The 134,190-nt window shown below is 43.0% G+C and overlaps 1 protein-coding gene across 1 annotated transcript; it reads left to right on the plus strand.

Annotated features, from left to right (window-relative positions):
• Positions 1 to 24,438: 24,438 nt before the first annotated feature.
• On the plus strand, positions 24,439 to 109,506 carry LOC126213189 (ankyrin repeat domain-containing protein 65-like). The gene is made up of 3 exons (XM_049940815.1): positions 24,439 to 24,514; positions 97,856 to 98,345; positions 108,201 to 109,506. Exons 2-3 carry the CDS (start codon positions 97,858 to 97,860, stop codon positions 109,372 to 109,374), a joined length of 1,662 nt encoding a protein of 553 aa, XP_049796772.1. The 5' UTR covers positions 24,439 to 24,514; positions 97,856 to 97,857; the 3' UTR covers positions 109,375 to 109,506.
• Positions 109,507 to 134,190: the final 24,684 nt, after the last annotated feature.

The raw sequence follows: 134,190 nt of genomic DNA on the forward strand, positions 1-134,190 counted from the left end.
GTCGTCCCGAGAACACGTGACCAGGCCGGCAATGCATGTTGACAACACAAAATCTGTTCTGCGCATCTGAATGCTCACTCCAGAGATATTTACTCTATGCAGTCCACTAATGCTATTTCTGCTACTTCTGCGATTTCTGTGGTTTATCACCACAGATGTTACACTGTCAGCCTCAAGTAAGAAACTAACTGTGTCAATACAATCAAGATATATGTTCTCGCCTGTATAGTCGATTACTTGTCAGGTCCTAAGGTTAACGTTTCAGTAAACCAGCTGATAAAAAGTTACGTGAAATGGTATTAATAATATTTCCAACGATTCTTTCTCAGTTGTTACATGGTATATGAAAATATACTGAGGTGCAGATAAAATACAAGAAAAGAGTCAGTAGTAGGTATGTTTTACTTTTGTTCTTCCTTTGTCTCTAGTTTTGTATTAACAGAACAAAGTGAAAATATTGATAACGTGATGTTGAGATTCATAACACAAATTACCACACAGCACCACAAGAATTTATGTTTGAAAATGTGGTTCAGATACCTCCGAATATAACGACGTGGTTACAACATCTACATCTACATCCATACTCCGCAAGCCACCTGACGGTGCGTGGCGGAGGGTACCTTGAGTACCTCTATCGGTTCTCTCTTCTATTCCAGTCTCGTATTGTTCGTGGAAAGAAGGATTGTGGGTATGCTTCTGTGTGGGCTCTAATCTCTCTGATTTTATCCTCATGGTCTCTTCGCGAGATATACGTAGGAGGCAGCAATATACTGCTCGACTCTTCGGTGAAGGTATGTTCTCGAAACTTTAACAAAAGCCTGTACCGAGCTACTGAGCGTCTCTCCTGCAGAGTCTTCCACTGGAGTTTATCTATCATCTCCATAACGCTTTCGCGATTACTAAATGATCCTGTAACGAAGCGCGCTGCTCTCCGTTGGATCTTCTCTATCTCTTCTATCAACCCTATCTGGTACGGATCCCACACTGCTGAGCAGTATTCAAGCCTTGGGCGAACAAGCGTACTGTAACCTACTTCCTTTGTTTTCAGATTGCATTTCCTTAGGATTCTTCCAATGAATCTCAGTCTGGCATATGCTTTACCGACGATCAACTTTATATGATCATTCCATTTTAAATCACTCCTAATGCGTACTCCCAGATAATTTATGGAATTAACTGCTTCCAGTTGCTAACCTGCTATTTTGTAGTTAAATGATAAGGGATCTTTCTTTCTATGTATTCGCAACACATTACACTTGTATACATTGAGATTCAATTGTCATTCCCTGCACCATGCGTCAATTCGCTGCAGATCCTCCAGCATTTCAGTACAATTTTCCATTGTTACAGCCTCTCGATACACCACAGCATCATCTGCAAAAAGCCTCAGTAAAACATCCGATGTCATCCACAAGGTCATTTATGTATATTGTGAATAGCAACTGTCTTACGATACTCCCCTGCGGCACACCTGAAATCACTCTTACTTCGGAAGACTTCTCTCCATTGAGAATGACATGCTGCGTTCTGTTGTCTAGGAACTCCTCAATCCAATCACACAATTGGTCTGATAGTCCATTTGCTCTTACTTTGTTCATTAAACGACTGTGAGGAACTGTATCGAACTCCTTGCGGAAGTCAAGAAACACAGCATCTACCTGTGAACCCGTGTCTATGGCCCTCTGAGTCTCGTGGACATAGCACGAGCTGGGTTTCACACGACGGTCTTTTTCGAAACCCATGCTGATTCCTACAGAGTAGATTTCTAGTCTCCAGAAAAGTCATTATACTCGAACATAATACGTGTTCCAGAAGCTGTATTCTAGTCATTCGGTACAGCGATAATTCAGAATATCATTCACAGAAGAAGTGGAGAAGTCGCCACAGCGTCTTCACACCGCCTTCGTCAGGAGTAAGGTCAGTTTCTAAGTTTGTGAGTGAGCGTAGCGACATCGTTTATGCAAAGTCTGAAACCTCCCGCTACTCAACTGCTTTCATTACGAGAAACATTAGCATCTGCATAAAGTGAATTATATTGGTAGCAGTTAGTAGCAGTATACGAGTTTAATAATGGTCGTGATTTTCCAGACACACCCCCCATCTCGATAGCCCCTGCTCAATGTACCTGTCCATATCTGGAAGATATAATTGGGAAGATTAAAGATGACTCTTGAAGAACTCGCAGCTTAAAAGAGGCATAATTGATAACACCCCCACCCCCACCCCGTCCCCCTCCTTCTCCCCCTGCCACTCAGTGGCAGGCGCCCCCCTCCCCCCCCCCCTCATCTCATTAGTGTGTTCAGTGTTTTCCATGCCGAAGGTCGTCACCAGTGTATAGTGCAACACTGTCTTCTCCGTTTCTGTGCGTTAGTGTTCTCTTCGGTGCGCTCCTTCGTTCGCACGTACAACTGTTTGTCTTTAGTCGTGTACACTGTTGACCTCGCCTATGAAACCAGCGCCTTCCGGCGAACGCCTCCTTTTACATTTCTTCTGTGTATCTTCTGGTTCCAACATTCATGTAGGGGAAGGCGGCGTAAGATGGGGAAGCTAACTTTAAACCCTTACAAAAGGGACAAAAATAAACAAATTCAAGTAGGTTTGGTTATCATTTGTTTACTTAACCATTGAATTACAATAGCATGCAAAGAAACCTGTTACATTTACTTAGAAATATCTCGATTTGAATCATAAACTACCAATTCCCCGTCTCTCCCCATATGCGGGGTAAGATGGGGAACTAGCATGAATTCATCTCTAAAGCTTAAATAAGGACTGGAATAACGAAATCACGTGACGATAAGGTTTCGAAACATGGTTCTGCGAATTGTAGAATCAGGTATTACGTTTTATTTAGGCCTCTTACTGTCAATAGTACACAAGTGTAGACAGCCTCGTCATCATCGCTTTCTGTCCCTGCACAAGTGTCGTGGCCACCCCGACGCTGAAACACAGATTCCTGTGGCACGCTGAACTGTCGAGCAGCCCTGAAAGAACCCACATGACCTTCTATAACAGCATTTACAGCGCCTTCCATTGACTCCAATGACCAATCTTGCCTAGACGTTTGTCGCCGATACTTGCGAACCATCTGAAGTAAAACACGTGGAACGTACTATTGAGTCAGATCATTTCTGGTAATCTATATTATATAGTAAATTCTATATTTCCAATAATCAGTCGTTAAAGCATAGCAAGAATACTGACTCCTATTCACCATATAGCCTCAGGCATACTTTGTAATTAATTAGGAAACGTTGGAATAACGAATACCATTCTATTTACAATTGTATTCAACGTATAATGTACGTGTTCAAATCCCGCAGCGAGACGATAAGAACGTAACGGTTGGACAAATATTAGGGGCAACACAGGCAAGCTCCCCATCTTGCCCCACCCCGTCTTGCCCCCTACCATGCTGTCAGGTTATGTTACGCCTACGTGAACACTATGTAGTGAACATTGACTACTGACACAGCAGTTAACTGTTAATAAGACGTACTATTCAGTGCTGTATATACAGTCTGGACTAATGTTCACGAAACACATGTTTTAGGACCTCGAAAGGTGTAAAACATTGCAAATCAGTATAACAATTGTACGTACCTTGCAATGGTCACAGAAACCGCCGCGAAACTAAGGTTCAGCAATGTCAACACACTGGGGCCCGTGTACTGATGATGTTGACGTAGCTATCCACAGATGGCAGCAGTCTAACTGTAGCTTATAGCCCTTCCCCGTCTTACCCCACCTCCCCGTTTTGCCCCGCCTTCCCCTATATCTGTTTCTATGTCTTCATGTCTGTTTTTCTATTGCCCGAAGAGCGGCATATATTAGCCGCTGCTGGCCCACCTTGTATAAAGGGATGAAATACAATAAAGGAAAAAAAAAAAGATAACACAAGTGTGCAAAATGAGTATCGGTACACTGTGTCATTGAAGTCATTATGTGATTTGAAAGGGACGTTAAGTAAATGTGTAGTACACTATAAGTCAAAAATGAAAATTGAATTCTCACCTTGTGTAAGCCATCCCATCCTTCAAACTTTTCTGCTGTGTATTTAGTAAAAAAGACTTGCTAGAGTGTAATATTAATCTTCCATCCCTTCCCCTTTGAAATGTTGGTTGTGATGATATAGCGTAGCCCAAGGTCTAGGTTAGGGTGGATGGCTCTACTGTTTTCCCCTGCACATCATCAACCTTAAAACACGCAAAGTACTGATCTTACCGTTAAAAGTTGACATTCGGAATAGTATTAGTGCAATATTTAAAAATACAGAGAAAAGTTTAACTGCGATTTGTACTGTCAGAAAAAATATCTGTCTTGTCAATACAGTTGTTAAACATTTGCAGAAAGTAAATAGTAGATACCAGATTTTATTTTTAATTGATGCATATTACACACACAAACATACACACAACTTATTGTACATGAACTAAGTACTCATTAGAGCCTTATCCATTATCTGTTTTCTGAAATTACCCCGCAGTTTTAGCTTTTATGATTAAAGGTGTGTTTAAATATGTCACGAAAATTCCAGACTAACTATGTCTATCTATTAGCACAACCTTTACTGGACCTTCACATTCCTTGGCTGCACCAATTCTCAACCAAGTATAAAATTTTTCTCAAGGCAAATTAGCTTCTTCATTTATTTCCTCGACCATAAGCGTGTAATAGATCCATATCGTGAGACACAAGGTCCTTAGAATCAAGTACAGATATACACCAATGGATTGTATACAGCGCCTAATATTAATTGCACTTTTTAGTTCCTACTTCTGAATTCTACTTGCCACCTGGCGCTGAAATCGCAGCTAGACAAGAGTTTCACAGGAAGAAGTACGAAATTCGGCAATAAATGGCACACCAGTATTGGAACAACCTGCCTGCCAGTCCAAAGTACCGTTAACCAAGATGACGGCCATGACGTCATCCAAGATGGCGGCTGCGAGGTCAATCAAGATGGCGGATTTTCGTGGGAAGTTTGAATTTTGGCAGGAAAGTGCCACACTCTCCACCCCAGAAAAATGGTATGAAGTTCAAATTCCAACAGGATAATGCACGACACCACTGTTATCTCTACTAAGCAAAAAAAATGGCGGTTCATTATTTAACCAATATCAAGCAGAAGTGTTCTCCACTAGCTCTGGACTCCAACTGAGGGCGCCACCATGATGTCAGATCATGACGCAAGTGCTGTTGTTCAAGATGGCAGCACCGAGTGTACCCACCACGAGCTCCAGAGCCCAACTGGCTCAGTTCATATCGTCGCCACCAGAGGACGCTACCGTGACATAGGGTGATGACACAAGATCGTCCGCTGCCTCTTTCCCGGGCATTATAACCAGACACATGCCACATCAGTGGCCCTCTAGCGAGCAGCCGCTGACGTCACGGACTCCAGCCTAGACCTTTATACTCGAGCCGTCATAGTCTTCTGTAAATACGCTAACGAATTTAACTGAACACATCTGACACCAACATCGGTCATCTAACACATTAATTACTTCAATACTTAATTCCATTTCAATGTTAATCATATTCAATAACTCAATTTACAATTTCAATATTCAATGACCAAATGAGAAGTGCCACATTTTCCCACTACGAGTTGAGTGTTCATTCATGACCTAGCATCCCCCACCCCTAGAATGCTGCACAGATCATAACATAGATACTAGACTCACAAGAATATTGGAAGCCAGGGACACATTTACCAGTATAACTACAATTAAATATTACTATTCATGCTATAGTCTGACACCTATCAACGTACAGTTAATGTCTCCTCTTGACGACTCTGCTTCAGTATGTACAGCACATACAATTTTCCAGGTAAAAAATCTCTCTCCTTTATCCATGTGCGCAATATATACGCCCCTCAAGATAGGATACACAGTCATCCTCTCTAGTCATGCCATAGCATAAACCATAGTAACTTTACAATGCAATATATACACATTTTACACAAACAGTGTAATTACCTTTTATATCTGTACAGCACCCGAAAAAATTATTGTATGCCTACACTCACACAGGCTGTATGTCACGATGCTCCCCAGTCCTAGGAAAGCATCATCCACCTTTTCTTTCTTTCTAGGGACATGACATTCAGCTACAATAAACTATTTTAGACTGTTCGCCATATTGCATCCACAACCTCACAAAGTGCCATACATATCGTCAAATACGTAAAGACATCTAATCATTTACAATGTCCTACCACTCGTGCCAGGAGCTTGAAACCGATCTCCAACTCAGCAATATATCAACGCATACCATGTCGATGTAGTAAACATACAATTCCTATCCTATGCCATACAAAATCACCCGTTTTACATCAGAAAGCCCTTACTCAATCGAGGGCACTCTCAGAACCAATGTGCAGAGACTGGCTCGTTTCCCCTTGGTACAAACGCGCTACTGTTTCTGGTCGACACCTGCCTACTTGCTTGCTTCTCTACACACATCTCCAGACTCTGGGATTACAAGAACACACCTATTTTCGCCATAATATTATATCATTTTCGCCGTACTTCTCGATATAAAGCCAATGGTAGTAGACGCCTGATCGCTCACGCAAAATAATTCCGAAGATACAGACGAGAAATTATTTCTCTACAAACCCCAAACTTTAGCTAGGTCGAGTTTGCTCTAGACCACTAAGTAACTAGAAACAAACAGATGAAAAATGATATTTCCACCCGCAAATACTGATCTCACTGATCTAACAAATTCCAAATCATCCCTATAATTTACAAGCCAAGTCTTACAAGCCAAGTCTTTCCCATTTCTAGAGAAGAGATAAACGTGTCTTCCGCATGTCAGATGCACACACCACAATCTATGTTCTCTCAACTAAATAAGGTCGCAAAATGTGCAGAAGCAGTCAACCGAATAATTTACATGGAAGGCAATAAAGGTCTAGCATAAATGCACCACCATACACAATCTTCTCAAATTTCCACTTGATGACGAAAGCTGCCCATCTTACGTTCACGGTCTCAATTGAACATCATTTGACAATGAACGAAGTATCAGAAATACCCCCTACCTAAGGCGGTGGCTCTGGGAATGGAAATATCTGTACCTGCCTTATGACTGGACATACTCTTCCCTTTGCTATCACAGTACTCCAAGTCAAATCCGTAACTTCCCTACAACAGGGCATAATCTCCTTTCCACAAACACATACTTTATAAACCTGGTGCACAAATACCTACATATAATGCACCCACCGCTACTACTAATTATAATATTTCGTCAATAAATCATTGCCTACGATACGAAATAATATTGACCGAAAATCAACGATGACTGATCATGTCCCTTATGTTCTTGTTGAGAGTCCTACCACCATGTCATAGAAAGAGAGACATAATCGACAAGATGTTAAACAAAAAACCCGATACCAGCAACTACTGCATGTTACACCCACAAGCGCTCCTGGTTCTACAGGTGTACACGAGTACCCATGTTAAAAGCTATACCCGCATTACAAATTGTGGTACGACATTACCACTGAATTAGGTAGTTTTCTTTTTTCCGGACAAATACCGTGACCATGGTCGTAGGAATGTGTAGGCCCACGATGCAACCTAGTGATAAAATTACCACATTTGAAAGTCAATCGGCTAAGGAAAGTGGTATGTAAGCGGTATTTGCGACTCCCTCAGCCCAAGGTAAATAACTCTGTAGTATTTCTAGTGCATTCTGTCTCGAGACCATATCAGACGTTCAGCGATATATCCACTGAGCTATAGGCGATGACTGATGGAGAAGGAACACAAACAGTAGCAGTAGTAGTAGAAGATGACGTGCTGATTCAGATCGTAAGAAAATGTACACTAGTTTCCCTGATCTCTAGTGTCACGCTATATGCTAGAAATGATGTCAGTCGTTTGTAATCGGGTCTTTCCATTCAAGCACATACCCGCTTTCAATCCTACTGACAATTCCTTTCATTATTACAACCGCCACTGAATGATATTTATGGCACTGTCATATCTCGAAACGAGTCACCTTTCCTGAACTTAGCTGCTACAGTAGAATTCCAACATCGTTTTAGTCACCGCCTACTGCCCCCATTTACTTAACATCTGTGGTCATGAGTCCCCTAGAACTTAGAACTACTTAAACCTAACTAACCTAAGGACATCACACACATCCATGCCGGAAGCAGGATTCGAACCTGCGACCGTAGCGGTCGCGCGGTTCCAGACTGAAGCGCCTAGAGCCTCTCGGCCACCAAAGGCCGGCGGAGAAAGACATATCCACCACCTTCTGCAACTTATGTAGAAACAGAACTACCTTAGTTAGTGCAACAGGACTGTGTTTTGACCATTCGGCGGAAATTCGCACAATGTTGTACGTCCCCAAATTACATTCAATCTGCGAATTTTCACCTCAAACTGCTGCTGCTACTGCCTCCTGTGTCTTACTGCAGAAACCATAACACGCCACACATCTGCTGATTTGAAATAAAAGAGACTTACAACATAAGCAGACTGGAAGACCTTTACGGTGTCGGCGTAGGTCTCCAAACTATAGTCCGAAGGTGATTCACGAGCTCTGCATTCAGACTCGTCTCTCACACTGTCGCAATAGATGGCGACTATGCATTCCCTTTCGACTCATTTCTCACATTGCACTCATGTACGCGGTCACTGTTTCGCTGCTAGCAACCCCCAGAAGTTGCTGTCCATCCACCAAAACTTTTTCCCCAACACAAACAAGCCACATCAGTCAATCATTATCTGCTAACCAATGCAGGGAAGGGATGGAAGAGACACCATCCATGTACTATAATAATAAACATCACACTTGATAGCGCGAAGAATTTTACGCTAACAAGGGAACCTCCCCATCGCACCCCCCTCAGATTTACTTATAAGTTGGCACAGTGGATAGGCCTTGAAATACTGAACACAGACCAATCGAGAAAACAGGAAAAAGTTGTGTGAAACTATGAAAAAAATAAGGAAAGTATAAAAACTGAGTAGTCCATGTGCAAGATATGCAACATAAGGAGTGTTTGAGCACAGGAGTGCTGTGGTCCCGTGGTTAGCGTGAGCAGCTCCGGGACGGAAGGTCCTATGTTCAACTCTTCCCTCGAGTGAAAAGTTTACGTTTTTATTTTCGCAAAGTTATGATCTGTCCGTTCGTTCATTGACGTCTCTGTTCACTGTAATAAGTTTAGTGTCTGTGTTTTGCGACCACACCGCAAAACCGTGCGATTAGTAGACGAAAGGACGTGCCTCTCCAATGGGAACCGAAAACATTTGATCGCAAGGTCATAGGTCAACCGATTCCTCCACAGGAAAACACGTCTGATATATTCTATACGACTGGTGAAGGCATGTGCGTCACACGACAGGAATATGTTGTCGACCCACCTAACTTGTACACTTGGCGAATGGGTAAAAAGATTCTTCTGCCTTGCCCGGTTTAGGTTTTCTTGTGGATGTGATAATCACTCCCAAAAAGTAATGAAAACATAAGAGTTTGTCACATAAACTGCAACAAATTAATGAAACAGTTTCACAGTCGCACAGTTTTCTCTGTGCTCTGTCAAAACATATGTTTTTAACCTTTTTCAAATTTTTCCGTGTGTAGACCGTCAAATCCTGCATATGTCCAAGCAAATCTGAAGATGTCCTGGAATTTTGGAGAGCGAAGTTGATTATATGTGAGTGCCTGAAGTTTGATAATTGTCTGAAAAGAAAAAATTAAAATATTTACTCGAGGGAAGACTTGAACCAAGGACCTCCCGTACCGTAGCTGCTCACACTAACCACAGGACCACGGGGGTCCTGAGCACACGTTGTCCTTGATGTTGCCTATCTTCCGCATGCACTACTCAGTTTGTATATTTTGCTTATTTTTTTCATACTTCTACACAACTTCTTCCTGTTTTCTCTATTGGTCTGTGTTCAGTTTTTCAAGGCCTATCCACTGTGCCAACTTATAAGTACATCTGAGGGGGGTGCGATGTGGAGGTTCCCTTGTAAGTTCAACACCGGCCAGTGATGTGACAGCATGTATCCCCAGTTTCAGTATCATAGCTAAACCAGGCCCTCTCCACGTTGCTAGTATCATTGCGGCCATGGATAGATGACTGAACAGTACGTCCATTCAGTCTTAATTCTCGAACACATAAATCATCAAAGTAGACCAGACAGTGTTCCACATATTTCTATCACCTCAAGATTGGTGTTTAATTTACGATCTATCCCTCTGCGTATGGGAGTCACAGAGCATTCTCGCTGTCTTAGGGTAAAATTAGATAGTGGAAGACCAGTCCTGCAGCACAGTTAGCGAGTTAATCAGTAACCAACCAGAAGAAGACCGCTACACTTCACGTCTCGTGAATCAGTTGAGCTTTCCGGGTCCTAATCCGTCCAAGTGCACGAGATTTCTGGAGATGCGACCATGTCGAGGAGCTTAGCACTCCTTATCGATGTACAGTAACAGATTTCAAAGTGCCGTCATGTAATAGCTGACAGTTAAGAAGAACAACAAACGATTGATTTTTATACGCGATGAAGCCCCGGACGGATGGTGTTCTACGCATTTTTACGTAAATCAATCAAGCTATCAACTCTAAAGTACTGTTCTAGAGTCTAGGATCGGCACCTGGAAGGTATTGGTAAGAGAGAGAACATAAACACACGCACTCCTAAGGATACAACGTTCTACACTTAAAACAGGCCTATACTGTTAGATCGCATGCGTTTGCGAACTATCAGAGGTATAGAATTGGAGCGTTGTTAATATTCCAATGTGAGAAATAGATTGCAAGCTCATGACATACATCCTTCTTTCCGATTTTTCTACCATAAATTATCTCATCGAACCGTAAAACGAAAAACAAACTAATTCCGTAAAACACTTGCTCTGTCTGATACGAGCACAATAAAGTTCCCTGATACGTATAGTGTCCACTATCTCATCATGTTTCAGAAATTATACTGTGCCTGCATCAGGCCTATATAAAATGATGCTTATTAGCGATGTTTACATCCTACAAGGAAACAGATAAACGCATAGCAGCAGCGTCCAACATGTGAAAATTACAAGTCACTCCGTCACTAACTACGTGTACATGGGGATTGTAGCGCCTCACAAGTTCCTATCGCTAACTTAGTTATGACGCTGAAGTCTCAATTTTTTCATCCAAGATGTTTTAATATTTTTTTGTGGGATCTAAAATTTAAAAAAGTCTGATTTAGCTTCACTGATCAGGATAGCAAAAACATGCCTATATTAAGGGAATTTTCATTCACAAAGCAGGCTTATCACATTCACACAGTTCAATACTATTCTATCCTGATTAAATTGAGCTTAAATTCCATAAGGCAGTGAAGCAATTTCGAAATCTCGGTGCGACGAAAATTGTCAGCCGATCTCCTGAAAATATTCGTAATAATTATTAACTTTCGGTGATCACATGGGGAAGACCGGAGATCTGCTGGTAAGACCGTGTTAGCCTATTTATTTGAAGTAACTGGATATCTTGAGCATACAAAACGGCAGGTTCGTCCAGTGTAAATCAGACGTTCCCCACTGATGCCGTAAGCAGACACTGTCAATAATAATCAGTTAAATAACACGCGAACACACTTACTTTAGTTTAGTTCATGTATTAAATTCCTTCTCATACAGAATCTCATCAAGATGGCGACTCGCTCAACAATACATACATATACATCCTCCTTCTTTCACGGCTAATCCGCAAGATCTCCTTCATTCTTTTCCATAAGAGAAAACATAGGTAGCAGAGAAGCTATTCCATGGAGTAAATGGACGCTCCAAGGAATAATAGGGCTTGAAACTACTTTGCATTGATAATCATCGTATGTTAAAGTTTAGAAATGGGTAAGATAAGAAGAGATATTTCGAGATATGTACTGAGTTATATAGTTTATAAAATTTCTGAAAATATCGCGGAGAGACCGCTGCAAGAGACATTACATCGCGACAGAGAGGATCGCAGAAATCAAAGTTCTTTTAGAGGAATGTGACAAGTTTAATCACACATGAGATGGAAGTCCTCTTTTGACCGACAGGTTTACCGTTAACGAACGCAAGTACACAGTGCTTTAAACCACATACAGAACACGTGGCTGTATATGAGTAGAACGAAGGCTATGTAACACGACTGATGCATCTGGACAGAACACTGGAAAAAATTGACCTGCAGCAACTTGTCCTTCTCTAGAATGAATCAGTCAACCATTAAATCGTACCTCGTTACAGCTCTATCTCAGTCGATTGTCCTCTAACGCAGATGCAAGTGATTTTAGACGTGAATCGTTTTCTGTCCTCCTGAAAAGCATGAGATACAGTAGTCAACTCTAGTGTATCACTGGTGCCTCAATAGACATACAGTATAAGACTGCCTCGACGTAAAAAGATTGACTACCTCCCCGATTCCATTCTTTTCGATGTCGACGTTTTCCCGGATTCCTCTTGTTGCCGATTACTTGCTCCCACGTACAAATTGTACTGCGCGAACAGGAGGTTACCCAAGCACTTATTCAATTTCACAGCGCTTCGAAGTATATTCTGTCAATTTATACCTATTCCGTCGTCATTTTTCGCAGTTATACATATTTTATGTCAGATCTATCCAAGCGATCACGACATAACAACCTCGTTCTGTGCTCTATAAATTTGCCTGTAAATGTAGCACAGCCGCCAACACCTAGCCCAAATGCACTGATCGGGAGTAATAACATAGCACTGTACTCCACTGTATCTGTAGACAACTTACTGGCTTTAACTGTCAATGCAATTTAGCGATGTCTTCAAAATAATTTTACTTCTGAAAAGTCCATAAAGAATAGGTGGATGGTCTTTCGATACCGGCGGCATCAGTAATTCGTCAGGTAGACGCTATAAGAGCCAATCAAAATGCCACATCCTATGTGCTGAGATATAGGAGCCTCTACATAGCGTAGGGAGCATTTGCGTATGTTGAGAGCAATAAGGGTAACACGTTAGGATCGCTGGGGACGGTGCATTCGATGTTATTTTCGTAAACAGGTTCTGTTAGGGTAAGAATTTCCGTGCACACAAGCTGAGGCATCTAGAAAGCGAGCGTTACCTGTTTCTGGAACAGTACACAATTCCCGAGAGGTTGACTTGGTTGTTATTTTCTACAAAAACATGTGGTTTAAGAATAACATTGGGAACATTGTTAGATGCGTCTGTAACTATGTGTGTGCACTTGGCGGTGTTGCATCAGTCACGCTGGATAGTTAGGTATGGTTAAATGGGTGTGTCATGTCGCGCTAGGAGCAATGCGGCCTGTGCTATTCTGACACCAATGGTAAAGACAAGTGGTGGCTGGAGGTGTCTCGCATATGAGACTGGCGTGAGTGCGCCTTGGAATTCTGCGACGTCGGTATAACGGTGACTGTATACAGGGTGTTACAAAAAGGTACGGCCAAACTTTCAGGAAACATTCCTCACCCACAAATAAAGAAAAGATGTTATGTGGACATGTGTCCGGAAACGCTTAATTTCCATGTTAGAGCTCATTTTAGTTTGGTCAGTATGTACTGTACTTCCTCGATTCACCGCCAGTTGGCCCAATTGAAGGAAGGTAATGTTGACTTCGGTGCTTGTGTTGACATGCGACTCATTGCTCTACAGTACTAGCATCGAGCACATCAGTACGTAGCATCAACAGGTTAGTGTTCATCACGAACGTGGTTTTGCAGTCAGTGCAATGTTCACAAGTGCGGAGATGGCAGATGCCCATGTGATGTATGGATTAGCACGGGGCAATAGCCGTGGCGCGGTACGTTTGTATCGAGACAGATTTCCAGAACGAAGGTGTGCCGACAGGAAGACGTTCGAAGCAATTGACCGGCGTCTTAGGGAACACGGAACATTCCAGCCTATGACTCGCGACTGGGGAAGACCTAAAACGACGAGGACACCTGCAATGACGAGGCAATTCTTCGTGCAGTTGACGATAACCCTAATGTCAGCGTCAGAGAAGTTGCTGCTGTACAAGGTAACGTTGACCACGTCACTGTATGGAGAGTGCTACGGGAGAACCAGTTGTTTCCGTACCGTGTACAGCGTGTGCAGGCACTATCAGCAGCTGATTGGCCTCCACGGGTACACTTCTGCGAATGGTCCATCCGACAATGTGTCAATCCTCATTTCAGTGCAAATGTTCTCTTTACGGATGAGGCTTCATTCCAACGTGATGTAAATTTTCACAATCGACATGTGTGTGCTGACGAGAATCCGCACGCAATTGTGCAATCACGTCATCAACACAGATTTTCTGTGAACGTTTGGGCAGGCATTGTTGGTGATGTCTTGATTGGGCCCCATGTTCTTCCACCTACGCTCAGGAGCACGTTATCATGATTTCATACGGGATACTCTACCTGTGCTGCTAGAACATGTGCCTTTACAAGTACGACACAACATGTGGTTCATGCACGATGGAGCTCCTGCACATTTCAGTCGAAGTGTTCGTACGCTTCTCAACAACAGATTCGGTGACCGACGGATTGGTAGAGGCGGAGCAATTCCGTGGCCTCAACGCTCTCCTGACCTCAACCCTCTCGACTTTCATTTATGGGGGCATTTGAAAGCTCTTGTCTATGCAACCCCGGTACCAAATGTAGAGACTCTTCGTGCTCGTATTGTGGACGGCTGTGATACAATACTCCATTGTCCAGGGCTGCTTCAGCGCATCAGGGATTCCGTGCGACGGAGGGTGGATGCACGTATCCTCGCTAACGGAGGACGTTTTGAACATTTCCTGTAACAAAGTGTTTGAAGTCACGCTGGTACGTTCTGTTGCTGTGTGTTTCCATTCCATGATTAATGTGATTTGAAGAGAAGTAATAAAATGAGCTCTAACATGGAAAGTAACCGTTTCCGGACACATGTCCACATAACATATTTTCTTTCTTTGTGTGTGAGGAGTTTTCCTGAAAGTTTGGCCGTACCTTTTTGCAACACCCTGTAGATCCAACTTTCACCTGCGTTCGGCGGCTGTGGCTCGGGGCTGTGACGGAGCGGGGTTCTGAACAGACATCTGTGTGTGCTTTGACAGCTGACGGCTGCATCAACCGCACGCGCGCGTTGACCAGCTTCTAGCATTCGCGCTCTGTAAATATGTCCTCGCTCCCGTCCGATCGCGTCGTCATCAGCGCCTAGGTGAACACGTATTGTGATAGGAATTTCTCTAGTGTCAAGTTTGAGAGGGGACGTATCCGCCCCATGCCTGTGGGCAGCTGTGTGTGGTTTGACAGCTGACAGGTGTGTCACTTGGCTGGGCTGCCTGTGTGCATTGGTTGCATTATTTCACAAGCAAGTCTGTAGGCTGTGCTATGCGCTATTTGGAGAGTTTACGAGTACCGAGTATGTCTACACATCACTGTGAAGCATTATTTAATAGCAGTTTGCAGGTCTGTACTGAAATTAGGACTTGTTTGCATGTCTGAGTACTGTGTATTGTGACCCCAAGTGTGTTTTGCCTCAGTGGGATAAATATACTCCATCCCTAAATAAAATGTTCGAAAATAAATAGAGTGCACCCCTTCCTTACTCTCCCCAGCAGCCAAGCGCAGCCTGAGTCATTTTCGCCCCATTTCCACCCCTACAGACCTCCATCTGGGATTAGTTCGTAGGAGGGATGGCAGTATCTTCTGGCAGCAGTAGTGTGTTGTAGGTCAGTTGGACTCTAGATTTTGTGGTGGAGACATTGATTCCAAAATAATAACTTGTGTTCAGATCTGTTTTCCCGCCATTTCTCCCCACAATCTTGGATTGCGTCGTGCACTACGCACGTTAGCACACGTTAGTGGACGTTAGGGGGGTGTGGCGGTCGGTTGAGGATAGTGGTGGAGATTTTAACTATTTGATTCCAAGTCCAGGTGGGTGTGGCATTCGCGAAAATTGATTCCATGTCCTAGGTTCTATGAAGTCTAATCAGGTGATAATGCAGTAGCCGATAGGAGTGCAGCATTCTAGGGGTGGAGGATGCTAGCTCATGAATGAATACTGCGCTTATAGTGGGAAAATGTGGAAATTTTCATTTGCTCATTGAATATTCAAATTGTAAATTGAGTTATTGAATATGATTAAAATTGAAATGGAATTAAGTACTTAGGTAATTAATACACTCCTGGAAATGGAAAAAAGAACACATTGACACCGGTGTGTCAGACCCACCATACTTGCTCCGGACACTGCGAGAGGGCTGTACAAGCAATGATCACACGCACGGCACAGCGGACACACCAGGAACCGCGGTGTTGGCCGTCGAATGGCGCTAGCTGCGCAGCATTTGTGCACCGCCGCCGTCAGTGTCAGCCAGTTTGCCGTGGCATACGGAGCTCCGTCGCAGTCTTTAACACTGGTAGCATGCCGCGACAGCGTGGACGTGAACCGTATGTGCAGTTGACGGACTTTGAGCGAGGGCGTATAGTGGGCATGCGGGAGGCCGGGTGGACGTACCGCCGAATTGCTCAACACGTGGGGCGTGAGGTCTCCACAGTACATCGATGTTGTCGCCAGTGGTCGGCGGAAGGTGCACGTGCCCGTCGACCTGGGACCGGACCGCAGCGACGCACGGATGCACGCCAAGACCGTAGGATCCTACGCAGTGCCGTAGGGGACCGCACCGCCACTTCCCAGCAAATTAGGGACACTGTTGCTCCTGGGGTATCGGCGAGGACCATTCGCAACCGTCTCCATGAAGCTGGGCTACGGTCCCGCACACCGTTAGGCCGTCTTCCGCTCACGCCCCAACATCGTGCAGCCCGCCTCCAGTGGTGTCGCGACAGGCGTGAATGGAGGGACGAATGGAGACGTGTCGTCTTCAGCGATGAGAGTCGCTTCTGCCTCGGTGCCAATGATGGTCGTATGCGTGTTTGGCGCCGTGCAGGTGAGCGCCACAATCAGGACTGCATACGACCGAGGCACACAGGGCCAACACCCGGCATCATGGTGTGGGGAGCGATCTCCTACACTGGCCGTACACCACTGGTGATCGTCGAGGGGACACTGAATAGTGCACGGTACATCCAAACCGTCATCCAACCCATCGTTCTACCATTCCTAGACCGGCAAGGGAACTTGCTGTTCGAACAGGACAATGCACGTCCGCATGTATCCCGTGCCACCCAACGTGCTCTAGAAGGTGTAAGTCAACTACCCTGGCCAGCAAGATCTCCGGATCTGTCCCCCATTGAGTATGTTTGGGACTGGATGAAGCGTCGTCTCACGCGGTCTGCACGTCCAGCACGAACGCTGGTCCAACTGAGGCGCCAGGTGGAAATGGCATGGCAAGCCGTTCCACAGGACTACATCCAGCATCTCTACGATCGTCTCCATGGGAGAATAACAGCCTGCATTGCTGCGAAAGGTGGATATACACTGTACTAGTACCGACATTGTGCATGCTCTGTTGCCTGTGTCTATGTGCCTGTGGTTCTGTCAGTGTGATCATGTGATGTATCTGACCCCAGGAATGTGTCAATAAAGTTTCCCCTTCCTGGGACAATGAATTCACGGTGTTCTTATTTCAATTTCCAGGAGTGTAGTTAGATGAGCGATGTTGGTGTCAGATGTGTTTAGTTAAATTCGTTAGCATATTTACAGAGGACTAAGTCTGGCGCAAGTATAAATGCCTAGGCTGGAGCTGTGACGTCAGGGGCCACTCGCCCACTGACGTGGTGTGTGTCCGGTTATAGTGCCCACGAGAGAGAGAGCAGACAATTTTGTGTCATCACCCTACATCACGGTAGCGTCCTCTGGTGGCGACGATATGAAATAAGCCAGTTGGGCTCTGGAGCTCGTCGTGGATACACTGGGTGCAACTGTTTTGAACAGTGGCACTTGCGTCATGATCTGACGTCTTGGTGGCACTCTCTGGCGGCGATATGAACTAAGCCAGTTACAGTCCAGACCTAGTGGCGAACACATCTGCTGGAAATTGGTTAAATAATAAAGACAAGTGCTTTTTAACCGCTATTTTGTTTGCTTAGTAGAGATAAGAGTGGCGTGGTGCATTATCCTGTTGGAATTCGAACTTCGCGCCATTTTTATGGGGGTGGTGTCACTTTCCCAGCAAAATTCAAACTTCCCACCAAAATTCGCCATCTTGATTGACGTCACAGCCGCCATCTTGCGAGACGTCATCGCCGCCATCTGGGATAACGGAACTTCGGCTGGTACGCAGGTTGTTCCAATACTCACACCATGTTGAATGTTAAATGGTACTTGCGATTCCTAGTTGTGACTGAAATCCCAGTCAGATTCTGTGAAGTTGTTAATGTGATATCTGTGACCTCTCACTGACTGTGATTTGTAACAGATAGGCGATTTCTTGCTCACACTTAAAGCATTCTGTGCCGAGAGCTGCTCACGAGAGACTGCAAGGAAAGGCAGTCTTTACCAATGGAGCGAGTCGGCCGGATGTGAACAGCTGCGACGGCCTCGGTTCCGAGCCAACCGCCATCTTGGAAACCGTGATCAAGTTTAGTACACCATTTTTCGCCGTTGTCGTTCTACTCGCTAGATGATGGTAAGTTCTGTCAGTACCTACATTTAGCGGCGTTCTCAGTTATCGTTTGGCACACCACAGACTGGACGCTATTCAAGATGCCGATAACAAAAATTCTCCGTGGTTTCTCTCCTCGCACTCTCGCAGGGTTCAAGAGCTGGACCAAGCTAATTCAAGCCTTTACTGTCGACGGTGTTTCTCCGTATAGTATTCTTGACCTGCAGCAAGAACAGACAGGAACTGCTTTTTTACACTGCTGGCCATTAAAATTGCTACACCACGAAGATGACGTGCTACAGACGCCAGATTTAACCGACAGGAAGAAGATGCTGTGATATGCAAATGATTAGCTTTTCATAGCATTCACAGATGGTTGGCGCCGGTGGCGACACCTACAACTTGGTGACGTGAGGAAAGTTCCCAAACGATTTCTCATACACAAACAGCAGTTGACCGGCGTTGCCTGGTGAAACGTTGTTGCGATGCCTCGTGTAAGGAGGAGAAATGCGTACCATCACGTTTCCTACTTTGATAATGGTCGGATTGTAGCCTATCGCGATTGCGGTTTATCGTATCGAGACATTGCTGCTCGCGTTGTTCGAGATCCAATGACTGTTAGCAGAATATGGAATCGGTGGGTTCAGGAGGGTAATACGGAACGCCGTGCTGGATCCCAACGGCCTCGTATCACTAGCTCGGAGACCACGGCTACGGTTACCCTTGACACTGCATCACAGACAGGAGCGCCTGGGATGGTGTACTCGACGACGAACCTGGGTGCACGAATGGCAAAACGTCAATTTTTCGGATGAATCCAGGTTCTGTTTACAGCATCGTGATGATCGCATCCGTGTTTGGCGACATCGCGGTGAACGCACATTGGAGGAGTGTGTTCGTCATCGCCATTGTGGCGTATCACCCGGCGTGATGGTATGGGGTGCCATTGGTTACACGTCTCGCCATTGGTTACACGTCTCGGTCATTTCAGATGTGTTACGACCCGTGGCTCTACCCATCGTTCGATCCCTGTGAAACCCTACATTTCAGCAGGATAATGCACGACCGCATGTTGCAGATCCTGTGCGGGTCTTTCTGGATACAGGAAATGTTCGACTGCTGCCCTGGCCAGCACATTCTGCAGCTCTCTCACCAATTGAAAACGTCTGGTCAGTGGTGGCCGAGCAACTGGCTCGTCACAATACGCCAGTCACTACTCTTGATGAACTGTGGTATCGTGTTGAAGCTGCATGGGCAGCTGTACCTGTACACGCCATCCGAGCTCTGTTTGACTCAATGCCCAGGCGTATTAAGGCCGTTATTACAGCCAGAGGTGGTTGTTCTCGGTACTGGTCTCTCAGGATCTGTGCACCCAAATTGCGTGACATGTCAGTTGTAGGATAATATCTTTGTCCAATGAATACCGCTTTATCATTTGCATTTCGTCTTGGTGTAGCAATTTAAACGGCCAGTAGTGTTATTCAAATTTCATTTCTCTTCATTAATTGTTTTTTGGTGCTGCAGTTTTTGCCAGCGTAGTTATACAAAGTAACAAGAGGAAACCTGTTCCTGGGAACCAAATGAGTCTGTGGGCGTTGGCTGACGGATCACTACTTACGCGGCGTAGTGGCCGACTGATACGGTCGTATCTGAAGGGAAACACTTGTGATAAGCGCTGAGCTGGTAGCTGTCGCAGCCGTGTGGTCACGTGTGTCGCAGAATGTATCACTGAGCGAGGTCGTCACGTGACACCAGTATTGCAAAACGCTCTGCAAAATACTGAAGGCAGTGATACAGGCACCAAAGAGAACGCATTATCTGATATCGGATAACAAAATAAACACAGTACAACATACTGCGAAGGAAGAGATGAAGAGGAACAATTAGCATTAAGAATAAATGGTACACGGGGAAGAAATGTGTGCAGTACTGCTGAACTTTTCAATCAGCGCTTCATAACTGTTTACTGAAAAGATGAGTTTCTCAGGTTCAGTAGATGCTACCACGGAAAGTCTCAGACCACTTACTACAAGTAACCACAGTAATGCGAGAATAACCCTCACAACATCATTAGAAGTAATGTGCACCATGAATTCCTTAAAATCGAAAAATTCTAGTGGCTACGATAGTATATCAACAATGTTCATTAAACGGTGTACCTCAGAGTTTAGCGACATTTTAAATTATTTGTGTAATCAGTCTTCTACCAATGGAAAATTCCGCAATGGTTGAAATATGCTAAAGTTAAGCCTTTGTATAAAAAAGGAGACAAACAAATACCATAAAACTTGTGCCCAATTTCGCCTCTGTCTGCATTCTTAAAAGCTTTGAAAAATTTAGTACACAGCGGTCTTCTTAATCATCTGACCACAGATAAAATATTATCCAAGTTACGATTCGGATTTCTGAGGGGTTCCGATACTCAAAAAGTTATACATACTGTGAGAATATACTTAATACATTAGATAATGAATTACTGACTACTGGTAATTCTGTGATTGACTGCGTGAATCGTAATATCCTTTTAAGTAAACTAGGATATTACGATGTAACAGGATATGCTACAAAATGATTCTAACCCTACATCTCTGACAGAAAGCGAAGGATGTCAGTAGGAAAGAGACGTTTATTAATCCATCAAGCATCATCTATCAGAGAAACCACGTCCCACATGGTTCAATCTTACGTCCCTTATTTTTTCTTGTGCAGATCAATGATTTCTCATGAATAACGTTACCACAGGCAAAGTTTATGTCGTTTGTAGATGACACAAATATTGCAGTAAATAGTAAATCAAATAGAGCTTTAGATATCGACTAGTGAAATTTCCATTGATATTAATAATTGATTTCTAGGCAATTCTCTGCCACTAAACCTTGAAAAATCGTACTGTATTCAGCTCAGAACCTGTAAAGGTTTTCCTAAAATATATGCCCAAAATAAGACGAGAAGCAGATAAAAGAAGTTGACAGTGCTAAATTCCTCGGATTACACCTTTATGCCAAATTTAACTGGGTACTGCATACCATAGAACTGCTCAAGGGTCTAAACAAATCTTCATTGCTATGTGAATGTCGACAGACATCGGTAATATAAAAATAAAAAACCTTGCGTGCTATGCTTACTTTTATTTTGTAATGCCATATGGGATTATTTTTTGGGGTAGCTCATAAAGCCAGACTAAGGTTTTCTGACCACAAAAACACGCAACAGGAATTATTTGTGGTGTGAACTCAAGAATAGTCTGCAGAAATATTTTTAAGCCACTGGGGACACTAACAACCGCTTCGCAATACTTAACCAAATTTGTCATTATATATATATATATATATATATATATATATATATATATATATATATATATATATATATTTCAAACCAACAGCTCAGTTCACGGAATCAGCACTAGAAATAAGAATAGCCTTCACGATGACTGAATATCGCTTACTTTGGTTCAAAAAGTGTCCACGATTCAGCAATACACATTTTCAATAACATGCCAGCAGCAATAAAACGGTTAACTAGTAATAATGTTCGATTTGAGAAGAGTCTAAAGGACTCCTTTTACTCCATTGATCAGTTTCTCAGCAGAATCGATTGATGTGTGTATGCTATTAGTAACATCACATAATGTGAGGATTGCATACACACTGACTTCCCGTACAAATTTTGTGCAGTAATACGGAAGGTACGAGACGAGATACTGGCAGAAGTAAACCTGTGAGGACCGGGCGCGAGTCGTGCTTCGGTAGCTCAGATGGTAGAGCACTTGCCCGCGAAAGGCAAAGGTCCCGAGTTCGAGTCTCGGTCGGGTACACAGTTTTGATCTGCCAGGAAGTTTCAATACGATCATTGTTGATCAGTAATGTAAAACTTTTTTTAAATTTTATTTTTATTTTTTATTTGATGATGCTTAGCTAAAATAGCCTAAGAATTACGTTATGCACCAAAGCTTACGGAACAATTAATGTTTGTGGATAAGTTTTATAACCATTTAATTTTTTCTTTTTTAGCGACACGACATCCACATACAGGGTCCATACAAGGGCGATGTGCCTGAGGGCCATTTTTTGGAAATTTCAGGAGCCCGTAGATGAAGATGAAATGGAAGATATGATAGTGCGTGAAGAATGTGACAGAGCACAGGAAGACCGAAGTCAAAACATGGCCCCAGCAGTAGACAACATTCCATTAGAACTACTGATAGCCTTGGGAGAGCCAGCCATGACAGAAGTCTTCCATGTGGTGAGCAAGATGTATGACACAGGAAACAATCCTTCAGACTTAAAGGAGACTGTAATAATCCCAATCCCAAATAAAGCAGGTGCTGACAGGTGTGACAATTACCGAACTATAAGTTTAATAGGTCATGGTTGCAAAATACTAACACGAACTCTTTACAGACGAATGGAAAAACTGGTACAAGCTGACCTCGGGGAAGATGAGTTTGGATTCCATAGAAATGTTGGAACACATGAGGCAATACTGGCCCTACGACTTATCCTCGAAAATGTGTTAAGGAACGGCAAACCCACGTTTCTAGAATTTGTAGACTTAGAGAAAGCTTTTGACAAGGCCCACTGGAATACTCTATTTCAAATTCTGAAGATGGCGGGGGTCAAATACAGGGAATTAAAGGCTATTTACAATTTGTACAGGAACCATATGGCAGTTATAAGAACAGAGGGGCACAAATGGAAGCAGTGGTTGAGAAGGGCGTGAGACAGGATTGCAGCCTATCCCCGATGTTATTCAATCTGTATACTGAGCAAGCAGTAAAGGAAACAAAAGAGAAGTTTGCAGTTGGGATTAAAAGCCACGGAGAAGAAATGAATACTTCGAGGTTAGCTGATGAGATCGTGATTCTGTCAGAGACAGCAAAGGACCTGGAAAAGCAACTGAATGGAATGGACAGTGTCTTGAAAGGAGGATTTAAGATGAACATCAACAAAAGCAAAACGAGGGTAATGGACTGTAGTCGAATTAAGTCGGGTGATGCTGAGGGAATTAGATTAGGAAATGAGACACTTAAAGTAGTTTTGATATTTGGGGAGAAAAATAATTGATGATGGTAAAACTAGAGAGGATATTAAATGTAGACTGACAGTCGCTAGGAAAGCGTTTCTGAACTTGAGAAATTTGTTAATATCGAGTATAGATTTAAGCGTCAGGAAATCCTCCCTCAAAGTATTTGTAAGGAGGATGTATGGAAGTGAAACATGGCCGATAAATTGTTTAGACAAGAAGAAAATAGAAGCTTCTGAAATGTGGTGCTACAGAAGATGAGTAGATCACGTAACTAATTAGGAGGCTCTGAACAGAATTGGGGAGAAGAGTTTTTGTGCCACAACCCGACTAGAAGAAGGGACCGGTTGGTGGGACACGTTCTGAGGCATCAAGGGATCACCAATGTAGCATTGGAGGGCAGCGTGGAGAGGGAGAGCAAGAGATGAATACACTAAGCAGATTGAAAAGGATGTAGGGTGCAGTAGTTATTACGAGATGAAGAGGCTTGCACAGGATAGAGTAGCATGGAGAGCTGCATCGAACCAGTCTTAGGGCTGAAGGCCACAACAACAACTTCCACAAGGGCTATTTCAGTTGGGATTTGTGGATGGTTCATTAGCATATCTGTCCTTATTTTGTAAATGTTTATTGTGTACTCTTGTTTTCTGACATGTTACCCATCCCAGAGGATCTCTTCGCTGTGGATCAGTTGGAATGAAAAGTACCTCTAATCTGATTTAATGTAATTTAATCTCTGGCAGGTGTATTAGGGAGGGCGGGGAAGTACTGTGGCCAGATTATCTAATCTGTTCCCTGGCTGGTGTATGGCGGGGGGGGGGGGGGGGGTACATTTCATTTGTCAGGCTGCCTGTACCGCCAAAGCACTGCGGACTAGTCTGGCGGGCTGGACGTGACCTGCTGAGCTGTCCTGTTCTGACCACACCGGGCTGCAATCTGCCTGAGGTGAGTGGCTCCTACTCGGAATGTGACCTGCTTCTCGTGTCTCCTCCTGCGCTTTGATCACAAACCGAGCAGCTGCCGTTTTCTATGCGCCACACAATTAGGACTTTAGCAGTACAGCCCCCCGATTCTTGGCGAGATCTAACTCCTGTGTATAAAGCAGCCTCAAACTTCCGATTACTCTACAGATGATACAGTCATTTTTAAAAGGGCCTCTCTATAAATTTTGAGAAAATGAGTTGAGAACGGTACGAGATTCTACGCACATAGATTCATCCACATCTACATGGATACTCTGCAAATCACATTCAAGTACCTGGCAGAGGGTTCATGGAACCACTTTTTTTTAATTTACTTTGTTTTCGATATTAAAACTGTTGAAAGGTCTCTGTTGGATTCCTTTCATCTTAATTTTTTAAAACTGTTGTCATTTACGGCATACATTCCACTTCTAAATTTACTGTGGTGTTTCTGACTATCTGGGAGGAGACTGAGCAGTGGACCGTGTTACTTTTACACATAATCAAGAACGATCTGTCACACTACTACACTTTAAAACACAGTTTATATGTAATTCATGTCACACAGTCTCATAAGGAACCTACAACCGCTTTCTTTTATATACTGTATATGATAAGATACTGTCATCCCCCTTCCCTTCTGTGTGAGAGGGTGAATGAACAAATGTATTTCTAGTTGCATGCTGGATGGTAGCAGACAAGCCTGTCTGCTAGAGAACAGTAGGACCAACGTCGGAACAGGTAGCTACGCTTTCTAAAAGCAGAGAGGTTTCTACTCTTAGTATGGTCCTGTCCGTCCCTTGTCATGTTGGTATAGGAAGCTGCCTCTCTGGTCACTTCCGTTTTGTATCTGGAAGTACCCTCGGTAGAGGCCCAGGCCAGTCGGTCCATGGCGAGCGTCTGAAGTGGTGGTAAGATCTCCGGCTAAGTGCGTGTCTCCTAAGTCTGTAGGACAATGGATTTCTTAAGTTCAGCCTAACTGAAAATTTAATCACCTTTATTTCAAGTTTAGATCTAAAATATCTTATGTTATCTTAAATTGCAACGCAGTGTAATTCGAGTGTGAAGTTCAGAATATCTTCCAGTAGTTGCTTTGTCACTACTTTGTGAGTAAAGTGGAACCAAGTGTTAATCAGTAACTCTAACTAAGATCATCAATCTTAAATGCGAATGTGCGTGAGATTATAACGTCTCGTCTTGAAAAATATTTTTTAATATAGCAACTTTTCTTATGTTCAACCCACGTGGGGTGTACTTTGTGAGACCAGTACCACGTGCTTATACAATTGTTTGACCCATCAGGTTAATAGTAAGACGATAGTAACCAGTTCGAGGTTTTTCGTTCGTAAATTGCGTTTCGATGTAATTTATTTTAATTATCAAAATTATTGTGGAGTTACACTCTTTGTGTAAACCAAGTTGACCACGTGAAGCATGTGGTGTAATCAACAAAGTAGCCCTCAGCTATTCTTTTCGGGAAGATTTCACAGAGAGTTAGTATGAATTTAGTATACCAGTGTGTGGTAATTTCATGACGGACAAGATTGCGTTACGAACGTAAATTCTTTGGGTGAAAATTGAATCGGTTGGTTGTGGTTAATTTCCTCTTGCATATGTTTCAATGTTCTTCGTGTGTTATTTTATGAATGCATTGTTGTATGCAGTCTCCCAATCTTGGCTCCATATTTGATGTGTTCCGTAACATTACAAACACACATTTTTACAATCCTAAATAAGGCACTAATTTAGTTATGGATCAAGTTTAATATTCTGAGATTTTAACAGAACAGTGATCAATGTTGAAATAAATGTCCAAATACCACATACCAAACCTCAACAATTTTTTAGTCCAATAAATAACTTTTTGCGTTAGTGCTATACTTTAAATAACAGAGGAAATAAATATTTTTTTGATACTTCTACCAACAAGCCTGTAACAAAATGTGTAAATTTTGAACACCCAACAACTCTGTCTTGATAGTAATGACAATATATGATGTAACTAGCAGACTTTTCATCAATGTACTACGAGACAAAATATTAAAAATGATCACAAAATCGGAAATACTGTAACGCGTTGATTGTTACTTGTGAAATGCCAGGGCATTTACACCACTAACAATCAATATAACTTACATCAATACAGAGTGTACACTAGTCAATTTAAAGTAAATTTTATTTGCAGTTAAACACTAAAACCATTTACAGCCATGAAATGACTACTATTGTAGATATAAGAAATACCAGTTTGAAGAAGAAACTGTGATTATGCATCAGTGCACATAGATGAGTATTTTATTTGAAAGGCACATGAATAGACAGATGCACATTCTTTGCTATTGTGATGTGAAACGATTACGTGAAAAATATTTTGTGGTGAAATGTTACCTAAGAATATAAATACTAGTATTATATTCACAAGAATTCTTAAAGTTTTACTTGAGAGAAGCAAGGACACAATATGATCAAACTATAAAGTCAGCTGAAGATACGTATAAAAATAATTTACAGTTAGTGACCTGAAACATGATTAATATAAATGTTTCAGCATCAGATTTGAAGGTACTGGTATTAAAAAATACAGTCATAATATTGCAGCTGATTTCTGAGACATTTGCTGGATTACAGAAACCAATTGTTTCATGGAACTACCACTTAAAAAACTGTACAAATTCCATTTATAATCAAATATTATTTCCTTCAGTCCACATACTATAGCATTAATACAATTTTAATGCTACAGTATTCAGCCTATGTCTTTGACCACTCACATCTGACAATTCGCAACTGTGCATTAGAGGTTTCTGTTTCATTCCCCCCAACAAACTAAAAATTCAAACCAACATGTTACAAAAACTGTAGATCAAGACCTGAAATGACAGTGAAAATTTTTACATCAGAATTTCATGCAAACTGCTATCTAGACAGACTACTGAAAGCCCACGTACAAAATGCTGAATAGTATCAACGATGTATTTCATTCGAGAATTTTTACAAGTGACTGATTTCCCTATTGTTGCAGAAGGTTAATATCAATCGTTTTATAAGCCAGGAAGCACTAACAATCTCTTTGCCAATTCTTTCGTGTACTGTCAATTATATCAAGTAACACCAGCTTCATCAAAACAGAGATCACAGATTGCAACTTAATTCGTGAAATGATGTACATTAATTCTATAAATATGGTAACATTAATAAAAAAAATTAACCTCAACAAAACATTTGGCCGGAAATGACGCCTGTCTGCTCTACATTTTAAATGTTGTAAATTTGTTTTTGCGGCATTGTTGGAGCGACGTCATTTTTGAAAGGGCTTTACTCCTGGAATACCGCCCTTTCAATGGCGATCATATTCGCATGTCACCTGTCGAGTAGCTAATGCCCTATGCGTTACGTTTTGCATCTAAACTGTTATTGTTTCTGAAAGTCAGGTTCCAGCCACGTTCCTATTTGCATTTTGAACGCAACTAGATAGTCAGGTGTTGTGGCTTCTGAGCACATAGGAGAATTACAGAAGCATATAATGTGTCTCTTATTTTAGGAAGTGTTTGTTGTTTTTAATTTTGAAAAGGTTTACACTGGACCAATGGCTATTAACAAGAACGAAATGCAACACATTCAACGTTTGATTGATCATATTCCGCATGCATATAGATATTTCTAGGATGACTTGATGACACGTTCTGCATGTTTCACTACTGCTCCTGCTGATGAAATCGTCCTCTACGTACTTTGATTAGAGATGCAGTACTGTGGGAACGTATGAGTAAACAAAGAAGCAACTTGAAACACTACTAAAGACGTAACTCGACTATATACATGAATTACTTTTTTAAGGAAAGGACCGCATTCCAAGATTTTGCACTTGCTCTTTTCAAGAAGACTGTAAATCTTAGAAGCAGCAGTAAAGGTAAAACACGCATTTCTTTTCTGTTCTTTAAACATTAGGAAGCTCGTCCTCTTACATTCCATGTACCTGTAGAATGTCTTCCTTCGTTCCTGAGAACTAAAGATTTTGGAGTAAGTTCCTTTCAAAATAGACGCTGTCACAAGAGTTAATGTGTTAAATATTTGACATTGAGCGGGGTAAGGCATAAAAAAAAATTAGAAAAAGTTTGAAATTATGTTTAAAGTTTGCTGGGAATCGCCTAGTGCTTTCATGATCAAACACTGGACGAGTACAAAAGCTAGTTTTCGACACATCTGAGTTATTATTATGTCAAATCTGCTGAACTATGTGTCAGTGGACAGCCTCTGTCAGATGTATTGCTAGTAGAGTTAGTAAAGGCAGCAGTAAGTTAAAACGCCATGCCCGATGCTAAAATTATAGTGCTTGAAAACTGGAAATGTAGTAACTGACCAACTTTTTTTCTGTTGTGTGTCGGGTGTTCAGAGCGGGAAAGTATTGTACAGGTTCAGAATTACGTACTAACAAGGGAAACTCCCCATCCCACGCCTCTCAGATTTAGTGGTAAGACGAAGAGCGCCCCAGTACACATACCGTCAAAAACTGAACACGGATCAAGCGTGAAAACAGGGAGGCGGTGCGCAGAACTGTCAAAAAGGAAAAGCAAAATAATAACAAGAATCGCAACGTCGTGGAAAGTAGAGAAACTACTCATGGTGACGGAGTGCAAAGCAGGCACAGCTGGATTAAAAACCCGCTATTACCATTTTTAATTTTTTTCACGATATCATAAACTGTCTGTCTGGTCACTGAAAAGTTTGTTCTCTTTCTGTATGTAGTCTTGGCAGTTGTCATGCTATACATTGGTTACGGAATATGAGTCATGTGGTAAGAATACATTTCCGTCGCAAGTAAATGTGACGACTAGTGAGAGAAGGCGAGATACGACGTAGATGTCTGACAGAAATGAAAACAACAAATAAACGGGCGTGGGCTATGCTACAACAAAGGAATTAAAGAGTCAAGACTTCCAAAGCGAAACGTAACTTCAAAACCTTAAAAACATTTGTTTTGACAGGGCACAGAGAAACTCCCAGAAGTGCTAGTTCCGGAAGGTTCACAGAAGAGCTTTTGCGAAGTTTGGAATGTAGGAAACGAGGTACACTACTGGCGATTAAAATTGCTACACCAAGAAGAAATGCAGATGATAAACGGCTATTCATTGGACAAATATATTACACTAGAACTGACATCTGATTACATTTTCATGCAGTTTGGGTGCATACATCCTCAGAAATCAGTACCCAGAACAACGACCTCTGGCCGTAATAAAGGCCTTGATACGCCTGGGCATTGAGTCAAACAGAGCTTGGATGGCGTGTACAGGTACAGCTGCCCATCCAGCTTCGACACGATACCACAGTTCATCAAGAGTAGTGACTGGCGTATTGTGACGAGCCACTTGCTAGGCCACCATTGACCACACCTTTGCAATTGGTGAGAGATTTGGAGAATGTGCTGACCAGGGCAGCAGTCGACCATTTTCTGTATCTAGAAAGGCCCGTACAGGACCTGCAACATGCGGTCGTGCATTATCCTGCTGAAATGTAGGGTTTCTCAGGGATCGAATGAACGGTAGAGCCACGGGTCGTAACACATCTGAAATGTCACGTCCACTGTTCAAAGTGCCGTCAGTGCGAACAAGAGGTGACCGAGACGTGTAACCAATGGCACCCCATACCATCACGCCGCGTGATACGCCGGTATGGCGATGACGAATACACGCTTCCAATGTGCGTTCACCGTGATGTCGCCAAACACGGATGCGACCATCACGATGCTGTAAACAGAACCCGGATTCCAGAGTGAGATTTTCACTCTGTAGCGCAGTGTTCGCTGATATGAAACTTCCTGGCAGATTAAAACTGTGTGCCCGACCGAGACTCGAACTCGGGACCTTTGCCTTTCGCGGGCAAGTGCTCTACCATCTGAGCTACCGAAGTACGACTCACGCCCGGTACTCACAGCTTTACTTCTGCCAGTACCTCGTCTCCTACCTTCCAAACTTTACAGAAGCTCTCCTGCGAGCACTTGCCCGCGAAAGGCAAAGGTCCCGAGTTCGAGTCTCGGTCGGGCACACAGTTTTAATCTGCCAGGAAGTTTCAGAACCCGGATTCATCCGAAAAAGTGACGTTTTGCCATTCGTGCACCCAGGTTCGTCGTCGTGTACACCATCGCAGGCTCTCCTGTCTGTGATGCAGCGTCAAGGGTAACCGCAGCCACGGTCTCCGAGCTGATAGTCCGTGCTGCTGCAAACGTCGTCGAACTGTTCGTGCAGATAGTTGTCTTTAGAACGTCCCTATCTGTTGACTCAGGGATCGAGACGTGGCTGCACCATCCGTTACAGCCATGCGGATAAGATGCGTGTCATCTCGACTGCTAGTGATACGAAGCCGTTGGGATCCAGCAAGGCGTTCCGTATTACCCTCCTGAACCCACCGATTCCTTATTTTGCTAACAGTCATTGGATCTCGACCAATGCGAGCAGCAATGTCGCGATACGATAAACCACAATAGCGATAGGCTAGAATCCGACCTTTCTCAAAGTCGGGAACGTGACGGTACGCATTTCTCCTCCTTACACGAGGCATCACAACAACGTTTCACCACGCAACGCCACTCAAGTGCTGTTTGTGTATGGGAAATCGGTTGGAAACTTTCCTCATGTCAGCACGTTGTAGGTGTTGGCACCGGCGCCGACCTTGTGTGAATGCTCTGGAATGCTAATCATTTGCATATCACATCATCTTCTTCCTGTCGGTTAAGTCTGTAGCACGTCATGTTCGTGGTGAAGCAATTTTAATGGTCAGCAGTGTACTAGCAGAATTGAATTTATGTGGTCGGGTCGTTAGTCGTGCTTGGGTAGTTCAGTTGGTTACAATTTTGTTTCAGAAAGAAGGCGTCGGATAATACCTAAATAATATGAAATCGACCGAACAAGATAGACTGCCAAAGTAGGGGATTGGTGATGAGGGTGACGTACGGTGGGAACTTGGTGAGCCCCGGGGCCGATACGGTAGCCGTGAAGGCCTCAACAGAACCCCGAAAAAGCATGTTTTCGCAAAAAGTAACAGGAGTCATGCCACAGCACAAGAATAATAGGGACAAACTATTCTAATGTATAAGACGTGCATCATTGAAGAAGTTTACTTTCCTCTCTTAATTATTACTTTTGCTTCTCTCTCATTTTTGTTTAAATTCTGATGGAAGAATATTTTGCGTTCCGTTAATGCAGTCAACAGTATTATAGAGAGAGTTATTTTTCCCGGTAATCTATTCGGATTACAATTTTCTGTCTTCGAGATGCAATTCAGTTTCATAATCCATTAAAAAAAAAGTGGGGCATTGAAGCTCGCCGAAGAAGGCGCATGAAGGAGAGCGAATGGAAGGGCTAGAAGGGGAGATGGGAGGCCCTAAACATAAAAAAATAGTGGTCAGCGCGACAGAATATCAACCCTAAGGGTCCGGGTTCGATTCCCTGCTGGGTCGGAGTTTTTTTCCTCTCAGGAACTAATTAAAAAGAAAAAAAAAGGTTGGTAGAGCACTTGCCCGCGAAAGGCAGAGGTCCCGAGTTCGAGTCTCGGTCCGGCAAACAGTTTTCAAAATGGCTCTGAGCACTATGGGACTCAACTGCTGTGGTCATCAGTCCCCTAGAACTTAGAACTACTTAAACCTAACTAACCTAAGGACATCACACACATCCATGCCCGAGGCAGGATTCGAACCTGCGACCGTAGCGGTCGCGCGGTTCCTGACTGAGCGCCTAGAACCGCGAGACCACCGCGGTCGGCCAAACAGTTTTAATCTGCCACGAAGTTTCATATCAGCGAACACTCCGCTGAAGAGTGAAATTCTCGTTCTGGCACAGAGAAACTGTGTGACAGTGCAGATTATGTGACAAACTATTATGTGCCCATCATTTCATTGGCAGTGATCACATTCATATAGATGTGAACACCTATTCAGGCATATGTCACTCACTTAACAGCGGTACACTTTAGGCGTGTCGATAAGAGATCCCTATCGCATGACTCACGTGCTGTCGCTAATGCCGTGTATGACGCGGCAGACGTGTTTGCCGGTGGAGGATTCGGTCGACTTGTCGCCTTGTCATCAAGCGTTTGCGGTTCCAATTCGAAAGCCACATCTTTTCGGTTGCTGACAGAGTAGTTGTGCAGAATCAACTGTCATTACAATCTCCGACCTTACACCTCGCTGTTGGAAATGGACGTCACACCACGACACAGGCGCAAATTTGAGTACAGCGAGCAGCGTGGGAAATAGAAGGAAAAAATTTGGCACTTGTGAGCATTGAACACGGCGCATCCGCTTTGTTGTTCAACGCCGTCACCACTTCACCACGAAACTGTAGCTCTTCCCCACAGCTCCATATTGCACTTCTTGCTCTTGGACCATTTACTGTTTCTATTTTGCTGTTTTCTTTCACAGTTGAGTACACCCTCTTCCTGTTTTGTGCTTGGTCTATGTTCAGTTTTTGACGGGCTGTTTACTGGGCATTATTACCGCTAAATAAGAACGGCGTGCGCTGGGGAGTTTCCCGTGTACACTATGTGATCAAAAGTATCTGGACACCTGGTTGGAAACGCCTTACAAGTTCGTGGCGCCCCTCCATCGGTAATGCTGGAATTCAGTATGGTGTTGGCTCACCCTTAGCCTTGATGACAGATTCCTCTCTCGCAGCCATACGTTCAATCAGGTGCTCGAATGTTTCTTGGGGAATGGCAGCCCATTCTTCACGGAGTGCTGCACTGAGGAGAGGTATCGATGTCGGTCGGTGAGGCCTGGCACGAAGTCGGAGTTCCAAAACATTCTAAACTTGTTCTATAGGATTCAGATCAGGATTCTGCGCAGGCTAGTCTATTACAGGGATGTCATTGCCGTGAAACCACTCCGTCACAGCCCGTGCTTTATGAACAGGTGCTGAATCGTGTTGAAAGATGCAATCGCCATCCCCGGCTTGCTCTTCAACAGTGTGAAGCAAGAAGGTGCTTAAAACAGCAATGTAGGCCTGTGCTGTGATAGTGCCACGCAAAACAGCAATGGGTGTATGCCCCGTCAATGAGAAACACGACCACACCACAACACGACCGCCTCCGAATGTTACTGTTGGCACTACACACGCTGGCAGATGACGTTCACCGGGCATTCGCCATGCCCACACCGTGCCATCGGATCGCCACATTGTGTACCGTGATTCGTCACTCCACACAATGTTCTTCCACTGTTCAACCGTCCAATGTTTACGCTCCTTACACCGAGCGAGACGCCGTTTGGCTCTTTCCGGCGTGATGTCTGGCTTATGAGCAGCCGCTCGACCATTAAATCCAAGTTTTCCCACGTCCCACCTGAGCGTCGTAGCACTTGCAGTGGTTCGTGATGCAGTTTGGAATTCCTGTATGATGATCCGGATAGATGTCTGCCCATTACACATTACGACCCTCTTCAACTGTCAGCGGTCTCTGTCAGTCAACAGACAAGGTCGACCTGTACGCTTTTGTGCTGTAAGTCTCCCTTCACGTTTCAACTTCACTATCATACAGCAAATAGTGGACCTGAGGGTGTATAGGAGTGTGGAAATATCCTGTACAGACGTATGACACCCAGTCACCTGACCACATTCGTGAATTCCGCAGAGCGGCCCATTCTGCTCTCTCACGGTGTCTAATGACTACCGAGGTCGCTGATACGGAGTACCTGGCAGGAGGTGGCTGGGCCGGCCGGGGTGGCCGAGCGGTTCTAGGCGCTACAGTCTGGAACCGCGCGACCGCTACGGTCGCAGGTTCGAATCCTGCCTCGGGCATGGATATGTGTGATGTCCTTAGGTTAGTTAGGTTTAAGTAGTTCTAAGTTCTATGGGACTGATGACCTAAGATGTTAAGTCGCATAGTGCTCAGAGTCATGTGAACCATTTAGTAGGTGGCTGCACAATGCACCCAGTATGAAAAAAGTATGTTTTTGGGGCTGTCTGGAAACTTTTGATCATGTAGCGTAAGTTCATTGAGAGTCGTTATGTGCTCTTAAAAGTGCGCGTCATTTACGACGGCGGCCGAGTTTAGGTTCGTTCTACGCATCTGACGTCACAAAACGCAGTCAGCCAGTGAACAGAGAACGACGTTGCCAGAGCTCGACTGCAGTGCAGAGCACGGACGAGTGTCTTCAGTTTTAGAAACGTTCAGTCATAAATAAAGTAATAGAACAAAAGCAATGTCTCGATAGCAGACTTTCTGTTTTAGAAAGTTTGGAAAAAGCATTATTTATACCATTTTCTTCATATTCTATTAATTAATTAAACCAAACAAGCAATAAGCCTCCTAATTCAGGCGATAGCAAGGAAAGGTGTTTGTATCATTCTCACGAACTTTTTCGCAATAATGAACAGCGGTAATTGTTTATATCCTATTGTACTTCGACGAAACGTGAGTAATTCGTAAGTCATACCAACAGTGTTTGTCGGTATTTTGCGTCCTTTTTAGAACCCTCCACGAGTTCTGTTCAACGACGAGGTGTGTTAGCGTAATGGTTGAGGTGTTTCGATGCCAAGTGAGAGGGTTTGGGTTCAAACCTTCTTAGGTGCTTTGTATTTTCTTTATTTAAAAACAATATCGATGTGTCTTTCTTCATGAATTTTATTCGTTTGAATGTAATTTTTTGAAATTTCTAGTGCTTTGTCTCTTCATTATAACCATAACAAGTTTTCGGTTTTTCTAATTTTGTCCTCCACTATTTCTTTTCACAGCAATTAAAAACAATGACACACATACAATATTCATGTTATCTGTTTTGTTTGTATATCTTCTCTTCCGCAGTCGCTGTTTTACTATTCATATTGAGATATATTCTTTTGCGACAGTATTGAAAGTGCCGGCCGCGGTGGTCTAGCGGTTCTGGCGCTGCAGTCCGGAACCGCGGGACTGCTACGGTCGCAGGTTCGAATCCTGCCTCGGGCATGGGTGTGTGTGATGTCCTTAGGTTAGTTAGGTTTAAGTAGTTCTAAGTTCTAGGGGACTGATGACCTAAGATGTTGAGTCCCATTGTGCTCAGAGCCATTTGAACCATTTTGATATTAAAAGTATTATTTAGAGCAGAATTTCGGCTCGTACGTTGCCGAGCTACTTGACTGTCGGACGCACTTCCTTGCTTCGCTGCTTTGGCAACATCATCATATTCAATGTTTCCGTCGACTGATCTATGTTTTGGCAAGTATTTGCTGTCCGTTGTGACACACACAAATTGTTTGCGCACTGCGCCTCACTGACAATATATTTTAGTTTTTTCTATGTTTTATTACGTCCACAATTTAGTTTTGTGTACTTCGCCAACTTTGTTTTAATCAGAACTTTTTAGAAAAAAATCGAAATGCCTCTGGTATAAATAAAACTTTTATTACAGTCGCGAAAGACGGAATATTTCTCAATATTACATACGACACCTATCTGATACTTAAATTAAATGAGATATTGTTATACAGCAAATTTTATATGAAATTTGGGTATCTTGTCCACATTTCATTCTCAACATTGCGGCAACTAAAATCGACCATACGGAAAGTATACGCTTGGACTTTTACCTCTGCAAACTCTTCAAAATTTCGTGCAATGGTTTACTACATTTAATGCTGCAGAATAACTGCGTTGAACATCGAAACTAAATTGTCATTTATGGGGGGAAGGTATCACTCAAGAAGATGTGTAAAAATCAAATTTTTGGGCCAAATAGTTTTTGTGAAATCGAATGATAAAGTGTGTCAAAGCAGTCGGAACACCGTGTGTCTGCACAGGCGAGCAGTGCAGTGATGACAAAATGCGGGGAGCACGTCTCTGTAGCAGCGAAAGGGTTAATGCGGCCGTGGTGGCTTTACTTCATAAACTGCGCACTCCCCCCTGAACGTAAGTTTCCAAACTATACTATACTATACTATGACGCTGCTTCTCTTGGCTCGTGCGTCGTTTGCAACTTGGCAACGCAGCAATCTCCCGCGCCTGGGCGGGCATGCGCGAGCCGCCAAGATAAAAGAATTCAACTATAGTCTGTATGGACAAAGTCCACGAATTTGCGCGCTCTTAGTCACTTCGCCTCAAGATGCATAGACAGTTTCTAACTGCAATACTTGTCGTGTTCAACCTCTTAAGATTATACCTCTTAACGAGTAGGTTATAACACCATTTTAAATTTTTTGATTCGGTCAAGGATTACATGAAATAATGAATGTCCGAGTTTTCGTTGCCTCTGAAACTTATTTAGGCCACCTGCAACTGACCTCGGATTCACATGCCCCTGAGTCGCGTGGCATCCGTGTACTTCGCAAAGGCGCCCGGAGAAAGTGCGTAATAGAAGCGTGTCGGGTGGATGGGTGAGTTTTGTGGGTCTAGGCAGGCAGGATTTGAACCACTTGCTAGCAAATAGCGACACTCAGTTTAAACTGAACGACGCTACTTGACCTTGGATGGTTCATGTTGAATGTGCACATAAATCTAGTTTCGTAATTTATTACGCATCTCTTCCGTGGAAGAGTGGATCAGCGGTTTTCCAGTTTACGCTACTGTAGCAGCCTCCTGATAAGACTTTTTCACACAAGGGGAATTACAAATCTCGATATCTGATAATTACAATCTTCGTCGGTGTCGTTCAAGAGTTCCATGCAGTTGTTGTGTTGCTAACTTATCCAGAGATAATCGTCAACTGGTGCGTTGCAATGAAAGGCATATATTACTCGACTGACAAAGACGTAGCTTTTACTGAAGCGTGACGTTAAGTGAGGTAATATGGCGGTGTCAGGAAGTTTGTTCGTGGTACTACCACGATTTTCTCAAACGAAATGCCGTTGTAACATTTACGAGGTGGTTTAAAGAATTTCTAAAAATGATTCAAATGGCTCTGAGCACTATGGGACTTAACATCTATGGTCATCAGTCCCCTAGAACTTAGAACTACTTTAACCTAACTAACCTAAGGACGTCACACACATCCATGCCCGAGGCAGGACTCGAACCTGCGACCGTAGAAGTCCCTCGGTTCCGGACTGAGCGCCTAGAACCGCTAGACCACCGCGGCCAGCCTAAAGAATTTCTACACTTAAGTAAATATTTGCGTTCTAGCTTACTTTAACACATACAGTATAGAATAGGGTGACCAAACGTCCCGGAAAACCGGGATTGTCCCGGTTTTCATCCATGTGTTCCGGTGTCCCAAAAATTTGTTTCGGGACCCTCAAAAGTCCCGGAATTCAGTTTTTAAATACATTTCGTGAAACTTTCTCAAATTTTTGGGATTTCGCTACATTAAAGGAAATACAACAGAGGAAATTAATATATTTTAACTTATTTGTCTAAAACCTCCATTGTCCCATACTAGTAATCATGGTATCAGTATTGATACACTCAGGCAATAATTTACTTTGAGCGGTACTTTGGCCAACAAGTAGTAAGTTGTATTATTGCAACAGAGCTATGAAACCGTCCGATTGTCGCGCCACTTACTCACACACTCATTGTCAGAACAGTGTAGTAGTTGATGTTTGGCTCAAATGGCTCTGAGCACTATGGGGCTTAACATCTGAGGTCATCAGTCGCCTAGAACTTAGAACTAATTAAACCTAACTAACCTAAGGACATCACACACATTCATGCCCGAGGCAGGATTCGAACCTGCGACCGTAGCGGTCGCTCGGCTCCAGACTGTAGCGCCTAGAACCGCGCGGCCACTCCGGCCGGCAGTTGATGTTTTTTCAGACAAACTGCAACAGTTTTTTCTCATATTAGTCGTATTATTGCTGCAGTACTGTGAAACGCAATGCCGAAACGTGCCTGCAAGTTCAGTGACTGTTATTCCAAGGGATGGAATTTCATTAAGAAAGGTCGTTTTGATTACGAAACAGAGTGTTCCGTATGTAACTGTTTCATTAGTATGTCATGGTGGACGTTCCGACATAGTTGATCACATCAGGTCAAAGAAACACATTAACAGATACAGTGCACCGAGCTGCAGTAAAATTCTACAAAATTATTTTGTGAAACATCAGTCAAGTGAAGAGACGAAAGTTCGAGCAGCCGAGTTTACACTAGCCTACCACACGGTAAAACATCACCAAACTTATAGATCTAGTTATTGCACTAATAAGCTTAACAGCATTATGTTTGATGATTCTTCCATTGCAAAAAAGTTTAATTCAGCAAGAACTAAAGTGTCAGCCTTAGTGAAAGGAGTTATGGCTCCCCAGAGTGTAAAGGAAAGCCTTGAATACATCAAAAAGTCTTCTTTCTACGGAATATCCACTGATGCCAGCAATCATAAGGCCACTTTAATATTTCCGTTCGTTGTTCAGTTTTTCGATATTAATCAGGGAATTCAGACAAACTTTTGAAGGTGAGTTCCCTACCTAATGAAACTTCTGACGAAATTTCAAGATTTTGTATGAATACTATCGAAATGTTTGATCTTGAGAAAAATAAATGTGTGGCATTTTGTGGAGACAACACCACCACAGACTTTGGTGGCTTAGAAAGACAAGGCAAATGCAACATATTTACCAAATTAAAGGCAACATTGCATTAAAACATTGAAGGAAAAGGGTGCCCTACATATGTTTTACACAATAGCGTGCAGACATCTGCTGAAGTTTAAGCTGTGATGTTGAAACTATCGTCATGAAGGTATACTCACACTTTTACATATATACTGTTAGAACAGAGAGGAGTTCTGTGATTGTGTGGGAACTGAATATACACTCCTGGAAATGGAAAAAAGAACACATTGACACCGGTGTGTCAGACCCACCATACTTGCTCCGGACACTGCGAGAGGGCTGTACAAGCAATGATCACACGCACGGCACAGCGGACACACCAGGAACCGCGGTGTTGGCCATCGAATGGCGCTAGCTGCGCAGCATTTGTGCACCGCCGCCGTCAGTGTCAGCCAGTTTGCCGTGGCATACGGAGCTCCATCGCAGTCTTTAACACTGGTAGCATGCCGCGACAGCGTGGACGTGAACCGTATGTGCAGTTGACGGACTTTGAGCGAGGGCGTATAGTGGGCATGCGGGAGGCCGGGTGGACGTACCGCCGAATTGCTCATCACGTGGGGCGTGAGGTCTCCACAGTATATCGATGTTGTCGCCAGTGGTCGGCGGAAGGTGCACGTGCCCGTCGACCTGGGACCGGACCGCAGCGACGCACGGATGCACGCCAAGACCGTAGGATCCTACGCAGTGCCGTAGGGGACCGCACCGCCACTTCCCAGCAAATTAGGGACACTGTTGCTCCTGGGGTATCGGCGAGGACCATTCGCAACCGTCTCCATGAAGCTGGGCTACGGTCCCGCACACCGTTAGGCCGTCTTCCGCTCACGCCCCAACATCGTGCAGCCCGCCTCCAGTGGTGTCGCGACAGGCGTGAATGGAGGGACGAATGGAGACGTGTCGTCTTCAGCGATGAGAGTCGCTTCTGCCTCGGTGCCAGTGATGGTCGTATGCGTGTTTGGCGCCGTGCAGGTGAGCGCCACAATCAGGACTGCATACGACCGAGGCACACAGGGCCAACACCCGGCATCATGGTGTGGGGAGCGATCTCCTACACTGGCCGTACACCACTGGTGATCGTCGAGGGGACACTGAATAGTGCACGGTACATCCAAACCGTCATCGAACCCATCGTTCTACCATTCCTAGACCGGCAAGGGAACTTGCTGTTCCAACAGGACAATGCACGTCCGCATGTATCCCGTGCCACCCAACGTGCTCTAGAAGGTGTAAGTCAACTACCCTGGCCAGCAAGATCTCCGGATCTGTCCCCCATTCAGCATGTTTGGGACTGGATGAAGCGTCGTCTCACGCGGTCTGCACGTCCGGCACGAACGCTGGTCCAACTGAGACGCCAGGTGGAAATGGCATGGCAAGCCGTTCCACAGGACTACATCCAGCATCTCTACGATCGTCTCCATGGGAGAATAGCAGCCTGCATTGCTGCGAAAGGTGGATATACACTGTACTAGTGCCGACATTGTGCATGCTCTGTTGCCTGTGTCTATGTGCCTGTGGTTCTGTCAGTGTGATCATGTGATGTATCTGACCCCAGGAATGTGTCAATAAAGTTTCCCCTTCCTGGGACAATGAATTCACGGTGTTCTTATTTCAATTTCCAGGAGTGTATGAATGTAATGTGTCACTCGAAAACTCACTGGTTATCACTGTTTCCAGCAGTTGAAAGAGTAATCCGCCTGTTTGAACCGTTAAAAGATTTTTTCCTAAATGAAGACAAAGCCCCCAAAATTTTGGTTCAGTTTTTCAGTAACCCTTTAAGTGAAGCCTACTTATGGTTCATTCACAGTCAGCTTAGCACTTTGCAGCATGGGATAAAGGAAATTGAGGGAAGCACGAAAAGTGTAATAGAGGTAAATGATGTTTTGAAAAATCTCTGGAAACTGTTACTAAGAGGAGAGGACAGCAGTTCATTTCTTTTAATGTTAAATCTGTCCTTAAAAGAGCAGAAGTATCAGAAGCAGCGGAAACCAGTTTTAGAGAAGAAGTTAAAAAGCTTTATGACACTTGTGTAGAATATCTCAGCAAGTGGAGTGCCTCATATTTACCCTCATCGCCGGTGTCTGATTGGGTATTACTGAAGAGAGTGCCAAAATGGGAAAGTGTTGAAGAGACAGTTTCTTATTTGAAGAGTAAAGAGTTTGAAATCGATGATTCCATTCTCTTTGATCAGTTCGGCATACTGACAAATTTTGTTGAAGAAAGTCTTCACAAGTGGAATGATGAAAAAAAAAACCACCATTGGAATGTCATGAGAAGTGGGTGAGTTTTTTTTAAAAGCTGTGACTGTCTTCAGCATTACTCTGAGTTGGTAATAATTGCAAGGTATTTATTTGCAATCCCAGCCCATAATGCCAATGTGGAAAGAATATTTTCGTTCATGAATATCCAGTGGACTGATGAAAGAAACCGAATGGAGGTGGACTCTGTTGAAGCAATCCTGCAGATCCTGTACAACTACAAAATGGATTGTGCCGAGTTTTATCACTGTGTCTCAAAGAACAAAGACATGATCAAGAAGGTCGGAGGCAGTGAAAAATACCCTTTTCTCCAAGGACAGTCAATTCCATCTACAAGTGCTCAGTAATATTAAAGCTAATGTTAATATTAATTGATTAAAAGTTGAATGGCTGTAAAATTTTGTAAAATCGTAAAACATTTCTTTATTACTGTATACGTTTATTAAATGTCATTAATTATACAGATAATCTAGATTATATCAATCTTTTGTATCCTCTTATTAGTTATAATAATCGGGTTAACAAAGTGTATCAACAAAACACTAATATTTAAAATTAAGAAACCTGGGTACATGTGGAATGAGGTGTCCATTGGCACCTGGGTGAACGTGTCCCGATTTTCACTGAAAGTAATTTGGTCACCCTAGTACAGAATCATGTTACGAGAAGAGCACCAAGCTACATACATATTCCAGAATGAGATTTTCACTCTAAAGCGGAGTGTGCGCTGATATGAACCTTCCTGGCAGATTCAAACTGTGTGCCGGACCGAGACTCGAACTCGTTACCTTTGCCTTTCGTGGGCAAGTGCTCTACCAACTGAGCTACCCAAGCGCGACTCACGGCCCGTCCTCACAGCTTTACTTCTGCCAGTACCTCGTCTCCTACTTTCCAAACTTTACAGAAGCTCTCCTGAGACCCCTGCAGAACTAAGTACTCCTGAAAGAAAGGATATTGCGGAGACATAGCTTAGCCACAACATGGGGGATGTTTCCACAATGCCCGCGAAAGGCAGAGGTCACGAGTTCGAGTCTCGGTCCGGCAAACAGTTTTAACCTGCCAGGAAGTTTCATATCAGCGCACACTCCGCTGCAGAGTAAAAATCTCATTCTGGAAACATCCCCCAGGCTGTGGCTGAGCCATGTCTCCGCAATATCCTTTCTTTCAGGAGTGCTAGTTCTGCAGGGTTCGCAGGAGAGCTTCTGTAAAGTTTGGAAGGTAGGAGACGAGATACTGGCAGAAGTAAAGCTGTGAGTACCGGGCGTGAGTCGTGCTTGGGTAGCTCAGATGTCAGAGCACTTGCCCGCGAAAGGCAAAGGTCCCGAGTTCGAGTCTCGGTCTGGCACACAATTTTAATCTACGAGGAAGTTTTACATATATATTGTTGCATATTGTTGAATGATGCCTACTCGTCAAAGATGCGGTGTCAAGGAAACATGCTTTCTCGGATCGCTAGACAATTCAAGTAAATCTTGTAAATGAGTTTTATTAAGAAAAGTACATTACAATACCTAACTTTGGGAACTACATAGATGTGTCGCAAGCGGAGGGCGACAGACAAAATAAGCTTCTTCAGTACAACAATGCTTATATAAGCGAATTAATGAGCTTTGCTTATCACAGCCCTTTCTGCTCTTTTGTTCCCGACCGGCGTGCCGATGGTTGTCTTTACGCTGTGACACATACACGCTTAAGTAGACTGTAGTTTTCGTAAGAGCACTCAGTTGAATAAAGATGTTTGTTATCAACGACAAATAACACGTTCTACTTATAGGAGCACTTTCATATCGGCCATACCATTCGAAGAAAAGCGCAAAGCTGATCAAAACTGGTTAAAAACTCATAATTAAACCATGTCTGTTAACACTAGATTACTAAAATGTGCAGAAACTATTTATTTCTGATGAGACAAACTTTAAAGTAATAATTTAGGTCTATAAACAATACAAAAGCAAAAATGCGTAAGATGTTTCTAGTTATGCTTGAACTGATGTATGTTCCTATTCCGTCTGTTGTACGAAAAGTTACAGCCAAACACAACGAATGTACTGACCATTATGTCAAAACTCTGAAAGATAACGTAGTTATATCAGTTTATTCCCATTTCTTACGAGTGTTTAATCAGTAAATAAACAGCTGTTTACACGTCCTTTGTGCTCCACGCCATATTGCTGTTCTAAACGGCTCGCTTCAGTGACACCAGTGGTACTGTACACACACAGCACTGCCAGTCTAGTAATGCGTGTCTGTGGTCGCAGTATACAATAATCTCTGAGACTCGAAATTGTTATTTACGAGCGTCACTCCAAAAGAAATGCACATTATTTTTGTAAAAATACAGTTTTCATTCTACATGTGTGAAAGTTTTACAGTGTGTAGACACATCCTTCCCGCTTGTTTTCAAACTTAGTTCAACCTGTTCCCGTGAGTGGCGCCGTCACAGCATGTCTTCAAGATGGCTGCTACACTTGACGTTCGTCAGAAGCAAGGTGCTGTCATAGAATTCCTGTGCTGTGAAAGCGAGACAGTGGGAAACACCCACAAGAGGTTGAAAAAGGTGTACGGAGATGCTGCTTTCGATCGCAGTACAGTTAGTCGGTGGGCAAGCTGGTTACGTGACGAAAGCGGGCACGGCAGTATTGAGGATTGTCCTCGCAGCGGCAGGCCTCGTACTGCACACACTCCAGACAACGTGCAGAGAGTTAACGAATTGTTGACTGCTGACAGACGCATCACAGTGAACGAATTGTCACGCTACGTTGGGATAGGGGAAGGAAGTGTTTGCGGAATACTGAAGGCGTTGGCGTTAAAATTTTTTTGTGCCAGGTGGGTTCCCAGTATGTTGACAGCGGGTCATAAAGAAACAAGAAAAACGGTGGAGATGAATTTCTTGGAAGAATTGTGACGGGTGATGAAATATGGCTCCATAATTTTTCACCAGAGATGAAGAGGTAATCAATGGAGTGGCATTGTGCAAATTCACCCAAGAAAAAAAAATCAAAACCACACCTTCTGCTGGAAAAGTTATGGCTACGGTGGTTTTCGATTCCGAAGGATTCCTGCTAGTGGACATCGAGCCAAGTGGAACCACCATAAACTCTGATGCATATGTGACGACACTGAAGAAACTTCAAGCTCGACTGAGTCGTGTTCGACCACATCGGCAAAAGCAGGATGTTTTGCTGTTGCAGGACAATGCACGGCCACAAGTTAGTCATAAAACCATGGAAGCGATCACAAAACTCGGATGGACAACACTGAAACACCCAATTTACAGTCCTGACCTGGCTCCATGTGACTATCATCCTTCGTGGAACAAGGTTTGAAGATGATGACTGCCTTGTGCACGCTGCCAAACAGTGGCTCCAACAGGTTGGTCCAGAATTTTACCGTGCGGGTATACAGGCGCTGATTCCAAGACGGCGTAAGGCAGTTGAGAGGGATGGAAATTATGTGGAGAAATGAAAATATTGTTCCTAAAGGATGTATCTGCACACTGTAAAACTTTCAGACATGTAAAATAAAAGATGGATTAAAAACAATAGTGTGCATTTATTTTGGAGTGACCCTCGTATGAATTTACTCAATGTCTCCACTTTCAGTTGCGCATCTCCTTAGGTTAATTGCTAACAGCTGAACATCGTATCTCTTGTAACGCAAACCTCACAGTTCCTTGCAGAACGTTTAATTATTCGCTCATAAAATTTATTGTCGTAAGTTTATAATACCAAAGCTTAAATTAAAGTAACATTTCGCCTTCTTATTCGGACTTCAATTTTAATTTTAGTCTATTAAATCTTGAGTATATTTTTCAGCAGGTAACTATCAATCGGTTCATACAAAAAAAAAAGGTTTTCAATACCACTTCAGTAGAAAACCACTGAATAGTATTTCATATTTCATGAAATGTACTCACAGTTGCCTGTACTCGTACACACGTCTTAAATTCCGTATAGCGGAGGACATTTTAATTGAAAGATGCTGCCCGGTATTGGCTGATAAATACGGTGTTGAAGAGGTCGACAAAATCAGCCAACCAGTACCAACCAAAGGTTATTTAGCCTTTGACCTAGGTTTCGATATTTATAAAAATATCTTTTTCAGAAAGAGAGGACCCTTTTACATCACATGGTGGTAAATAGCATTAGCGTAGGTAGATCGACGGCTAAATAAACCTTTCGTTGCAACTGGTTGGCTGATTTTTTTCAAGCTCTTCAAATTTATACACTTGCTGAATCGCTGCCGCGTTTAAGATTTTGAAATACGACATCGCTAGTGGCTGTGTTGTGAAAGAGAACGATGCAATGTTCCTCCGGACTTGCATGCAGGCAGTCCTGTGACTTTAGCCATTACGAAATACTGGGTGATCAAAAAGTCAGTATAAATTTGAAAACTTAATAAACCACAGAATAATGTAGATAGAGAGGTAAAAATTGACACACTTGCTTGAAAATGTCAGACAGATGGCGCTCGACAGCAAAACGTCAGTGACTGCGCATGACAATAGTGTATAAAAGGAGCTGTAATGACAGAGAGAATCAGATGCGCCAGCAGTCGCAGCATGTTGACGTTACCTGAAAGGCGCTTTTAGTGAAGCGTGACATGGGGACTGTGCTAGTTCAGCGTTACGATCCTTTCGCCATAGGAAGGGGATTCGAACGGGTAAAGGTCCGTTGACAAATGCAGCTGTGGCGAGAATGATTTCGAAGCTCGAAGCCCCACGGGTTGTTTAGACGATAGACCCGTAGTGGCCGACCGAGCAAAAGGCGTAATGCTGCTGAGACAGTTCAGGAAGAAATGGAGACTGTAGCGGGTTCTTCTACGAATGGGGTAGTCAGCGATCGTGCAGTCGCACGTCGCACCGGCATTCCATACACTGCTGTTTGGTTGGAACTTAGACGTACCATTCAATGCTATCCGTACAAAATCCATCGGCATCATGAACTGTTACCTGGCTATTTAGTGAAGCGGAGGACATTTGTGGTGTGGGCGTTTCAAAAGATGGCAGAAGATGACGATTGGTTGAGTAACGTGTTGTGGACCGACGAAGCTCATTTCACGCTCCGAGGGTCTGTCAACGCCCACAACTGCAGAATTTGGGCTACCGAAAATCCTAGAACTGTCGTGGAAACTCCATTGCACGACGAGAAAGTCACGGTATGGGTTGGATTTACCACATCTACCGTTATCGGGCCTTTTTTATTCGAGGAAATGCGTGATTCTGGTTTTGTAGCTGCTACCGTGACGGGTGAGAGGTATGCCGATATGTTACAGAATCGCATCATCCCCAGCATGGCTGATAAACACCTGCTGGAACGTACCATGTTTATGCAGGATGGCGCTCCACCCCATATTGCTAGACGTGTGAAAGATCTCTTGCGCGCGTCGTTTGGTGCTGATCGTGTGCTGAGCCGCCACTTTCGTCACGCTCGGCCTCCCAGGTCCCCAGACCTCAGTCCGTGCGATTACTGGCTTTGGGGTTACCTGAAGTCGCAAGTGTATCGTGATCGACCGACATCTCTAGGGATGCTGAAAGACAACATCCGACGCCAATGCCTCACCATAACTCCGGACATGCTTTACAGTGCCGTTCACAACATTATTCCTCGACTACAGCTATTGTTGAGGAATGATGGTGGACATATCGAGCATTTCCTGTAAAGAACATCATCTTTGCTTTGTCTTACTTTGTTATGCTAATTATTGCTATTGTGAGCAGATGAAGCGGCATCTGTCGGACATTTTTTGAACTTTTGTATTTTTTTGGTTCTAATAAAACTCCATGTCATTCCAAGCATGTGTGTCAATTTGTACCTCTCTATTTACATTATTCCGTGATTTATTCAGTTTTCAAAGTTATACTGACTTCTTCATCACCCAGTACATAAAATGTATTTGCAGTTGCGAATATGAACAACCATCATGTGTTCAAGGGAATGACGGCAATGAGGTCTTGTGCAGACACCGTGCAGCGACTTTCAATTGAAATGCACGGATAGTCACAGGGCGGTTGAGGCGACCGCTCCAGGTGAGCGGGAGATCCGGGTTCGAGTCCCGGTGCGGCCCAAATTTTCATTGTGGTCACTCCATTGTACAGCCGATGCTCGTTCGTCCTCGCAACTGCGAACGCATTTCATGTACTTCGTAACAGCTAAAATCACGGGACTGCCTGCATGCAAGTCTGGCTGAACATTGCATCGTTCTGTTTAACAACCACGGTCACTGCAATATCTTATTTAACGCTTTCTTGCGTGACTGCAGTATGCAATCTACTGCTACGTAACAGGACTTTACGTTCGTGTGTAATGAACCGAGGTTAAACACGAACGCGAAGTCATCCGATTCAAAACTTCAGTAACATAATGCACTGAAGCGTGTAACGTACCCTCTCTGTTATGTCATTGTTGTTTAGTGTTATTGTAATTGTAGAGATATGAAATTATTGTAGCGGTTTGCTTAGTCAGCCGTACTTCGGAATTTTTTGACAATAAATGGAGCCTGAAACTTGCGTAATAAATACTTCGCGTGAAGTGCGATTTGCAGCATAAACAAAAATTAATTGCGGAGACGCAATCCACTGAACATTAACAGAAGAAGCTTTAGAACAAAGCGCACGACTGACTAGACACATTCAGAGGGTACGTACATTCGCGTGCGAGTGGTTGCGATCTGATGAGAAAGATCTATTTTTTTTTTTTTTTTTGTAAAATAATTACGTCGACACAACTCGGAGATTGCGAACGTGCTATCAGGGTAGAGGCACGTACGTTCTATCGTTCCCCGTGGCCTAGGTAAAAGACTTGCAATTATTTAAATTTAAGAATATTTCTTTTTCTATCGGACTCCTATTTTTATACGGAAAGGAAGATTGCAGACTCTGAATGTCTGGGCAAAAACACATCGGAATTAATCTCAGCGGCCACCAGAGGAAAGTAGTGAGCACAGTCACGTACCTCTATTGTTGAGCAGCGCCGTCGCAAAGACCGTCGCCTCAATCTAAAATTCACCTTCTCGAATTAACAGAATAATTTGTACTCCATTGGTATGGGATGTAGTTTTGATCTTGACAGAAATTATAAAACACATTTTTCATCATTTAACACCTTCATTTAACACACACATAGAAATGAAATTATGCAGTACGTCTTTATGCCAGCACATCAGAACAAAAAGTAGTTAATACTAGAAGTAATAAAAGAATCTCGATGTCTATCAAGGATAAAACAGTTTATCAGAGTATTCCTCTGGTATGACAGTCGAACAAATTTTCTTCTTGTATCTGTGAGATTAAACTACAACATTTTTAGTTCCTTTTCAAACGCGAAAGAAACTGGTATAGGCATGCAAATTCAAATACAGAGATGTCTAAACAGGTGGAATACGACGCTGCGGTCGGCAACGCCTATATAAGACAACAAATGTCTGGCGCAGTTGTTGGATCGGTTACTGCTGTTACAGCAGGTTACCAAGGGTAAAGTGAGTTTGAACGTGCTGTTATAGTCGGCGCACGAATGATCGGACAGAGCATCTCCGAGGCAGCGATTAAGTGAGGATTTTCCTGTACGACAATTTCAAGAGTGTACCTTGAATATCATGGATCCGGTAAAACATCAAATCTCCGACCTCGTTTCGCCTGGAAAAAGATCCTGCAAGAACGGGACCAACGACGACTGAAGAGAATCGTTCAACGTGACATAAGTGCAACCCTCCGTCAAATTGCTGCAGATTTCAATGCTGGGCCATCAACAAGTGTCAGTATGCGAACCGTACAAAGAAACATCGTCGATATGGGCTTTCGGAGCCGAAGGCCCACTCGTGTAGCCTCGATGACTGCACGACACAAAGCATTAAGCTTGCCAGGGCCAGTCAACACTGACATTGGACTGTTGATGACCGGAAACATGTTGGACAAGTCTCGTTTAAAAATCAGGCGAGCGGATGAACGTGTACGGGTATTCCATGAATCCATTGCATGTCGGCAGGGCCCTGTTCAAGCTGGTGGAGGCTCTCTAAGGGTGTGCAGATGAAGTTATATTGCACTCCTGATATGTCTACACGCGAGTCTGACAGGTGGCACATACGTAAACATCCTGTCTGATCACCTGCATCCATCAAAGTCCATTGTGCTTTCCGGCTGAGCTGGGAGATTCCAGCAGATCAATGCGACACCCAGCGAGTCCAGAATTGCTACAGAGTGGCTCCAGGAACACTCTCCTGAGTTTAAACACTTCCGCTGGCCACCAAACTCCCCAGACATGAACAGTATTGAGCGTATCTGGGATGCCTTGCAACGTGCTGTTCAGAAGAGATCTGCACCCCCTCGAACTCTTACGGATTTGTGACAGCCATGCAGGATTCATGGTGTCAATTCCTTCCAGCACTACTTCAGATATTAGTTGAGTCCATGCCAGTCCTGTCAATTATTTTTTATTGGCTCATTCGTTGCTGGATCCATACAATGAATTATGGTGATGAATATTAAATAGAGATCAGTTAAGTTTACGGTTTGGTAAAATATGTTTATTCAAACTCTGGGCGCATGAACATGGCCTTTTCCTGTTGTAGGTCCGTTCATGAGTTTTTAAACGTATTTATTTTCTCTGTGGTGAATCGGACTTGGTGAAAAAATCAGCTCCCGAAGACGACGGTGGACGACTTTATGCTTAAAAGTGCGGAACCTTTTGCCATGCCAAGTCACCCAACAATCTTACAATGAGTAAAAACACAAAATAAAATACAAATAGGTTAGTAATAACAGTATATTCTGAAGTAAAAACACAATTTAAAGAACTCTTACACTATGCAATTACGAGTGCCGTTTGGTTGCAACTCGTGAATAAAATAATGAAATAATACAGTATTAATGGCGGTGCATCTCAATACGTCCGATCTGGACAAGACCTAAAAAACAAAAGGTGACTCTGGCCATTAAAACTGCTACACCACGAAGATGACGTGCTACACGCTCGAAATTTAACCGAGAGGAACAACATGCTACGATATGCAAATGATTAGCTTTCCAGAGCATTCACACAAGGTTGGCGCCGGTGGCGATACCTACAACGTGCTGACATGAGGAACGTTTCCAACCGATTTCTCATACGTAAACAGCAGCTGACCAGTGCTGCCTGGTGAAACGTTGGTCTGATCCCTCGTGTAAGGAGTAGAAATGCGTACCATCACGTTTACGACTTTGATAAAGGTCGGATTGTAACCTATTGTCATTGCAGTTTATCGTATCGCGACATTGCTGCTCGCGTTGGTCGAGATCCAATGACTGTTAGCAGAATATGGAATCGGTGCGTTCAGGAGGGTAATACGGAACGCCGTGCTGGATCCCAACGGCCTCGTATCACTAGCAGTCGAGATGACAGGCATGTTATCCGCATGGCTGAAACGGATCGTGCAGCCACGTCTCGGTCCCTGCGTCAACAAATGGGGTCGTTTGCAAGACAACAACCATCTGCACCAACAGTTCGATGGCGTTTCCAGCAGCATGGACTATCAGCTCGAGGACCGTGGCTGCAGTTACCCTTTACGCTGCATCACCGACAGGAGCGCCTGCGATGGCGTACTCGACGACGAACCTGGGTGCACGAATGGCAAAATGTCACTTTTTCGGATGAATCGAGGTCCTGTTTACAGCATCATGATGGTCGCATCCGTGTTTGGCGACATCGCGGTGAACGCACATTGGAAGCGTGTATTCGTCATCGCCATACTGGCGTATCACCCAGCGTGATGGTATGGGGTGCCATTGGTTACACGTCTCGGTCACCTCTTGTTCGCATTGACGGCACTTTGAACAGTGGACGTTACATTTCAGATGTGTTACGACCCGTGGCCCTACTCTTCATTCGATCCCTGCGAAACCCTCCATTTCAGCGGGATAATGCACGACCGCATGTTGCGGGTCCTGTACGGGCCTTTCTGGATACAGAAAATGTTCGACTGCTCCGCTGGCCAGTACATTCACCAGATCTCTCACCAGCTGAAAACGTCTGGTCAATGGTGGCCGGGGAATTGGCTCGTCACCACACGCCAGTCACTACTCTCGATGAACTGTGGTATCGTGTCGAAACTGCATGGCCAGCTGTACCTGTACACGCGATCCAAGCTCTGTTCGACTCAATGCCCAGGCGTATCGAGGCCGTTATTACGCCCAGAGGTGGTTGTTCTGGGTGCAAAATGTAATCACATGTCAGTTCTAGTGTAATATATTTGTCCAATCAATACCCGTTTATCATCTGCATCTCTTCTTCGTGTAGCAATTTCAATGGCCAGTAGTGTATTTCCAGCGGCTGCATACAATATTTACACAGTTGTGGACTATATGTATGGGTCAAATTATTTCTATTTTTTTTATTACTTGTAAATACGTTTTCTTCTAAGAAAAGCTCAGCAAGCAAATGTACGTTTATATCGTACACGATATCAGGAAGGTGTAAGGAAGGTGTACCAGTTTCTTTGGCTCCTGTACAGTATAATTTATTGCAGCACAATAAGGATAAGCGAAAGAATCTACATTATGGAATAATTAAATAATTGAACACCGTGGCGTCCATTCCTTTCTCACAGGCTCGGTGCACCATACTAAGTAACAAGAATGGCTAATCTGCCACACAAAGCCACTGACACAGGGTACAGTGCGACAGTAATGAGGCGGACCCACTAGTTGGAGGACGTTGGCCACTCAGTTAATTCACGCCGCGCTCGTTACCGAAACAGTGGTAATGAACAGCGGGTTGTCGGAGCTGGTCTGGGTGGTTCTGGCCTGTACGTTCATGGCACGTGTATTAAACAGTGGGACACGTGTGGCCAATGTACGGCTCCCTGCACTGGCCTAGGGTCTTCCATATTCCTCACGGGGTACACGTAGTCCCCACTGTACATCATCACACGTGGCAGTCGCCCTGGCGTTGTTGTTGTCGTCGTCTTCAGTCCTGAGACTGGTTTGATGCAGCTCCCTCTGCTACTCTATCCTGTGCAAGCTTCTTCATCTCCCAGTACCTCCTGCAGCCTACATCCTTCTGAATCTCCTCAGTGTATTCATCTCTTGGTCTCCCTCTACGATTTTTACCCTCCACGCTGCCCTCCAATGCTAAATTTGTGATCCCTTGATGCCTCAGAACATGTCCTACCAACCGGTCCCTTCTTCTTATCAAGTTGTGTCACAAACTCCTCTTATCCCCAATTCCATTCAGTACCTCCTCATTAGTTATGTGATCTACCCAGCTAATCTTCAGCATTCTTCTGTAGCACCACATTTCGAAAGCTTCTATTCTCTTCCTGTCCAAACTATTTATCGTCCATGTTCGCTTCCATACACGGCTACACTCCATACAAACCGTCTCCTACGGAACTCAGAATCCAGAATGAGATTTTCACTCTGCAGCGGAGTGTGCGCTGATATGAAACTTCCTGGCAGATTAAAACTGTGTGGCGGACCGAGACTCGAACTCGGGACCTTTGCCTTGCGGAGACACGGCTAAGCCATGTGTCCGCAATATCCTTCCTTTCAGGAGTGCTAGTTCTGCAAGGTTCGCAGGAGAGCTTCTGTAAAGTTTGGAAGCTAGGAGACGAGGTTCAAAAAATGGTTCAAATGGCTCTGAGCACTATGAGACTTAACTTCTAAGATCATCAGTCCCCTAGAACTTAGAACTACTTAAACCTAACTAACCTAAGGACATCACACACATCCATGCCCGAGGCAGGATTCGAACCTGCGACTGTAACGGTCGCGCGGTTCCAGACTGTAGCGCCTAGAACCACTCAGCCACCCCGGCCGGCGGAGACGAGGTACTGGCAGAAGTAATGCTGTGAGGAGTGGGCGTGAGTCGTGCTTGGGTAGCTCAGACGGTAGAGCACTTGCCCGCGAAAGGCAAAGGTCCAGAGTTCGAGTCTCGGTCTGGCACACAGTTTTAATCTGCCAGGAAGTTTCGAACTCAGAATCGTTCGCGTGTCGCGCCAGAGGGCGGAAGGCACCTTTTATTCGGTGTTTCTTGAAGAACTGCCGATCTCAAAGGACACAACGCCAACATTCGTCATGGAAACCCTCCTAGGTGAGTTATTTGTGTCTTACAGCTGCTCACGAGGTTTAATGTGTGGCAGTCGAAACGCTTGGCGAATCTGCTTCTCCGAAAGTGTGCCCGGGGAAACGCAGACAAGCTCCCAAAATCTAATATGGTTCGCGCTCTGTGTAAGTGTGTCTGTAATAGATCGCTGTGTTGGGATGGAAGATGCTCACTACAGATGCACTGAAGATCTAAAGAAACTGGTACCTTGTCTAATATCGTGTAGGGCCCCCATGAACACGCAGAAGTGCCAGAACACGATACGGCATTTACTGGACTAATGTCTGAAGTAGTGCTAGAGGGAACTGACACCTTGGATTCTGCAGGGCTGTCCATAAATCCGTAGAAGTATGACTGGGTGGAGATGTCTCCTGAACAGCACGTTGCAACGGATCCCAGATATAATGTTCATGTCTGGAGAGATTGGTGGCCAGCGGAAGCGTCTAAACTCACAACAGTGTTCCTGGAGCCATTCTGTAGCAATTCAGGATGTATAGGTTGTCGCACTGTCCTGTTGGAATTGCCCAAGTCCGTCAGAATGCACAATGGACACCGATGGATGCAGGTGATCAGACAGGATCCTTACGTACGTGTCAGCTGTCAGAGTCGTATCTAGACGTATCAGGGGTCCCATATCACTGCAACTGCACACGCCCCACATCGTTACAGAGCCTCCATCAGCTTGAACATTTCCCTGCTGACATGCAGGGTCCATGGATTCATGAGGTTGTCTCCATACGTCCATCCACTCGATATAATTTTAAACGAGTCTCATGCGGGAAAGCAACAGGTTTCCAGTCATTAACAGTCCAATGTTGGTGTTGACGGGCCAAGGAGAGGCATGAAGCATTGTGTTATGCAGTCATCAAGCGCTCACGAGTGGGCCTTAGTCGCATGCTGTGACGCTGACACTTGTTGATGGCCCAGCGTTGAAATCTGCAGTATTTTGCGAACGGGCTGCACTTCTGTCACGTTCAACGATTCTCTTCAGTCGTCGTTGGTACCGTTCTTGCGTGATCCTTTTCCGGCCGCAACGATGTCCGACATTTGATATTTTACCGGATTCCTGATATTCGCGGTACAATCGTGAAATGGTCGTACGGAATAATTGCCACTTCATCGCTACCTCGGAGATGTTGTGTCCCACCGCTCGTGCGCCGACTATAACACCACGTTTAAACTCACTTAAATCTCGATGACCTGCCATTACAGCAGCAGTAACAGATCTACCAACTGCGCCAGACCCTTGTTGTCTTATACAGGGTGTTACAAAAAGGTACGGCCAAACTTTCAGGAAACATTGCTCACACACAAAGAAAGTAAATATGTTATATGGACATGTGTCCGGAAACGCTTAGTTTCCATGTTAGAGCTCATTTTATTACTTCTCTTCACAACAATCGTGGAATGGAAACTCACAGCAACAGAACGTACCAGCGTGACTTCACTTTATTACAGGAAATATTGAAAATGTCCTCCGTTAGCGAGGATACATGCATGTACCCTCCGTCGCATGCAATCCCTGATGCGCTGATGCAGCCCTGGAAAATGGCGTAATGTATCACAGCCGTCCACAATACGAGCACGAAGAGTCTCTACATTTGGTACCGGGGTTGCGTAGACGAGAGCTTTCAAATGCCCCCATAAATGAAAGTCGAGAGGGTTGAGGTCAGGAGAGCGTGGAGGCCACGGAATTGGTCCGGCTCTACCAATCCATCGGTCACCGAATCTGTTGTTGAGAAGCGTACGAACACTTCGACTGAAATGTGCAGGAGCTCCATCGTGCACGAACCACATGTTCTGTCGTACTTGCAAAGGCACGTGTTCTATCAGCACGGGTAGAGTATCCCGTATGAAATCACGATAACGTGCTCCATTGAGCGTAGGTGGAAGAACATGGGGCCCAATCAAGACATCACCAACAATGCCTGCCCAAACGTTCACAGAAAATCTGTGTTGATGACGTGATTGCACAATTGCGTGCGGATTCTCGATAGCCGACACATGTTTATTGAGAAAATTTACAATTTGATCAAGAAACTAAAATGAGCTCTAACATGGAAACCAAGCGTTTCCGGACACATGTCCACATAACATCTTTTCTTTATTTGTGTGTGAGGAATGTTTCCTGAAAGTTTGGCCGTACCTTTTTGTAACACCCTGTAGAGGGGCGTTGCCGATCGCAGCGCCATCTTCTGCCTGTTTACATACCTGTGTGATTGAATACGCATCCCTATACCACTTTCTTTGGCTCGCCAGTGTACAGATTAGTAGATGCAGGTTGATGCGTGTTGATTTGCGAAACATACTGTGACCCAAGTTACTCTCGTCGTTTTTGGAAACCATTACACCCACAAAAGGGACGTCTCCATTTTTTTCACCTCTAGTTTTGTGAAACCAACACTAGGACACAGAGAATTTAGTTGTTGCACAAACGAAGGAAACATCACGGCCGCACGTAACATAGTACAAAGGTGTAGTCTGCGTATCTCCAAAAACATTTAGGTCTGAGAGCTGTTCATTCAAAACTGTATTACATAAAAAGGTTAGCTGCTATGGGGACACAAGGCTCCTCTTAGCATCATATTTGGTTTGTTCAAAACGTTGGTCATTGTATGCACAATGGTCAAGATGAGCTCATGTTTGAGGAGACGTATTTCCAGCTTAGTTACTGCAATGAATCCACAAAAGGCATTCCTGTGAACAAACAGATTACATCCAAACTTTTTCGTACGTCAGTAGGTTCGAGGTGGTAATAAATGAGTCGACGTATAAAGTCTCTAAGATTTCGAATGTGGCGTTCACATTATCTCATCAAATGATTCAACACTGGAGCCAGATGTTTTCCAGGCAATGCCTTAGATGTCCAATATTGTGTCAGTAGGGACGAAGTGGAACTCCTTCTTTATGCACTGGTATGTTTCATAGCTACTAAAGTCTCGTAGATCTGGCGCTTGTACTTTTCCAGACAGTCAGGGGGAACTTCTTCTGCTGTACTGCAGCCGTACGATTCTTCTGGTGTCGACGGTACGGTGAACTCTGCAATAAATCCCTCTTCTTGGCGAAATAGGAAGTCGCAGACAGAATAAGAGTTGCGCTGCACTTGTCAGCAGGTAAAATTACTGTATTTGTGTCCGCTGTTAAGGAATGAAATTGAACGCGTCACTGAATGTTGTGCAGGTGTACTTGAATTTAGTAAATCTATTTAATATCAGTTATCGACAGCTCTCCCAACTCTGGCTTGAACGGAAATGTACTGAAACCAGAGACAATGCTTGGTACGCTTTATAGAAAGTACCCAAAGTTAGCTGCTCCTGATAACTTAAAAGTGAATGTAAATGGTGGAACATCTAATTCGTAGCATCTGATATGGAGCATATTCTTTCCTACCAGAGCGCAAGGGAACAGTACCAGAACTATAGACAACATTTTTGTTCATTCTTCATTGCTAGACGGGAATTACAATAGAGAAACAGTAAACAGCCTCTGGGACCAATTTTAACACTAAAAGGAATTTGTGCATATAGACATGTTGAATATAATTACAGACCGTTTAGAACATAAATTCGGTGGAAATAGTGGCATATTTAGAGCACATTCAAAAACAAAAGTGGCATGGTGAGTATAGTGCTGAACAGATTGCTCATGATGAAACTTACTGGCAGATTAAAACTGTATGCCGGACCGAGACTCGGGACCTTTGCCTTTCGCGGGCAAGTGCTCTGCCATCTAAGCTACCCAAGCACGACTCACGCCGCGTCCTCACAGCTTTACTTTTGCCAGTACCTCGTCTCCACATTTCTCATGCTCATTGCCCACGATATTTGAAAGTTGGTTTTTATTACAACATTTAAAACACGGAACTAGCACTAACAGGTGGCGTAGGAAACTGTGTAATGGTATAAGAACATATGCAGAACAAAATGAGAATTGTATCAAAACGTGATGAATGGCACACTCGAACTGCAGTAGCCTATTACAAACAGTACTGTAAGGTGCTCCAAATTTCTTAAGGAAACAAAAAGGATGTGGCATGCAACAGAGTAGCTAATTGCCAGAATAACACTGAAACGATATGGTGGGTCGTGAAGGAAGTGCCTGGCCAACGGCATAAAGCTGACGATATAATCTCGATGAATACTAAAAATCTTTCAAATGGCTCAAATGGCTCTGAGCACTACGGGACTCAACTGCTGAGGTCATTAGTCCCCTAGAACTTGGAACTAGTTAAACCTAACTAACCTAAGGACATCACAAACATCCATGCCCGAGGCAGGATTCGAACCTGCGACCGTAGCGGTCTTGCGGTTCCAGACTGCAGCGCCTTTAAACGCACGGCCACTTCGGCCGGCAAAAATCTTTCTGTTACTGATGGGTCATGTAGATGCTCGGCATGTAACATCACTTTCTTTACGTAGCAGCCGGCCGTGGTGGCCAAGCGGTTAAAGGCGCTACAGTCTGGAACCGCGCGACCGCTATGGTCGCAGGTTCGAATCCTGCCTTGGGCATGGATGTGTGTGATGTCCTTAGGTTAGTTAGGTTTAAGTAGTTCTAAGTTCTAGGGGACTGATGACCTTAGAAGTTAAGTCCCATAGTGCTCAGAGCCATTTGAACCATTTACGTAGCAGATGAAGTAAATAAAAGCTTGGTACCTACAGAGAATAGTATAACGTTCTTAGAGAGTGGTATCTGAAGTACATAACCATAATACTGACAGCGAGGAAGCTGTCTCAGTAATTGAATAACTGAAGACCAACGACTCTCACTGAATATAATGGGGCGTCTAACCGGATACTAAATCATTATGCCGCAAATGTTAGCGGTGTACCTGTCCACTACACTTGGCCACTGTTTCTATGTTTCGACACAGTGTATCGATACGTGGAACTGTTTCAGGGTTTCGGAACGACTGTGGTTCACTGTTTCGAGACAGTGGTGTTTCATTCCGCTCTGTGTCAGATAACGGGACCAGATTCGATCTCGAGCCAGACACAGAAACTGTATCGTTTTTTCAAAATAACACTGTTTCAGTCCACCTGTGCTTAGAAAGTGATGTTTCATTTCGCTTTGTCTCGGACGAGATTCGGGCACGCCCCAGATACTGAAATACGTTTAAGACACTACTTCATAAAACACTTTCAAGAATGTCGAAATCTTCTTGACACACAATAACATGGAACTTAAGATTTCCGAAAATAAAGTAATTGACTGCTCTATTCCGAAATGGCGTAATATATGCTTTATAAACACTAAGACACAATAAAATAAAGCACACTATTCGCATTGAAAATAATAAAAGTGTGAAAAACATTCAGTTAAATTACACATCTCCTATAACACACGCTTCTCTATTCATGTATAGTAATCATTTTAAAAAACCCAAGCTAAGCTACAACATTTTGAATTAAAAAAGGCGTAGAGTGGCAGTTTTTAGACATATACGTAAATTGGAGGTACTTTCAAGCAATGTGACTGACGGATCATTGATGGTGTAATGGTGAACGGGATGGGCTGGGAAGCATTGTGGATTTATAGTAACGGTTCGAAACACCTTGGGAGACAAAAATGTTTTTCTCTTGTATTTTGTTGTTTATCCTTACTATATGAATTTATTTGTAAGCCTATAGTCCATGTGCCTATTTTCCACATTGATTTATTTTGTGTGCATGGAATTAGCAGGACGGATATATATTATCCATGTGGGAATCGCAGTTTGCAGTTTGCTCCCGCCTCCAGTTCCGCTCGTGTCGGTTCTTCTGTCTTCAGCTAGGCCGTTACCAAGCCCGGTGTGGGATTATTTTATGAAGATAAATCCTGAGAAAATTATGTGTAACTTGTGCTCGACAGTAGTAGTTCAACCTCTTGCTTAAACAGACACTTGCAACATAAGCATCCAACACTCAATTTAAATGAAACTCGTTCGAAATCAGTTTGTATGATTCTGGGCAGTGAAGAAGCCAGTTCAGTATCCACAGTAACTGTTCAGGAACCTGCCATTTCAGTGCCTGTGCGTCAAGATGAGCAATCTGTGTAAGAAATATCCAGCACTTCCATCGGTTCAGTTCTGGGTAGGTGTGGTAGACAAATAAAGATTACTGGATTTGCACCAAGACCAGTGCCTTCATCCAAACGAGCCAAAATAGACGAACATATTTTAAGACTTGTTGTTAAAGAATACTTTCCATTTAATGTAGTTGAGAGTGTAGGGTACAGAAAAATGACTTACTTATTAAATGAAAACTATGTACCTCTTAGTAGAAAAACACTCTCCCGCAGTTCACTCTCTCAAGTGTTCGACAGCACACCAGTGTGAGTAAGATCTGCAGTGCAGGCTGCATCCGAAATCTGCATTACGACTGATGGATGGACATCTGTGAATAATGAGAATTATATTACAGTGACTGCCCACTTCATTGATGAAAACTTCAATCTGAAGTGATATTTGTTATCTAGTTTTAAATTCCATTACAAGCATACAGCGGAAAACATTTCCAGTGAATTACAATATGTGACTTCAACTTGGGGTATTACCAATAAAATTGTAGCTCGCACCTCAGATACTGCACCTAATACGGTCAAGGCAGTGATGATGTGCAAATGGTGGCATGTACCTTGTTTTGCACATACACTGATTTTAATTGTGCAAGCAAGCCTTGAACCAATTACAGACACAAGGGCAAAATTGAAGTCAATAGTGGAATTTTTCAAAACAACTCCTCAAGTACTTGAGAAATTACACAATATTCAGAAGCATATGGGCTTCCCTATTGTAACACTGAAACAAGATTGCTCTACGAGATGGAATTCCACGTATGAAATGTTTGACAGGCTGTTCAAAATCAAAGAGCCTTTGCAAAGCACCCTCGCCATCCTCAGAGTGGATTCACAAGCAAAACTGTCCGTAACCCTGTCAAAAGTTGTCTTAATAAGAAAGGTTTACAAAGTCACTGTCTGAGACTGAAAAACTCACATCACAGCAATGAAACCACTAATACAGTAATTGCTAAACTTGAGGACGGAATCTGTACCCGCCTCGTTCAAAAGTTTGCAGATAAAGCATTTGCTTGTGAAGCAACTTTATGGGATCCTCGCTTCAGGGAGCATGGATTTCCAAAAACTGGGCATCGATTAAAAGAAACAAAAGATGCCGTAATTAACAAATGTTGTCCAATACGACAGAAACCCACTCGGTGTTCTACAGAAAATCTACCACCAGCCAAACCAGTTGTGGTGAGCACATTCACCCCTAGCAGTGGCAACATTTGGCAAGATTTTGACCAAGCTGTAGGTGGCTTGATCCAAAGTGTAGACGATCGACGTGCTGCAAGTATAGTCCAGCTTGATAAATATACGAAGATGCCACTCATACACAGATCGTAAGATTCATTGCTGTGGCGGAAAGAAAATCATGTGTTGTTTCCCACACTGTTTGAAATAATGAAACGACGTCTTCGTATTGTGGCACCTCTGTTCCATGTGAGCGCATAGTTTCAAAGCAGACAGACGATCCATTCTTTCAAGCGAACAAGTAGCGAAAAATATTTCTAAACTACAACTTAGAATAGGTAGAGCAGATCTAGTCAGAAATGAAACAGTAAAATTTCAATTGATTTTGTTCTTCTATGGGCAGTGTGCACTGAATTTATATTTGATTATATTTCGTTTAGACCACTAAATCGTGCATCTAGCTGCCTTACAAGAACATGTTTCTCAATTTTGTTGCACGCAGAAGACACGTTTTTGCTCACCATTCAGTGAGTTTAATTTTTTTTGAGTATGTTATTTATTCATTATTATCTGATTTGTGTATATATGTGTTTTTGTGTTTATTTTTGTAAATGTGCTATGTTCGGTTACTTCACTATAGGCATCTTGATACTTGTGTATCATGAATAATTCTGAGGCAAATCGACAATACTTTTTGTTTTTGGGGTTCAGATACTGTGATAAAAATTGCATTTCAGCAGCAACGTAACTTCATCTCTGATATTCTGGGGAAGTTTATAATAAAATAGTAATACATCTTACGGTATATTAATAATTTTCACTTATGGACCGTCTGACAGCAACTGAATAAAAGACAATTTTAGTGCCATACGCGGTTCGCCTTTATTTTCTGCAAGGCATCATCAGTGGCAGGTTGCGTGGACAATTTCCTCCTGTTGCATTTTTGGTGTTGTTCTTCTTCTTATGAACGCCAATTTGCGAATTTTTTCCCCATTCCACAACACTATGCACTGAACGCTGCAACTGAGGAAGACAGGACTATAAAAGTTGAAGATAGTAATACATCTGCTTGCTGTGACTATTTGAGGAAACTCCATGTTCCTGTACCTCAAACAAACTTCTTTAGCAAGAACTGTAAATGGTGTAGAGGCAGATCTGTCATGATATTGGTATCACAAAGACATTACACTGTATGAATTGTTTTAAATTTTAGTCTGGATTTTATACTTCAAAGAAATATACCTATCTCTGCATTTCAGTTACCTTGAAATGGTTTCCCGTTCTATCAAGTGTACTTATTATGAGATGTATCCAGCTAACTTGCGAATGTTTGATGAGAAACTGCCATACTTGACCATTGTGCTATATACTCCCATCTGTTATGGTAGTTTTTTGATCTGTGTGCATCAGTCACTTGGCATCCTGCTCTGTGTGACAAACAACGGAAAATTTAACTGTGCATAGTAAAAGTGTGAGAGGCACACTCATAAATGTTAATTCAGTACCTCGCTTCCCAGAATGTTATCTCAATAAATTATATCTCATTGTAAGCCTTTTCAAGAGGGCATACAGATTATCACTTATAAAACCTATCAAAATTATGATTTAGAATACAGGGAAACGAGTTTGGCAAAATCTGTTGTGTCAAACATATTTAGTCTGACCTCGGCCAATTGGAAAGTACGAAAGTCACATGACACGAAAGCAACACATTTGCTACAGGAAATGCGTAACTGCAAATACGCCTAAGTGAAAGTTTCATACTTATTGCGATATGATTGGCGCTCTCGCACCTCATTTGTGTTTATATGGACATATTTATACAGTAGACACTCAAGATGATATAATGTAAAGGCCTGTACTATTAAAAAACACAAACTGTTTCACTGCTTCGAAACAGCGTTTCGAAACATTACATTGTACTGTTTCATTTGTTTCGAAAGAGTTACGTGTTTCAGTTTGCCCATCTCTACTGTCCACACCTGTAATTTTTCTTTTAGGAATGGTCTGTTTCCAGAACGATTAAAGCGCTCAATAGTGAAAACGATTTATAAAAAAATCAGAAAAGGATAATGTTAACAATTGTAGACCTATTTCTATGCTATCATTGTTGGCATACATGTTGAGAAGGTTGCATATATATATATATATAATTTGGTTTTAGAAGTATTGTAACAAAGGAAAATGATACTTTATCTTTTGTCTGTGAGACACTGGACGGAATAAGTAACAACTTGCGAACATGCATCTACGTTGATTTACCTAAAACATTTCCTTGTGTTAGTCAGAAAAGAGTTCTCATTATGCAAAAATAGGTGTACCTCACAACGATTTCCTGTCATTGTCGAGCTGGTGCCTGTTTATGGCACAGCCAAGTGGGATGGGTTCTGTCAGGTGCCGGTCGTGGGACCACAACCATTTCTACATTGAAGGGCCAAAGATACTGGTAGAGGATTGCGTATTCAAATACAGAGATATGTAAACAGGCAGAATATGGCGCAGCGTCGGCGTTGGCAACGCCTATATAAGACAACAAGTGTCTTACGCACTTGTTAGATCGGTTATTGCTGCTACAATGACAGATTATCAAGATTTATGTGAGTTTCAACATGGTCTTACAGTCAGTGCACAAGGAGTGGGACACAGCATCTCTGAGGTAGCGATGAAGTGGGGATTTTCCTGTACGACCACTTCATGAATGTACTGTGAATATCAGGCATCTGGTAAAACATAAAATCTCCGATATTGCTGTGGCCGGGTAAAGATCCTGCAAGAACGGGACCAACGACGACTGCAGAGAAACGTTCAACACGACAGAAGTGCAACCCTTCCACAGATTGCTGCACGTTTCAGTGCTGGGCCATCAACAAGTGTCAGCATGCATACCATTCAATGAAACATCACCGACATGGGCTTTTGGAGCCGCAAGTCCACTCTTGTACCCTCGATGACTGCACGACACAAAGCTTTACGTGGGCCCATCAACACCATCACTGGTCTGTTGATGACTGGAAGTATATTGCCTGGTCGGACGGGTCTCTTTTGGAATTGTATCGAGAGGATGCAAGTGTGCGGCTATGGAGACAGGCACATAAATCCGTGGACCTTGCATTTCAGCAGGGGACTGTTCAAGCTGGTGGAGGCTCTGTAATGGTGTGTGGGTTATTTGGGTTGTTTTGGGGGAGGCGACCAGACACCGAGGTCATCGGTGTCATCCGAGTAGGGAAGGAAGTCGGCCGTGCACTTTCGAAGGAACCATCCCAGCATTTGCCTGGTGCGATTTAGGAAAATCACGGAAAAGCTTAATCAAGATGGCTGGACACAGGATTGAACCACCGTACTCCCGAATGCGAGTCCAGTGTGCTAGCCACTGCACCACCTCGCTCGGTGAATGGTGTGGGGCGTTTGCAGTTGAAGTGATATGGGACTCCTAACATGTCTACACACGACTCTGACAGGTGACACGTACGTAAACATCCTGTCTGATCTCCTGCATTCATCAATGTCCATTGTGCATACCGGTTGAGTTGGGTAATTCCAGCAGGTCAATGCGACACCCAACACGTTCAGAATTGCTACAAAGTGGCTCCAGGATCACTGTTCTGAATTTAAACACTTCCGCTGGCCACCATGCTCCCGAGACGTGAACATTATTGCGCATATCTGGGATGCCTTGCAACATGCTGCTCAGAAGAGATCTCCACCCCCTCGTACTCTTTAGCATTTATGCACAGCTCTACAGGATTCATGGTGTCAGTTCCCTCCAGCACTACTTCAGATAGTAGTCGAGTCCATGGCACATCCTGTCGTGGCACTTATGCGTTCTCGCGGGGGCCCTGCACGATAAATTAGGCAGGTGTACCAATTTCTTTGGCTCTTCAGTTTATATTCTATTATGACAGATGATTGCAAAGTATTTCTGTTCTCTGATGACTCTAGCTTGGTAGTGGAGGCTGTTGAATATATTGTAGACTGTGTATCAAAATGAAAGTTGGATTTTTGGAAATTGTGTTATGTTAATTTTTATTAAGGCTCAGTTGTTGCAGTTTCTAACAAACAGTCGAAATAAAACTGACATTTAGATTACACAGAAGCGGAACAATACAAATTCCTAGGACCTAGGTTCTCAGATAGATGGTAAGGTGTCATAAAAAGCTCATGCACAGGATCTTGTTCAAAAACTGAATGCTCCTATATTTATTATTAGGACAGTTTCTGCCATGAATGAGTGTATAACAGGAAAATTGTGATGTATGGGACTATATTCTGCGGTAGCTCTTCCCATTTAGTAGGGGTGTTTTTGTTTTAGATACACTATTTCAGGCAACAATGTGGCGTGAGTTTTCGAACCTATGTCGATGCCTGTTCAGGAGCCTGGGAATTTTGACATTGGTGTCGCATTATATATTTTCTTTAATGTTGGTTGTCCACGACACTATGAGAGGCTTAGTGTGAAGTTTTCTGCTTCGTACACTTTAAGTCTGTCGATGTCCTGCATGCTCGCTGCTTTGAGATACTCGCTTGAAATCGAACGAAATTTTGCATCCACACTGAAGGTGGTGGATTAATGGCCCATTGAGGTGAATCAGTTACATGTAAGTGTTGTGTTTGTTCTTTCAGTGTTCAAATGTTCAAATGTGTGTGAAATCTTATGGGACTTCACAGCTAAGGTCATCAGTCCCTAAGCTTACACACTACTTATCCTAAATTATCCTAAGGACAAACACACACACACACCCATGCCCGAGGGAGGATTCTAACCTCCGCCAGGATCAGCCGCACAGTCCATGACTGCAGCACCTTAGACCGCTCGGCCATTCACGCGCAGCTTGTTCTTTCAGACATGTTCGAAAGAACAGACACCAAGCAGAATCGCAGCCGTGATACATATTGTATAGACTGAGAATGGAGGGAGGTGAAAAGAAAGGATTTTTTTTTTCTTTATTGTATTTCAATTCCCCATTGGGGAAGGGTTGGCAGCAGCATATGCGCTGCTCTTCAGCCGAAAGACATAGAACAAACAAGACAGTGAAAAATATACAAAGGAGAGAATATGGCGAACATTGATATAGAAAAGGGGGAACATCATGGAAGGCAATAGACAAAAAAAAAGGGGGCGACTGTAAAATGGGGATAAAAAACTGTAAAAATGCAGCGTACACAAAAAGCCACACACTTTGACAATTAAAAGAACACAAGGCACAGTATGACCGGAGCATAAAAGTATCAACGGATGGTGTAGCACATAACAAACACTGACAGTGAACCTCAAGGCAGCACACAATGAAAATCACACCTCTTGACGCACAGGAGCAGCAGCACTAAACACAACACTGATGTGGCACACTGACAATGATCAAAATGGAGGATCTGCCAGGCGCAAGGAGATGAGGGAGACCGGAAGAAGGGAGGGAGGGTGGGAGGGATGGAGGGGAAGAGAGGGGCGAGATGGGCGGGGGGTGCACTGATGAGGGCCAGGTAGGGAGAGATGTGGGAAGGAAAGAGGCAAGGATGGGGTGCAGGGTCTCGGGGGGGGGGGGGAAGGAGGAAAATCCGCTCTGGGAGAAGGAGGGGATAGGAAAAGGGGGCCCTGAGGAGGGGGGGGATAAGGCCAGGTTATAGTTGGAAGGAAGGGTAGATGTCATGGGAAAGTTCATCATCCGGGAGGGGGAGGCGCTGGAAATTGCCCTGATAAAGGAGATGGAGGGTGTGGAGGTGGAGAGAGGGAGGGATACAGCGATAGAGGCACGGCAACGGGTGGGGGGTGGAGAGGAAGGAGGAAACCAGAGCCTGGGGGGGGGGATCGAGCCTGCGGACAATGTAAAGGATGCGGAGATGTTGGAGGAACAGGAGGAGGTGGGGGAAGGGGATCAGTTCATACAGGAGCCGTGTGGGGGAAGGAAAGCGGATACGGAAGGCAAGGCGGAGTACATGGCGCTCGAAAAGAAAGGAGAAGGAAACAAATTATTAATGTTTGCTGCATCAGTACTTGATGCAGAACCAGTGGCGACAGGTGAAAATGTGTGCAGAACCAGGACCTGAACCCGAGGTCACCTGCTTAGCAGGCATCTACATCTACATCTACATCTACATCCATACTCCGCAAGCCACCAGACGGTGTGTGGCGGAGGGTACCTTCAGTACCTCTATCGGTTCTCCCTTCTATTCCAGTCTCGTATTGTTCGTGGAAAGAAGGATTGTCGGTATGCCTCTGTGTGGGCTCTAATCTCTCTGATTTTATCCTCATGGTCTCTTCGCGAGATATACGTAGGAGGGAGCAATATACTGCTTGACTCTTTGGTGAAGGTATGTTCTAGAAACTTTGACAAAAGCCCATACCGAGCTACTGAGCGTCTCTCCTGCAGAGTCTTCCACTGGAGTTTATCTATCATCTCCGTCACGCTTTCGCGATTATTAAATGATCCTGTAACGAAGCGCGCTGCTCTCCGTTGGATCTTCTCTATGTCTTGTATCAACCCTATCTGGTACGGATCCCACACTGCTGAGCAGTATTCAAGCAGTGGGCGAACAAGCGTACTGTAACCTACTTCCTTTGTTTTCGGATTGCATTTCCTTAGGATTCTTCCAATGAATCTCAGTCTGGCATCTGCTTTACCGACGATCAACATTATATGATCATTCCATTTTAAATCACTCCTAATGCGTACTCCCAGATAATTTATGGTGTTAACTGCTTCCAGTTGCTGACCTGCTATTTTGTAGCTAAATGATAAAGGATCTATCTTTCTGTGTATTCGCAGCACATTACACTTGTCTACATTGAGATTCAATTGCCATTCCCTGCACCATGCGTCAATTCGCTGCAGATCCTCCTGCATTTCAGTACAATTTTCCATTGTTACAACCTCTCGATACACCACAGCATCATCAGCAAAACGCCTCAGCGTGACCTTGGTTCGGACTTAGCATATTTCACAGTGCCAGCTGCGCGTTATCCCGTACGCGAGCACTAGTAGTACTAGGTGCTCGCGCACGATGTTCGTCAAGTCTGCGGCTGGCGCGCTGCCAAGATGACGTAGCTCCGCCTTATCGGCCGGGTCAAAGGTCAAGCGCTCAGAGAGCTGATCTAACATGCTGTTCTCGCTCTATGCCGACAGATTCTAGATGTACTCTTGTCCGTTTTTAAGCTATGCTACAGATCAATTTATTTATGAAAATACAACGTACAATCACCACCAAATTTTACATATTCACATACACCTTTCCCTTTAGTCCATATATACACAGATTCATTTACAGATATCTTACGTTTACTACGAGTATATAGGGATAGAGGGGAAGGGGACATATAGACAGATTTTCCAAAGTCTTTGTTAGCAAGTTCTCCAATATGATAGGTGCGATAGGCAATAATGTCTCTATCGACAAAACTCTCGAGACCACCGACTGCAGGAACACCGCTACCTCCACGTACGATAGCTACGGTTAGCCATCCGTTTCCATGGGTAAAGGAATCGTTGATGTCGATGCTGAAGTTAAGTCTGCATCCATGAAAGACACAGGGTCCCTCGATGAGTTCAGTTGCAGATATGTTCTTCAAAGTATTCTTCTTCTTGTCTGCAGCAGATGTGGTGAATTCGTTGTTTTCAATTGTTTTGTAGACAGTTTCACGAGAACGTCGACGGTACCTTCTGTAAGGCATCTTGGCAGCGTTCAATGCAGTTGCTTGTGCGGCAGCAGCAGCGCGAATGAGCCACTGCGCGGCGCTCGCTCGCTTTTATACACGCGGCGGAGCGCGTGACCTTGGTTCGGACTTAGCATATTTCACAGTGCCAGCCGCGCGTTATCCCGTACGCGAGCACTAGTAGAACTAGGTGCTCGCGTACGCTTAGAGCGTGAAGTCTGCGGCTGGCGTGCTGCCAAGCTGACGTAGCTCAGCCTTATCGGCGGGGTCAAAGGCTCAGAGAGCTGACGTAACATGCTGTTCTCGCTCTATGCTCTCGAGACAAGAAGTGACCGTGGAGAGCGAGAACAGCATGTTACGTCAGCACTCTGAGCGCTTGACCTTTGACCCCGCCGATAAGGCTGAGCTACGTCAGCTTGGCAGCACGCCAGCCGCAGACTTCACGCTCTAAGCGTACGCAAGCACCTAGTTCTACTAGTGCTCGCGTACGGGATAACGCGCGCCTGGCACTGTGAAATACGTTAAGTCCGAACCAAGGTCACGCGCTCCGCCGCGTGTATAAAAGCGAGCGAGCGCCGCGCAGCGGCTCATTCGCGCTGCTGCTGCCGCACAAGCAACTGCATTGAACGCTGCCAAGATGCCTTACAGAAGGTACCGTCGACGTTCTCGTCAAACTGTCTACAAAACAATTGAAAACATCGAATTCACCACATCCGCTGCAGACAAGAAGAAGAATACTTTGAAGAACGATTCTGCTACCGAACTCATCGAGGGACCCTGTGTGTTCCATGGGTGCAGACTGAACTTCAGCATCGACATCAACGATTCTTTTACCCATGGAAACGGATGGCTAACCGTAGCTATCGTACGTCGAGGTAGCGGTGTTCCTGCAGTCGCATTAAGCACTGCACCATCTGCACGCCTGACTTATCGCAACTGTGCGGACTATCTTGGCACACCTCCCGTCCAAACCACACTCCCACTGAGTGGGAACCTCAAAGCAGTGAGCGTGGAGGACACGAGCTGCCTCTAGGTGGCCCTGGATGGGAGCGCGGGACAGCCGGGAGGAGTCCGGAGGCAGTCCGCGCATCTGCGATAAGCACTGTGCCTGGGAGGTGCAGAGGTCAACGCGGCTGCCTGGTAGGCAGCAGACCTTGGGATCAAGCCCTGGCGCAGCACGCATTTTCACTCGTCGCCGCTGATAAAGTCTCGCTGCAGCTGGTATCAGCAATTCGCTCTGCTTCCTTTCCTTCCTCCTCCCTCTGCACTCAACTTACTTAATGTGTATCACAGCTTTGGATTCGTCCCCCTTCCTTTCCTTGCTCCTCCTTCAATTTTAATAATATGTGTCACAGCTTTGGACTCCGTGTGGTTTCTTTTGTATCGTCTCTCTGTCACTGTAGGATCGTGCCGTGGGAAACAAGGACAGGATGTTGTTTGGTGGCCGGTATCCGCTTTCTATAACACAACTGTGTGCAGATATTAACAGGGTTCCTTATTAACAGAAACAGAGAGCTACTTAAGACAGTCCAGGTGGTGTTGTGCTGTCGAGAGGACGTTGGCGGCGCTTTTCTGGAGAGTTTGTCTTTGGCCTCTCTCCTGACAGGCTCACTTGCTCTGCTCCTACTATCTATCTTCTCGCAGGCTCTTTGCCGATCGGAGTCCTACCGACATCTTATGCCAGCACAATTTCTCTACTTCTGGGCGCGCCCAAAAGAACAGACACCATGCTGAATAATCTTAGATATGTTGATGGAGTAATTTACAAATACTGAAAAAACAGCAAACTGATTACCTTCACCATTTCCAAACCTAAATTTGTCGATAAGTTACAGAAATTTATAATAAATATCAATCACACACATCTTCATTAACGCAAGACCATTATGTATAGCCAATGTTTTCAAGAGACACACAACGCAACTAAACAGCGTAATAGCTTGTGAAGATACTACACTACGTGATCAAAAGTATCCGAACACCTGGCTGAAAATGACTTACAAGTTCGTGGCGACCTCCATCGGTAATTCTGGAATTCAATACGGTGTTGGCCCACCCTTAGCCTTGTTGACAGCTTCCACTCTCGCAGGCATACGTTCAATCAAGTGCTGGACTCTTTCTTGGGGAATGGGAGCCCATTCATCATGGAGTGCTGCACTGAGGAGCGGTATCGATGACGGTCGGTGAGGCCTGGCATGAAGTCCAAAACATCCCAAACGTGTTCTATAAGATTTTGGTCAGGACTCTGTGCAGGCCAGTCCATCACACGGATGTTATTTTCACGTATCCACTCCGCTACAGGCCGTGTGTTACGAACAGGTGCTCGATCGTGTTGAAAGATGCAAATGCCATCCCCGAATTCCTCTTCCACAGTGGGAAGAAAGAAGGTGCTTAAAACATCCATGTAGGCCTGTACTGTGATAGTGCCACGCAAAACGACAAGAGGTGCTAGCCCCCTCCATGGAGAACACGACCACACTATTACACCACTACCTCTGAATTTTACTGTTGGCACTACACACGCTGGCAGTTTATATTCACCATACACACACCCTCCCATCGAATCGCCATGTTGTGCACCGTGATTCGTCACTCCCCAAAACGTTTTTCCACTGTTCAATCGTCCAATGTTTACACTCCTTACACCAAGCGAGGCGTCGTTTGGCATTTACCAGCGAGATGTGTGGCTTATGAGCAGTCGCTCGACCATGAAGTCCAAGTTTTCTCACCTCCCGCCTAACTTTCATAGTACTTGCAGTGGATCCTGATGCAGTTTGGAATTCCTGAGTGATGGTCTGGATAGATGTCTCCCTCTTATTCATTACGACACTTTTCAACTGTCGGCGCTCTCTGTCAGTCAACAGACGAGGTCGGCCTGTACGCTTTTGAGCTGTACATGTCCCTTAACGTTTCCACTTCACTATCACATTGGAAACAGTGAACCTAGGGATGTTTAGGAGTGTGAAAATCTCGCGTACAGACGTATGACACAAGTGACACCCAATCATCAGACCAAGTTCGAAGTCCGTGAGTTCCGCGGAGCGCACCATTCAGCTCTGTCACGATGTCTAATGACTACTGAGGTCGCTGATATGGAGTACCTGGTAGTAGGTGTCAGCACAATGTACCTAATATGAAAAAGTGCGTTTATGGAGGTGTCCGGATACTTTTGATTACATAGTGTATCGTGGAACATATAGAGATATTTGCTACTGTTCACAACATTTGATAGTCAAGTTATCGAACTGCTTAAAGGCAGTGTATGTGTTGCAGGTACGTCTGGCCTCGCCGAGGCAGAATTTTGAGGTAATCGCTGCCTGTTGGCAGTACTTTGAAATAAAGTCTGATGCTAACCTGTTTGGCGTGTGATTATTCGAGGCAAGTTATTTGATTTGAGAGTTTCATTGTGAAAGGATTAGTGGTGTATAGTAGCACATGGAATATTAACTAACTGTATGTGTTTCAAAGTGTTTACTATGAGTCATGATTTCGATAATAAATCGCACTGTTCGTTTTCTGCTAAACAGTACTCTTCTTTAGTGGCGTGGCGTGAGGTATTTGTAAACGTAACCACTTTTTAAAAATTTTTTAAAGTAACATTGTCGTTGTTGTAACTAATCTTAACCTTGTCATTGTTAGTATTATCTAATTGTTTACGATTATCCAAGTAGCAGTATTTACGTTGTAATTATTATTGTCATTGCCATTATTATTATCATTGTTGTTGTTGTTACTGTTATTATTATATTACTATGTGCGATTAGACCCTGTTGCACCATGCAAAGCTCCTTAATTCTTTTTCCTTTTTTCCCACAATACTCGCATTTTTTTCTGTATGGGCCCTCTTCCTTTCCTCTGACCATTTTGTCCTGCTTTCTTCGGAGCTTCGTTTTCTGACTTAACTTCTCATCTGCCAACTTAATTATCTTTCTGTCCGAAATATGTGAATAATTCATCTGAGCCTTTTTGACCTCTTGTATTCAGGGTATAGTTTTAAGTCCTATGTATTTAACACTTTTGTGGATAAGTCTTGTTTTGGGAAGCCTAGAGACGTGACCATAAAATTTTAATCGGCTTTTTCTATTGTCTGCTGCAAGATTGGACAATTTCTGTTCTCTGACGAGATTGTAGTCTTCTGTTTTCTTTGGTCCTAGTATATTTCTGATGATTTTACGTTTTTCCTTTATTAAGTTTTCTAGGTCAACTTTTATGTGGACAGTCAGGATTTCACTGGCATACAGTACTTCAGACTAATACTGTATTATAGTGGATAATTTTAGTGCTTTTGAACAATCATTTTTTATTGTATACCTTGTAGGTTCTTCCATATGCTCTCTTTAGTTTCTGGAGGGTAATGTTTTATATTTTCTCACGCCCTGTATGCTCAAGGACTTCACCTAAGTATTTAAAATATGGGACTCTATTGATATTACGGTATTTTGTAGTTAGTTTTGGGAGCCAGCTTTTGTGGCGATGAACTCAGACTTCAGGAAAGGTATTTGCAGACAAACTTTCTTTGCACATTCTTTAAGGGTTTCAGCCTGTTCAATTGCTGTTGTCTCATCATCCACTAGTAAGATTAAGTCGTCCGCAAAAGTTAAACATGAAATTCTTTTGTCATTCTTGACTTGTCCCATCTATATAGGTTTCCAGCAGTTCTTATTCTTCAATTCCTTTTCCCATTTGCGGATGACTGTGTCCAGCACAAGGGTGAATTGGAGAGCACAGACCATCACCTTGTCAGACACCAGTTTTGATCAGGAAGGGCTCGGATATTTCACCTATGAATTTCACCTTGGAGGTAGTATTGGTCAATGTTTCCTTGATGAAGTCATTATTATTTCTTTCCTTTCTCAGACGTTATGTCTGGTTAAAAATGGAAAGTGACATGGACCTTGATCAAGCGTGACTTCCTTTTAACTGTACGATATATGTTACATTGCATTTACGAACTTTTGGGTAATTGAACATGTATCAATAATTACAGATTTCTGCAGTTGTATATATACGTTTGGATGTAGCTGTATTCGTTGATGTACTGGTGGATATTGTGTGGTATGACTCCTGTAGTTGATGTATAATTGGTATAATGTCAACTTTATCCTGATGCCACATGTCCTTGACTTCCTCAGCCAGTTGGATGTATTTTTTAATTTTTTCCCCTGTTTTCTTCTGTATATTTGTTGTATTTGGTATGGATATTTCGATTAGTTGTTTTAATTTCTTCTTTTTATTGGTGAGTATGATGTCAGGTTTGTTATATGGTGTTGTTTTATCTGTTATAATGGTTCTGTTCCAGTATAATTTGTATTCATCATTCTCCAGTACATTTTGTGGTGCATACTTGTATGTGGGAACGTGTTGTTTTATTAGTTTATGTTGTATGGCAAGTTGTTGATGTATTATTTTTGCTACATTGTCATGTCTTCTGGTGTATTCTGTATTTGCTAGAATTGTACATCCGCTTGTGATGTGATCTGCTGTTTCTATTTGTTGTTTGCAAAGTCTGCATTTATCTGTTGTGGTATTGGGATCTTTAATAATATGCTTGCTGTAATATCTGGTGTTTATTGTTTGATCCTGTATTGCAATCATGAATCCTTCTGTCTCACTGTATATATTGCCTTTTCTTAGCCATATGTAGGATGCGTCTTGATCGATGTGTGGCTGTGTTAGATGATACGGGTGCTTGCCATGTAGTGTTTTCTTTTTCCAATTTACTTTCTTCGTATCTGTTGATGTTATGTGATCTAAAGGGTTGTAGAAGTGGTTATGAAATTGCAATGGTGTAGCCGATGTATTTATATGAGTGATTGCTTTGTGTATTTTGCTGGTTTCTGCTCGTTCTATAAAGAGTTTCCTTAAATTGTCTACCTGTCCATAATGTAGGTTTTTTATGTCGATAAATCCCCTTCCTCCTTCCTTTCTGCTTAATGTGAATCTTTCTGTTGCTGAATGCATGTGATGTATTTTGTATTTGTGGCATTGTGATCATGTAAGTGTATTGAGTGCTTCTAGTTCTGTGTTACTCCATTTCACTACTCCAAATGAGTAGGTCAATATTGGTATAGCATAAGTATTTATAGCTTTTGTCTTGTTTCTTGCTGTCAATTCTGTTTTCAGTATTTTTGTTAGTCTTTGTCTATATTTTTCTTTTAGTTCTTCTTTAATATTTGTATAATATATTCCTATTTTTTGTCTGTATCCTAGATATTTATATGTATCTGTTTTTCCCATCACTTCTATGCAGTCACTGTGGTTATCCAATATGAAATCTTCTTGTTTAGTGTGTTTTCCCTTGACTATGCTACTTTTCTTACATTTGTCTGTTCCAAAAGCCATATTTATATCATTGCTGAATACTTCTGTTATCTTTAGTAATTGGTTGAGTTGTTGATTTGTTGCTGCCAGTAGTTTTAGATCATCCATGTATAGCAAATGTGTGATTTTGTGTGGGTATGTTCCAGTAATATTGTATCCATAATTTGTATTATTTTGCATGTTGGATAGTGGGTTCAGAGCAAGACAGAACCAGAAAGGACTTAATGAGTCTCTTTGGTATATTCCACACTTAATCTGTACCGGCTGTGATGTGATATTATTTGAATTTGTTTGGATATTAAGTGTGGTTCTCCAATTTTTCATTACTATATTTAGGAACTGTATCAATTTAGTATCTACTTTGTATATTTGGAATATCTGCAGAAACCATGAGTGGGGTACACTATCAAAAGCTTTTTGGTAATCAATGTATGCATAGTGTAGCGACCTTTGTTTAGTTTTAGCTTGATATGTCACCTCTGCATCTATTATCAGTTGCTCTTTACATACTCGTGCTCCTCTGCAGCAGCCTTTTTCTTCTTCATTTATAATTTTGTTCTGTGTTGTATGTGTCATTAATTTCTGTGTAATGACTGAAGTTAATATTTTGTATATTGTTGGTAGGCATGTTATGGGGCGATACTTTGCTGAGTTTGCTGTGTCTGCTTGATCTTTGGGTTTCAGATAAGTTATTCCTTGTGTAAGTGTGTCAGGGAGTGTGTATGGGTCTGCTATGTAACTGTTAAATAATTTAGTTAGATGTGAATGTGTTGAGATGAACTTCTTTAGCCAGGAATTTGATATTTCGTCTTTTCTGGGGGCTTTCCAATTGTGTGTAGAATTAACTGCTCGGGTGACTGTTGCAAAATTATCACTTCAGGCATTTGTGGTATCATCTTGTATGCGTCTGTTTCTGCTTGTATCCACCGTGCATGTCTTCTGTTGTACCGGGTTTGACCATATGTTGCTCCAGAAGTGTTCCATGTCTGTTATGTTTTAATGTGTGTGTTATCTATTGTCTGGTAAAATTTCTTATGGTTTGTGTTGAATGTTTGGTTTTGTTTCCTTCTATTTTCACTTTTTTGTATCTTCTAAGTCGTTTGGCCAATGCTTGTAATTTGTGCTTCTTTTCATGTAATTGCTCAATTGCTTCTTGTTGTGAGATTTTACCTAACCTTTTTCGTTTTTTTTCTGACATTTCATTTCTTATAAATTGTGTTAGCTGTCCGATGTCTTTTCTCAGTTTTTCTATTCTGATCTGTAGCCTGTGTTGTCATGCTGGTTTTTTGGGTTTCTCCTGTGTGTTGGTTGGTTATGATCTCTGCCTAGTGTCTATATTTAGTGCAGTGAGTGCTCCTATATAAACCAGTAGTTGTAACTCTTCCATAGTTGTATTTTCATTTATTTTGTTGTGTATGGTTGTGTTGATAGTTATTATTGTTGTTTCGACTTTTAGGTTATTTGGTGGTCTATGCAAGAATGGTCTACTGTCTGTGTCTTTGAATTCTATATATGTCAGCTGAAATTTTTCTTCTATATCTGACATGTGTGTGACTTCGTGTTCTATTTCTGCTTGTTCTGGTGGCTGTATTAAGATTTCGTTTTCCTCCAATTGTTTAATTGATGCGTGTTGTTCTTTGTTTGTTTGCCCTGGGATGTTTGAGTCCATTACTGTATTTTCTTCTTCTTCTGAAAGCACATTATTTTGTTCCAGTATTTGTTGTACTTTTTGTTTGATGTTTTCTAATTCTGACTGGGGTATCCTGTTATTTTTGATTATTTCACGGATCTGATCAGCTAGTCGTTGTTCTGTTAAAAATTTTAATTCTGGGTATCTGGTAATAAATGTTGTGTATACTTGTGATCTGTATCCAGTTGTGTTGGTTCCTAAGTTTGTTGCTCGGTAATAACAGGACATTAGGTGTCGGTTAACTTCATCTGACCATCTCATCCTCTGTCTTTGTTTTCCTTCTAGGGTGGTTGCAGGAAGCATATCCTGCAAAACACCTCTGTTTGGATTTAAATCGTTTTCCGGGTGGCTAGCAGTGTCGTTACCATTGTGGACGGGCATAGGGTTCAAGCATCGTCCCCGACCATGACAACGCTTGTCCGAGGCTTCATTATCTCTGTCCTGAACCACGTAATCACACTAAAAGGGGGGTTAGCCCTATTAGTGGTTTGTTCTTTTCGTCGCCTTTTACGACTGGCAGAACATACCGGAGGCCTATTCTTTTCCTGGGCCTCCATGGGGTTCATTATTATTATTATTATTATTATATTATTGTTTATGATTATCCGTTACGTGTTGCATCACTAATATTATGCTGAATAAAGTTGTATGCTATCTATTAAAGTGCAAAGCCCAACATCTAACGATTGGACCAACTGAGCTATATTGGATATCTACATCTATATCCATACTCCGGAAGCCACCTGGCGGTGTGTGGCGGAGGGTAACATACCTGTTATTGTATCTACATGAACAAGGATGTTATTAAAAGTTCTATTAATCACAGTTTTATATATATTTAAGATCAATTCTGCCATACTTCTTGTCGAAAACTTCAGTCATAGAGTTGTCGAATGTCACTTGTTCCTTCACAGACTTGAGCAATAGTTTTTCAATAGACAGTAAAGCTAGGTGGGACAGTCTGGTCTCCGATTGTGTATTTCGAAGATAACTTTTGAGTCTCTTCAACGCCGAAAACGATCTTTCTGCCGAAACACTGATTGCAGGAATGGTTGAAATTAACTTCATTTGTTTTGATGCCTCTGTACTACTTCACTGAGATCACAGGAGGTGAGATATTGACTTTTGTCTAAATACTGGCTGGTTCCGGAATTCGTCTGAAGAATATACCACATAGTTCCATCCTTAGTCAAGGAGTATCAAAATGTCCAGCCTCAGGGAAGTTATATGTAAGTTGGCTATACCTTTCATAGCTCGTAAGTAAAAGAAACTGCAAATTATCCGAATCAGTAAAATTTGAAAGTTAACCGACCCTAGACAGTATCAACAAAAGTCCTCCAAATGGACTTTTCATAGACTTTCCAGCACACATCTGTAATGTGACATGTTTATATTTTTTGAGGAGCCCGCATTTCGTCCAAATTGCTTCAGCAACCCAGCTTTCCATTCACACAGAAACTAATTTAAAATCCGTAAAAATATACCTGTTCACTGAAATTATAGTGAGTAAATAATACACTAAAGAGCCAAAGAAACTGGTACACCTGCCTAATATCGTGTAGGGCCCCACCGAGTATGCAGAAGTGTCGCAACACGACACGGCATGGACTCGACTAATATCTGATCTAGTACTGGAGGGAACTGACAACCGTGAATCCTGCAGGGCTGTCCACAAATCCGCAAGAGTACGAGGGGGTGGAGATCTCTTCTGAACAGCACTTTGCAAGACATCCCGGATATGCTCAATGATGTTCATGTCTGGGGAGTTTGGTGGCCAGCAGAAGTGTTTAAACTGTAAAGAATGTTTCTGGAGTGACTCAGTATCAATTCCGGACGTGTGGGATGTTGCACTGTCCTGCTGGAATTTCCCAGGTTCGTCGGAATTTACAATGGATACGAATGGATACAGGTGATCATACAGGATGCTTGCACACCTGTCACCTGTCAGAGTCGTATCCAGACGTATCAGGGGTCCCATATCACTCCAACTGCACACACCCCACACCATTACAGAGCCTCCAGAAACTCGAACAGTCCCCTGCTGACATGCAGGACCTGTGGATTTATGAGGTTGTCTCCATACCATTACATGTCCATCTGCTCAATACAATTTGGAATGGGACTCGTCTGACCAGGTAACATGTTCCCAGTCACGAGCAGTCAAATGACACAGCTGATGGGCCCATGCATGTGTTGTGCAGTCATCAAGGGTACCCGAGTGGGCCTTCAGCTCTGAAAGCCCATGTCGATGATGTTTTGTTGAATGCTTCCCACATTGACACTTGTTGAGAGCCTAGCATTGAACTCTGCATCAATTTGCAGAGAAGTTGCACTTCTGTCATGTTGAACGATTCTCTTCAGTCGTTATTGGTCCCGTTCTTGCAGGATACTTTTCCGGTTGCAGCGATGTCGGAGTTTTGATGTTTTACTTGATTCCTGATATTCATGGTAGACTGGTGAAATGGTCATTTGGGTGAATCCCCACTTCTTAGCTACGTCAAAGATGCTGTGTCTCACGTTCAAACTCACTTTAATCTTGATAACCTGCCATTGTAGCGCCAGCAACTGATCTAACAACTGCGCCAGACACTTGTTTTATATAGGCGTTGCCGACCAGAACGCCGTATTCTGCCATTTTACATATCTGTATCTGAATTCGTATGCCTCATCCACGTTCGTTGGCGCTACAGTGTATAACAGCTTCACAGCCCCCCCCCCCTTCCCCCCCACAAACACTTCCTCTTTGTCTAGCAGAAGCGAGGAAGCGAGAGAGAGGATTGACCTTGGAGAGGGATGCACACGCACCGTTAACCGCTGTTGCTGGAATGTCGCTGGAGTGTAGCGTGTAGCCGACCAGCCCCTGTGGTTTTCCAAAGTGCCACCTGCCACACTGACTACCGGTACAGTGTGTTAAATGCCCCCGGGGTAATAGTGTGGTTAACAAATATGAAGGAAGCTCGGAACTGAAATTGTAGGAAAATATATACCAAGCCAGTTTAAATGTAAAAGAAAATGTGTCTTACCTGTTACTGTAATGGGCGATTGCAGCAGTTACTAGCACATCTCGCCCCAAACTCTGCTTCATAGCACCCAACATTATCCGCTTCCTTTAGTTATCAATCAGTGGGATGTGGCTGTCTCTTAATTACTGGAGTTTGGAGAGGCGGAAGGATCATAGTGATGTAGCAAACACCTGACGGCCGACTCATACGTGGAAACCGGTGTCGAGTCTTCCCATCCGTAGCTCAGCTGCTAGCGTCCACGTATGGAGATTTTCATAGCGTCATCTCGATTTCCAAGAAACGTTGGACAGGAAAAGAAACACAGAGAGTCAACAGTAACATACCTTGTTGACTTGGCCACTGTTTCTGTGTTTCGATACAGTGTATCGATACGTGTAACTGTCTCAATGTTTCGAAACGGCTATCTTTCACTGTTTCGAAACAGTGGTGTTTCATACCACTCTGTCTCGGATACCGGGACCAGTTTCGATCTCGAGCCAGACACAGAAACTGTATCGCTGTTTCAAAATAACGCTGTTTCAGTCCACTTGTGCTTGGAAGGGACTAATTGTGTCGAAACAGTGACGTTTCATTCTGCTCTTGTCTCGGACGAGATTCGGGCACGGTACAGATACTGAAACACATTTAACATCTCACTTCATGAAATACTTTCAAGTGTGTCGAAATCTTTTTGACAAACGACAGCACAAAGTGTAAGGTTTCCGAAAATAAAGCTTCATTTCTAATTGACTGCCCTATTCCGAAATGGCGTAGTATCAGCTTTATAAACACCAACAAACAATAAAATAACGCACATAATTCGTTTTCAAAATAATGAAAGTGTGAAAAACATTCAGGTAAATTACATATCTCTTATAACATATACGTGCTGCAACTACAGTCGCGCTTGATAAATGTATGAAGATGCCACTGATACACGAATCACAAGATCCATTGCTGTGGTGGAAAGAAAATTGTGTGTTGCTTCCTACGATGTTTGAAATAATGAAACGACGTCTTTGTGTTATAGCCACCTCTGTTCCATGTGAGCGCGTATTTTCAAAGCAGGGACAAACAATAAGAGACATACGATCCCGTCTTTCAAGCTAGAAAGTATAAAAAATGATATTTCTAAACTACAACTTAGAATAGGTACAGTAGATCTACACAGAAATGAAACAGTAAAATTTAAGATGATTTTGTTCTTCTCTAGAAAATACGCACTGAATTTGTATTTGACTGGATTTTGTTTAGTCCACCAAATCTTAGATGTAGCTACCTTATAAGAACATTTTTCTCAGATTTGTTGCACGCAGAAGACACTTCCGTATTTGCTCACCATTCAGTGAGTTTAATTTTTTTTGAGTACATTTACTTATTTATGTGTTCGAGAATAATTATCTGATTTATGTTTGTATATGTTTGTCTTTTGTAAATGTGCTATGTTTGGTTATTTCACAATATAGGCATTTTAATACTTGTGTCTCATAGGTAATTCTCAGGCAAACCAACAACAGTACTTTGATACTTTTGTTTTTGGCTTTCATATGCTGTGGTAAAAATTGCATTTCGACAGCAACTTAACTTTATCTCTTATTTCCTGGGGAAGTTTGTAATAAAATGATAATATATCTGCTTGTTGTGAGTACTTGAGGGAACTCCATATACCTGAACTCCAAACAAACTTCCTTAACAAGAATCGTTAAGTGGTGTAGAGCCAGATCTGCCATGATATAGGTCTCACAAAGGCATTACACTGTGTGAATTGTTTTAAATTGTGAGTGGCAACCTAAAATGTTAATTCAGTGTCTCGCTTCCCAGAATGCTCTCTCAATAAATTATTTCCCATGATATGCCTTTTGAAGAGCACATGTAGATCATCACTCATGAAACCTACCAAAATTAGGCACTGGAATACAGGGAAACGAGTTTGGCAAAATCTGTTATGTCAAACATACAAACTCTGACCTTAGCCAATTGAAAATATGAAAGTCACATGACACGAAAACACCGCATTTGCTGTAGGAAATACGAGACTGCCAAGACACCTAAGTGAAATTTTCATACTTTCAGCGATATGATAGGCGCTCTCACACCTTATTTGTGTTTATATGGCAATATTTTTACAGTAGACACACAATATGGCAATGTGTGGGCCTACACAATTGCGAAACACGAACTGTTTCGAAACATTATACTGTACTGTCTCATTTGTTTCGAAACAGTTATGTGTTTCAGTTTGCCCATGTCTAATTCCTTGAAAGTTAGTGCTGTATAGATTTGAATAACAATGGGTACTATAACGGATCTTTTACGTTGGGATAAATTTATTTTATTTTTTGTTCGATGTTTCCGTTAAATATCTGAATAAATTGTAATTAGGGATGATTTAATTAAGCAGAGTAGAGAAGATAAAGCCAAAGAGATGTTCATTGGGCGGACATTGTCGTAATGTAACGTCATTGCGTTGTTCGGTTGTTAAAACAAGTCGTTTGTGTTCCTTTCTGCTGTTCGGTCGTTCGCGTATGTGAAAGGAATTAATTCGGGGACTAGAATAAACTTTCACATAATAGTTACGATTCGATGTTCCGACAAAAGGGGTTAACGTCAGTGTTTATTTGAATTGTGCGCGACGGTATTAGTTTTGACAGATACCTGAAAACGGACGTAACGAAAGTTGTTCGCGTATCATTCTTGAACGTGACTTTTTACTTAATTAACGATTGAGGGCTCATTAAAAGCTATTATCTCACGATTAGGATCAATCCCTCTTTTTTCCTAGATAGTGATCATTCATTAACATTTACGACATAAGAAAAAGGATTATTAATAAAAGTGATGTTAAATGACAATTACGTGTTATTCCGTTAGTGTGGAACCGACGCAATATCTCTGAAATGACATTAATATATAATTTGTATTAAATACTGAACTGAGATAGGAAGTAAATTGAAATTAGAGAACATTTGATACTGAGACTATAGAAGCAGAAGCGCTTAAAGTTTCTCTTCTCTAAAGTGGCAAAATAGGTACGAACTTTAACTCAATAGTCGACATTATGTATTGCAAAGACATTAGCATTTCATACTTACTTTGACGACGCGCTGTTAAACAAAGGAACGTCGAGTCTCTGAACGAGTAATAAAATTAAATCTAAAAACATAATTAATAACGGCGAACTCCGCTTTAACACACTGTATTGCGTGTCGTCATCGGGCAATAACTGCTCAACCCTGGAGACTTGTGTAGTGAAATTAGAAGTCGGGCATATAAAATAAAAAATCCATTCAAGCTACAGTGGAGTCGGCACAACACGACGTGGGCAGCTATAGATGGCGCCCAACGTAAAAGATGCGTTATAGTACTCAGAATGAGAATAGTATCGTAATTAACAGAGAATACAGTGTTAATAAGGACAGTTTTGCTATGGATCTTACGAACGAGCCTGCACTAATTAGCAGAGGTCAAAATGTAGCTGCAGCAGAAAACGAAAGTTCACATTTTATCACAGACACTGAATTGCCAGAGGCAGTGGTAGATAACATTCAGGTTGACAATGTATGGAAGGACGACCTGACAATGCAGTTTTTACAAAAGGTGGAAAGAGACTTATTCAAAACACTTGATGATGATTGTCAAAGTTTGATCAAAAAGCTTGATGATTTCAATCAAAAACCCAGTATGGTTATGAAGAAAATAATAGATAATCATTATGAAAAACTGAGAAAGGTCATGATCATGAACTCAGAATAGATGTGGAAAAAGGGATTGTAGGACCGAAGAAAATCGAACATTCTGATGACGTTCTGGACAGTAAACAAAGCAACGATAAAGAACCTGAAGTGGCTGAACCTCATTCCCAATTAATCTCACAGCAAGAAGGAATTCATCAGTTTATTGAACCCAGTGCAGCAGTCACAGTATAGTCATGCAACGCTCATGTGACGAAAGTAATGTAAAAGCCAAGTTTATTTTTAATATGTGACCATTTTCTCCTAATTCTTAGAAAATACTAATTGAAACGTCCCCTTTGAAAAATTATACAGGACTGTGCTTAACCTGACACACAATATTTTTAGCGCAACGCAATCTGACTTTCAAAAATCCCTACAAAAGAATGGCCCTGACTAACATATACCTATACCTTTCACAAATCACTTACCTCACCAAAAATCTTCGTTACTCGAACTACTGCAAAACAGCGAGCGCCACTACTGCCAGCTAAATAAAAGATTCAAACTATGGAAGGCACTAACTACTGATAGGCATAGTTAGGAAATGAAAGTTTTTAGTAGAGAACAAACAATGTATTTACCTTAATAGTCATAACTGACATCCAGTCTTACAAATTTCAAAACTCCGCCATCTCTCTCCCCACATCCACCACTGCTGGCGGCTCACCTCCAACTGCGCAACGCTACGCGCTGTTCACATCCAGCTGCCGCTGCCCAACACTACAATGGCAGACAACAATGCAAACTAGCCACAGACTGCACACAGCACAGCCAGTGATTTTCATACAGAGCGCTACGTGGCGTTACCAATAAGAAAACCTAAACAGCCTACTTACATAGCCCCCATGCTCCCCACAACAAATTTTACAAATTGTTTTGGGCAGTGGCCAATAATGATTTGATAAAATTTTTCATAATTACAATAACAAAGATATCAAATGCACACACTTATTGATACAATGTTGGTCAAAAGCTAAACTTTCTCACAGTCCATAAAGACAGTCCTAATCGTTCATCACAGTAAAACAGCAGTGTTTTTCTCAAAGTCTGAGCAGTAAAAGAAAATGCACACGGAAGTAGTGGATTTCCATGCAGTCTTGAAGAAGTAGTGTTGTCCTTCCAACGGAAAGACAGTGCTGACTCTTGACATGCAGACAGGTAATGGGCCACAACAGAGCAAACCCACAGCAGAGTCAGTCGAAGTTTTGAAGAATATTGGTAGGTAGGTCATCACAGAGCAGACCCACTGTAGTCCTGGTAGAGATTACGGTATTGGTGGGCCACCAGAGGCGCAGACCCACTGCAGTCCTTGTATAAATAATGGTACTGGTGAGTCAGCAAACGTGTAGACCCACTGTAGTCCTTGTAGAAATGGCCAGCAGCCATCTGTTGTGACTGTGCAGGTGCACAATCACCATTGAAGAGTCTTGCGGATAATATAGCAAGTCCATAAACCACCACTCGTGCACTCACAACAAATTTTTTTTTGAAATGTCCTTAGAACCAGCAATGCTGTTATCAAGTCCCTTGCTGAATTTTTAACACACATGCAAACACTAACAGTCCCAACTTCTCACATACTGTGCATTACTATGACCAACAGAAATGTGTGCAGTGCAATGAATGCTTACAAGTTACTTAATTTGATGAACTGGTGTCAGTTACAATATTATAACATAAGAATACAATTACAAAGGTACAAAATACATCATTAAAGAATATAACAATACAGAGAACATTTGTAGTACAGGCTTTACAAAAGAATAGAAATAGACATATACGTCAGTGTTACAGGAATTATGACATGAGTACATACATAAAAGATCAGAATAACTTTCGAAACATCAGCTTCACACATGAGCATTAAAACAAAACAGAATAAATAATGTCTAAACACCTTTATGAAGAAAATAACATAGTATTTGAAAAATTCTACAACATAAATCTTATTAGCTAAACACATAAAGACAGGAAAAACACAAATACACAAGGGAACACAAACACATAGTGGGATAACACAAGGAAAGGACAGGGTTTCTTTTACTGCAGTATTTTGCAAACAAAACTTTCTTTACTTCTCGGAGATCTCCCTTCATTCGTCATTATTCCCAAAAAGTCCTATCTATACCTGCTTTCTGTATTCTATTCATATTTCTTTCAAAATAATTATTGCTCAGTGTACAATACTCATTTTGGCCCAAATATTTTTCATATAACTTCTCAATGCATTTTTTCCTATTGTCCATAGTCAGTTTCTTATGTAGTCTACCCCCTCTTAAGCCAACTTAAATCTACTGAGCTCAGATGCTAAACTAAGGGACGAGGCAATGCAGCAGCACAAAACAATTAACACAAACAGCAATGAAAAACAATGGAAACTGTCAAAGCAAGCAGCAGTAAAATAAATTAGCAGAGCAATTGCAACATTACAACTAATATAAGGCAATGTGCAGCAAACAAAAAAAAACAGTAGTAAAACTGGCTTCACAGAGTAATACAAAGTCAAATTCAGTAGCACTATGCCTGGCAAGCACCAGCAGCAATGCTATAACTCATGTCTAAACATGACATAGCTCAAGCAGAAAAAATATTACACTAAAAATGGCCATGTCTAATACCTATGTCACATCTTAACACTAGAGTGATACATCATGAGAACTTACACTATCAGATAAGTTACCAAATCGTAAAGAAATTATTTATGCAAGTCCTGTGAAGGGAAATGTCTATTTATGTGCCCTCATTTTCTTGGAAGTAGATCATAAATTTCTTATTGACTGGATCTGTAGGCATAAAATAACTATATTAGTACATATATTAAATTTTATTTTAACCAATGCTGCAGTGCAGCTAGAAACTAGATATTAAAGAAAATGAGCAAATATGTACAAAGGACGGCATGAAACATCATTCATTAACCATATGGCATTTCATAAGGCAGTAAAAATTCTCTCAATTCTTGAGAAAAACGCTTGTCATAATCAGGTGTGCAGATGTAAGTATCTTTCCAAGTAATGAGCGTGTCGTGTTTGGGGTGCTTTCTACAAAGGAATGTCGATAGCGAGGATAATGGCCTCCCTTTTTTTTCTTTTCTACCTGTGCTCTGAAAAGGCATGCACTAATGGCTTTTTCTCCAGGCGTCTGACACAGCTGGGTGCCCACGATGCATAACGTGCAGGTGGTCACTTAATTTTCTTTCGGAAATATTTACGACAGCAGTTTCCGCTACAGTGGCAGTCTCATATAAAAAAATTCAGAGGTTGAGAATTTGCGTTGCAAATGTGCAGATACAAAATCTTATGAATATAACAGTGTCCAAAAAATTTTCGCCGGCATTGTGATACATTCACGCATTTACACACATTTCATAACTCTTAAAGTACGATTCTTTGTTTCCAACATCCTTTTTCACAAGTCAGAGTCCCTAACCACTACTCATTATTCCTTACCATATTATACATATACATATTCGTCGACACTTTTCAATACTTCATCATAAGAAATACGTAGCATAATCAAATACCTCATATACGGTAGCATCATCTTATTGATCATAAACATATCTCAACAGCATAATACACATCGTCGTCGTAATAATATCATAACATCTCAGTCAATTCTCAAAATCGTCGTAGCTTCCTCCAATAATTTCAAAACCTAAAAAAATTCTCTGCTCATGTCAAAAGTGTCATCTGCCTCAAACGTACTTTAAAAATCGTGATCCCATACCAAATATATCATTCAAAGCTCTCATAGTATCACAATGGTTCTGAAAAAATATGAAGAGTTCACAAAGTACTGACAAAATACAATTTCATAAGTGTGAAGTTATCCAACTGTGTAATTACGTAAACATCTGTCACTGATGTAGTAAAGAAATGTTTGTTTCTCTGTTAAATAATCAGATAGCTGTGTAATTCTGTGTTAGAGAAACATGATACCGATGTGTAAAGTTGTATAAGCAAATACCGTATTAGCTAGGGCTCCTTGTGCTTGCCAAACACATGGTACACAAAGTAAGTGTGTACACCCCTGAGGATTAATGTAATTATACCCTCAGGTGTTACAGATTACAGCAATGGAATGAAATGTATCATGGAAAACCTTTGTATCATTGTACTTCAAATATCTTTAAAAAATAAATGATTTAAGTACAAAATTAATCACTCAAATACATGTCCTGTAGCGCTGAATGTGCGTCTTGCTGTAAGATAATCTCTGTGAAAGTCTCGTAGTTATCGTCCTCTGTAAGCAAAGTTCTGCTGAAGCCACTGTACTTACCTCATGATACACCAAATTTCAAGTAAACCAAAATGTTGCATTAAAATCTCATTAGTAGTACTGGTAAATGTTCTAAGTATGTGAGCCTTATAGTCATTACGTAATCGTGCAACTAACAAGCAAGAATGTACGAATAACAGCATTGTGTCGTCTGTTCACTATAACAATGCATTCGTAATTTCTGTTTAAATAAGTTGTCTTGGTTCTTGACTGGATATTTAACTTCAAACATTGTTGCATGTTAACAGATTCTAAGTCTGACTAAGCATACTAGTAATGTAAAGTGAAAAATTTTTAGCAAAGACTAAGTTAAATAGCAGATTATCTTTCAATAAACGGTTTTGCATGAGAAACGTGGTGCAATCCTTTACTCTTACTAGTACTCAGAGTTTCAACTTGAACGGAATTATCATGCGGTATACGTCGGTGAGGAGTGCTAAAATTTTTCTCAAGGTTAGCGTCTATGTTATTTTTCTCTGAGCCAGCCGGCGCACGCGGCTGCCTGCGGTGCGAGTCATTGTCTGTTCCTTTGTTGGCGCGCATCGTTATTGGGATTTGGAGGTCTAACTTCTACAAATTCATCTTGCCCAGAGGGCCCAGCCTGGTTTAAATCCCGCCAGTTCTGATGAAATTCAGGTCTGTCGTTATGATTATATCGTCTGTCGTCATGTCGGTAGTTCCTGTAGTTTCTTGTCAGTCGGTCATGTGGTGGAGAATTTCTCCCGGAATCGTAACTGCGCGCTGAACTGTTGCGTCTGAAGTTATTCTGTCTCCCTTGATAATAATTGTTTTTGATCCCATATTGCCTGTTTCTCTGATTGTCTCTGTGATAGTCATTACCGCGGAGAGGTGATCTTTCTCTGTAACTAGTATTACTCTGCAAGTGGTTGTCATATGGGTGGTGTCTGTTTTGGTCACGATTTGCGTTGTAAGAATAGACTTGTCGTGTCCAGTTATTGTTTCTGTCATGACGAAATTGTGACGGATGTGACCTGTAGTGATTGTTTTCCTGTTTTCGCATCCCGCGACTGTCTGTGTCAATTTCTAATTCTTGTAAGAGTCCCTGGAAAGCTTCAATGTCGTCTTTGCAACGTCCTGCCAAAATAATATGTCGTAAATGTTCAGGTAGTTTGATTAAGTAAATGCGGATGAGTTCTGAGGGGCTGTATGGGTTTGAAAGATACTGACTCTTATGCAACATGTCTTCAAAATAGTTGACAAGACTGGAAAATTCAGATTGTTCAAAGTGTTTCATCATCATGATGCTATGTTTTACTCGGTCTTGTGTAGCTCGAGACCAATATGCTGAGAGGAAGGCATGGTAAAATTCTCCTTCACTGTGACAGTCGTGAATGACCGATCGCATTCTTACAGCTGGTTCATTCTCTAAGCAGCCACACATAAATTCTAATCTGTGATCTAACGACCAGTTGGGAGGAAAACAATGAGAGAATTGATGGAGCCATGCTTGTGGATGAATGTCATTTCCAGAATTCTTAAATGTTTTGAATTTACGTGTAGTAATGAACAGCTTATAGTCAAAGTCATCATGTCGGCGAGTCGCATATCGGTCATTGTTACGTCGTTTCGGCGGTTCCATTTCAAAATTCGGTGCACCTTGCTAATTTCTTTCATAATTTCCGAAATGCGCTGTGTTATTATTTTGTGGCTGTTCCGTATTTCTATGTCCCTCTTCCCGTATTGGGGCGCGAGTGTCCTCTGAAATACGTAATTCTTGTATTACCTGTGTCAGCTGATCTTGTACTTCCCGGATTTCTCTTTGGTGTTGCGTATTAATTTGATTCTGATTTTGTTTGAATTTCCTAATTTGTTCGCACTGTTCTGTGTCATTAAAGACTACCGGTTTTGTGTCATTCAGATTATCATCTACCTTCGTAGATAAATTATTTAGCTGATCCGAAAGTTCAACTACTTTCTCTGATAATGAACTAATTTCCTCCATGTGTCTTTCTGAACCAATTTTCAGAGTATCTACTGTGTCCTTTAAGTTTTCCTGAGTTTTTGCAAGTTGTGAAACCGAATCGGTAGATGCAACTGAGTCAATTTTAGCTTGCAAGTTCTCATAATTTTCATGAACAATAATTTGCAGTTCTTTTATGGCTGCTTCGTGATTCTGTAATGCATTTTCATGCAGTGAAAAAATAGGTTGAAAATGCTCACTAATTTGTGTTTTTACGTCGTTACAGACTTTTTGACATTTCGATTCGATTTTATGTAACTCAGTAGTCAAATTTCACGTGTTTGTTCAAGTGTGGTGTGAAGATTTTGTTCTATTGCGTCTAACTGTTGCTGTGTTTGTCTCTGGTGTTGTTCCATTGTGTCTAACTTTTGAAGATTTTGTTCCATTGTGTCTAACTTTTGTAGCTTTTGCTGTGTTTGACTCTGATTTTGTTCCATTGTGTCTAACTTTTGAAGCCTTTGTCCCATTTGTCTCAGATTTTGTTCCATTTGTTGCATTAATTGCAATAATAATGTATTAGTGTCTGGAATCTGTTTCTCTATGCTTTTTGGCAGTGCATTTTCACCGGAAACATTCACATTTTGACAAGCAGAAAATGTGTCTTGACTCATTTGAGAAAACGGTGAGGACCCAAAATCTAAGTCTACAGTATTTGTAATATTGTGTTCTGTCATTTCGGATTCCTGAGGCGAGCTGTTGCCGACTGATCGATCGATAATGCTTCCGTGTTCACTAATTGTTTCACTGTCTACACCATTGTTTGCAGCCCGCTCCATTTCCCTATGCACAATTACCAAATTACTACTTTGAACATTAGTTAATTCATTACTCGGTGGCGATAACACACTGCTTTCGTTATCAGTCATTTCTCAGTTTACTTTGGAGCCTAGTATTACGTTTTTCACACGCCATTATTGTCACAATATTTCACACGATAACACAGAAAAGCACAATTTGAAGAGCAAAATAAGAGAACACATTAACATAAGACTGAAAATAATATCTAATTAATTGCAGCTGCGGAATACTTGGTGCAAATCTACATGCATGCCACAACTGTTTTACTGTACAACAATGAAAGACTGCAACTACAAAGGAGATTTTCTCTACAATTACGCGCTAGCAATAAACAAAAGCTATACTAATTACACAAACTACAAGAAAAAATCAGAAGATTCCAGTGAGGTATCCTCGGCTAAGGGTCGACATATGAAACGTCCCCTTTGAAAAATTATACAGGACTGTGCTTAACCTCACACACAATATTTTTAGCGCAACGCAATCTGACTTTCAAAAATCCCTACAAAAGAATGGCCCTGACTAACATTAACCTATACCTTTCACAAATCACTTACCTCACCAAAAATCTTCGTTACTCGAACTACTGCAAAACAGCGAGCGCCACTACTGCCAGCTAAATAAAAGATTCAAACTATGGAAGGCACTAACTACTGATAGGCATAGTTAGGAAATGAAAGTTTTTAGTAGAGAACAAACAATGTATTTACCTTAATAGTCATAATTGACATCCAGTCTTACAAATTTCAAAACTCCGCCATCTCTCTCCCCACATCCACCACTGCTGGAGGCTCACCTCCAACTGCGCAACGCTACGCGCTGTTCACATCCAGCTGCCGCTGCCCAACACTACAATGGCAGACAACAATGCAAACTAGCCACAGACTGCATTGGAGACTAAATAGTGGGGGAGTTGCGAGTGGAAGATGTTAAGGCATTTACTCAGTTCAAAACAGCATTTTCAAGTGAATATTTGTCCAAGGATAGGCGCTACACAATACGTAATTTATTAGACAATGGCGAGTATGTAAAGACTCGCCGTCGGAACTTTACTACAGATGTGAAGAAGAATTTCAAGTGAATGATGGTTCGAAAACACTGTAAGAACAAGAAGGACAAGAGACTTGTACACTCTCTTCGAATCGAAAAGAAGAAACATGACTCGAAAGGGAAGATGAAATTCTTCGTTTACTGTCGTGTGATAACAACTAGCGATGATTTTTAAAACTATAACAACATTGAAGCGCCAAAGAAATTGGTACAGGCATGCATATTCAAGTACAGAGATAATATAAACAATCAGAATACGGCGCTGCGCTCGGCAATGCCGATGTAAGACAACAGGTGTCTGGCGCAGTTGTTACATCGGTTAGTGCTGCCACAATGGCTGGTTATCAAGACTTAAGTGAGTTTGGTCGTGGTGTGATAGTCGGCGCACAAGCGATGGTACAGAGCACCTCCAAAACAGCGAAGAAGTGGGGATTTTCCCGGTGAATATGAGAAATCTGGTGAAACATCAAACCCCCCATATTGCTACAGCTGGAAAAAGATCCTGAAAGAACGGGACTAAAGACGACTGACGAGAATCGTTCAACGTGTCAGAAGTTCAACCCTTCCGCAGATTTCTACAGAATTGATTGCTGGGCCATCAACGAATGTCAGTGTGCGAACCATTCAACGGACTGATATGGGTTTTCGGAGCTGAAGGCCCACTCGTGTAGCCTTGATGATTGCAGTACGCAAAGCTTTACACCTGACCTGTGCCCATCAACACCGACATTGGACTGTTGATGACTGAAGTCATGTTAGCTGGTCGGACTACTCTCGTTTCCAATTTATGGAGCAGATTAACGTGTACGAGTATGGAGATAACCTCATGAACCCATGGACCCTGGATGTCAGTAGAGGACTGTTCGAGCTGGTGGAGGCTCTGTAATCGTGTTTGGCGTGTGCAGCTGGAGTGATACAGGACTCCTGATACTAGATAACAATCTGGCAAGTGCCACATACCCAAGCATTCTGTCTGATATCTTGCATCCATTATTGACCATTGTGCCTTCTGGCAGACTTGGGCAATTCCAGCAGGACAATGCGACACCCCACACGTCCAGTATAGCTACAGAGTGGCTTCAGAATCACTCTTCTCAGTTTAAACACTTCCGCTGGCCACCAAACTCCCCAGATATGAACATTATTGAGCGTATCTGGGAAGCCTTGCAACGTTCTGTTCAGGAGAGATGTCCACTCCGTCATACTCCTACACATTTACGGTTAGCCTCGCAGAATTCACGATGTCTATTCCGTCCAGCACTACTTCAGACATTAGTCGTGGCACTTCTGCGGGGGGGGGGGGGGGGGGGGCGCTACACGATGTTAGGTGGGGGTACCACTTTCTTTGGCTCTCCAGTCTATATAGGAATATATTGATGTTTTCGTTAGCATCTGTATTTAAAGTTACATCACTGCGCTGTTTTACGTGTGAATGTTGAGCTGTGCGAATTTTGTGTTAGAATGACTGTGCCACATCTTTTCTTTTCGTTTTCGGGCTGTGTACACCAGCAATGCTAAGGCATTGTTGCGTCATACCGTGCAAGGAGGTGGCGGCTTCCGAGAGGCGAGATCGACAGGAAAGTTCTCGAGCTCTTTGTGGAGCTCGGCACTGTCTTGAGTCGTTCAGCACACAGCGGCGATCCACCTGACTGCACCGCGCAAACCGGCTGCGTCTTCCCCCACTCCTCCGCCCCCCCTCCCTACCTCTACCCACCCTCACAGCAGGCGGCCTGGTGGGCGTTTCTCATATCCTGTGACGCAGCAGCAACGTGAATCTTCAAGTGCGTGCCACATGTTTATAGTGCCAGTTCGGATTAAAAAACACAGCGCAATGACACAGTGTGATAAAAAGGTACAATGTAAAACGTGTTTTTTTTGGTCTCTCTAATGACAGGATGCTATGTATTCATGTAACTGGATCTGTGACTGCATGCCAGTTATCTACAGTTACGCCCTTCTCTTTTCCTTTTTTTCCATCTCCTGCCTTGTTAATTATTAACTTCAATCTATTTAATTTGAAATGTATTGATTTTTTTGTGCATACAGGGTGTTACAAAAAGGTACGGCCAAACTTTCAGGAAACATTCCTCACACACAAAGAAAGAAAATATGTTATGTGGACATGTGTCTGGGAACGCTTTCCATGTTAGAGCTCATTTTATTACTTCTCTTCAAATCACATTAATCATGGAATGGAAACACACAGCAACATAATGTACCAGCGCGACTTCAAACACTTTGTTGCAGGAAATGTTCAAAATGTCCTCCGTTAGCGAGGATACATGCATCCATCCTCCGTGGCATGGAATCCCTGATGCGCTGATGCAGCCCTGGAGAACGGCGTATTGTATCACAGCCGTCCACAATGCGAGCACGAAGAGTCTCTGCATTTGGTACCGGGGTTGCGTAGACAAGAGCTTTCAAATGCCCTCGTAAATGAAAGTCAAGAGGGTTGAGGTCAGGAGAGCGTGGAGGCCACGGAATTGGTCCGCCTCTACCAATCCATCGGTCACCGAATCTGTTGTTGAGAAGCGTACGAACACTTCGACTGAAATGTGCAGGAGCTTGATGCTAGTACTGTAGAGCAATGAGTCGCATGTCAACACAAGCACCGAATTCAACATTACCTTCCTTCAATTGGGTGAACTGGCGGTGAATCGATGAAGTACAGTACATACTGACGAAACTAAAATGAGTTCTAACATGGAAATTAAGCGTTTCCGGACACATGTCCACATAACATCTTTTCTTTATTTTTGTGTGAGGAATGTTTCCTGAAAGTTTGGCCGTACCTTTTTGTAACACCCTGTATATTCATTTCCTTACCTATACCATCACTTTCGTTATGTTACCATATTCGCATAACATGGGATCACAGGTGTCAAGATTTATTCCAGCTGAGATAAAGTTTGGTAATGTTTATGGAGTTTCCTTTAAAAATAATAAACAAAATAGAGTGAGATGTCCTAATAGGTTCTTCTGAGACAAAACTTTTAGTTCCTGTTAGTTAAGATGTTATTAGTCAACATGCATATGTTACTCATATGATAACTACTTGTCTAACATACAATGAAATGCCAAAGAAACTGGCACATCTGCCTAATATCGTGTAGGACCCTCGTGAGCATGCAGAAGTTCTGCAACATGGTATGGCACGGACTTGACTAATGTCTTAAGTACTGCTGGAGGGAATTGACACCATAAATCCTCAGGGCAGACCATAACTCCATAATAGTACTAGGGGGCCGAGATCTCTTCTGAACAGCATGTTGCAAGGTATCCCAGATGTGCTCAATAATGTTCATGTCTGAGAAGTCTGGTGGCCAGCAGAGGTGCTTAAATTCAGAAGGCTGCTCCGGCCGCGAATCTGTAGCAATTCTGGACATGTAGGGTGTCGCAATGTGCTGCTGGAATTGCCCAAGTCCGCCGGAATGCAGAATGGACATGAGTGGATGCAGGTTATCAGATAGAGCAGTTACATATGCGTCACCTGTCAGAGTTGTATCTAGATGTATCAGGGGTCCCATATCATTCCAACTGCACACATCCCACACCATTACAGAGCCTCCACCAACTTCAACCTTCTCCTGATGACTTGCAGGGTCCATGGTTCACGAGGTTGTCTCCATATTCCTACACATCCATCCACTCGATACAATTTGGAAACATGTTGCCTCTTCAGACGAGGCTCGCTACAGTCATCAACATTCCAATGTCAGTGATGACAGGCTCAGGTGAGGCATAAAGTTTTGTGTCGTGCAGTCATCAAGGGTACATGACTGGACCTTCAGCTCTGAAATCTCACATCAATGATGTCTCATTGAATGGTTGGCCCCCCAACACTTGTTGATGGCCCAGCATTGAAATCTGCAGCAATTTAAGGAAGGGTTGCACTTCTGTCATGCTGAATGAGTCTCTTCAGTTGGCATTGGTTCCATTGCTCCAGGATCTTTTTCTGGCTGCAGCAATGTCAGACATTGATTTTCATGGTGAAATGGTCAAACAGGAAAATCCTCACTTCATCACTACCTCAGAGATACTGTAGCCCATCACTCATGTGATGACTATAACACCACGTTCAAACTTACTTAAATCTTGATAGCCCTCCATTGTAGCAGCAGTAATCGATCTAACAACTGTGCCAGACACTTGTTGTTTTAATGAAAACATAGAGATAAAAGGTATGCACTACAGATGTGCTGTTCACTGTCTGACATTTAATGTTGTTGGTCAAAGACACATATGGTGAATACTTTTTTTCCTTTCTTCCTGTAGAAACATTTTCATGGTCATAATATAAAGAATTAGTGGGTAATGTGACAGTCACTACAACTTTAAATATATTGTTGTGTGACTATACCAGTCATGTATGAGTAGTTCAAAGTTTGTGCTGTTTTGTCCTATCTACTGGGGCCCTTCTTGAGTGATTAATTTCTCACTGAAGCTTTGTCGCCATAAATTTCCATGTAAAATTTAGTTTGTAGGATACATCTATATGTGAGAGGCCTATACCGTCACATAGAGATATCTGCTATTATTTATAAAATTTGAGAGTCAGTTTATTGAATTACTTAATTGGAGTCTCTATGTTGTGGGTACCTCTGATTTTGCCTACATAGTATTTTAAACTAACAGCTGTCCAGTGACAATGTCTTGAAATAAAGTCTGATTAATCTTGCTGGGTGCAAACGCTTAGGAACATTTTGTTGGCTGCAGTCAGCAGGTATAGCTGTGCCCTGTGAACCATGCAGTTCGGTTGAGAATGTGAGTGGACAGGCACTATTTGGTTGAAGCTGATAATCTGTTATGATTATTTGTGGCGCACTATGTCATTTGCTGGTCTGAGAGTGAAATGATCGGTATCGTATACTGGCATGCCGAATCTTTGTAGTATGCACAATTAATCAAGTGTTTGCTATCAGTCATGCATTCAACAATAAATCATGCTGTCCATGTTTTCCCTACAAACATTGTTTTTCATTGTATCCATTATTATCTTCTTCCCAAAGTTATCAGTTATGGGACCATAGCTGTCTCTTAACCAATGGCAGTGATATGTAGAAATATGGGTTGTCATAATATAGCATGCACTAGCAGTCTTGTTATAAGCTTATGTCATAAATGAAACAGCTCCCTTTTGTCTAAACCCACTGACAGATTCCAGAACTTTGATTCCCACTGACAGATGCGTGACACTTTCCTAGTGGACTCACATAAAACAATTATTACTACAATACATTCATCGATGTAAAGATTGCATCCAGTGAGACCATGCCTAGTAAAGGAGTGTGTTGCTCAAAACAGTGTGCTTCGTTTGTCCTCCTACGACCTCTGGACTGATTTGCTCAGCCTATAGTACAGGGATCAACAGGGAAATGTGGTCTCCAAAGAATATAGTGAAGGGAGACTCTCCACACCCATACTAGCATAGTGACCACCAGGAAAAAATTCTACTGTCACCTCTGCACTGGTTAATTATTCAAATTGAGGAAATAAGAGGATGCAAGACTGTGATGTTGTATGTGTCTCTGGGTAAGGTTCCCTATTATTAAAGGTCCCTCTGGAGATGGTAGTGGACAGAAACACATGAAGAAATAGTAGATTAAAGGAAGAGGGGAAAATGCCCTGGCAGGTGTTACGGGTAAAAAAACCTCCATGACAGTCAGGACAAGTAGTGGTGGAGTGGTTTGCTGGATGTGAGAGATCATTCCAGTGAGGACATGTTAGTGGTGGGTACCATGAAGCTTGATACCAGCGTCACTGCCATCACTTTGTCAACACTATGTCAGTTCAAATTAATACGGCAGCTGAATGTGCTGTTGTGAAGGCCCCCCACCGCTCTGTACTGCCGCAGACCATCAGTGATGTAGCAGAGGCCTTATTTAAGCAGGGGTTCCTTCTTTCGTGATGGCCTCTCTGGGCTGCATCACGAGCTGTGCTCATCCTCCTTCCCTGCTGGCAGCTGAGTGGTGTTTCAACCTCCCTGCAAGATGGCACCTTGGGCGACTCTTCAGTGAGCCAGATCATGTCCGTCTCTCTGTGCTGCTTTTGTATGAAGGTGACCAGCCTTAGTGCCACTCACACAGGGGCAGCTGTAGCAGCTGGAATCTTCATCAGTGTGAGTGGGCAGGTGATGAAGGTGAAGTCAGAGGCAGCTCCTCCTGCTTGGTGATAACCTCCCTTCTGTTAATGAGGCAGTGGCTTGAGCCTTTTTCCGTTTCTGCACCGAGCCTATGGATTTGAGCCACATGCAGCTGATGGCAGGCCTCCTCTGACTCAGCCGGTAAGACAGCTGGGAAAGCAGTCCAGTGCAGGCATTGTTTCCTACCTCTACACCAGTGCTTGTCTCCTCTCTCCAAAGGTTGGAAACGTGTGTGAGATATAAGCATGTAGCAACCTGTGCTCCTCTGGGTTGAATGTTAAGCTCCACACTAGTCGATCTCATCAAACAACTGCTTCCTGCATTATGGCAATATTGCTGCTGATCATGCCTCACAAGTCATTGGTACTTCAAAGATGCGACTTGCAACTCTGTGGTTAAGTGCCAGTGATCTGACACTAAAACACAACGGTGTCTGCATCCTTAGCTGCAGACTGAGGCTGTGGAAAAGTTAAGATCGTCAAAGGAACATTTACTAAATACTAATATCGACTTTCATACCGACATTTTTCTGTACTTTGCATTGCACCAACAGTTTCATTGAGATAAGTCGTAGGTGTGAATCAACACATTTTCTTTTATTTTTTTATTTTTGGCAGGTATGGACAGCAAGATAACCTCCGGCTCCTGGCGCTGCAGGGACCAGGGCATGAATCCCTCAACAGACAGCAACATAACTTCCACCTCCTGGCGCCACAGGGACCATGGCACGACTCCCTCTGCGGACAGTAAGATAACTTCTGGCTCCTGGCGCTACAGGGACCATGGCATGGCTCCCTCCGCAGACAGCAACCCAACATCTGGCTCCTGGCGCCGCAGGGACCATGGCATAACTCCATCCACAGACAGCAAGATATCCTCTGGGTCGTGGCACCACAGGGACCACGGCACGACTTCCTCTGCAGGCGGCAACATAACCTCCGGTTCTTGGCGCCACAGGGGCCGAGGCACGACACCCTCCACAAACAGCAACATAACCTTTGGCTCTTGGCGCCACAAGGACCACGACAGGACTCCCTCCGCAGCAGCGCCATCCGTGGCATTTCGCCGAACTACCCCATATGATGACGCCACCATCTCCAGCATCCAGTGAGTTTACTACAGAGATTTTCTAGATCCGTAGCATGACACGCACCATTACAGGACATTCCACTGGGTTGCTCAGTGTGGGTGCTCATCCTCATAGCGAGGCATCAGTGCCAGTCCCAGTGATGCCACAACTACAACAGGAGATCACACCCCACCTCTGTAGGTTATGTATTTGCCTGCTTCAACAACATATTTACAACACCAAGTTCCCCACTTCTTTACATCCAAAAACCAGGTAAGCTCGCCAGGGCACATACGAATGTCCAAAACGTGAGAATTCAGACAGTCCCACACTCAGGAAATTAATACTGGAGGCAGACCCGAGAATCCCACTGTACCATTCTGGAGGTAGATGCGAGTATTTGTCCATCAAACAGACCACTGCCATGTTCTGTCACTCAATAAAACATTGCAGAGATGTTTGCAATTGAGTCCAGGACACTGGTGCAAAGTTTGGTTATCAGGAACTTTCACTACTATCTCTTCTCACTTTTTTTTTTTTTTTTTTGAGTCATCAGTCTTATGACTGGTTTGATATGGCCCACCCCCTTTGCCAATCTCTTCTTCTCAGAGTAGCACTTGTAACCTACATCACCAATTACTTGCTTGATGTATTCCATTCTCTGTTTTCCTCTACAGTTTTGCTCTCTACAACTCCCTTCAATACCATGGAAGTAATTCCCTGATGCCTTAACAGATATCCTATCATCCTGTCCCTTCTCTTTGTCATTGTTTTTCACATGTTTCCTTCCTCTCTGATTCGGCGTGCACCCTCATTAGTCCACCTAATTTTCAACATTCATTTGTAGCACCACATCTCAAATGCTTCGTTTCTCTTCTGTTCCGGTTTTCCCACATTCCATGTTTCACTACTATACAATTCTGTGTTCCAAACGTACATTCTCAGAAATTTCTTTCTCAAATTAAGGCCTATGTTTGATACTAGTAGCCTTCTCTTGGCCAGGAATGCCCTTTTGGCCAGTGTTAGTCTGCTTTCGATGTCCTTCTTGCTCTGTCCATCATTGGTTATTTTGTTACCTATGTGGTAGAAATTTTAACTTCATCCGCTTTGTGACCGTCAATTCTGATGTCAAGTTTCTCGCTGTTCCTATTTATGCTACTTCTCATTACTTTCGTCTTTCATCGATTTACTCTCAATTGTCCATTCCATCCAAAAGATCATGTAATTCTTCTTCACTTTCACTCTGGAGTTAGACAGCAATATGCTTTGTCGTTTTTATTGAGGTGTCGTGATGAAAATCATGTCCCAGCATTTGCCAAGGTTGAGCACCATATTAATTGTCCTGCTGCCAGTCGCATCAAGCAACGTGCTGGCTTGGCTCTTGTTCGTGAAAGGATTCGTTTTACTCGTCGACGTTTGGATTCTGTTTCCAAAGAATTGTTTAGTTTTCATTTAATGATTGCATCGTAATTGTTTGATTTCACTTGGGATTGGTTGGACGGTGCCTCATGGACTCAAGCTGACTGGCAATACAATTCCGTTACTGCCCGGCATTTGGCAAAGTTTGAACGTTTTCAACGCGTGGAGATTGACTTTATATCTCGACGTTCTCACAGAGAAATCTTTTGACGACTCTACCTTGCTTGGGAAGGGTTTAAATCTTGCACCCACTCCGAAGAGTTTGCAGGTAGTTGATTTTATTAGTTCAATTGAACAGGCAGTTTGCAAACTACCTCCTGACGCTGCAGAGGGGGTTAGGAGGGAGGCATGCCGTGTGTTGACTAAGGCTCGTCCACCCAAGAGTAATGTAACAGCAGCAGAGAGGGCTGATTTACGCCCTCTCAAAGTTGATCCTGATATTGTTATTTTACCTGCGGACAAGGGCAATGCCACCATTGGTTTAAATAAGCAGGATTATGTACAAAAGATGCAACGTTTATTATCTGATTCAGCGTGTTGCAGAATCGATGCTGACCCCACAAAAAGTCTTGAGAGAAAGGCCAACAGCCTCCTGAAGAGAAGTGGTTTGTCGCAGGACAATATCAACAGTCTTAACACCTATAGTGCTGTTCCCCCTAGGTTATATGGCCTTCCGAAGGTTCACAAGGAAGGGGTTCCTTTCCGTCCTATAGTGAGTAATATCGGCGCTCCGACATATCGTGTAGCCAAGCATCTTGCTCCTCTGTTGAGTCCACAAGTAGGTCGGTGTGAACATCGTATCAGGAACTCAGCTGATTTTTTACGTCGTTTGGAGGGACTGCGGTTGAATGATATTTTAGTGAGTTTTGATGTGGTCTCCCTCTCTTCACTCGTGTTCCTCTGTCTGATTCGTTGCGGTTAACTGAGGCTAGGGTTTTGGTGCTGAATTAACTAATCTCTTTCGGCATGTGTTGACATCCACTTACTTTTTATCCAATGACCAGTATTACGAGCAGACAGATGGAGTTGCGATGGGTAGTCCGTTGTCTCCTGTTATCGCAAATTTGTTTATGGAAGACTTCGAGGAAGGTGCATTGGAGTCGGCGCCTTTGAAACCCGCCTGTTCCTTTAGATATGTTAACGATACTTTTGTTGTTTGGCCTCGTGGCAGGGAGAATTTGAATGCCTTTCTAGAACATCTGAACTCGATCCACCCGAACATTCGTTTTACGATGGAGGTGGAAGAGGATGGTTGCCTTCCCTTTCTTGACATGTTGGTTAGGAGGAAGGATGATGGATCATTGGGGCATGCAGTCTACAGGAACGTACTCACACCGACTTGTACTTACAGGCTAATAGTTGTCACCATCCGGCTCAGTGTGAAGTGGTACTTCGTACCTTGGTACACAGGGCACATGTCGTTTCTAACGCTGAGACTTTTCCAGCCCAGCTGTGCCATCTTGAAGTTACATTTTGTCAAAATGGTTATAGAGATAGATTGAACGTGCGTTGCGCTATCGACCAACTGTACATCGAGTGATTGATGATAATTCTGAGTCGACAGCTAAGTCTACTGCGTTTTTGCCTTACGTAGGAAACACTTCCAACAAGATCGGTCGAATTTTACGGAAATACGATGTGAAATGTGTTTTTCGACCTCCATCTAAAATTAGAGAGTCCTGTTAAGGATGATCTTGGACTGCGTAAGGCGGGTGTATATCGCATTCCCTGTAGCTGCGGTATGGCATATATTGGTCAAACTATCAGGACCGTGGGGGACCGATGTACTGAGCATAAACGGCACACACGATCACAGCAGCCAAGTAGATCTGCTACTGCCGAACATTGCTTGGATACTGGTCACCCCATGTTATACAATAACACCGAGATATTGGCATGCACGTCCAGCTATTGGGACGGTGTTATTAGGGAGGCAGTTGAGATTAAATTAGCGAGCAACTTCGTTAACAGGGATGCAGGTTTCTGTTTAAACTCTGCTTGGAATCCGGCTCTCTCCCTTGTCAAGAAACAGAGGGACAGAGTCAATGCTACCTCACCTGCGAATTCATAGTCTCACTATCGATAGCTCTGATAGCATCTTTGGTGGCACTAGTGTTCAGTGTGTGTGTTATCTTTGCTGCATCAGTCCGAGAACCGAGGTTTTAAATTTGCATGTAGGCCGCCTGTCCGTTGCAGTTTGCCTTGCAAATGGCAGGGTGTTCTCCCGCCGAAATATCGGCGGTCGCTGGAAGTATTACCCGACTGAATTCCCGGAAGTTATTTGAAAATTCCGAATTCTGTAAGACACTCAATAGCATTAAAAAAGGTACTTTATACAGTCTGGTTGCGTCGTATAATGGATATGATAACAGTCTCTCACACAGGAGACTGTGGGTTCGAATATCATCAGGTACACAACTTTTTTTCTATTTTTAAATCTTAATCGTAATTACTTTGAGCGTTATTTTTACTCCATTAATTGCTTAAAATGTAATTTTAGTTAGTGGATAACATAACAGCCTCACACACACAGCAGATTGTGGGTTAGACTCTCGTTAGGTGTTCTTTCCCAGTCGGAATTTTCGTGTACATAAATTTAATTTTATTTATCTGTTATAATATTCAATTATTTGAAAATTCCGATCTATCAGTTAAAAAAAGGTGACATGACATAATCCATTTATATCTGTGAAATGTTGTGAAAAATGTATTTTGTTAGCAGAAGTGGAATTTTTTTCGTGGTAACCACCATACAAACATGTAAAACATAAACTAAATACCTATTACACTATGGACAAAATAACACAGATGAAAATTTAAATGAATGACGGGTTTACAAGGAAAAAGAAATTCAAGCAAAATGAGAAATAGATATAAGGAATGCAATAACGTGGACGAAAAAACAAGGTGATAAAACAAAAAAAAGTTTGAATTATAACCTAAATACCTACTGCACTGTGGACAAAATACCAGAGATGAAAATTTAAATGAATGACGGGTTTACAAACAAACAAAATTGAAGCAAAATGAGAAATATATATAATTAATGCAATATGTGGACGAAAAAACAGAGTGGTAAAACACAAGAAATTAAATCGAAATTAATACGTAAAATAAAAACACTGGAGCAAAGATTTCAAGTGGTGAAAGAATGATAGTAAGAAAAATGATAGCAAATCAAGAAGTTGGTATAATGATAAAAATTATGTGACAAAGGAATAAAATTAAAAAATTACATTTACATCAATTAATTGAGTAAAAATGATAAAAGTCGTTTTGATAAAGATTTAAAAACAGAAGAAGTTACTGCACCTGACAAAATTCGAACACAGGACCTCCTCGTGTGAAGTTGTTATCCTACCTATTACAGCACACAACCAGACTAACACTGTGGGTTGGACTCTCGTTAGTTGTTCTTTCCTAGTCGGAATTTTCGTGTACATAAATTTAATTTTATTTATCTGTTATACATTCAATTATTTGAAAATTCCGATCTATCAGTTAAAAAAAGGTGATATGACATAATCCATTTATATCTGTGCAATGTTGTAAAAAAATATTTTTGTTAGCAGAAGTGGAATTTTTTTCATGGTAACCACCATACAAACATGTAAAACATAAACTATATACCTATTACACTGTGGACAAAATAACACAGACGAAAATTTAAACGAAAGATGGGTTTACAAGCAAAAAGAAATTCAAGCAAAATGAGAAATAGATACAAGGAATGCAATAATGTGGACGAAAAAACAAGTTGATAAAACAAAAAAAGTTTGAATTATGACCTAAATACCTACTGCACTGTGGACAAAATACCATAGATAAAAATTTAAATGAAAGACGGGTTTACAAGCAAAACGAAGTTCAAGCAAAATGAGAAATAGATATAAAGAATGCAATAACGTGGACGAAAAAACAAGGTGATAAAACAAAAAAAAATGAATTATAACCTAAATACCTACTGCACTGTGGACAAAATACCAGAGATGAAAATTTAAATGAATGACGGGTTTACAAACAAAAAGAAATTGAAGCAAAATGAGAAATATATATATAGTTAATATAATAATGTGGACCCAAAAACAGTGATAAAACACAAGAAATTAAATCAAAATTAATACATGAAATAAAAACACAGGAACAAAGATTTCAAGTGGGGAAACAATGATAGTAAGAAAAATGAGGGCAAATCAAGAAGTTGGTATTATGATAAAAATTATGTGACAAAGGAATGAAATTAAAAAATTACATTTACATCAATTAATTGAATAAAACTGATGATCAAAGTCATTTTGATAAAGTTTTAAAAACAGAAAAAGTTACTGCACCTGAAAAAATTCGAACACAGGACCTCCTCGTGTAAAGTTGTTATCCAACCCATTGCAGCACACAACTAGACTAAATAACATAACTGTTTAAGCTTATTGAGTATAACACAAAAATCCACATTTTTTTCTTGGCAGTTACCTGGAAATGAGGGCCCACCATGGTGAATGGCTGCAATGTGTGATACCTGGGGTCTTAACTTACACCATTGTATAGATGGTTTCAAAAACTCAGTTGCATCGCTGTGGATCTCTCCGTGTGAGGCAGGCTGGTGGTCTGCAAGCAGACAGCCCACCCCTAGCGGACTACGGTGGGCTAACAGTCTGCCGCGCACGCGCCTCTACTCTCAACTCTTGCAACAGCCATCTACTTTCTATACAAGTTGTGAAGAGCCGTTCCCTTCACGTATTTCACCTCTGCTACCTGCACAATTTCAAAGAGAGTATTCGAGTTACCATTGTGAGAAGATTTCTCTATGTATCCAAACACTATAAACATATGTTTGCTTTTCCATAACTGTCTTCTAAGAGAAGTCGTAAGGTCAGTATTGCCTTGCATGTTCCTACATTTCTCCAGAATCCAAACTGATCATCCCTGAGGTCGGTTTCTACAAATTTTCTCATTCTTCTATAAAGAATTTATGTTTGTATGTTGCAGTCATGACCTATTAAAGTGATAGCTTGCTAATATTCACACATGTCAGCATCTGCTTTCTTTGGAATTGGAATTATTATATCCGCCTTAAAGTCTGAGGGTATTTCGCATCTCTCATACATCTTGCGCACCAAATACAATACTTTCATAACAGCTGGCTCGCCCAAGGCTGTCAGTAATTCTGACAGAATGTGGTCTGCTCCCTGGGCCTTATTTCGACTTATGTCTTACAGTGTTCTGTCAAATTCTTGTCGCCGTATCATATTTCCTATCACATCTCCGACCTCATCTTCAACTACTTCCTCTTACGTTTGTATAATACTGCCACCCTCATCTATGTCTTCATTGTATACACCCTCAATACACTCCTTCCACCTTTCACCTTTTTCTTCTTTCCTTAGGATTAGTTTTCCATCTGAGCTCTTGATACTCATACATCTGCTTTTCTTTTATCCAAAGATCTGCTTGATTTTCCTGTAGATGATGACCATCTTTCCCCCAATGGAACATACTTCTAAGTCCTTACTTTCGTCCTCTAGTCTTTCCTGCTTACCCATTTTGTACTTCCTGTCAATCTCATTTTTAAGCGTTGCATTCCCTTTCACACACTTCATTACTTGCAGTTGTGTACTTTCTTTTTTTGTCAATTAAATTAAATATCTTCTATATTATCTAACGCTTTCTGCTTTCTCTGCCACTCTCAACAACTTCTGGTTCTTTAAACTTATCTGGATAAGTTTTAGCTTCCTTCTATTTTGCAGTTTCATCAGTTTTAATCTACAGTTTACACCAAATAAATAGTGATCAGAGTTCACATTTGCCCCTGGAAATGTCTTACAATTTGAAATCTGGTTCTCAAGTCTCTGTTCCAGTTTTATGTAATCACTCTGAAATCTTCTGGTGTCTCTAGGTCTCTGCCATGCTTACAACATTTTTTCATCATTATTAAATCAAGTGTTAGCGATGATGAAATTGTGGTCTGGTCAAAATTCTGCCAGGCAGCTTCCTCTTTCGTTCCTTTCCCCCAGTACATATTACCTACATTGTTTCCTGGTGTCATTGTTACCAGTCCCCTCTTACATTTATGGTTTAGTCTCCCTTAATATCTGAATACTTTCTGTTATCTCATTTCTTCAACCTCTTATCATCTGCGGAGCTTGTTGGCATTTAAGCTTTACTACTGTAATGAATATGTCCTTTGTGTCTATCTTGACATCCACTATGCTGTTAATAGTAGCTTACCCACATTGCTGTTTCCTTGGTCATTATTAAAGCTACTCCTTCACTACCCATATTTAATTTTGTATTTATAACCCTGTATTCACCTGATCAAAAGCCCTGTTCCTCCTGCCACTGAATTTCACTGTTTGCCACTATATCTTTAACCAATCGATTCCCCTTTATAAATTTTTTAAATTACCTGCCCAATTTTGAAGGGAAGTTCATTCCCCGCTCTGATCCAGTTTTGTTTCTGCTGATAACTACATCCTCTCGAGTAGTCCCCAACCAGAGATTCGAATGGGGGACTATTTTACCTTTGGAGCATTTTACCCAAGAGGATGACATCGTCTCTTAAACATACAGTTCAACTCCTACGGTACAGCTATCTGTACTGCTGAAGCACGCAAACCTCCACACCAACAGGAAGGTCCATGGTTCATAGGGGGAGGTGATTCAGTGATGTAATTAGTTATAAATGCAATGGGCATGGGGTCATCAATATCAGAGCATGGCTACATGAAACTGTGTCAGATGGATTACACTTATCTTTGCAGTAGGTCGATGGTGTCTAGATATGCCATCGTGCAGGCAAAGCTGCTCAAAACAAACTGCGGATTCTGGCTGATGAAGTAGTGTTATGTTGTGGCAGACATTCGCCTGGGCTTCCTTCTGACCTATGGTAGCAACTGAAGTCATGCTGGCAGCTGTGGACTACGTGCACATTATGGCAAACTATTTGCATCCACTCTTGCTCTACATCTTCCCTGACAGTCATGCCATTTTGTAGTAGGATAACTGTCCATTTATCATGGCCAGAATGACACTTCACTAGTAGGAGGACAATGATAATAAACTGACTTTGTTGTCGTAACCGCCAAATTTTCCTGATATGAACCAAATGGGAGACATTTGGGCCACTATTGGCTGTGTGCTCTGTACTCACAGACAATTCAGTAACAGAGCACAATATTCGTATTTATCTAATTATACAGATATTTACACTGATCTGATCAGTGTTACAGAAAGAGGAGAAATGCAGATCTATGTTTTTGTACACTATGTGATCAAAAGTATTCGAAAATCCCACCAAAACATACATTTTTCATATTAGGTGCATTGTGCTGACACATACTGCCAGGTACTCCATATCAGCGACCTCAGTAGCCATTAGACATCGTGGGAGAGCAGAATGGGGCGCTCTGCGGAACTCACGGACTTCGAACGTGGTCAGGTGAATGGATGTCACTTGTGTCATACGTCTGTACGCGACATTTCCACACTCCTTAACATCCCTAGGTCCACTGTTTCCGATGTGATAGTCAAGTGGAAACGTGAAGGGACGCGTACAGCACAAAAGCGTACAGGCCGGCCTTGTCTGTTGGCTGACAGAGACTGCCGACAGTTGAAGAGAATTGTAATGTGTAAGAGGGAGACATCTATCCAGACCATCACACAGGAATTCCAGACTGCATCAGGATCCAGTGCAAGTACTATGGCAGGTGGGAGGTCAGAAAACTTAGATTTAATGGTCGAGCGGCTGCTCATAAGCCACACACCATGCTGGTAAATACCAAACGACGCCTCGCTCGGTATAAGGACCACAAACATTGGACGATTGAACGGTGGAAAACAATTGTGTGGATGGCAGGGTGTGGATATGGCGAATGCCTGGTGAACGTCATCTCCCAGCGTGTGTAGTGCCAACAGTAAAATTCGGAGGCGGTGGTGTTATGGCGTGGTCGTGTTTTCTTTGAGGGGGCTAGCACCCCTTGTTGTTTTGCATGGCACTATCACAGCACAGGCCTACATTGATGTTTTGAGCACCTTCTTGCTTCCCACTCTTGAACAGCAATTCGAGGGTGGTGATTGCATCTTTCAACACGAATGAGCACCTGTTCGTAATACACAACGTGTGGCAGTGTGGTTACACGACAATAACATCCCTGCAATGGACTGGCCTGCACAGAGTTCTGACCTGAGTCCTATAGGACGCCTTTGGGATGTTTTGGAACGCCCACTTTGTGCCAGGCCTCACCGGCTGACATCGATACCTCTCTTCAGTGCAGCACTCTGTGAAGAATGTGCTGCCATTCCCCACCTTCTAGCACCTGATTGAACGTATGCCTGCAGCAGTGGAATTTTCAGTCAGGTGTCCGGATACTTTTGATCACATAGTGTAACTACTCTCAGTTTCACTTCTAGAACGGTTTTCTTTTCTATGAGATGTTTGTGTTTTCAATACTATGTCAGAATTTCACTGTTTTGTGCAGGAGCTGGTCTGCATACGAGAAGGGCTGTGGGCTGATCGAGGCAGCTCAGAAGGGACAACTGGATCAACTACGAACACTGCTCGCAGCGGGTGCGGACCTGAGTGTGACGGACAGGCAGAAGAGGACAGCTTTGCACTGGGCAGCAGGCAGGGGTCACCTCAAGATGGTGAAATGTCTGCTGGACGGTGGGGCACAGCCGGACGCCACAGACAGGTGGAAAAACGTGGCTCTGCACTGGGCTGCGCGGGAGAGCCACGCAACGGTTGTGCAGCTTCTGCTGGCGTCCTCACCTCACCCCAATGTGAGAGGTGAGGATGGGTGGACAGCATTGCACTGGGCGGCGGAAAATGGTTGCACCAGGGTGGCCACCGTGCTGCTAGATGCAGGGGCAGACAGGGAACTCAGGGATGACGAGGGGGACACGCCTCTGCACTGCGCTGCGTGGAATGGCCACACAGCTGTGGTGCGACTGCTGACGGCGTCTGCCCCCCACCCAAATGTGAGGGGTCAGTACGGATGGACACCCCTACACTGTGCAGCAGCAAATGGCCGTGCACAGGTGGCGACTGTGCTGCTGCAGGCAGGAGCAGATGTAAAAGTGAAGGACGAGGATAAGAGGACTGCAATGCACTGGGCAGCTGGCAGGGGATATCTCAGAGTGGTGAGGTGTCTGCTAGAAGGTGGGGCACGGTTGGACGCCACGGACAAGTGGAAGACTGTACCTCTGCACTGGGCTGCGCGGAAGGGCCGCGTGGCTGTCGTGCGGCTGCTCTTGGCGTATTCACCTCACCCCAATGTGAGGGGGCAGCGCGGGTGGACGCCACTGCACTGGGCGGCAGAAAATGGTCGCTCAAAGGTGGCGGCTGTGCTGCTCGAGGCAGGGGCAGACAGTGAGCTCAGGGATAACAGAGGGTACACACCTCTGCACTGGGCTGCACGGAGGGGCAAGGTCGGTGTATTGCAGCGGCTGCTGGCGTCCTCCTCTCAGCCCAATGTAGTGGGGTGGCACGGGGCGACTCCACTGCACTGGGCAGCAGCAAAAGGCTATGCGGAGGTGGCTGCTGTGCTGCTCGAGGCAGGGGCAGACAAGTCGCTCAGGACTGACAGCGGGAAAACGCCCCTGGACCTCGCTAAATGGTGGGTTCGCCTCCAGTTGGTGGAATTGTTAAGATAAATCTGTGGTGCATGTAACTAATCTACTAATGGTGCAGGAAAGATAAATTAAAGGGAGATACACGCTAACTAATGTAAATTGCAGCACATAAAATTTGTTTTGAGAAAATTGTGTGATTACATTTCTCATACACACTTTGCAAAACTGTGTAACATTCCCAAATACATGATTAGCAAAAGAAACCTCTACAATATTTTATCATAGAAACCCGCCCCCCCCCCCTCCAGCTTACATGGTGCTTTGAATCTACATGTAGGAATGATATGGCAGAAATCTGGGTCACAGTCTTTAGTTCTTAGTGGATACTAAATACACTTCTCCATAAGCACCGACATGTGACACCAGAGGAATTGCTGAAACCACATTACTGGCTTACTATCAACGTGATGTACTGAGTACCTGTCAAACCAAAGAATGCTGGAAATTAAGAGGAAGAATGGTGTCAAGAGTCTACTCATATGCAGCAGACTTCCCAGTGCTATGTATCGTGAGGCTAGTAGCCATACAGACCCTGTTGGTATAGTCATCAGTAGTCAAAAAAGTCGCCATCTGCTCTCCAGCTACTGTCCACATTAGCTACCTGACCGGTGTGTCACAGATATCCATGTTTTGAAAATGTAAAGTTATACCACTCTGCTCAGGAACACGCAGAAACAATATTTTACCTAGATCAGTTGTGGGGCATGGTGTGTATCACACCTTCACAAAAGCCACAGCCATCCCCTCAATGATGATGTTTGCAGATGGGGTCTAGAGGCTGGGTTTCTCGATACTTCTCAATACGTCTCTATACTTCTCCATACTTGTACACTTGGACAGAGAGAGACAGGAACTCGGGTGGGAGTCTCTGGAGGAAAGGAGGCGTTCTTTTCGTGAATCGCTACTGAGGGAATTTAGAGAACCAGCATTTGAGGCTGACTGCAGTACAATTTTACTGCCGCCAACTTACATTTTGCGGAAAGACCACAAAGATAAGATAAGAGAGACTAGGGCTCGTACAGAGGCATATAGGCAGTCATTTTTCCCTCGTTCTGTTTGGGAGTGGAACAGGGAGAGAAGATGCTAGTTGTGGTATGAGGTACACTCCGCCACGCAGCGTATGGTGGATTGCGGAGTATGTATGTAGATGTAGAATCAATGCACTAAGACTTGCAATGAGGTGATATCTGCTGTTTACAATGTCCGCCAAATGCCAGATCTGCAAGGCATCAATTTAATAAGACTTTCGCTGATGGAGCCCCAGGCGACAATAAAAATTTAACCTTGCTGACAATGTTGTCTCACTGGCTTTGCCGTGCTCCTCTTACGAATATTGAGATTTACTTTCCAATAACTGGCTATTAATTTCTGTCTCCCGAGAGAGTTTTTGCACGAATAGAGGAGCTGAGGAGAACAGACACCGGAATTCCAGCCATGGAGCTGTGAAGATTATGGGGTATGACTGAATAGCATATGACTGGAAAGCTGAAAGTGACACTCACGAAATCAACACAGTCACTTTCTTTCAGAATTTCTAACTGTAAGATCTCCTTCGTCAGAAGGACAAGGGAAAAGAGTATTCGCGTTAGAGAAGATGAATTTTAAACAAATCGTGTAAGACTTGAGGACATAATTACAAAGAAAGAAGTCACATAGTAAACCCTGCTGTACTACCAACTTGTGAACATGAAGTGAAAGAAGGAGGATGTGGATTAGGAAGGAGGATGTGGATTAGGAAGGAGTTTCTGACGTCAATGAACCAGACCTTTCGTGAAGGCAGCTGTTATGCAATTGGACTTTCTGCATGATCACCGTTATTCTGAGATTATCTATGTTTTCTAACTATAGTTTAATTTCTCTTTTTTCCTCACCAGTATTTTCTATCATGTTGATCTAATACGAAAACCTGTAATAAATGTCTGAACTGCATAACGGACTGACTCAAAGATTTTCACAGTCCCTTACAAGGTAGACAGAAGTCTAGATATTAAATGAAATGTCACAAATGGACAAGTCCAATAGAACAGTTTCAAAAGCAGACAATGAACATTTAGACACTGGTACAGTGACGCCTGGTTCTTGGAGGTCAGGAGATCAGAGAAGTTTACTGGAATTACCGCGCATCCCAAGCAATGCTTCTCAGGACGTAAAAAAGATCACTAAAACATCAGCCTGATTTTTATTTCAGAAGAAAGGTAATTAGCGTGGCAAATAAATTTGCATAAGTATGCTTTCCTTTACGTTATTATATTTTACATTATAAATGAAAGTAGCCATCCGAGGGATTACAGTTTTCAGTGGTCGTCTATTCTGTATGTAGTCACATCTAATAGAATAACACTGTTGTGATAGTAGTTATTTTTAAAACCTAAGCCAATAACATACAGAAACAAGCATGTACCGTAATAGTGCTGCGACTCCCATCTGAGAGAGAGTTTTCTACGAGGAAGGTCATAGAAGTGTATCCAGACCACATACTGAATTCGGAAATTTCGTCCACTTCAGTTTTACATTTCTCCTGCGTTTTCTTCCATTCCCTGCAATTTTAAGTTTTTATGAACTTAATATTCCTGGTTATATCATCAACATTTGTTGTCAACTGCAAAGCAATTTTCCATGCTTCATCAGTTTTCACGTTTCTATCCCAGCATTCCCTGCACTTAATGTCCCACGATGCGGGAGCAGCTCTCAGCATTTCAATGAGATCTGTAATTAGCTCTTTAAAAAATCAGTTACGTGATCATGGAGCAAGGTTATCAGGTAATGTTTGAACAGAGGGCTGAAGTTAATAGAAAAACAGTCATATATATATATGCCGGCCGGAGTGGCCGTGCGGTTCTAGGCGCTTCAGTCTGGAACCGCGCGACGGCTACGGTCGCAGGTTCGCATCCTGCCTCGGGCATGGACGTGCGTGATGTCCTTAGGTTAGTTAGGTTTAAGTAGTTCTAAGTTCTAGGGGACTGATGACCAAAGATGTTAAGTCCCATAGTGCTCAGAGCCATTTGAACCATTTTGGCCGAGTGGTTCAAATTACTCTGAGCACTATGGGACTGAACATCTTAGGTCATAAGTCCCCTAGAACTTAGAACTACTTAAACCTAAATAACCTAAGGACATCACGCACACCCATGCCCGAGGCAGGATTCGAACCTGCGACTGTAGCAGCAGCGCGGTTCTGGACTGAAGCGCCTAGAACCGCGAGACCACCGCGGCCGGCTTTTGGCCGAGTGGCCGAGCGGCAATGTTTAAACAGAGTGCTGAAGTTAGTATATATATATATATATATATATATATATATATATACTAACTTCAGCACTCTATATATATATATATATATATATATATATATATATATATATATATATATATATATATATACTCCTGGAAATGGAAAAAAGAACACATTGACACCGGTGTGTCAGACCCACCATACTTGCTCCGGACACTGCGAGAGGGCTGTACAAGCAATGATCACACGCACGGCACAGCGGACACACCAGGAACCGCGGTGTTGGCCGTCGAATGGCGCTAGCTGCGCAGCATTTGTGCACCGCCGCCGTCAGTGTCAGCCAGTTTGCCGTGCCATACGGAGACCCATCGCAGTCTTTAACACTGGTAGCATGCCGCGACAGCGTGGACGTGAACCGTATGTGCAGTTGACGGACTTTGAGCGAGGGCGTATAGTGGGCATGCGGGAGGCCGGGTGGACGTACCGCCGAATTGCTCAACACGTGGGGCGTGACGTCTCCACAGTACATCGATGTTGTCGCCAGTGGTCGGCGGAAGGTGCACGTGCCCGTCGACCTGGGACCGGACCGCAGCGACGCACGGATGCACGCCAAGACCGTAGCATCCTACGCAGTGCCGTAGGGGACCGCACCGCCACTTCCCAGCAAATTAGGGACACTGTTGCTCCTGGGGTATCGGCGAGGACCATTCGCAACCGTCTCCATGAAGCTGGGCTACGGTCCCGCACACCGTTAGGCCGTCTTCCGCTCACGCCCCAACATCGTGCAGCCTGCCTCCAGTGGTGTCGCGACAGGCGTGAATGGAGGGACGAATGGAGACGTGTCGTCTTCAGCGATGAGAGTCGCTTCTGCCTTGGTGCCAATGATGGTCGTATGCGTGTTTGGCGCCGTGCAGGTGAGCGCCACAATCAGGACTGCATACGACCGAGGCACACAGGGCCAACACCCGGCATCACGGTGTGGGGAGCGATCTCCTACACTGGCCGTACACCACTGGTGATCGTCGAGGGGACACTGAATAGTGCACGGTACATCCAAACCGTCATCGAACCCATCGTTCTACCATTCCTAGACCGGCAAGGGAACTTGCTGTTCCAACAGGACAATGCACGTCCGCATGTATCCCGTGCCACCCAACGTGCTCTAGAAGGTGTAAATCAACTACCCTGGCCAGCAAGATCTCCGGATCTGTCCCCCATTGAGCATGTTTGGGACTGGATGAAGCGTCGTCTCACGCGGTCTGCACGTCCAGCACGAACGCTGGTCCAACTGAGGCGCCAGGTGGAAATGGCATGGCAAGCCGTTCCACAGGACTACATCCAGCATCTCTACGATCGTCTCCATGGAAGAATAGCAGCCTGCATTGCTGCGAAAGGTGGATATACACTGTACTAGTGCCGACATTGTGCATGCTCTGTTGCCTGTGTCTATGTGCCTGTGGTTCTGTCAGTGTGATCATGTGATGTATCTCACCCCAGGAATGTGTCAATAAAGTTTCCCCTTCCTGGGACAATGAATTCACGGTGTTCTTTTTTCCATTTCCAGGAGTGTATATATAACATTGCCCGATAACCCTGCTCCGTGATCATGTAACCCATTCATAATCTGATTTTTGTAGCTAAGATGATGTGTGTCGAAAGAAATTACGGCTGGTACGGAGGCAAATAGGCAGGCGTTTTTCCCTCACTCTGTTGGAGAGTTGAACAGGTAAGGGAATGATTAGTAGTGGTATAGGGTACCCTCAGCCACGCACCGTATGGTGGCTTCCGGAGTACCTATGTAGATGTAGAAACGTCGAAAATTGCTTTTCATTTGACTCTACACACACACACACACACACACACACACACACACACACACACACACACACACACACTGAAGTGCCAAAGAAACTGGTATAGGCATGTCTATTCAAATACAGAAATATGTATACAGGCAGAATACGGCGCTGCGGTCGGTAACGGCTGTATAAAACAACAGGGGTCTGGCGCTGTTGTTAATTCAGTTACTGCTGCTACAATGACTGGTTATTAAGTTTAAGAGAGTTAGAACGAGGTGTTGTAGTGGGCGCACGAGCGATGGGACACAGCATCTCCGAGGTACGTACTGTCAATATCAGGAGTCTGGTAAAACATCAAATCTCCGACATCGCTGCGGCCGGAAAAATATCCTGCAAGAACGGGACCAACGATGACTGAAGAGAATCGTTCAACGTGACAAGCGCAGTCCTTCCGCAAATTGCTGCAGATTTCAATGTTGAGCCATCAGCAAATGTCAGCTTGCGAACCGTTTAATGATAGATCATCGATATGGGCTTTAGGAGGCGAAGGCCCACTCGTGTACCCTTGATGGGTGCACGACAGTAAGCTTTATCCCTCGCCTGGACCCGTTACCACCGACATTGAACTGTTGATGACGAAACATGTTACCTGGTCGGGCGAGTCTCGTTTCAAATTGCATCGAGCGGATGGATGTGTACAGGTTAGGAGACAGCCTCGTGGATCCACTGACTGTCCAAGCTAGTGGACGTTTTGTAATGGTGTGGGCCATGTGCAGTTTGATGAATGGGACCTCTGATACATCTAGACACGACTCTGGAAGGTGACCCGTACATAAGCATCGTGTCTGATAACCTGCATGCATTCATGTCCACTGTGCATTCCGCCGAACTTTGGCATTTCAAGCTGGGCAATACGACACAACACATATCCAGAATTGATACAGAGTGGCTGCAGGAACACTCTTCTGAGTTTAAACACTTTGGCTGACCACCAAGCTCCATAGATATGGATATTATTCAACATGTCTGGGATACCTCGCAACATGCTGTTCAGAAGAAATCTCCACCCCGCCGTAGTCTTACGGATTTACGGACAGCGCTGCAGGATTCATGGTGTCACTTTCCCTCCAGCACTGCTTCACACATTAGTCGAGTCCATGCGACGTCGTGTTGCGGCACGTGTGTGTGCCCACGGGGGCCCTACACGATATTAGGGAGGTGTATCAGTTTCTTTGGCTCTTACAAGGGAACCTCCCCATCGCACCCCCCTCAGATTTAGTTATAAGTTGGCATAGTGGATAGGCCTTGCAAAACTGAACACAGATCGATCGAGAAAACAGGAAGAAGTTGTATGGAACTATGAAAAAATAAGCAAAATATACAAACTGGGTCGTCCATGCGTAAGATAGGCAATATTAAGAGCAATGTGAGGCGAGGAGCGCCGTGGTCAGGTGGTTAGCGTGAACAGATGCGGAACGAGAGGTCCTTGGTTCAAATCTGCCCTGAACTGAAAATTTTGCTTTCTTTATTTTCGCAAAGTTATGATCTGTCCGTTCGTTCATTGACGTCTCTGTTCACTGTAATAAGTTTAGTGTCTGTGTTTTGCGACCGCCCCGCAAAACCGTGTGATTAGTTGACGAAAGGACGTGCCTTTCCAATGGGAACCGAAAACATTTGATCGCAAGGTCATAGGTCAACCGATTCCTCCACAGGAAGACACGTCTGATATATTGTATACGACACTGGTGACAGCATGTGCGTCACATGACAGGAATATGTTGTCGACCCACCTAACTAGTACACTTGGCGAATGGGTGAAAAGACTCTTCTACCTTGCCCGATTTAGGTTTTTCTTGTGGATGTAATAATCACTCCAAAAAACGTGATGAAAACATAAGAATTTTTCACATAAACTGAAAATAAAAAGTTAAAAATTTTCGGTCGAGGAAAGATTTGAACTGAAGATCTCTCGTTCTGCAGCTGTTCACACTAACCACGGGACCACAGCGCTCCTCATCTCACACTGCCCTTAATATTGCCTATATTACACATGGACGACCCAGTTTGTATATTTTGCTTATTTTTTCATAGTTCCACACAACTTCTTCCTGTTTTCTCGATCGATCTGTGTTCAGTTTTTCAAGGCCTATCCACTGTGCCAACTTATAACTAAATCTGAGAGGGGTGCGATGGGGATGTTCCCTTGTTAGAAGAAAGATTAAGGAAAGGCAAACCTACGTTTCTAGCATTTGTTGACTTATAGAAAGCTTTTGATAATGTTGACTGGAATACTCTCTTTCAAATTCTAAAGATGGAAGGGGTAAAATACAGGGAGCGAAAGGCTATTTACAATTTGTACAGAAACCAGATGGCAGTTATAAGAGTCGAGGGGCATGAAAGGGAAGCAGTGGTTGGGAAGGGAGTGAGACAGGGTGTAGCCTCTCCCCGATGGTATTCAAGCTGTATATTGAGCAGGCAGTAAAGGAAACAAAAGAAAAATTCGGAGTAGGCATTAAAATCCATGGAGAAGAAATAAAAACTTTGAGGTTCGCCGATGATATTGTAATTCTGTCAGAGACAGCAAAGGACTTGGAAGAGCAGTTGAACGGAATGGATAGGGTCTTGAAAGGAGGATATAAGATGAACATCAACAAAAGCAAAACGAGGATAATGGATTGTAGTCGAATTAAGTCGAGTGATACTGAGGGTATTACATTAGGAAATGAAACGCTTAAAGTAGTTAATGAGTTTTGTTATTTGGGGAGCAAAATAACTGAGGATGGTCGAAGTAGAGAGGATATGAGATGTAGACTGGCAATGGCAAGGAAAGCGTTTCTGAAGAAGAGAAATTTGTTAACATCGAGTATTGATTTAAGTGTCAGGAAGTCGTTTCTGAAAGTATTTGCATGGAGTGTAGCCATGTATCTAAGTGAAACATGGACGATAAATAGTTTGGACACGGAGAGAATAGAAGCTTTCGAAATGTGGTGCTACAGAAGAATGCTGAAGATTAGATGGGTAGATGACATAACTAATGATGAAGTATTGAATAGAATTGGGGAGAAGAGGAGTTTGTTGCACAACTTGACAAGAAGTAGGGACCGGTTGGTAGGACATGTTCTGAGGCATCAGGGGATCACAAATTTAGCATTGGAGGGATGGCAGCTTGGAGGGTAAAAATCGTAGAGGGAGACCAAGAGATGAATACACTAAGCAGATTCAGAGGGATGTAGGCTGCAGCAGGTACTGGGAGATGAAGAAGCTTGCACAGGATAGAGTAGCATGGAGAGCTGCATCAAACCAGTCTCAGGACTGAAGACCACAACAACAACAAATGTCTTCAGTGCTATTGTCTCTTAACATAACAGAACCATACAATGCAGCAAGCATACAGTACTGGTAATCTTCATTATCCATTTGAATGAACTCAACGTTATCATCAGAAAAAGTGAAATAATCGTGCAGCCAGTCATGAATTTCCACGGCTGTAGTTTGCACATGCGGCGAATGCGGTGTCAGAGGCGAACCTCAATGCATTTTCTTGACCAAATTCAGGGACATGATTTACATGTGGGAAACGGAACGCTTCAACGATAATTAAAAGGGAATGGACCAGCAATCTTAAGTACTTATTAGTTAGGTGGTTCCACAAGGAGCGTTATATACACGCACAGAAACACCTGTATGTATGACCAGCATGTCTGCACCGTCTGGCTACAGAAGTGGCCCGTGCTCTTTAAACCTTATATTAAAAGAGCAGCCTATTTAGCCGATGTAATACTTACAGCAATTCTTACAGTCCATCCTGTACACCCAAGGGCCGTCAAATTTGTCAAAATCATTTCTCCACCTGTTTCTTTTTCCTTTTTCTTTTTTTTTTTTTATTCGAAGTTTGAGTGTGGTGTTAACTTAGAAACCACACCGAACATTATATCTTCTAGATCATTTCTCAATTTTCTGGGACTACTTGCCATGAAACTGCACTGCAATGTTCTTTCTTTCTTTATCACTTCTGTTTCCCAGCTGAGAGTGCATTAGCCTACTAGATGTTTTTTGTGTCTTTAGTTCACTGAGTTGGCACATACTATCATTTGCACAGAAAGCACTGGCTTTTGCAGTTTGCTTTAAAATACCGAATTCTTTATGTGCTTCACTGTTGGCGAAAGGTAAACGAATGAGAGAGTGAATCACTGACGACAAAAGACTTTTTTTTATATTGTGGTGGCTGTCATGAACTTACACGGATGAGATCTGTGCATGTTGATTTTCTGAAAATCGAAAATTTTTCTTTGTTTCTAGAATGGAATTTTCACTCTGCAACGGAGTGTGCGCTGATACGAAACTTCCTGGCAAGTGCTCCACCGACTGAGCTACCCAAGCACGACTCACTCCCCGTCCTCACAGCTTTACTTCTGCCAGTACCTCGTCTCCTACTTTCCAAACTTTACAGTAGAACACTTGCATGTGAAAAACAAAGGTCCCGAGTTCGAGTCTCTGTCCAGCACACCGCTTTAATCTGGCAGGAAGATTTACGTTTGTTGTTAACTTTCTTATGAATTGGTATGAATTGGTTTATTCATTCATAAAAAGCAGGAACTACAGAGGCATCTCATTAATTAATAAGGCCTGTAAAGTGTCCTCCAAAAGCCCTCAGAAAAAAATTAGAACCATATTTAAAAGAGATAATAAATGAGAAACAAGCGAGATGTATGAAGAATCGTTCAACTACTGACCAGTTATTCATAATGAAAGAAGCCATATTCAAATATTGAGAAAGTAAAAAAACAATGGCAATATTATTTGTTGATTTTTAGAAAGCTTATGGCAGTAAATCCAGAGAGAATCTCTGCGATAAATAACAGATAGTTGGAATACCGAAGAAGATAATTGCAGGTTCCGGCCGTTAAGGGCTTCGCCAACAAGAGACAAACATACCCTTGCGCACACACACAGAAACACGCGCGCGCGCGCACACACACACACACACACACACACACACACACACACACACACACACACACACACACACACGATTGCAGGGTGGCTTCAGTCGTCTGAGACTGCAGTCGTGTGTGTGAGTTTCGTGACCGAAAGCTATAATTATGAGTCTTTTTGTTGTGCCTATCTGCGACTGTTTGTCTGGTTGAAGGCATATGTGACATTCATCGTTGAAGAGAACGTGATGCCAATCGTGAGCGGTCCATTCGGCATGTTGTTGGGCCTGTCTGTACCGTACTGCATGGTGTCTTGGTTGCAAAGATGGACGTCGCCATGGACGTGGGAAGTGAATGAGTCGTAACACGACGTCCTGTGGCTACACGAAAACCGTTATTCAACGTGGTGGCGTTGCTGTCAGGGTTCCTTCGAGCCACAATCCGTAGGCAGCGGTCATCCACTGCAGCAGTAGCCCCTGGGCGGCCTGAGCGAGGCATGTCATGAACAGTTCCTGTCTCTCTGTATCTCCTCCATGTCCGAACAACATCGCTTTGGTTGACTCCGAGACGCCTGGACACTTCCCTCGTTGAGAGACCTTCCTGGCACAAGGTAACAATGCGGACACCATCGAACTGCGGTATTGACCGTCTAGGCATGGCTGAAGTACAGTAAACACGAGCCGTGTACCTCCTTTCTGGTGGAATGAGTGGAACTGATCGGCTGTCGGACCCCCTCCGTCTAATAGGCGCTGCTCCTGCATGGTTGTTTACATCTTTGGGTGGGCTTAGTGACATCCCTGAACAGTCAAAGGGACCGTGTCTGTGATACAATATCCACAGTCAACGTCTGTGTTCAGGAGTTCTGGGAACCGGGGTGATGCAAAACTTTTTTTATGTGCGTATATACACGGTGTATTAACGAGGATGGCGTCAAACTTACACGGCTGAAAGTACACGACAATAGAAGCACAAATGTCATGTAAACATGGGCTGCAAAACGCATACCTTAAAAGCCATGAGATATTCCTGATATTCAATACTGTGAAACAAATCTCTTTCTAGTACAAGCTCTTTGCTTTTCATATTCTGGTCAGTGGTACTATGGACCAAAACACGAAAAAAAAATTATGATCATTCTTTATTGAACACTCCTCGTAGATGACTGGTGCATGGCGCACGGAAACGCGTAAAAAAAATTGATCTTTTTTTTTAATAGCACACACAATCACATCGATACCCAAACGCATACGCTCGTGAAAGCGCCGCGGCTGATTATTCAAAGCAGTTTCCTCTGCGTAGAGTAAACACACCTCCACACATCAACTGGCAACAACGAAAATCGCAAGCAACACGATAATTCAACTTCACGAAAGTTGTGCTGCAAAAGTTGTTTCTTACCTGGAAAACAAGGGAAAAGACACGTGTAACTCTTACATTATGCTTTCATTGTACACATATAAAAAAAGTTTTGCATGACCTCGGTTTGCGAGACTTCCGGAACCTGTACAGAAAATTGGAACAGAGATAAACATAAACATCATTTCAGCCCATTTTATTGCTCACGAAAACCACACACTCCCTGTTGTTCCACCATACAGTGAGACCTTGAGAGGCGGTGGTCCAGATTGCTGTACACACCGGTACCTCTAATACCCAGTAGCACGTCCTCTTGCACTGACGCATGCCTGTATTCGTCGTGGCTTACTATCCACAAGTTCATCAAGGCACTGTTGGTTCAGGTTCTCCCACTCCTCAACGGCGATTCGGCGTAGATCCGTCAGAGCGGTTGGTGGGTCACGTCTTCCATAAACAGCCCTTTTCAATCTATCCCAACCATTTCCAACAAATTTCAAGTCTGGAGAACATGCCGGCCACTCCAGTCGAGCGATGTCGTTATCCTGAAGGAAGTCATTTACAAGATGTCCACGATGGAGGTGCGAATTGTCGTCCACGAAGACGAATGCCTCGCCAATATGCTGCCGATATGGTTCCACCATTGGTGATAGGATGCCATTCACGAATCATACAGCCATTACGGCGCCTTACATGCCACCGGCAGCGTACGTCGGCCCCACATAATGCCACCCCAATACAGCAGGGAACCTCCACCTTGCTACAGGTGCTGGACATTGTGTCTTTCAGCCTGACCAGGTTGCCTCCAACGATTGTCAGGTTGAAGCCATATGCGACACTAATCGGTGAAGAGAACGTGATGCCAGCCTTGAGCGGTCCATTCGGCATGTTGTCGGGCCAAAATGGTTCAAATGGCTCTGAGCGCTATGTGACAACGTCTGAGGTCATCAGTCCTCTAGAACTACTCAAACCTAACTAAGGACATCACACACATCCATGCCCGAGGCAGTATTCGAACCTGTGACCGTAGCGGTCGCTCGGTTCCAGACTGTAGCGCCTAGAACCGCACGGCCACTCCGGCCGGCTGTTGTCGGGTCAATCTGTACGATGATGCACGGTGTCGTGGTGGCAAACTTGGACCTCGCAGTGGATACCGGGAGCGAAGTAGCGCATCATGCAGCCTATTGCTCACAGTTGTAACACGACGTCCTGTGGCTGCACGAAAAGCATTATTCAACATGGTGGCGCTGCTGTAAAGTTTTCTCCGAGCCACAATCCGTAGGTAGCCGTCATCCACTGCAGTAGTAGCCCCTGGGCGCCCTGAGCGAGGCATGTCGTCGACAGTTCCTGTCTCTCTCTATCTCCTCCATGTCCAAACAACATCGTTTCGGTTCACTCCGAGACGCCTTTACGCTTCTCTTGTTGAGAGCCCTTCCTGGCACAAAGTAATTAACCGGACGCGATCGAACCGCAGTACTGACCGTCTAGGCACGGTTGAACTACAGACAACACGAGCCGTGTACCTCCTCCCTGGTGGAATGACTGGAACTGATCTGCAATTGGACCAAAAAAAAAAAATATGGTTCAAATGGCTCTGAGCACTATGGGGCTTAACAACTATTGTCATCAGTCCCCTAGAACTTAGAACTACTTAAACCTAACTAACCTAAGGACATCAGACAACACCCAGTCATCACGAGGCAGAGAAAATCCCTGACCCCGCCGGGAATCAAACCCGGGCGCGGGAAGCGAGAATGCTATCGCACGACCACGAGTTGCGGACAATTGGACCCCCTCCGTTTGATAGGCGCTGCTCATGCATGGTTGTTCACATCTTTGAGCGGGTTTAATGACATCTCTGAACAGTCAAAGGGACCATGTCTGTGATACAATATCCACAGAACGTCTATCCTGGGAAGCGGAGTGATGGAAAACTTTTTTTGATGTGTGTATTTAAGAAAGGCCACGTATCACAACCCACAAATGACACTCCGTAAATAAAAGGATGCGAAACGTGTATGATAAAAACAGACGCCTTTCTTTTTAATTATATAGATGGACCACATCTCCAACAAAATAAAAATGTAAATACACGGAAGAGATTGCAGGAAAACATAAAAATAATAACACCAAGATTTTTTGATGCCAACATTCCACAGTGTTACTGTCCTCTTCATAAACTACATAGATAAATATCGCTTTTGAGAGTACCTTCTGCGCCATACTTATTCAAAGGAGTAACTGTCAAAAAGTTTTTTCGCACTGTCTGGTGCTGTGGAGCGTTCGCCTTATGGTGTACCAGGAGCCTCCAATACTGCCAGTATGTGCACCCATTTTGGGATCCGTGAATTCCACTTTATGGTTTACTGTAAAATGCTTGAATCCGTCATCACTGAAGCATTTGCGCGACCTGAAACGGCCAGGAATGGCACTCCACCCGGAATGATGTACTCTTTTTATGACGCTGAGGAGTACGTCGTTCGCACGTTTGGGAACAACTTGGAAAGAACTCTTGTGGGTTCCTCTTTGGATTACTCTGAAAACCCACCTTCCTGTTTTTTGTTCCTTCAGCTGTATTTTCTTCTCCGCCGATCTCGACATTGATTCCATCCTCACCAATTTTCTCACTTCGCAAATTTAAGTAAGTACTTCTGTGAAGAAGGTTTTCCAGTCCACTACTTTCTTCTCAGATAGCTGTAATTCATCAGCAATGAAAAACGTTTCTGCACCTTTTGACTCAGAGGCAAGTTAATTGTACAATTTTTGCGATAATTAACTGGCGTCCCTCAAGCGACGGATTATCTCTAATGCTGCAGCTATGTTGTTGTTGTGGTCTTCAGTCCTGAGACTGGTTTGATGCAGCTCTCCACGCTACTCCATCATGTGCAAGCTTCTTCATCTCCCAGTACCTGCTGCAGCCTACATCCCTCTGAATCTGCTTAGTGTATTCATCTCTTGGTCTCCCTCTACGATTTTTACCCTCCACGCTGCCCTCCAATGCTAAATTTGTGATCCCTTGACGCCTCAGAACATATCCTACCAAACGGTCCCTTCTTTTTGTCAAGCTGTGCAACAAACTCCTCCCCAATTCTATTCAATACTTCATCATTAGTTATGTGATCTACCCATCTAATCTTCAGCATTCTTCTGTAACACCACATTTCGAAAGCTTCTATTCTCTTCTAGTCTAAACTATTTATCGTCCATGTTTCACTTCCATACATGGCTTCACTCCATACAAATACTTTCAGAAACGACTTCCTGACATTTAAATCTATACTCAATGTTAACACATTTTTCTTCTTCAGAAACGCTTTCCTTGTCAATGCCAGTCTACATTTTATATCCTCTCTACTTCGACCATCATCAGTTATTTTGCTCCCCCAAATAGCAAAACTCCTTCACTACTTTAAGTGTCTCATTTCCTAATATAATTGCCTCAACATCACCTGACTTAATTCGACTACATTCCATTATCCTCGTTTTGCTTTTGTTGATGTTCATCATATACCCTCCTTTCAAGACACAGTCCATTCCGTTCAACTGCTCTTCCAAGTCCTTTGCTGTCTCTGACAGAATTACGTCATCGGCGAACCTCAAAGTTTTATTTCTTCTCCATGGATTTTAATACCTACTCCGAACTTTTCTTTTGTTTCATTTACTGCTTGCTCAATATACAGATTGAATAACATCGGGGAGAGGCTACAACCCTGTCTCACTCCTTTCCCAACCACTGCTTCCCTTTCATGCCCCTCGACTCTTATAACTGCCATCTGCTATCTGTACAAATTGTAAATAGCCTTTCGCTCCCTGTATTTTACCCCTGCCACCTTCAGAATTTGAAAGAGAGTATTCTAATCAACATTGTCAAAAGCTTTCTCTAAGTCTACAAATGCTAGAAACGTAGGTTTAGCTTTCCTTAATCATTCTTCTAAGATAAGTCGTAGGGTCAGTATTGCCTCACGTGTTCCAACATTTCTACGGAATTCCAATTGATTTTCCACGAGGTCGGCTACTGTCAGTTTTTCCATTCGTCTGTAAAGAATTCGCGTTAGTATTTTGCAGCTGTGACTTATTAAACTGATAGGTCGGTAATTTTCACATCTGTCAACACCTGCTTTCTCTGGGATTGGAATTATTATATTCTTCTTGAAGTCTGAGGGTATTTCGCCTGTCTCATACATCTTGCTCACCAGATGGTAGAGTTTTGTCAGGACTGGCTCTCCCAAGGCTGTCAGTAGTTCTAATGGAATGTTGTCTACTCCTGGGGCCTTGTTTCGACTCAGGTCTTTCAGTGCTCTGTCAAACTCTTCACTCAGTATCGTATCTCCCATTTCATCTTCATCTACATCCTCTTCCATTTCCATAATATTGTCAAGTACATCGCCCTTGTATAGACCCTTTATATACTCCTTCCACCTTTCTGCTTTCCCTTCTTTGCTTAGAACTGGGTTTCCATCTGAGCTCTTGATATTCATGCAAGCGGTTCTCCTTCCTCCAAAGGTCTCTTTAATTTTCCTGTAGGCAGTAACTACCTTACCCCTATTGAGATAAGCCTCTACATCCTTACATTTGTCCTCTAGCCATCCCTGCTTAGCCATTTTGCGCTTCCTGTCGATCTCGTTTGTGAGACGTTTGTATTCCTTTTTGCCTGCTTCACTTACTGCATTTTTATATTTTCTCCTTTCATCAATTAAGTTCAATATTTCTTCTGGTGCCCAAGGGTTTCTACTAGCCCTCGTCTTTTTACCTATTTGATCCTCTGCTGCCTTCACTATTTCATCCCTCAAAGTTACCCATTCTTCTTCTACTGTATTTATTTTCCCCATTCCTGTCAATTGTTCCCTTATGCTCTCCCTGAAACCCTGTACAACTTCTGGTTCTTTCAGTTTATCCAGGTCCCATCTCCTTAAATTCCCACCTTTTTGCAGTTTCTTCAGTTTTCATCTACAGTTCATAACCAATAGATTGTGGTCAGAGTCCACATCTGCCCCTGGAAATGTCTTACAATTTAGAACCTGGTTCCTAAATCTCTGTCTTACCATTATATAATCTATCTGATATCTTCTAGTATCGCCCGGCTTCTTCCATGTATACAACCTTCTTTCATGATTCTTGAACCAAGTGTTAGCTATGATTAAGTTATGCTCTGCGCAAAATTCTACGAGACAGCTTCCTCTTTCATTTCTTACTACCAATACATATTCACCTACTTTGTTTCCTTCTCTCCCTTTTCCTACTCTCGAATTCCAGTCACCCATGACTATTAAATTTTCCTCTCCCTTCACTACCTGAATAATGTCTTTTATCTCATCATACATTTCATCAATTTCTTCGTCAACTGTAGAACTAGTTGGCATATAGACTTATACTACTGTAGTAAGCGTGGGCTTCGTGTCTATCTTGGCCACAATAATGCGTTCACTATGCTGTTTGTAGCAGCTTACCCATACACCTATTTTTTTATTCATTATTAAACCTACTCCTGCATTACCCCTATTTGATTTTGTATTTATAACCCTGTATTCACCTGACCGAAAGTCTTGTTCCTCCTGCCACCAAACTTCACTAATTCCCACTACATCTAACTTGAACCCATCGATTTCCCTTTTTAAATTTTCTATCCTACCTGCCCGATTAAGGGATCTGACATTCCACGCTCTGATCCGTAGAATGCCAGTTTTCTTTCTCCTGATAACGATGTCCTCTTGAGTAGTCCCCATCCGGAGATCCGAATGGGGGACTATTTTACCTCTGGAATATTTTACCCAAGAGGACGCCATCATCATTTAACCATACAGTAAAGTTGCATGCCCTCGGGAAAAATTACGGCTGTAGTTTCCCCTTGCTTTCAGCCGTTCGCAGTACCAGCACAGCAAGGCCGTTTTGGTTATTGTTACAAGGCCAGATCAGTCAATCATCCAGACTGTTGCCCCTGCAACTACTGAAAAGGCTGCTGCCCCTCTTCAGGAACCACACGTTTGTCTGACCTCTCAACAGATAACCCTCCGTTGTGGTTGCACCTATGGATCATCAACAGGTTGTCCATGACACTTACCTTCAAAAGTGGGCCTTGTGAATGAACTGGGATCTGAAGTCAATTTTAAGGCAAGCCCCAAATGGCTATCGAATTTTGTAAAGGCGCACGGAATTATATCTCCGCAAAGAACAAAGTTTATAACATGACACTATATAAATGATACAAAGATCTCAAGTAGGTCATTTTACGATTTCTAGAGCAAGCTAAGGAGGAGATCAGAGTTTTGGGGCCTGAAAATGTGTGCAACTCTGGTCAGAGCGTATTGGACTTGGAGTAGCACTCTGGACGTGTTTGTTCCAAACGGATGCAAAGAAAATTGAATCTGCGCTGCAGTCATTGTCATCAGTTATTCAGAGTTACAGTATTCAACCAGCAGTCTCCGCAGCTGGCAGATTGCTTAACCCATTTCTCATAGTTTTCAAGGGAACTAGAGCAGTTTGGACTGAGAATTCGAGAATCTATTTTTTAAGCCCCAAATGATCTTGGGGTAACATCGAACTGGTAAACTAACATCTGACAACATCACAAGATATTTGAGAGACGTTTTCCTTCCCAGAGAAGGAGGAAAACTGTATTGTGGTTATATTCTTGGGTTATCAGTGTGAAAGAACTAATTTGGGCATCATTCTTGAGGACAAGGAACTTGTTCACCTTGTGGTCTCAAAAAGCTCAATGGGACAGGTACAGCTGTTGGTAGAATTTTATGAGAAGGTTTTCAGATCTAGTTCTATTAGATGATCATGATGTCAATATCCACTTGAGAAACAGTATAAACAAGCTGAAGTCATTAGTATATAATCAATTCCCTTTGCCGAGGTTTTCCAATGTATTCAAATATGCCTGGTACAAACAGAACATTTAGAAGATCGCCCACCACAATGTGAGAATCCTGCTTAATTTTGGTTTTTATTGTCATGTCTATCGTGTTTTATCGAAGAAATTTCGTTCATTCTGTGCATATGGTGTAAAAAATATTTTTTATGGGTTTCTTTACAGACTATCATTATTGTAATTATTTTATAATAATTAGTTATTGTTTTCAATTAACAAATTGTATGTATGGAAACAACAAAATAAAAAGACCCCGAATGTGAAACATATGACAATTTAAAACATAAAAAAATATAAGTAAAATGAATAATTAGAATAATAATAAATAATCATATATTTTCATTAGATATTTTGAAAGAACTCTGACAACTTATTTTCAGAAAGTGTACTTCATATTTATGATTATACAGGTATATACGCTGAAAAGCCAAAGAAACTGGAATACCTGCCTATAGTTAAATTCTTCCATCTCGGCGGCTCGCGCATGCCCGCCCAGACGCGGGAGATTGCTGCGTTGCCAGTTGTCAACGATGCACGCGCCAAGAGAAGCAGCGCCATAGTATAGTATAGTTCGCAAACTTACGTTTGATTTTTACACATCTTCTTGACTGATACCTTCCCCCCATAAATGACTTAATTTTGTTTCCATGTTCAACGCAGTTATTGTGCAGCATTAAATGTAGTAAACCATTGCACGAAATTTTGAAGAGTTTGCAGAGGTAAAAGTCCATAGAGTATACTTTCCATATGGTAGATTTTAGTTGCCACAATGTTGAGAATGAAATGTGGACAAGATACCTAAATTTCATATAAAATTTGCTGTATAACAATATCTCATTTAATTTAAGGGCCAGATAGGTGTCGCATGTAATATTGAGAAATGTTCCGTCTTTCGCGAATGTAATAAAAGTTTTATTTACACCGGGCGCATTTGGCTTTATTTTAAAACACATCAATCAATCAAAAGGAAGTAGACAAAATACATTAAACAAAACTGTGGGACATCGAATGATACCAAATCCGACGAATTTGTGGTCAAATTTGTTATAATTTGATGTCCCCTCCCGAGAGGAACTAATTTTCATTAGGATTTCTTTTGGCTCTGTGTGTCGTTTTCAAGATATTATAGAATGTCCCCAGTTAAAATGAACACCCTTTATAACATAAACAGCGACTGTATTAAAACTTTTATTTATACCAGAGTCATTCCGCGTTTTTCTAAAAAACAAAGTTGGCAAAGTAGACAAAACTGAATTGTGGACGTAATAAAACATAGAAACTAAAATATATTGTCAATGAGGTGCAGTCCGCAAACAATTCGTGTTTGTCACAACTGACAGCAAATACTTGCCAACCATAGATCAGTCGACGAAAACATTGAATATGATGTTGCCAAAGCAGGGAAGCAAATAGTTGCGTCAGACAAGCAAGTAGCTCGCCAACGAACGAGCCGAAATTCTGCTCTAAATAATACTTTTAATACTGTCGCAAAAGAATATATCTTAATATGAATATTAAGACAGCGACTGCGGAAGAGATAATATACAAACAAAGCAGATAACATGAATATTGTATGTGTGCCTCTTCATTGTTTTTAATTGCTGTGGAAAGAAATATTGGAGGACAAAATTAGAAAAACCGAAAACTTATTATGATTATAATGAAGAGACAAAACGCTAGAAATTTCAAAAAATCGCGTTCAAATGAATAAAATTCATGAAGTAAGACACTTCGATATTGTTTTTAAATAAAGGAAATACTGGGTGCCGAAGGAGATTTGAACTCAGAACCTTTCCTTTAGCAGCTAAACCATTACGCTAACACAGCTCATCCTTTGACGGAACTGCTGGAGGTCTCTGAAATATCACGCAAAATACCCACACATACTGTCGGTATGACTATGAGTTACTCATGTTTCGTCGAAGTACAATAGGAAATAAACAATTACCACTGTTCTTTATTGCGAAAAAGCAGTTAGTGAGAATGAATTTCCTTGCTATCGCCTGAATTAGGAAGCTTATTGCTTGTTTGGTTTAATTAATTAATAGAATATGAAGCAATTGGTATAAAGAATGCATTTTCCAAACTTTCTTTTATAGAAAGTCTGCTCTCAAGACATTGCTTTTGTTCTCTTACTTTATTTATGTCTGAACGTTTCTAAAACTGAAGACACTCGTCCATGCTCTGCACTGCAGTCGAGCTCTGGCAGCGTCGTTCTCTGTTCATTGGCTTACTGTGTTTTGTGACGTCAGATGCGCAGAACGAACCTAAACTCGGCCGCCGTCGTAAATAGCGCGCTCTATAATATCGTGTAGGGTCCCGACGAGAATGCAGAAGTGCTGCAACACGACGAGGAATGTCTGAAGTAATGCTAAAGGGAACCGACACCACGAATCCTGCAGGGCTGTCCATAAATCCGTGAGAGTAGGAGGGGTTGGAGATTTCTACTGAACAGCACGTTTCAATGTTCCCAGATACGCAGAAGGGTTGCAGAATGTGGCACTTTTGTCATGTTGAACGTTTCTATTCAGGCGGCGTCGTCCCCATTCTTGCAGGTTCTTTTTCCGGTCGCAGCGATGTCGGAGATTTGATGTACACTCCTGGAAATGGAAAAAAAGAACACATTGACACCGGTGTGTCAGACCCACCATACTTGCTCCGGACACTGCGAGAGGGCTGTACAAGCAATGATCACACGCACGGCACAGCGGACACACCAGGAACCGCGGTGTTGGCCGTCGAATGGCGCTAGCTGCGCAGCATTTGTGCACCGCCGCCGTCAGTGTCAGCCAGTTTGCCGTGGCATACGGAGCTCCATCGCAGTCTTTAACACTGGTAGCATGCCGCGACAGCGTGGACGTGAACCGTATGTGCAGTTGACGGACTTTGAGCGAGGGCGTATAGTGGGTATGCGGGAGGCCGGGTGGACGTACCGCCGAATTGCTCAACACGTGGGGCGTGAGGCCTCCACAGTACATCGATGTTGTCGCCAGTGGTCGGCGGAAGGTGCACGTGCCCGTCGACCTGGGACCGGACCGCAGCGACGCACGGATGCACGCCAAGACCGTAGGATCCTACGCAGTGCCGTAGGGGACCGCACCGCCACTTCCCAGCAAATTAGGGACACTGTTGCTCCTGGGGTATCGGCGAGGACCATTCGCAACCGTCTCCATGAAGCTGGGCTACGGTCCCGCACACCGTTAGGCCGTCTTCCGCTCACGCCCCAACATCGTGCAGCCCGCCTCCAGTGGTGTCGCGACAGGCGTGAATGGAGGGACGAATGGAGACGTGTCGTCTTCAGCGATGAGAGTCGCTTCTGCCTTGGTGCCAATGATGGTCGTATGCGTGTTTGGTGCCGTGCAGGTGAGCGCCACAATCAGGACTGCATACGACCGAGGCACACAGGGCCAACACCCGGCATCATGGTGTGGGGAGCGATCTCCTACACTGGCCGTACACCACTGGTGATCGTCGAGGGGACACTGAATAGTGCACGGTACATCCAAACCGTCATCGAACCCATCGTTCTACCATTCCTAGACCGGCAAGGGAACTTGCTGTTCCAACAGGACAATGCACGTCCGCATGTATCCCGTGCCACCCAACGTGCTCTAGAAGGTGTAAGTCAACTACCCTGGCCAGCAAGATCTCCGGATCTGTCCCCCATTGAGCATGTTTGGGACTGGATGAAGCGTCGTCTCACGCGGTCTGCACGTCCAGCACGAACGCTGGTCCAACTGAGGCGCCAGGTGGAAATGGCATGGCAAGCCGTTCCACAGGACTACACCCAGCATCTCTACGATCGTCTCCATGGGAGAATAGGAGCCTGCATTGCTGCGAAAGGTGGATATACACTGCACTAGTGCCGACATTGTGCATGCTCTGTTGCCTGTGTCTATGTGCCTGTGGTTCTGTCAGCGTGATCATGTGATGTATCTGACCCCAGGAATGTGTCAATAAAGTTTCCCCTTCCTGGGACAATGAATTCACGGTGTTCTTATTTCAATTTCCAGGAGTGTATTACCGGATTCCTGATTTTCACGGTTCACTAGTGAAACGGTCGTACCGAAAATCCCGACTGGATGCTATGTCGGAGATGCTGTGTCCCACGGCTCGTGCGCCGACTACAACACCACGTTCAGACTCACTTAAATCTTGACACTGTAGCATCAGTAGCCGATCTAACAACTGCACCAGACACTTGTTGTCTTATATAGGCGTTGCCGTCAGCAGCGGCCTATAGTCATCTCTGTATTTGGATGCACATGCCTATACCAGTTTCTTTGGCGCTTCGCTGTAATTATACAATTTTCAATAATATTAATTACATGTAAACTTTAATATTAAAACTATTTTCGTATTTCATCGTTTCGAAGATATTCCCTCTAAACCTAAATGCCAAATTACCTTTTGGGAAGTTTTTAGCCCTTGAAAGTGAAATTGGGCGTTGTTGTTGTTGTTGTTGTTGTTGTTGTTGCGGTCTTCAGTCCTGAGACTTGTCTGATGCAGCTCTCCATGCTACTCTAACCTGTGCAAGCTTCATCGTCTCCCAGTACTTACTGCAGCCTACATCATTCTGAATCTGCTTAGTGTATTCATTTCTTGGTCTCCCTCTACAATTCTTACCCTCCACACTGCCCTCCAATGCTAAATTTGTGATCCCCTGATGCCTCAGAACATGTCCTAGCAACCTAATTTGCGTAAAGCAACCTAACTTATCACAATAATTGATTTACACTTGGGGTTATCCCTTTTATGTGCCAAAGCCAATACTAAAACACATGCACATACATGGATGGTGTAAGGGTTGAGTGTTGAAGTGATGCTTTTGTGAACACACATAGCTCAGTTACATTATTTCCCATGCCTATGCCTTATCTCCTGGATCCAAATTTTATCCCCAAATTTATACACCAGTGGAATATTGTCCTGGAATTTGCGCAGATACATCCATCCCAGCCATTATCCTGGACTTCGTGCAGGTGTGTCCACCCTGAACAGTGTTCCTGAATGTAGCGCATGGAGAGTCCACCCTGAGCAATATTCACATTGAAGATCCACCATGAACAATATTCCATACATAACGTGGTCAGAGCCTCCTTTGAGACACACGAAACGGTGTAGCTATGTGTTTACGTCAGAATAGAGGCAACATGCTAACCTCACAGCTGTCCATTTATGTGCATTGGTTTTGTCAATTAGTGTTATGCATGTTGCCATTTGGAAGAGGTATAGTTTCTAAATACTCATTATGGCAGTTGTATGGTAAAAATATCGACCCAGACCTTGTAATGGGAGCAATGAGAGCATATCTACACTTGTTCATTTACATATAGAATGGAAAAAATAAAAATCGAAAAAACTGCTGACATGTGTTAAAAAATGTTAAAACACATTGTAAAATCCGGACACACCATGGTCATACAGGATAGCTGTATTTGTACATAGGAAATGGCTGAAATTTTTGTGACATGAGTCCTAGAACAAAATATCTTGAGATCTCTTTGTTACTGTCATCGAAAACTACAATCTCTTGCATACTCTCTTAGAAAGCTGCAAGTTTGTGCCAAGGAAGAAAACTATTCGACTCAAAGTACCATCTGCTCCCAAAATGACACACAGATCTGTGCTCAAGATATTTAGAGAGAAAAAGAGAGAGAGAGAGAGAGAGAGAGGTGAAGAAGCGAAATTCCCATACTCCCATCAGTTCTGTGTGTGTGTGTGTGAGGAAACGTTAATGATACTTATTTGGATTCTGAATGGTGTGGTATTCTCCTCTGATAAATGTGAATTACGAATGATATACACATGGAATCGTAAAAAAAAAATTGGGTGCAATGTAAAGCAGTACGATTTCAATAGCGATACACATGGACCGCATATTGACACTCATTATACATATGAAATAATGAGAAGCTTGCACAGGTAGCATATATTTTAACTAAATGACTTACATTAGCTCCTAGTACTATTTATCGGCGTTTACCTAAGTTTTTATACCATATACCTTGCACACACACACACACACACACACACACACACACACACACACACAGTGTAATATTATGGACACATTTTTTTAGAGTTTATGTCCGAAAGTGCTGCTGTATGGAGACTTTACTCATAGGGTTTTTGCTACAGATGTGGATAATCGAGTAAGCTATGTTTCACACGGGGGACTAATGCAAAACATCGTCAGTCTGTCTATAGTTTCTATTATTTACTGGTAATGTGTATTTTATCATATTTTTAAGATGCACGCCAGAGACTAGTAACGTCTTGATACAACTACACACCTCTATCTTCACTTACCGCATGCACAACTGTAGGCAGGGCTGCCTGGTGCTTCTGCATGTTCTGGAAGGCTGTCATGAGCCCTACACAGGTGGAATAAAAACTTTTCTCACTGCCTTCCGTTATGGTGCACAGCATGATAATTACCAGACTCTGCATGAGCACCTGCAAAAGACATGTTACTACAAAATGTATGGTATTCTTTCAACACAGCTGACAGTGGAACCTAACACGTGGGTATTGGTCATGGTACACAGTAAGTCTTAAAGTGTTGGTAAACTCCTCTTCTCTTCGAACATTATGAACAGCACGTGCAACTGCACTGAAATGTAGTCCCGTACGTAAGAACACTGGCGG

The sequence above is a fragment of the Schistocerca nitens genome, chromosome 11 (genome assembly GCF_023898315.1).
Source record: "Schistocerca nitens isolate TAMUIC-IGC-003100 chromosome 11, iqSchNite1.1, whole genome shotgun sequence".
Lineage (NCBI taxonomy): Eukaryota > Metazoa > Arthropoda > Insecta > Orthoptera > Acrididae > Schistocerca > Schistocerca nitens.

What these genes read in the sequence shown, in the direction of transcription:
- LOC126213189 (XM_049940815.1), top strand. Translation starts at nt 97,858, where the DNA reads ATGGACAGCAAGATAACCTCCGGCTCCTGGCGCTGCAGGGACCAGGGC. An exon ending in GCCACCATCTCCAGCATCCA is followed by an intron (nt 98,346 to 108,200) that starts GTGAGTTTACTA and finishes TGTTTTGTGCAG; the next exon opens with GAGCTGGTCTGCATACGAGA.